Here is a 111,180-nt window from a genome sequence, read left to right on the forward strand (position 1 = left end):
AGAGATGGCCATGGCCTCATGGGGAAGGGCCAGGGAAGAGATAGGGGAGGCCAGGAAATGCTGGGGATAAATAGGGACATAATATAGCGCACCTGAGAGAGGGCCATGGCCTCATGGGGAAGGGCCAGGGAAGAGATAGGGGAGGCCAGGAGATGCTGGGGATAAATAGGGACATAATATAGTGCACCTGAGAGAGGGCCATGGCCTCATGGGGAAGGGCCAGGGAAGAGATAGGAGAGGCCAGGGGATGCTGGGGATAAATAGGGACATAATATAGTGCACCTGAGAGAGGGCCATGGCCTCATGGGGAAGGGCCAGGGAAGAGATAGGGGAGGCCAGGGGATGCTGGGGATAAATAGGGACATAATATAGCGCACCTGAGAGAGGGCCATGGCCTCATGGGGAAGGGCCAGGGGAGAGACAGGGGAGGCCAGGAGATGCTGGGTATAAATAGGGACATAATATAGCGCACCTGAGAGAGGGCCATGGCCTCATGGGGAAGGGCCAGGGGAGAGACAGGGGAGGCCAGGGGATGCTGGGGATAAATAGGGACATAATATAGCGCACCTGAGAGAGGGCCATGGCCTCATGGGGAAGGGCCAGGGGAGAGATAGGGGAGGACAGGAGATGCTGGGGATAAATAGGGACATAATATAGTGCACCTGAGAGAGGGCCATGGCCTCATGGGGAAGGGCCAGGGAAGAGATAGGAGAGGCCAGGGGATGCTGGGGATAAATAGGGACATAATATAGCGCTCCTGAGAGAGGGCCATGGCCTCATGGGGAAGGGCCAGGGAAGAGATAGGGGAGGCCAGGGGATGCTGGGGATAAATAGGGACATAATATAGCGCACCTGAGAGAGGGCCATGGCCTCATGGGGAAGGGCCAGGGGAGAGATAGGGGAGGACAGGAGATGCTGGGGATAAATAGGGACATAATATAGCGCACCTGAGAGAGGGCCATGGCCTCATGGGGAAGGGCCAGGGAAGAGATAGGAGAGGCCAGGGGATGCTGGGGATAAATAGGGACATAATATAGCGCTCCTGAGAGAGGGCCATGGCCTCATGGGGAAGGGCCAGGGAAGAGATAGGGGAGGCCAGGGGATGCTGGGGATAAATAGGGACATAATATAGTGCACCTGAGAGAGGGCCATGGCCTCATGGGGAAGGGCCAGGGGAGAGACAGGGGAGGCCAGGAGATGCTGGGTATAAATAGGGACATAATATAGCGCACCTGAGAGAGGGCCATGGCCTCATGGGGAAGGGCCAGGGGAGAGACAGGGGAGGCCAGGAGATGCTGGGTATAAATAGGGACATAATATAGCGCACCTGAGAGAGGGCCATGGCCTCATGGGGAAGGGCCAGGGGAGAGACAGGGGAGGCCAGGGGATGCTGGGGATAAATAGGGACATAATATAGCGCACCTGAGAGAGGGCCATGGCCTCATGGGGAAGGGCCAGGGGAGAGATAGGGGAGGCCAGGAGATGCTGGGGATAAATAGGGACATAATATAGCGTACCTGCGAGAGTGCCATGGCCTCATGGGGAAGGGCCAGGGAAGAGATAGGGGAGGCCAGGAGATGCTGGGGATAAATAGGGACATAATATAGTGCACCTGAGAGAGGGCCATGGCCTCATGGGGAAGGGCCAGGGAAGAGATAGAGGAGGCCAGGAGATGCTGGGGATAAATAGGGACATAATATAGTGCACCTGAGAGAGGGCCATGGCCTCATGGGGAAGGGCCAGGGAAGAGATAGGGGAGGCCAGGAAATGCTGGGGATAAATAGGGACATAATATAGCGCACCTGAGAGAGGGCCATGGCCTCATGGGGAAGGGCCAGGGAAGAGATAGGAGAGGCCAGGGGATGCTGGGGATAAATAGGGACATAATACAGTGCACCTGAGAGAGGGCCATGGCCTCATGGGGAAGGGCCAGGGAAGAGATAGGGGAGGCCAGGGGATGCTGGGGATAAATAGGGACATAATATAGCGCACCTGAGAGAGGGCCATGGCCTCATGGGGAAGGGCCAGGGGAGAGACAGGGGAGGCCAGGAGATGCTGGGTATAAATAGGGACATAATATAGCGCACCTGAGAGAGGGCCATGGCCTCATGGGGAAGGGCCAGGGGAGAGACAGGGGAGGCCAGGGGATGCTGGGGATAAATAGGGACATAATATAGCGCACCTGAGAGAGGGCCATGGCCTCATGGGGAAGGGCCAGGGGAGAGATAGGGGAGGACAGGAGATGCTGGGGATAAATAGGGACATAATATAGTGCACCTGAGAGAGGGCCATGGCCTCATGGGGAATAGCCAGGGGAGAGACAGGGGAGGCCAGGAGATGCTGGGTATAAATAGGGACATAATATAGCGCACCTGAGAGAGGGCCATGGCCTCATGGGGAAGGGCCAGGGGAGAGACAGGGGAGGCCAGGGGATGCTGGGGATAAATAGGGACATAATATAGCGCACCTGAGAGAGGGCCATGGCCTCATGGGGAAGGGCCAGGGAGGAGATAGGGGAGGCCAGGAGATGCTGGGGATAAATAGGGACATAATATAGCGCACCTGAGAGAGGGCCATGGCCTCATGGGGAAGGGCCAGGGGAGAGACAGGGGAGGCCGGGAGATGCTGGGGATAAATAGGGACATAATATAGTGCACCTGAGAGAGGGCCATGGCCTCATGGGGAAGGGCCAGGGGAGAGACAGGGGAGGCCAGGGGATGCTGGGGATAAATAGGGACATAATATAGCGCACCTGAGAGAGGGCCATGGCCTCATGGGGAAGGGCCAGGGGAGAGACAGGGGAGGCCAGGGGATGCTGGGGATAAATAGGGACATAATATAGCGCACCTGAGAGAGGGCCATGGCCTCATGGGGAAGGGCCAGGGAGGAGATAGGGGAGGCCAGGAGATGCTGGGGATAAATAGGGACATAATATAGCGCACCTGAGAGAGGGCCATGGCCTCATGGGGAAGGGCCAGGGGAGAGACAGGGGAGGCCAGGGGATGCTGGGGATAAATAGGGACATAATATAGCGCACCTGAGAGAGGGCCATGGCCTCATGGGGAAGGGCCAGGGGAGAGATAGGGGAGGCCAGGAGATGCTGGGGATAAATAGGGACATAATATAGCGCACCTGAGAGAGGGCCATGGCCTCATGGGGAAGGGCCAGGGGAGAGACAGGGGAGGCCAGGGGATGCTGGGGATAAATAGGGACATAATATAGCGCACCTGAGAGAGGGCCATGGCCTCTTGGGGAAGGGCCAGGGAGGAGATAGGGGAGGCCAGGAGATGCTGGGGATAAATAGGGACATAATATAGTGCACCTGAGAGAGGGCCATGGCCTCATGGGGAAGGGCCAGGGAAGAGACAGGGGAGGCCAGGGGATGCTGGGGATAAATAGGGACATAATATAGTGCACCTGAGAGAGGGTCATGGCCTCATGGGGAAGGGCCAGGGGAGAGACAGGGGAGGCCAGGGGATGCTGGGGATAAATAGGGACATAATATAGCGCACCTGAGAGAGGGCCATGGCCTCATGGGGAAGGGCCAGGGGAGAGATAGGGGAGGCCAGGAGATGCTGGGGATAAATAGGGACATAATATAGTGCACCTGAGAGAGGGCCATGGCCTCATGGGGAAGGGCCAGGGGAGAGACAGGGGAGGCCAGGAGATGCTGGGTATAAATAGGGACATAATATAGCGCACCTGAGAGAGGGCCATGGCCTCATGGGGAAGGGCCAGGGGAGAGACAGGGGAGGCCAGGAGATGCTGGGTATAAATAGGGACATAATATAGCGCACCTGAGAGAGGGCCATGGCCTCATGGGGAAGGGCCAGGGGAGAGACAGGGGAGGCCAGGGGATGCTGGGGATAAATAGGGACATAATATAGCGCACCTGAGAGAGGGCCATGGCCTCATGGGGAAGGGCCAGGGGAGAGATAGGGGAGGCCAGGAGATGCTGGGGATAAATAGGGACATAATATAGCGTACCTGCGAGAGTGCCATGGCCTCATGGGGAAGGGCCAGGGAAGAGATAGGGGAGGCCAGGAGATGCTGGGGATAAATAGGGACATAATATAGTGCACCTGAGAGAGGGCCATGGCCTCATGGGGAAGGGCCAGGGAAGAGATAGAGGAGGCCAGGAGATGCTGGGGATAAATAGGGACATAATATAGTGCACCTGAGAGAGGGCCATGGCCTCATGGGGAAGGGCCAGGGAAGAGATAGAGGAGGCCAGGAGATGCTGGGGATAAATAGGGACATAATATAGTGCACCTGAGAGAGGGCCATGGCCTCATGGGGAAGGGCCAGGGAAGAGATAGGGGAGGCCAGGAAATGCTGGGGATAAATAGGGACATAATATAGCGCACCTGAGAGAGGGCCATGGCCTCATGGGGAAGGGCCAGGGAAGAGATAGGAGAGGCCAGGGGATGCTGGGGATAAATAGGGACATAATACAGTGCACCTGAGAGAGGGCCATGGCCTCATGGGGAAGGGCCAGGGAAGAGATAGGGGAGGCCAGGGGATGCTGGGGATAAATAGGGACATAATATAGCGCACCTGAGAGAGGGCCATGGCCTCATGGGGAAGGGCCAGGGGAGAGACAGGGGAGGCCAGGAGATGCTGGGTATAAATAGGGACATAATATAGCGCACCTGAGAGAGGGCCATGGCCTCATGGGGAAGGGCCAGGGGAGAGACAGGGGAGGCCAGGGGATGCTGGGGATAAATAGGGACATAATATAGCGCACCTGAGAGAGGGCCATGGCCTCATGGGGAAGGGCCAGGGGAGAGATAGGGGAGGACAGGAGATGCTGGGGATAAATAGGGACATAATATAGTGCACCTGAGAGAGGGCCATGGCCTCATGGGGAAGGGCCAGGGGAGAGACAGGGGAGGCCAGGAGATGCTGGGTATAAATAGGGACATAATATAGCGCACCTGAGAGAGGGCCATGGCCTCATGGGGAAGGGCCAGGGGAGAGACAGGGGAGGCCAGGGGATGCTGGGGATAAATAGGGACATAATATAGCGCACCTGAGAGAGGGCCATGGCCTCATGGGGAAGGGCCAGGGAGGAGATAGGGGAGGCCAGGAGATGCTGGGGATAAATAGGGACATAATATAGCGCACCTGAGAGAGGGCCATGGCCTCATGGGGAAGGGCCAGGGGAGAGACAGGGGAGGCCGGGAGATGCTGGGGATAAATAGGGACATAATATAGTGCACCTGAGAGAGGGCCATGGCCTCATGGGGAAGGGCCAGGGGAGAGACAGGGGAGGCCAGGGGATGCTGGGGATAAATAGGGACATAATATAGCGCACCTGAGAGAGGGCCATGGCCTCATGGGGAAGGGCCAGGGGAGAGACAGGGGAGGCCAGGGGATGCTGGGGATAAATAGGGACATAATATATCGCACCTGAGAGAGGGCCATGGCCTCATGGGGAAGGGCCAGGGAGGAGATAGGGGAGGCCAGGAGATGCTGGGGATAAATAGGGACATAATATAGCGCACCTGAGAGAGGGCCATGGCCTCATGGGGAAGGGCCAGGGGAGAGACAGGGGAGGCCAGGGGATGCTGGGGATAAATAGGGACATAATATAGCGCACCTGAGAGAGGGCCATGGCCTCATGGGGAAGGGCCAGGGGAGAGATAGGGGAGGCCAGGAGATGCTGGGGATAAATAGGGACATAATATAGCGCACCTGAGAGAGGGCCATGGCCTCATGGGGAAGGGCCAGGGGAGAGACAGGGGAGGCCAGGGGATGCTGGGGATAAATAGGGACATAATATAGCGCACCTGAGAGAGGGCCATGGCCTCTTGGGGAAGGGCCAGGGAGGAGATAGGGGAGGCCAGGAGATGCTGGGGATAAATAGGGACATAATATAGTGCACCTGAGAGAGGGCCATGGCCTCATGGGGAAGGGCCAGGGAAGAGACAGGGGAGGCCAGGGGATGCTGGGGATAAATAGGGACATAATATAGTGCACCTGAGAGAGGGTCATGGCCTCATGGGGAAGGGCCAGGGGAGAGACAGGGGAGGCCAGGGGATGCTGGGGATAAATAGGGACATAATATAGCGCACCTGAGAGAGGGCCATGGCCTCATGGGGAAGGGCCAGGGAGGAGATAGGGGAGGCCAGGAGATGCTGGGGATAAATAGGGACATAATATAGCGCACCTGAGAGAGGGCCATGGCCTCATGGGGAAGGGCCAGGGGAGAGACAGGGGAGGCCGGGAGATGCTGGGGATAAATAGGGACATAATATAGTGCACCTGAGAGAGGGCCATGGCCTCATGGGGAAGGGCCAGGGGAGAGACAGGGGAGGCCAGGGGATGCTGGGGATAAATAGGGACATAATATAGCGCACCTGAGAGAGGGCCATGGCCTCATGGGGAAGGGCCAGGGGAGAGACAGGGGAGGCCAGGGGATGCTGGGGATAAATAGGGACATAATATAGCGCACCTGAGAGAGGGCCATGGCCTCATGGGGAAGGGCCAGGGAGGAGATAGGGGAGGCCAGGAGATGCTGGGGATGAATAGGGACATAATATAGCGCACCTGAGAGAGGGCCATGGCCTCATGGGGAAGGGCCAGGGGAGAGACAGGGGAGGCCAGGGGATGCTGGGGATAAATAGGGACATAATATAGCGCACCTGAGAGAGGGCCATGGCCTCATGGGGAAGGGCCAGGGGAGAGATAGGGGAGGCCAGGAGATGCTGGGGATAAATAGGGACATAATATAGCGCACCTGAGAGAGGGCCATGGCCTCATGGGGAAGGGCCAGGGGAGAGACAGGGGAGGCCAGGGGATGCTGGGGATAAATAGGGACATAATATAGCGCACCTGAGAGAGGGCCATGGCCTCTTGGGGAAGGGCCAGGGAGGAGATAGGGGAGGCCAGGAGATGCTGGGGATAAATAGGGACATAATATAGTGCACCTGAGAGAGGGCCATGGCCTCATGGGGAAGGGCCAGGGAAGAGACAGGGGAGGCCAGGGGATGCTGGGGATAAATAGGGACATAATATAGTGCACCTGAGAGAGGGTCATGGCCTCATGGGGAAGGGCCAGGGGAGAGACAGGGGAGGCCAGGGGATGCTGGGGATAAATAGGGACATAATATAGCGCACCTGAGAGAGGGCCATGGCCTCATGGGGAAGGGCCAGGGGAGAGATAGGGGAGGCCAGGAGATGCTGGGGATAAATAGGGACATAATATAGTGCACCTGAGAGAGGGCCATGGCCTCATGGGGAAGGGCCAGGGGAAAGACAGGGGAGGCCAGGAGATGCTGGGTATAAATAGGGACATAATATAGCGCACCTGAGAGAGGGCCATGGCCTCATGGGGAAGGGCCAGGGGAGAGACAGGGGAGGCCAGGAGATGCTGGGTATAAATAGGGACATAATATAGCGCACCTGAGAGAGGGCCATGGCCTCATGGGGAAGGGCCAGGGGAGAGACAGGGGAGGCCAGGGGATGCTGGGGATAAATAGGGACATAATATAGCGCACCTGAGAGAGGGCCATGGCCTCATGGGGAAGGGCCAGGGGAGAGATAGGGGAGGCCAGGAGATGCTGGGGATAAATAGGGACATAATATAGCGTACCTGCGAGAGTGCCATGGCCTCATGGGGAAGGGCCAGGGAAGAGATAGGGGAGGCCAGGAGATGCTGGGGATAAATAGGGACATAATATAGTGCACCTGAGAGAGGGCCATGGCCTCATGGGGAAGGGCCAGGGAAGAGATAGAGGAGGCCAGGAGATGCTGGGGATAAATAGGGACATAATATAGTGCACCTGAGAGAGGGCCATGGCCTCATGGGGAAGGGCCAGGGAAGAGATAGGGGAGGCCAGGAAATGCTGGGGATAAATAGGGACATAATATAGCGCACCTGAGAGAGGGCCATGGCCTCATGGGGAAGGGCCAGGGAAGAGATAGGAGAGGCCAGGGGATGCTGGGGATAAATAGGGACATAATACAGTGCACCTGAGAGAGGGCCATGGCCTCATGGGGAAGGGCCAGGGAAGAGATAGGGGAGGCCAGGGGATGCTGGGGATAAATAGGGACATAATATAGCGCACCTGAGAGAGGGCCATGGCCTCATGGGGAAGGGCCAGGGGAGAGACAGGGGAGGCCAGGAGATGCTGGGTATAAATAGGGACATAATATAGCGCACCTGAGAGAGGGCCATGGCCTCATGGGGAAGGGCCAGGGGAGAGACAGGGGAGGCCAGGGGATGCTGGGGATAAATAGGGACATAATATAGCGCACCTGAGAGAGGGCCATGGCCTCATGGGGAAGGGCCAGGGGAGAGATAGGGGAGGACAGGAGATGCTGGGGATAAATAGGGACATAATATAGTGCACCTGAGAGAGGGCCATGGCCTCATGGGGAAGGGCCAGGGGAGAGACAGGGGAGGCCAGGAGATGCTGGGTATAAATAGGGACATAATATAGCGCACCTGAGAGAGGGCCATGGCCTCATGGGGAAGGGCCAGGGGAGAGACAGGGGAGGCCAGGGGATGCTGGGGATAAATAGGGACATAATATAGCGCACCTGAGAGAGGGCCATGGCCTCATGGGGAAGGGCCAGGGAGGAGATAGGGGAGGCCAGGAGATGCTGGGGATAAATAGGGACATAATATAGCGCACCTGAGAGAGGGCCATGGCCTCATGGGGAAGGGCCAGGGGAGAGACAGGGGAGGCCGGGAGATGCTGGGGATAAATAGGGACATAATATAGTGCACCTGAGAGAGGGCCATGGCCTCATGGGGAAGGGCCAGGGGAGAGACAGGGGAGGCCAGGGGATGCTGGGGATAAATAGGGACATAATATAGCGCACCTGAGAGAGGGCCATGGCCTCATGGGGAAGGGCCAGGGGAGAGACAGGGGAGGCCAGGGGATGCTGGGGATAAATAGGGACATAATATATCGCACCTGAGAGAGGGCCATGGCCTCATGGGGAAGGGCCAGGGAGGAGATAGGGGAGGCCAGGAGATGCTGGGGATAAATAGGGACATAATATAGCGCACCTGAGAGAGGGCCATGGCCTCATGGGGAAGGGCCAGGGGAGAGACAGGGGAGGCCAGGGGATGCTGGGGATAAATAGGGACATAATATAGCGCACCTGAGAGAGGGCCATGGCCTCATGGGGAAGGGCCAGGGGAGAGATAGGGGAGGCCAGGAGATGCTGGGGATAAATAGGGACATAATATAGCGCACCTGAGAGAGGGCCATGGCCTCATGGGGAAGGGCCAGGGAGGAGATAGGGGAGGCCAGGAGATGCTGGGGATAAATAGGGACATAATATAGCGCACCTGAGAGAGGGCCATGGCCTCATGGGGAAGGGCCAGGGGAGAGACAGGGGAGGCCAGGGGATGCTGGGGATAAATAGGGACATAATATAGCGCACCTGAGAGAGGGCCATGGCCTCATGGGGAAGGGCCAGGGGAGAGACAGGGGAGGCCAGGGGATGCTGGGGATAAATAGGGACATAATATAGCGCACCTGAGAGAGGGCCATGGCCTCATGGGGAAGGGCCAGGGGAGAGACAGGGGAGGCCAGGGGATGCTGGGGATAAATAGGGACATAATATAGCGCACCTGAGAGAGGGCCATGGCCTCATGGGGAAGGGCCAGGGAAGAGATAGGGGAGGCCAGGGGATGCTGGGGATAAATAGGGACATAATATAGTGCACCTGAGAGAGGGTCATGGCCTCATGGGGAAGGGCCAGGGGAGAGACAGGGGAGGCCAGGGGATGCTGGGGATAAATAGGGACATAATATAGCGCACCTGAGAGAGGGCCATGGCCTCATGGGGAAGGGCCAGGGGAGAGATAGGGGAGGCCAGGAGATGCTGGGGATAAATAGGGACATAATATAGCGCACCTGAGAGAGGGCCATGGCCTCATGGGGAAGGGCCAGGGGAGAGACAGGGGAGGCCAGGGGATGCTGGGGATAAATAGGGACATAATATAGCGCACCTGAGAGAGGGCCATGGCCTCATGGGGAAGGGCCAGGGGAGAGACAGGGGAGGCCAGGGGATGCTGGGGATAAATAGGGACATAATATAGCGCACCTGAGAGAGGGCCATGGCCTCATGGGGAAGGGCCAGGGGAGAGACAGGGGAGGCCAGGGGATGCTGGGGATAAATAGGGACATAATATAGCGCACCTGAGAGAGGGCCATGGCCTCATGGGGAAGGGCCAGGGAAGAGATAGGGGAGGCCAGGGGATGCTGGGGATAAATAGGGACATAATATAGCGCACCTGAGAGAGGGCCATGGCCTCATGGGGAAGGGCCAGGGGAGAGATAGGGGAGGCCAGGGGATGCTGGGGATAAATAGGGACATAATATAGCGCACCTGAGAGAGGGCCATGGCCTCATGGGGAAGGGCCAGGGAAGAGATAGGGGAGGACAGGAGATGCTGGGGATGAAATAAGAGGAAGCTATAAGCACAAATGATAATAAACAGAAATTTGACAGTCCCAAACATTGCCCCCCTGCCCTGTGGTGCCCTGTGCGATGGCACCGGCCGCACTACCCTAGCTACGGCCCTGTCCAGGACTGTGGGTAAATACAATTGTGGTAATCGTTGTTTCAGTACATTAAAATCTCTATCTCAGCCTGTTAAATCGGACCATTTTTAAGAGCTCTAATTACATTCTCAAGGGCTGGATAAACACTATTACAACTGAGGTTATTTCAAGCCCCCATTATTAGACGGGACTTTGATGAGATAAATACGACCACTTGTAGTTGTAACTAAAGGCATTTTTATTCCTCTACAATGATTATACTCTTATTACATGTAAATTGCTGATCAATGTTTTTTTTATGTGAGCAGCTGTGAACGGAGGTAGCTGAATGGGATAATGAGTATATTACTTTGTAACTAATTGAAAGCTGGTACTGATATTATAATACAGATATATTTTTAAAAGCTGAACTCATATGAAGTTAGAGTATAGTAATGCTAATAGCGATGTTTTCGCTCGGATGACGTCATTTTCGCCGCTTTTACTTTTACACCGTATTCAATTTGAAAACTTTTCGCCGGTGCGAAAAGTATATTGCATTCGACCCTGCGAAAAAGTATCACCAAGGAATGAGTGGCGAAAAAAAGTGCAGAATTGGGGTTTTGGGGTGCAACATTTCAGAGACCACCCTGCAACCTTCAGACAGTCCCCCAAAGGGAAACTGTGTCAAAAATTTTTAAAAAATACCTCAGAGGACCCCAAAAAAAGAACTTTCATTTTGGGGGCAAAAAAAAAAATTGGGGGGTTCAAAGTTAAAAACTAGCAAACTACAATCTAGGGGGGTCCCCAAGTACGCCCCAGGTGTTTCTTTCATTGCAGGTGTTTGCGGCAGGTGGATTTTTCATGTTTTTTTAAAACTTCACTTTAGCAACTTTTAAATTTGCTCACCCCCATTTTCAAGTACCCAAAATATTCTGGGACTACTTATTTTCTGCCAAAAAAACTTCTAAATACTATTCTTCACCACCTTCCCAAATCCCCAAAATAGCAGCTATTGAGTCAGTTTAAAGACCCCAAAAACCTTCAGCAGGGCTAATCGGGGGTATCCAGAGTGATCCCCCATGTCAGAGCATTTTTTTGGGGGTGTTAGGGTGATTTCCCCAAAAATCAGTGAAGTTTTTGCTGATTTTAATTTCGCCGTGTGCCGTTTTCGCCAATTTCATATTGAATACGGGTATAAGCGGGGGTGCGCGCGCGAAACTCCGATGTGTGGCAAAAACTTTGACACGCATAGACGCCAAAGTTTACATTTCATATTGAATACCCCTCTGAGTGTCTAGTCATTTGTGTATGTTTTGACGACTTATTCATTTAATAAATATAAAAAGATTTATATATATACACTGTCAATGCGTGTACTTTGTATCCTTATCCCCGGCTCAAATACTGCTGCTCTCGGCTTGGCCGCTTCAGGTACACATGGGTGACGGTGTGTAGGTGTAAATACCCAGGGCCGGATTAACAATGGGGCTGATGGAGCGGCAGCTCCAGGCCCATCATCAAAATAGGCCCCACAGCAGCATGACAGAATTATTTTTTTTCTTACTGTTACAGAATACTACAGTGGCCGCCCGAGGCCCCGCTCCTCAAGACTGCGGGCAGTGGGTCGCATGCCGCCAGCATAGCAGCGGTGCAGTGGAAGGCTTCATTAGCCCTCTATGCACCGCATACAGACAGTCACTGTTACTGACTCAGCACCTCCTACGCACCGCGAGATGTCATGGTGGGTGTTTGACGTCATGGACGTTCTGCTATCCCACCACCGTACTTTTGAAGCAACCCGGCCATGTCCACAGTCCGACCGGCACAGGACAGCAGTTCCGTGAATGCAGCCCAGCAGCCTATCTGATCCTCCTCATGCACGCATGCAGGGAGGGTTCTGAAACCCCCCTGACCGCCAAATCATCGCCGTGCAGCTAAAGGATATTTATTTATGTTCATAATGAGAAGGAGCAGCCGGAGGTCAGACAACTGTGTCGCTGGCTGGAAGAAGGCTGCCTGCACAGCGCCCACATTGACATACACCAGGTCCAGCCATCGCGGAGGAGAATAGAAAGGCAGAAGGAGCAGGGTGGGAGTAGCTCCTCCCACCCTGTAGCTCCTCCCACCATGTAGCTCCTCCTCCCACCCTGCTCCTCCCACCCTGTAGCTCCTCCCACCCTGTAGCTCCTCCCACCCTGCAGCTCCTCCCACCCTGTAGCTCCTCCCACCCTGCTCCTCCCGCCCTGCTCCTCCCACCCTGTAGCTCCTCCTCCCACCCTGCTCCTCCCACCCTGTAGCTCCTCCCACCCTGCAGCTCCTCCCACCCTGTAGCTCCTCCCACCCTGCTCCTCCCGCCCTGCTCCTCCCACCCTGTAGCTCCTCCTCCCACCCTGCTCCTTCTGCCATTCTGTTCTCCTCTGCGCCGGACAAACTGCATGAAAGCAGATAGCCTGAAGCAAGAGGTCAGTCATTGTACAGGGGCTACTGTACTGGACTACACAGGGTTAAGCTGCATGGGGCAGGGCCCAGGGGAGATTCTCACCTCCACCATATGGGTCCAGGGCACATGAAGATACATGAGTAGCTGATGCAGTGACTGCACACTGTGGAGTCCTCTGTAGAGCTCCTCCCTGCCTGGCTGTGTTACAGAACGGGCTGCTCTGCCTCTGGAGGCAGCAAATGTAAGTGACATGTAATTTTATTGTTCCAGTAGCTGCTCCTAATGCACAGGGGAGGCACAGTATGCACAGGCACTAGCAGGGATCCCCCATTCCTACACAATCAGACACAGACCCCCTTCCTCCCAGCCTGTTACCAAATGCAGAGCAGCAACAAGTACCTGGAGCCTTCTCCCAGCAGTCTCAGCCCCATTCATGATGTGGAATTAATTCCAGTCCAAAATGTTCCCCATTCAGTTTTTCACTCTCCCACCCCCTGCCCACCGGCATGACATCATTAGGGAAGGGGGTGCAGGGGCCTGTGACCAGTGTCAGTCCGGCTGAGGCATAATTGTCACCTATTATACATGTTACTAACTTACATGCAGCTAAAGGTGGAGCCATGACATAGCCTACTCCAAAGTCTGTGTGTTCCCCTACCCCAGCTCCCTGACCCCTCCATACCCACCCAGTACTAATCTGCATCACCTCCCTGACACTTTCATAGACTCACTACTTCTCTGCATCACTTCCCTGACTCCTTCATGCCCTCTACTACCTCTCTGCACTACCCCTGACCCTTCCATGCCCACCACTACATCTCTGCCTTACCTCCCTGACCCACTACTACTACAATGTACTACCCCCTGACCCCTCCATGCCCACCACTACCACTCTGCCATGCTGCCCTGACCTCTCCATTCCCACCACTACCTCTATGCATTACCCCCTGGGCTCTGACCCCACTATACCCAGCACTACTTCTCTGTATTACATAATTGATTTTTCCCAACTAGCTCTATCACGTAGCCCTAAATAATTGACCCTACATACCTAGCACTACAACACAGATCACTATAATAGCATGCAGTGCACTTTCTTCTTCCACTTTTATATAGTGTGGGGAGGGTAGTGTAGGTATATAGGGCCTGATTCAGAGCCGGACGCAATTAGCGCTCGCTCGTCCTGAAAATAGGGGTGGCTTTTCAAATGAACCGTTCACTGTTTGCGGTCTGTTCGCGCCTCTAGGTCTGAACGAGCGAACAAAACTTGCGGTCGTTTTTTGGGAAACTACGCCCCCTGGCCGCTCGCATCCTACGTCATGTCAGCTATTTATTAGATTAATCGAGTACATCGAACAGCGTATGAGCTGCTCGCTATTCTTGTGGTTGGTTTTTGCTACCACAATTTTGCGAGCAGATCTGGCTTAAAAAAATCCCAGTGACGTGGTCAATGACGCTGCTGTTTTAAATATGCACACCCATAAAACGCCCGTTTTGACCTTTAAGCACGCCTGCGATCGGATCTCCACTCCCCGTTTTCAAGCACCTTCCCCTGTTACCACCCACATACGCCTCATCCTGTCACTCAAATTATCAAGCATTTGCTATTTAGCGAGCACATGAATTTCGTCCGCACTGACTGGTTCGCGCATGCGTATAACGATCCGTACGCATGCGTAGTTGGACAAACATCGCTCGGAGCGAACGAGCTGCCGCTTACGAGTGGCTCTGAATCAGGCCCATAGTGTGGGGAGGGTAGTGTAGGTATATAGTGTGGGAAGGCTGTGCAGTGATATAGTGCAGGAATGTATCATAGTGATGTAGTGTGGGAAGATAGCGTAGTGATGTATTGTGGACAGGGCCAACGCCACCATTAGGCATCTGCCTAGGGGCGCCTGTAATTATATAATATATATATATATATATATATATATATACACACACACAAGCAATAGGCTGCCTGATAGTAGACTGTGCAATATATATATAAAAAAGCAATGTATGATGCATATTACATAACATAAATTATCCTCGCACCGGTCCTAAATGTAGAGAGGTAGCGTAGTGATGTAGTGTAGAGAGGTAACGTAGTGATGTAGTGTGGAGAGGTAGCGTAGTGATGTAGTGTGGAGAGGTAGGGTAGTGATGTAGTGTGGAGAGGTAGCGTAGTGATGTAGTGTGGAGAGGTAGCGTAGTGATGTAGTGTGGAGAGGTAGCATAGTGATGTAGTGTAGAGGTAGCGTAGTGATGTAGTGTGCAGAGGTAGGGTAGTGATGTAGTGTAGAGAGGTAGCGTAGTGATGAAGTGTGGAGAGGTAGGGTAGTGATGTAGTGTGGAGAGGTAGGGTAGTGATGTAGTGTGGAGAGGTAGGGTAGTGATGTAGTATGGAGAGGTAGGGTAGTGATGTAGTGTAGAGAGGTAGCGTAGTGATGTAGTGTGGAGAGGTAGCGTAGTGATGTAGTGTGGAGAGGTAGCGTAGTGATGCAGTGTGGACAGATAGCGTAGTGATGTAGTGTGGAGAGGTAGCATAGTGATGTAGTGTGGAGAGGTAGCGTAGTGATGTAGTGTGGAGAGGTAGCGTAGTGATGTAGTGTGGAGAGGTAGCGTAGTGATGTAATGTGGAGAGGTAGCGTAGTGATGTAGTGTGGAGAGGTAGCGTAGTGATGTAGTGTAGAGAGGTACCGTAGTGATGTAGTGTGGAGAGGTAGCTTAGTGATGTAGTGTGCAGAGGTAGGGTAGTGATGTAGTGTGGAGAGGTAGGGTAGTGATGTAGTGTGGAGAGGTAGCGTAGTGATGTAGTGTGGAGAGGTAGGGTAGTGATGTAGTGTGGAGAGGTAGCGTAGTGATGTAGTGTGGAGAGATAGCGTAGTGATGTAGTGTAGAGAGGTAGCGTAGTGATGTAGTGTAGAGAGGTAGCGTAGTGATGCAGTGTGGAGAGGTAGCGTAGTGATGCAGTGTGGAGAGATAGCGTAGTGATGTAGTGTGGAGAGGTAGCGTAGTGATGTAGTGTGGAGAGGTAGCGTAGTGATGTAGTGTGGAGAGGTAGCGTAGTGATGTAATGTGGAGAGGTAGCGTAGTGATGTAGTGTGGAGAGGTAGCGTAGTGATGTAATGTGGAGAGGTAGCGTAGTGATGTAGTGTAGAGAGGTAGCGTAGTGATGTAGTGTGGAGAGGTAGCTTAGTGATGTAGTGTGCAGAGGTAGGGTAGTGATGTAGTGTGGAGAGGTAGGGTAGTGATGTAGTGTGGAGAGGTAGCGTAGTGATGTAGTGTGGAGAGGTAGGGTAGTGATGTAGTGTGGAGAGGTAGGGTAGTGATGTAGTGTGGAGAGGTAGCGTAGTGATGTAGTGTGGAGAGGTAGCGTAGTGATGTAGTGTAGAGAGGTAGCGTAGTGATGTAGTGTGGAGAGGTAGGGTAGTGTTGTAGTGTGGAGAGGTAGCGTAGTGATGTAGTGTGGAGAGGTAGCGTAGTGATGTAGTGTGGAGAGGTAGGGTAGTGATGTAGTGTGGAGAGGTAGCGTAATGATGTAGTGTGGAGAGGTAGCGTAGTGATGTAGTGTGGAGAGGTAGGATAGTGATGTAGTGTGGAGAGGTAGCGTAGTGATGTAGTGTGGAGAGGTAGTGTAGTGATGTAGTGTGGAGAGGTAGGGTAGTGATGTAGTGTGGAGAGGTAGGGTAGTGATGTAGTGTAGAGAGGTAGCGTAGTGATGTAGTGTGGAGAGGTAGCGTAGTGATGTGGAGAGGTAGCATAGTATGCCACCACACCCCCACTGCTCGCCCGGGAGAACCTCTCTGCAGTGTCACACAGTAGGCCCTTGATAAATTTCAGCTCCAGGCCCATATGGACCTTAATCTGTCACTGTAAATACCCCACTCCACATGTGATAATTGCTGGCTGAGAGTCAGCCTCCTTCCGTGTTCCTCCTCCTGGGCCGCGATATTGATTCTAAAGTTATGCAGTATAAAGCAGGTAAACCACGCAATGTTTCTCCTTCTCCCGGATTATAGGCTCTCCACCCCAATACTGGTTAACGCGTTTCTCCACCTCCTCGAAATACTCGGTGGCTTCCTCAGAACAATGTGTATACTGCCGCTGTTTTAAATCAATACAGCAGGACTATTAAAGAGTCACTGAGAGAGCAGTATACACATTGTTCTGAGGAAGCCGCCGAGTATTTCGAGGAGGCGGAGAAACGCGTTAACCGGTATTGGGGTGGAGAGCCTATAATCCGGGAGGAGAAACATTGCGTGGTTTACCTGCTTTATACTGCATAACTGTAGAATCAATATCACGGCCCAGGAGGAGGAACACAGAAGGAGGCTGACTCTCAGCCAGCAATTATCACATGTGGAGTGGGGTATTTACACCTACACACCGTCACCCATGTGTACCTGAAGCGGCCAGCCGAGAGCAGCAGTATTTGAGCCGGGGATAAGGATACAAAGTACACACATTGACAGTGGATATTTGAATGATCACGTAAGCCATCAAAGCTAATAACCACAAAATTATAGGTTTTATAACCTTTTTTCGGCATACATGCTTATCATCCTTTTTTCTCCAAATCTCCTGTTGATAATTGAATATCCTCCACCATACTGATATCCCCAGGAACTAAGGGGTTTAATCTATCCGTGTGCTTTTTGAATGATAACTTTTATCAAGAAAAATGCCTGTATTACCACTATCTGTATGAGTACTAACCATACATTTATTTGGCTCTGGACATTATACCTATTCAAAGCAATCTCTGAAATTCTAGACAAAGAAGAAATTGGTGTTTCCTTTTAACAAACGATACACTGACCACGTGGGTTATATGAGTTATAGCTGGATCGTGTGATTTCGATTCATTTGTCATATTTATCATATGTATTCTATGTTTTTTACCCATTCTAACATCATTTAACATATCTGTAGTGGGAATCTCCTTGCAATACTATATCTAGTTCTGTTACAATTTATACTGATAAACATTTTTGCTACATTGTATTTTAGTCGGTTTGGTATTTATCCTCCATGTCTTCAGCAGATTGCTGACCCTATTAGTTTTATCACGTTGTACCAACTATCCAGGAATTAATTGTAATCCCACAAATGAGCTTAATTTTTATAGACTTTAAACTGTCTTTTTATCTATACATTTAAGCTTATAAATCGTTTTCTTTTATTTTATTGTTTTTCTTTTAGACTGTGTAATAAATTGATATCTTTTCTCTTTTTTTGACTAGCGCCTATTTGTCTTTGTGTTATATAGTGTATGGGAATCCAGCAATTTTCCCATTTTCAATAAGGCTGCTGACAATTGATGGTTATATGACAGATTGTGACTGTTTAAGGCTGGTACCCCTCATAAAGGTTAGCGCCCATACGTTTTTTCTTTTGTTAGATTATGGAGATGGACAGGAGCTTCTGGACCTGAGGAAACCACTACAGAGGTCTGTGCCAGGTGATGGCTGATGTATTGGAAGTAGAATACTGCCACCTAGTGGAGAGCTTTATTGGATCGGCGCTATACAAAAGTAAATAGGATTAAAGAGGCATTAAACGTTATAATAAATAATAATAAAATAAAAAGCCGGTTGCTGATAACAATATGGAATAATTCCTGTACTTTCATGTTGCCAGACACACAGATTTGCACTGGAACCAGCGGTCTGTATGTTCCTATATAGGGATTCATATTGCCATGCAGGATACGGATACAGACAAGCACAGGCTTCATTATGCTCCATGTCATTTTCTGCTTTTATTATTTTAGATTTTAATTTAATTAAACTTGAAGTTGTATTTATGCTTTTCGTTCCACAGAGAGGGAGGTTACATGCGTATGCCCCTTTTCCCACCTGGGCTCTCTCCTATGCACCTCCCCCGCCCCAAACCCTCGCCCCTTGCTGTATTTCCTGATCCTCAAACAATGCATGAGAAGCGTCCATAGGCAGATAACCCAACATTCTGCCATGCCGGCGATGTGCTGCGCTGGGCGGCCCCACTCAGTATAATAAATCCTAACCCATCCACTCCGCTATGCCAGTGTGCCCCATACCCATAGCTCTCACTCCCATTACCTATGACGGCTCCTACCCCAGCGTAACGCATTTAAATATAACACAATATATATTCTCAGACTCCATGGTGGAAGCTAATGATATACCAGTAATACATAGCGACATATCAGTAACTCCATGGGAACTACCTCGCCAGCTGAACCTCCTCCCACATCTTTAGCCAAGAGACCTGACAGGATGCCTTGCAGACATGTGACATCACTGGTGCCGTGTGTGCTGGAGCAGCCACCAACCACATCTATGGCAGATATATATATCAGTCATGTGGTGGTGGGCTCCGCAGCCCCCTTCATTATTTTACTCACCAATAACCTGATACAAAATACCAAGTATTAGGAAAGCAAGAGGGGGTAGCTATACTCTTCCATAAAGATCTGCCAGTATCTATTCTAACAAAAACAATTGATCCTGATGGTCAGAGCCGTAACTATAACTAGACTTTGTGGTGCCCTGTGCCAGAGAAAGCATTGCTGCCCACCCTCCATTTTTGTAAATAGGGACATAAGAGAGAGGGCCATGGCCTCATGGGGAAGGGCCAGGGAAGAGATAGGGGAGGTCAGGAGATGCTGGGGATAAATAGGGACATAATATAGTGCACCTGAGAGATGGCCATGGCCTCATGGGGAAGGGCCAGGGAAGAGATAGGAGAGGCCAGAAGATGCAGGGGATAAATAGGGACATAATATAGTGCACCTGAGAGAGGGCCATGGCCTCATGGGGAAGGGCCAGGGAAGAGATAGGGGAGGCCAGGAGATGCTGGGGATAAATAGGGACATAATATAGTACACCTGAGAGAGGGCCATGGCCTCATGGGGAAGGGCCAGGGAAGAGATAGGGGAGGCCAGGAGATGCTGGGGATAAATAGGGACATAATATAGTGCACCTGAGAGAGGGCCATGGCCTCATGGGAAGGGCCAGGGAAGAGATAGGGGAGGTCAGGAGATGCTGGGGATAAATAGGGACATAATATAGTGCACCCGAGAGAGGGCCATGGCCTCATGGGGAAGGGCCAGGGAAGACATGGGAGAGGCCAGGAGATGCTGGGGATAAATAGGGACATAATATAGTGCACCTGAGAGAGGGCCATGGCCTCATGGGGAAGGGCTAGGGAAGAGATAGGGGAGGCCAGGAGATGCTGGGGATAAATAGGGACATAATATAGTGCACCTGAGAGAGGGCCATGGCCTCATGGGGAAGGGCCAGGGAAGAGATAGGGGAGGTCAGGAGATGCTGGGGATAAATAGGGACATAATATAGTGCACCTGAGAGAGGGCCATGGCCTCATGGGGAAGGGCTAGGGAAGAGATAGGGGAGGCCAGGAGATGCTGGGGATAAATAGGGACATAATATAGTGCACCTGAGAGAGGGCCATGGCCTCATGGGGAAGGGCCAGGGAAGAGATAGGGGAGGCCAGGAGATGCTGGGGATAAATAGGGACATAATATAGTGCACCTGAGAGAGGGTCATGGCTTCATGGGGAAGGGCCAGGGAAGAGATAGGGGAGGCCAGGAGATGCTGGGGATAAATAGGGACATAATATAGTGCACCTGAGAGAGGGCCATGGCCTCATGGGGAAGGGCCAGGGAAGAGATAGGGCAGGCCAGGAGATGCTGGGGATAAATAGGGACATAATATAGTACACCTGAGAGAGGGCCATGGCCTCATGGGGAAGGGCCAGGGAAGAGATAGGGCAGGCCAGGAGATGCTGGGGATAAATAGGGACATAATATAGTACACCTGAGAGAGGGCCATGGCCTCATGGGGAAGGGCCAGGGAAGAGATAGGGGAGGCCAGGAGATGCTGGGGATAAATAGGGACATAATATAGTGCACCTGAGAGAGGGCCATGGCTTCATGGGGAAGGGCCAGGGAAGAGATAGGGGAGGCCAGGAGATGCTGGGGATAAATAGGGACATAATATAGTGCACCCGAGAGAGGGCCATGGCCTCATGGGGAAGGGCCAGGGAAGAGATAGGGGAGGCCAGGAGATGCTGGGGATAAATAGGGACATAATATAGTGCACCTGAGAGAGGGCCATGGCTTCATGGGGAAGGGCCAGGGAAGAGATAGGAGGGGCCAGGAGATGCTGGAGATAAATAGGGACATAATATAGTGCACCTGAGAGAGGGCCATGGCCTCATGGGGAAGGGCCAGGGAAGAGAGAGGGGAGGCCAGGAGATGCTGGGGATAAATAGGGACATAATATAGTGCACCTGAGAGAGGGTCATGGCCTCATGGGGAAGGGCCAGGGAAGAGATAGGGGAGGCCAGGAGATGCTGGGGATAAATAGGGACATAATATACTGCACCAGAGAGAGGGCCATGGCCTCATGGGAAAGGGCCAGAGAAGAGATAGGGGAGGCCAGGAGATGCTGGAGATAAATAGGGACATAATATAGTGCACCTGAGAGAGGGCCATGACCTCATGGGGAAGGGCCAGGGAAGAGAGAGCGGAGGCCAGGAGATGCTGGGGATAAATAGGGACATAATATAGTGCACCTGAGAGAGGGTCATGGCCTCATGGGGAAGGGCCAGGGAAGAGATAGGGGAGGCCAGGAGATGCTGGGGATAAAATAGGGACATAATATAGTGCACCTGAGAGAGGGCCATGGCCTCATGGGGAAGGGCCAGGGAAGAGATAGGGGAGGCCAGGAGATGCTGGGGATACATAGGGACATAATATAGTGCACCAGAGAGAGGGCCATGGCCTCATGGGGAAGGGCCAGGGAAGAGATAGGAGAGGCCAGGAGATGCTGGGGATAAATAGGGACATCATATAGTGCACCTGAGAGAGGGCCATGGCCTCATGGGGAAGGGCCAGGGAAGAGATAAGGGAGGCCAGGAGATGCTGGGGATAAATAGGGACATAATACAGTGCACCTGAGAGAGGGCCATGGCCTCATGGGGAAGGGCCAGGGAAGAGATAGGGGAGGCCAGGAGATGCTGGGGATAAATAGGGACATAATATAGTGCACCTGAGAGAGGGCCATGGCCTCATGGGGAAGGACCAGGGAAGAGATAAGGGAGGCCAGGAGATGCTGGGGATAAATAGGGACATAATATAGTGCACCTGAGAGAGGTCCATGGCCTCATGGGGAAGGGTCAGGGAAGAGATAGGGGAGGCCAGGAGATGCTGGGGATAAATAGGGACATAATATAGTGCACCTGAGAGAGGGCCATGGCCTCATGGGGAAGGGCCAGGGAAGAGACAGGGGAGGACAGGAGATGCTGGGGATAAATAGGGACATAAGAGAGAGGGCCATGGACTCATGGGGAAGGTGCAGGGAAGACATAGGGGAGGCAGGAGATGCTGGGGATAAATAGGGACATAATATAATGCACCTGAGAGAGAGCCGTGGCCTCATGGAGAAGGGTCAGGGAAGAGATAGGAGAGGCCGGGAGATGCTGGGGATAAATAGGGACATAATATAGTGCACCTGAGAGAGGGCCATGGCCTCATGGGGAAGGGCCAGGGAAGAGACAGGGGAGGCCAGGAGATGCTGGGGATAAATAGGGACATAATATAGTGCACCTGAGAGAGGGCCATGGCCTCATGGGGAAGGGCCAGGGAAGAGACAGGGGAGGCCAGGAGATGCTGGGGATAAATAGGGACATAATATAGTGCACCTGAGAGAGGGCCATGGCCTCATGGGGAAGGGCCAGGGAAGAGATAGGGGAGGCCAGGAGATGCTGGGGATAAATAGGGACATAATATAGTGTACCTGAGAGAGGGCCATGGCCTCATGGGGAAGGGCCAGGGAAGAGATAGGGGAGGCCAGGAGATGCCGGGGATAAATAGGGACATAATATAGTGCACCTGAGAGGGCGCCATGGCCTCATGGGGAAGGGCCAGGGAAGAGATAGGAGAGGCCAGGAGATGCTGGGGATAAATAGGGACATAATATAGTGCACCTGAGAGAGGGCCATGGCCTCATGGGGAAGGGCCAGGAAAGAGATAGGGGAGGCCAGGAGATGCTGGGGATAAATAGGGACATAATATAGTGCACCTGAGAGAGGGCCATGGCCTCATGGGGAAGGGCCAGGGAAGAGATAGGGGAGGCCAGGAGATGCTGGGGATAAATAGGGACATAATATAGTGCACCTGAGAAAGGGACATGGCCTCATGGGGAAGGGCCAGGGAAGCGATAGGGGAGGCCAGGAGAGGCTGGGGATAAATAAGGACATAATATAGTGCACTTGAGAGAGGGCCATGGCCTCATGGGGAAGGGCCAGGGAAGAGATAGGGGAGGCCAGGAGAGGCTGGGGATAAATAGGGACATAATATAGTGCACCTGAGAGAGGGCCATGGCCTCATGGGGAAGGGCCAGGGAAGAGATAGGGGAGGCCAGGAGATGCTGGGGATAAATAGGGACATAATATAGTGCACCAGAGAGAGGGCCATGGCCTCATGGGGAAGGGCCAGGGAAGAGATAGGAGAGGCCAGGAGATGCTGGGGATAAATAGGGACATAATATAGTGCACCTGAGAGAGGGCCATGGCCTCATGGGGAAGGGCCAGGGAAGAGAGAAGGGAGGCCAGGAGATGCTGGGGATAAATAGGGACATAATATAGTGCACCTGAGAGAGGGCCATGGCCTCATGGGGAAGGGTCAGGGAAGAGATAGGGGAGGCCGGGAGATGCTGGGGATAAATAGGGACATAATATAATGCACCTGAGAGAGGACCATGGCCTCATGGGGAAGGGCCAGGGAAGAGATAGGGGAGGCCAGGAGATGCTGGGGATAAATAGGGACATAATATAGCGCACCTGAGAGAGGGCCATGGCCTCATGGGGAAGGGCCGGGGAAGAGATAGGGGAGGCCAGGAGATGCTGGGGATAAATAGTGACATAATATAGTGCACCTGAGAGAGGGCCATGGCCTCATGGGGAAGGGCCAGGGAAGAGATAGGGGAGGCCAGGAGACGCTGGGGATAAACAGGGACATAATATAGTGCACCTGAGAGAGGGCGATGGCCTCATGGGGAAGGGCCAGGGAAGAGATAGGGGAGGCCGGGAGATGCTGGGGATAAACAGGGACATAATATAGCGCACCTGAGAGAGGGCCATGGCCTCATGGGGAAGGGTCACGGAAGAGATAGGAGAGGCTGGGAGATGCTGGGGATAAATAGGGACATAATATAGCGCACCTGAGAGAGGGCCATGGCCTCATGGGGAAGGGTCAGGGAAGAGATAGGGGAGGCCGGGAGATGCTGGGGATAAATAGGGACATAATATAGCGCACCTGAGAGAGGGCCATGGCCTCATGGGGAAGGGCCAGGGAAGAGATAGGGGAGGCCAGGAGAGGCTGGGGATAAATAGGGACATAATATAGCGCACCTGAGAGAGGGCCATGGCCTCATGGGGAAGGGCCAGGGAAGAGATAGGAGAGGCCAGGAGAGGCTGGGGATAAATAGGGACATAATATAGCGCACCTGAGAGAGGGCCATGGCCTCATGGGGAAGGGTCAGGGAAGAGATAGGAGAGGCCGGGAGATGCTGGGGATAAATAGGGACATAATATAGCGCACCTGAGAGAGGGCCATGGCCTCATGGGGAAGGGTCAGGGAAGAGATAGGAAAGGCCGGGAGATGCTGGGGATAAATAGGGACATAATATAGCGCACCTGAGAGAGGGCCATGGCCTCATGGGGAAGGGCCAGGGAAGAGATAGGGGAGGACAGGAGATGCTGGGGATAAATAGGGACATAACATAGTGCACCTGAGAGAGGGCCATGGCCTCATGGGGAAGGGCCAGGGAAGAGATAGGGGAGGCCAGGAGATGTTGGGGATAAAAGAAGAGGAAGCTACAAGTGAGAATGATAATAAACCGGAAAAATTGACAGGCCCAAACAGCGCCCCCCGCCCTGCAGTGCCCTGTGCTTTGGTACTGGTCACACTACCCTAGTTACGGCCCTGCTGATGGTAGATATATTGTAAGGGATATTGAGCTATATTATGTCAAATGTACAGTACATTGGTGAACGTATACGCCCCCAATATCAATACTCATTTATTTGTTCAGGATCTAGAACAGATCTTTCAGAGCAGGATTAATTATTCACTGCTTATAGGGGGAGATTTCAATATGGTAGAGGACCCTGCGATTGATAAATCTCCGTCGGCTTCACGATGTATTTCCTTTCAGACTTTTCGATTCAATTTAAGTTTATCGGATCCCTGGCAACTGCTAAATCCAACTGATAGAACCTGTACTTACAGTATCTGTCAGTGGTACATGGATCCCTCTCCCGTATAGACACATGATTAATATCAGATGATCTGGTAACATATGTCCACCACACAGATATTCCTATTATCAGATCTGATCATGCTCCTGTCAGTTTAGCCCTGTCTCATCCGCACATGAACCAAACAGAACGCATTTGGCGAATCCCTCAGCATCTGGCTCAGTCTGGGGACTTTAAGTCTAATCTAACCCATCATTGGACAAATTATGTTGATAATAACCTGGAATACTGGGACCGTCCTGCGCTCTTCTGGGATGCAGCTAAAGCAGCCATGAGAGGTCCCATAAAAAGAAAGAGGCTAAATCTGAATATACAGCACTTAGATCAGCACTATTAGGGGTATATTTACTAAAGGGAGAGTTTATATCAGAAATAAATACTACCGTTGGGGGAATAGGGCCGGTAAACTTCTAGCTGTTATGTATAGGCCGCCTAGAAAGCGCCGTGTACTAGTCAACCTAAAACACCCCTCCACTTGGGCGATCTTAACGAACTCTCGAGATACAGATGTGTCCATATACATCTAGCCTCCTGGGGCGTTAAACAGCTCTTCCTGCATGCTGTGGCGTGACTCGGGAGCGCTGAGCGTCTTCTCCTGCGCCTTTTTCGCACAACAATGTGAATAGATAGCACAAGCAGTGTCTGCAGATTATTATGATATGCAGCATGTGTATGTTCTGTGAGCGAGAGTTCGGGTGTATCTGCATAAGAAATGCTACGTTGCACTAACAGCGAGTGTAGCACTGTAACGTAGCGTTTCGCATACAGATACAGCCGCAGGTACACACAGAACATAGGCATGCAGATACACCCGCAGTCACACACAGAATACAGGCATGCAGATACAGCCGCAGTCACACACAGAATATAGGCATGCAGATACAGCCGCAGTCACATACACAGAATATAGGCATGCAGATACACCCGCAGTCACATACACAGAATATAGGCATGCAGATACACCCGCAGTCACATACACAGAATATAGGCATGCAGATACACCCGCAGTCACATACACAGAATATAGGCATGCAGATACACCCGCAGTCACATACACAGAATATAGGCATGCAGATACACCCGCAGTCACACACAGAATATAGGCATGCAGATACACCCGCAGTCACACACAGAATATAGGCATGCAGATACACCCGCAGTCACACACACAATATAGGCATGCAGATACACCCGCAGTCACACACACAGAATATAGGTATGCTGATGCACCCGCAGTCACACACACAGAATATAGGCATGCAGATACACCCGCAGTCACACACACAGAATACAGGCATGCAGATACACCCGCAGTCACACACACAGAATATAGGCATGCAGATACACCCGCAGTCACACACACAGAATATAGGCATGCAGATACACCCGCAGTCACACACACAGAATATAGGCATGCAGATACACCCGCAGTCACACACACAGAATATAGGCATGCAGATACACCCGCAGTCACACACACAGAATATAGGCATGCAGACACACCCGCAGTCACACACACAGAATATAGGTATGCAGACACACCCACAGTCACACACATAGAATATAGGCATGCAGACACACCCGCAGTCACACACACAGAATATAGGCATGCAGACACACCCGCAGTCACACACACAGAATATAGGCATGCAGATACACCCGCAGTCACACACAGAATATAGGCATGCAGATACACCCGCAGTCACACACAGAACATAGGCATGCAGATACACCCGCAGTCACACACAGAATACAGGCATGGAGATACAGCTGCAGTCACACACACAGAATATAGGCATGGAGATACAGCTGCAGTCACACACAGAACATAGTCATGCAGATACACCCGCAGTCACACACAGAACATAGTCATGCAGATACACCCGCAGTCACACACAGAATATAGGCATGCAGATACACCCGCAGTCACACACAGAATATAGGCATGCAGATACACCCGCAGTCACACAAAGAATATAGGCATGCAGATACAGCCGCAGTCACACACACAGAATATAGGCGTGCAGATACAGCCGCAGTCACACACTGAACATTGGCATGCAGATACACCCGCAGTCACACACAGAATATAGGCATGCAGATACACCCGCAGTCACACACAGAATATAGGCATGCAGATACACCCGCAGTCACACACACACAGAATATAGGCATGCAGATACACCCGCAGTCACACACAGAATATAGGCATGCAGATACACCCGCAGTCACACACACAGAATATAGGCATGCAGATACACCCGCAGTCAACACACACAGAATATAGGCATGCAGATACACCCGCAGTCACACACACACAGAATATAGGCATGCAGATACACCCGCAGTCACACACAGAATATAGGCATGCAGATACACCCGCAGTCACACACAGAACATAGTCATGCAGATACACCCGCAGTCACACACAGAACATAGTCATGCAGATACACCCGCAGTCACACACAGAACATAGGCATCTTACAACTGAGCAGGGGGAAGCATTAGCAGGTGCTATTACATTAGAAGACATTAACATGGCGACATCACGTCTTCCTCATGGTAAGGTAGGCGTGATGCCTGGTGCATAACATTTCTAAGTGTATAATTTTAAAAGCACACTTTACATTTCTAATCAAGTTTGGCATTATACCGGCAGAATTAGATATCTTCAGCTGATATTGACACCTTTTTTCTTCTTCTTCATCGGCAGGTAATCTAAACCCCATCATTGAAGCAGAATATCTCATTTTGAACTATTTGCACAGTTTATAGATAACTAGATCTAGTTCTTATTAGCCTTTGTGGTATTCCTTTGTTTAAATGTGTTAGGAAATTTATTGCACATTTATAAGTGCATCATTATAAAAGTGCACTTTACATTTGTAACCAAATTCGGCCTTAAACAGAAGGAGAACACTCTAACTTCAAATCATTCTAACACAAGACCATTTGGACAAAGTATAATCACGAAATGTAAGTTTACAAGATCTCTACTACAAGCAACTGCTGTCTGCATAACTTGGACGTTAATTACTGGACTCTGGACCTGATTCAGACCCGGTCGCTAAGTTGCGCTCGCTCGCTCTGAGCGATTTCCGCCCGTCTGTGCATGCGTATAATTCCCAGTGCGCAAGCCAGTATTTGCGATCAGTTTTTGGTTGCTCGTAGGCCACTATCAGGTTGCTACTTTGAGTGACAGATAGTACCATTTGTGGGTGGTAACTGGGGAAGGTGCTTGTAAACGGGGGGAGAGGTGTTGCTGACACAGGCATGTCAGACCGCCAAAACGCCATTTAAAGGGTGTGCATTATTAGAAAAGTAGCGTCATTGTACACGTCACCTGCATGTATTTCAGCCCACACTGATCAATGTGCTTGCGGCGGGTTAAGGCAACCTCAAGGGCTGCGAGCAGCTCCGATGGTCCCGATTAATCCTACATTTCCCGGAGATGACGTGTGTTGCGAGTGGCAAGGGGGCATCTTTATACACTTTTGAGCGCACTTTGCCATAGCTCGCAAAAACATAGTGGGCATCCTTACGCGACGCAGTGCAAGCACTTCATCTAAATATCCGGCCCCTTTTTGCCAGTGAGCGGCCGTAACTTGTGATCAGGTCTGAATGAGCTCATCTGTTTGCTCACTATAAGAACTGAACACTTTATTTGCTAATATTTGTGCTGGCTCTCTGGTTTCACAAACACCTCATAGCATTCTGTATTCTGTGCCAATTTCTGATTTCTAAGAAATATTTTCTTCCTATTTTAGTTGTTTGCCTAGCCTGTCATCTGTCTTCTAATAGTTTACTTTAGTATGCCATTTCTTCCCCTTTAAATCTCCACTTTTCCTCCGCTCTATAATAAAAATTGGTAATTGTGCAGATACCTATTCTCCTGTACTTTCTCACATTCATACTTTAATCCTACATCTAGTTTTCCTCCCCCTATTCAACTCATCCACCCCATTATCATGTGTACTTCCCCTCCACTCATTGTCTACCTAATCCTCTGCTCTGCCCCCATCTTCCACCTTTATCACTTCCCCCTGGTCTCCTCCATCTCCTCCTTCCTTTATCTCCCCTCCTCTGTCTGCCTTCCTCCCTCTCCTCTCCCATTACTCCACTTTCATACTCTTCTACCCCTCCTGGGTCCTACTACCCACCGCTAATCCTTACTCCATACCTCCTCTCCATGTCACCCCACCCCACCCCCATCATATTTGTGGTTGGAGGCCGACCACACGTGATTAAAATGGCTGCCAAGGCATTGAGGGGGATTAACCCTCATGCCATTGCGCCATTTTTAAAAGGACAGTGTAAAAGCACACTGCACATGGTTTATAATAAACTGTATTAAAGTATATATGTATTGCTGTAATGCACTGCAGCTGATCTGCAATGCATTAGTGCATGAAGCAATGTATATTTAATAGGCTATGCACTATATGGTTTAAATGTATATTTTGTAGAGAAAATTCACTTATAAGGAATGTATAAGTTGTTTTGTTTTAGAAGGCTGCAACATTTAAGTCAAATGGTTATGAGACATTCTCACCTGACATAGGAAGAGATATGTTAATCATCCTGACCTATGCTGTGGCGTGACTCGGGAGCGCTGAGCGTCTTCTCCTGTGCCTTTTTCGCACAACAATGTGAATAGATAGCACAAGCAGTGTCTGCAGATTATTATGATATGCAGCATGTATGTTCTGTGAGCGAGAGTTCGGGTGTATCTGCATAAGAAATGCTACGTTGCACTAACAGCGAGTGTAGCACTGTAACGTAGCGTTTCGCATACAGATACAGCCGCAGGTACACACAGAACATAGGCATGCAGATACACCCGCAGTCACACACAGAATACAGGCATGCAGATACACCCGCAGTCACACACAGAATATAGGCATGCAGATACACCCGCAGTCACACACACAGAATACAGGCATGCAGATACAGCCGCAGTCACATACACAGAATATAGGCATGCAGATACACCCGCAGTCACATACACAGAATATAGGCATGCAGATACACCCGCAGTCACACACAGAATATAGGCATGCAGATACACCCGCAGTCACACACAGAATATAGGCATGCAGATACACCCGCAGTCACACACAATATAGGCATGCAGATACACCTGCAGTCACACACACAGAATATAGGCATGCTGATACACCCGCAGTCACACACACAGAATATAGGCATGCAGATACACCCGCAGTCACACACACAGAATACAGGCATGCAGATACACCCGCAGTCACACACACAGAATATAGGCATGCAGATACACCCGCAGTCACACACACAGAATATAGGCATGCAGATACACCCGCAGTCACACACACAGAATATAGGCATGCAGACACACCCGCAGTCACACACACAGAATATAGGTATGCAGACACACCCACAGTCACACACATAGAATATAGGCATGCAGACACACCCGCAGTCACACACACAGAATATAGGCATGCAGACACACCCGCAGTCACACACACAGAATATAGGCATGCAGATACACCGGCAGTCACACACAGAATATAGGCATGCAGATACACCCGCAGTCACACACAGAACATAGGCATGCAGATACACCCGCAGTCACACACAGAATACAGGTATGGAGATACAGCTGCAGTCACACACACAGAATATAGGCATGGAGATACAGCTGCAGTCACACACAGAACATAGTCATGCAGATACACCCGCAGTCACACACAGAACATAGTCATGCAGATACACCCGCAGTCACACACAGAATATAGGCATGCAGATACACCCGCAGTCACACACAGAATATAGGCATGCAGCTACACCCGCAGTCACACAAAGAATATAGGCATGCAGATACAGCCGCAGTCACACACACAGAATATAGGCGTGCAGATACAGCCGCAGTCACACACTGAACATTGGCATGCAGATACACCCGCAGTCACACACAGAATATAGGCATGCAGATACACCCGCAGTCACACACAGAATATAGGCATGCAGATACACCCGCAGTCACACACACACAGAATATAGGCATGCAGATACACCCGCAGTCACACACAGAACATAGGCATGCAGATACACCCGCAGTCACACACAGAATATAGGCATGCAGATACACCCGCAGTCACACACACAGAATATAGGCATGCAGATACACCCGCAGTCACACACACACAGAATATAGGCATGCAGATACACCCGCAGTCACACACACACAGAATATAGGCATGCAGATACACCCGCAGTCACACACAGAATATAGGCATGCAGATACACCCGCAGTCACACACAGAATATAGGCATGCAGATACACCCGCAGTCACACACAGAACATAGTCATGCAGATACACCCGCAGTCACACACAGAACATAGTCATGCAGATACACCCGCAGTCACACACAGAACATAGGCATGCAGATACACCCGCAGTCACACACAGAACATAGGCATCTTACAACTGAGCAGGGGGAAGCATTAGCAGGTGCTATTACATTAGAAGACATTAACATGGCGACATCACGTCTTCCTCATGGTAAGGTAGGCGTGATGCCTGGTGCATAACATTTCTAAGTGTATAATTTTAAAAGCACACTTTACATTTCTAATCAAGTTTGGCATTATACCGGCAGAATTAGATATCTTCAGCTGATATTGACACCTTTTTTCTTCTTCTTCATCGGCAGGTAATCTAAACCCCATCATTGAAGCAGAATATCTCATTTTGAACTATTTGCACAGTTTATAGATAACTAGATCTAGTTCTTATTAGCCTTTGTGGTATTCCTTTGTTTAAATGTGTTAGGAAATTTATTGCACATTTATAAGTGCATCATTATAAAAGTGCACTTTACATTTGTAACCAAATTCGGCCTTAAACAGAAGGAGAACACTCTAACTTCAAATCATTCTAACACAAGACCATTTGGACAAAGTATAATCACGAAATGTAAGTTTACAAGATCTCTACTACAAGCAACTGCTGTCTGCATAACTTGGACGTTAATTACTGGACTCTGGACCTGATTCAGACCCGGTCGCTAAGTTGCGCTCGCTCGCTCTGAGCGATTTCCGCCCGTCTGTGCATGCGTATAATTCACAGTGCGCAAGCCAGTATTTGCGATCAGTTTTTGGTTGCTCGTAGGCCACTATCAGGTCGCTACTTTGAGTGACAGATAGTACCATTTGTGGGTGGTAACTGGGGAAGGTGCTTGTAAACGGGGGGAGAGGTGTTGCTGACACAGGCATGTCAGACCGCCAAAACGCCATTTAAAGGGTGTGCATTATTAGAAAAGTAGCGTCATTGTACACGTCACCTGCATGTATTTCAGCCCACACTGATCAATGTGCTTGCGGCGGGTTAAGGCAACCTCAAGGGCTGCGAGCAGCTCCGATGGTCCCGATTAATCCTACATTTCCCGGAGATGACGTGTGTTGCGAGTGGCAAGGGGGCATCTTTATACACTTTTGAGCGCACTTTGCCATAGCTCGCAAAAACATAGTGGGCATCCTTACGCGACGCAGTGCAAGCACTTCATCTAAATATCCGGCCCCTTTTTGCCAGTGAGCGGCCGTAACTTGTGATCAGGTCTGAATGAGCTCCTCTGTTTGCTCACTATAAGAACTGAACACTTTATTTGCTAATATTTGTGCTGGCTCTCTGGTTTCACAAACACCTCATAGCATTCTGTATTCTGTGCCAATTTCTGATTTCTAAGAAATATTTTCTTCCTATTTTAGTTGTTTGCCTAGCCTGTCATCTGTCTTCTAATAGTTTACTTTAGTATGCCATTTCTTCCCCTTTAAATCTCCACTTTTCCTCCGCTCTATAATAAAAATTGGTAATTGTGCAGATACCTATTCTCCTGTACTTTCTCACATTCATACTTTAATCCTACATCTAGTTTTCCTCCCCCTATTCAACTCATCCACCCCATTATCATGTGTACTTCCCCTCCACTCATTGTCTACCTAATCCTCTGCTCTGCCCCCATCTTCCACCTTTATCACTTCCCCCTGGTCTCCTCCATCTCCTCCTTCCTTTATCTCCCCTCCTCTGTCTGCCTTCCTCCCTCTCCTCTCCCATTACTCCACTTTCATACTCTTCTACCCCTCCTGGGTCCTACTACCCACCGCTAATCCTTACTCCATACCTCCTCTCCATGTCACCCCACCCCACCCCCATCATATTTGTGGTTGGAGGCCGACCACACGTGATTAAAATGGCTGCCAAGGCATTGAGGGGGATTAACCCTCATGCCATTGCACCATTTTTAAAAGGACAGTGTAAAAGCACACTGCACATGGTTTATAATAAACTGTATTAAAGTATATATGTATTGCTGTAATGCACTGCAGCTGATCTGCAATGCATTAGTGCATGAAGCAATGTATATTTAATAGGCTATGCACTATATGGTTTAAATGTATATTTTGTAGAGAAAATTCACTTATAAGGAATGTATAAGTTGTTTTGTTTTAGAAGGCTGCAACATTTAAGTCAAATGGTTATGAGACATTCTCACCTGACATAGGAAGAGATATGTTAATCATCCTGACCTATGCTGTGGCGTGACTCGGGAGCGCTGAGCGTCTTCTCCTGTGCCTTTTTCGCACAACAATGTGAATAGATAGCACAAGCAGTGTCTGCAGATTATTATGATATGCAGCATGTGTATGTTCTGTGAGCGAGAGTTCGGGTGTATCTGCATAAGAAATGCTACGTTGCACTAACAGCGAGTGTAGCACTGTAACGTAGCGTTTCGCATACAGATACAGCCGCAGGTACACACAGAACATAGGCATGCAGATACACCCGCAGTCACACACAGAATACAGGCATGCAGATACACCCGCAGTCACACACAGAATATAGGCATGCAGATACACCCGCAGTCACACACACAGAATACAGGCATGCAGATACAGCCGCAGTCACATACACAGAATATAGGCATGCAGATACACCCGCAGTCACATACACAGAATATAGGCATGCAGATACACCCGCAGTCACACACAGAATATAGGCATGCAGATACACCCGCAGTCACACACACAATATAGGCATGCAGATACACCCGCAGTCACACACACAGAATATAGGCATGCTGATACACCCGCAGTCACACACACAGAATATAGGCATGCAGATACACCCGCAGTCACACACACAGAATACAGGCATGAAGATACACCCGCAGTCACACACACAGAATATAGGCATGCAGATACACCCGCAGTCACACACACAGAATATAGGCATGCAGATACACCCGCAGTCACACACACAGAATATAGGCATGCAGACACACCCGCAGTCACACACACAGAATATAGGTATGCAGACACACCCACAGTCACACACATAGAATATAGGCATGCAGACACACCCGCAGTCACACACACAGAATATAGGCATGCAGACACACCCGCAGTCACACACACAGAATATAGGCATGCAGATACACCGGCAGTCACACACAGAATATAGGCATGCAGATACACCCGCAGTCACACACAGAACATAGGCATGCAGATACACCCGCAGTCACACACAGAATACAGGCATGGAGATACAGCTGCAGTCACACACACAGAATATAGGCATGGAGATACAGCTGCAGTCACACACAGAACATAGTCATGCAGATACACCCGCAGTCACACACAGAACATAGTCATGCAGATACACCCGCAGTCACACACAGAATATAGGCATGCAGATACACCCGCAGTCACACACAGAATATAGGCATGCAGCTACACCCGCAGTCACACAAAGAATATAGGCATGCAGATACAGCCGCAGTCACACACACAGAATATAGGCGTGCAGATACAGCCGCAGTCACACACTGAACATTGGCATGCAGATACACCCGCAGTCACACACAGAATATAGGCATGCAGATACACCCGCAGTCACACACAGAATATAGGCATGCAGATACACCCGCAGTCACACACACACAGAATATAGGCATGCAGATACACCCGCAGTCACACACAGAACATAGGCATGCAGATACACCCGCAGTCACACACAGAATATAGGCATGCAGATACACCCGCAGTCACACACACAGAATATAGGCATGCAGATACACCCGCAGTCACACACACACACACAGAATATAGGCATGCAGATACACCCGCAGTCACACACACACAGAATATAGGCATGCAGATACACCCGCAGTCACACACAGAATATAGGCAGGCAGATACACCCGCAGTCACACACAGAACATAGTCATGCAGATACACCCGCAGTCACACACAGAACATAGTCATGCAGATACACCCGCAGTCACACACAGAACATAGGCATGCAGATACACCCGCAGTCACACACAGAACATAGGCATCTTACAACTGAGCAGGGGGAAGCATTAGCAGGTGCTATTACATTAGAAGACATTAACATGGCGACATCACGTCTTCCTCATGGTAAGGTAGGCGTGATGCCTGGTGCATAACATTTCTAAGTGTATAATTTTAAAAGCACACTTTACATTTCTAATCAAGTTTGGCATTATACCGGCAGAATTAGATATCTTCAGCTGATATTGACACCTTTTTTCTTCTTCATCGGCAGGTAATCTAAACCCCATCATTGAAGCAGAATATCTCATTTTGAACTATTTGCACAGTTTATAGATAACTAGATCTAGTTCTTATTAGCCTTTGTGGTATTCCTTTGTTTAAATGTGTTAGGAAATTTATTGCACATTTATAAGTGCATCATTATAAAAGTGCACTTTACATTTGTAACCAAATTCGGCCTTAAACAGAAGGAGAACACTAACTTCAAATCATTCTAACACAAGACCATTTGGACAAAGTATAATCACGAAATGTAAGTTTACAAGATCTCTACTACAAGCAACTGCTGTCTGCATAACTTGGACGTTAATTACTGGACTCTGGACCTGATTCAGACCCGGTCGCTAAGTTGCGCTCGCTCGCTCTGAGCGATTTCCGCCCGTCTGTGCATGCGTATAATTCACAGTGCGCAAGCCAGTATTTGCGATCAGTTTTTGGTTGCTCGTAGGCCACTATCAGGTCGCTACTTTGAGTGACAGATAGTACCATTTGTGGGTGGTAACTGGGGAAGGTGCTTGTAAACGGGGGGAGAGGTGTTGCTGACACAGGCATGTCAGACCGCCAAAACGCCATTTAAAGGGTGTGCATTATTAGAAAAGTAGCGTCATTGTACACGTCACCTGCATGTATTTCAGCCCACACTGATCAATGTGCTTGCGGCGGGTTAAGGCAACCTCAAGGGCTGCGAGCAGCTCCGATGGTCCCGATTAATCCTACATTTCCCGGAGATGACGTGTGTTGCGAGTGGCAAGGGGGCATCTTTATACACTTTTGAGCGCACTTTGCCATAGCTCGCAAAAACATAGTGGGCATCCTTACGCGACGCAGTGCAAGCACTTCATCTAAATATCCGGCCCCTTTTTGCCAGTGAGCGGCCGTAACTTGTGATCAGGTCTGAATGAGCTCCTCTGTTTGCTCACTATAAGAACTGAACACTTTATTTGCTAATATTTGTGCTGGCTCTCTGGTTTCACAAACACCTCATAGCATTCTGTATTCTGTGCTGATTTCTAAGAAATATTTTCTTCCTATTTTAGTTGTTTGCCTAGCCTGTCATCTGTCTTCTAATAGTTTACTTTAGTATGCCATTTCTTCCCCTTTAAATCTCCACTTTTCCTCCGCTCTATAATAAAAATTGGTAATTGTGCAGATACCTATTCTCCTGTACTTTCTCACATTCATACTTTAATCCTACATCTAGTTTTCCTCCCCCTATTCAACTCATCCACCCCATTATCATGTGTACTTCCCCTCCACTCATTGTCTACCTAATCCTCTGCTCTGCCCCCATCTTCCACCTTTATCACTTCCCCCTGGTCTCCTCCATCTCCTCCTTCCTTTATCTCCCCTCCTCTGTCTGCCTTCCTCCCTCTCCTCTCCCATTACTCCACTTTCATACTCTTCTACCCCTCCTGGGTCCTACTACCCACCGCTAATCCTTACTCCATACCTCCTCTCCATGTCACCCCACCCCACCCCCATCATATTTGTGGTTGGAGGCCGACCACACGTGATTAAAATGGCTGCCAAGGCATTGAGGGGGATTAACCCTCATGCCATTGCACCATTTTTAAAAGGACAGTGTAAAAGCACACTGCACATGGTTTATAATAAACTGTATTAAAGTATATATGTATTGCTGTAATGCACTGCAGCTGATCTGCAATGCATTAGTGCATGAAGCAATGTATATTTAATAGGCTATGCACTATATGGTTTAAATGTATATTTTGTAGAGAAAATTCACTTATAAGGAATGTATAAGTTGTTTTGTTTTAGAAGGCTGCAACATTTAAGTCAAATGGTTATGAGACATTCTCACCTGACATAGGAAGAGATATGTTAATCATCCTGACCTATGCTAGTGGTCAGACCCATTGTGTAACAAAGCTTTCTTTAAAGTGCATTCCAGATTAGACCTGGCTGGAAGGTTTCTGTGTGGTGTGAAGAGGGTGAGATGGCCTGAGACTATCTCTCCTGTGTGTGTGCACCTCTGGGGGAGAGAAGTCTTTGTTTTTTCATGATTATTGCACGGGCCAAAAGTAATGGGACTATCAACTCAAAAGCTATTTCATGGACAGGTGTGGGCTATTCCCTCGTTATTTCATTATCAATTAAGCAGGTAAAAGTTCTGAAGTTGATTCTAGGTGTGACATTTGCATTTGGAATCAGTTGCTGTCAACTCTCAATATGAGATCCAAAGAGCTGTCACTATCAGTGAAGCAAGCCATCATTAGGCTGAAAAATCAAAACAAACCCATCAGAGAGATAGCAAAAACATTAGGTGTGGCCAAATCAACTATTTGGAACATTCTTAAAAAGAAAGAACGCACCGGAGAGCTCAGCAACACCAAAAGACCCGGAAGACCACGGAAAACAACTGTGGTGGATGACAAAAGAATTATTTCCCTGGTGAAGAAAAACCCCTTCACAACAGTTGGCCAAATCAAGAACACTCTCCAGGAGGTAGGTGTATATGTGTCAGTCAACAATCAAGAGAAGACTTCACAAGAGTGAATATAGAGGGTTCACCACAAGATGTAAACAATTGGTGAGCCACAAAAACAGGAAGACCAGATTAGAGTTTGCCAAACAACATCTAAAAAAGCCATTACAGTTCTGGAACATCCTATGGACAGATGAGACAAAGATCAACTTGTACCAGAGTGATGGGAAGAGAAGAGTATGGAGAAGGAAAGGAACTGCTCATGATCCAAAACATACCACTTCATCAGTGAAGCATGGTAGTGGTAGTGTCATGGTGTGGGTATGTATGGCTGCCAATGGAACTGGTTCCCTTGTATTTATTGATGATGTGACTGCTGACAAAAGCAGCAGAATGAATTCTGAAATGTTTCGGGCAATATTATATGCTCATATTCAGTGAAATGCTTCAGAACTCATTGGACGGTGCTTCACAGTGCAGATGGACAATGACCCGAAGCATACTGCAAAAGCAACCAAAGAGTTTTTTAAGGCTAAAAAGTGGAATGTTATGCAATGGCCAAGTCAATCCCCTGACCTGAATCCGATTGAGCATGCATTTCACTTGATGAAGACAAAACTGAAGGGAAAATGTCCCAAGAACAAGCAGGAACTGAAGACATTTGCAGTAGAGGCCTGGCAGAGCATCACCAGGGATGAAACCCAGCGTCTGGTGATGTCTATGTGTTCCAGACTTCAGGCTGTAATTGCCTGCAAAGGATTTGCAACAAAGTATTAAAAAGTGAAAGTTAGATTTAGGATTGTTTAGTTTGTCCCATTACTTTTGGCCCCTTAAAAAGGCACATATGGAAACCGTTCCCTACACCGTTCACCTGATTTGGATGTAATTACCCACAAATTAAATCTGAAAGTCTGCAGGTAAAGCACATCTTGTTTGTTTCATTTCAAAGCCATTGTGGTGGTGACTAGAGGCCAAAATATGAAAATTCTGTCAATGTCCCAATATTTATGCACCTGACTGTATGTGAAGCTCTGGTGATACATAGGGCCAAATGTAATAGGGTGAGAGTTTATAAAAGTGAGAGTTTCTGATACTTTTTAAACTTTGCCAATGTAATAGAGTCCAAAAACAAGGTAGCAGAGTGAACTTGCATGTTTTTTCAGACTTAAAAAACGCTCACGATTTAAAATCTCATTCAGATGTTTTCCCATTTTGAAGATAAAACTCAACCAATGTGAGAGTTTACTGCTAAACTCGCACATTTTCTAAACTCTCACCCTATTACATTTGGCCCATAATCTCTATAATCAGCAACAGTGTTTCCTTGCAGCGCTCTGCAACACACAGACTATAGCTGCAATACCCACACTGGGGAGAGCTGTATTGTTCCAGCATAATTCCTCTGACGCTCTAAATATGTGGAGTCAGTAGGACTATAGCGTGGAAAGTCTGTTACGGATCAGGACATATAAATAGGAAGCAGTCCTGACATTATGCTTAGTAACATCATCTTGAGGGAGTGGTTTCAATAAATACAGACTGTAGCTATAATATTAATGTTGGGGAGAGCTGCAAGGAACAGTCATATAGGAGGAACAATAGAAATGAATAGAAAGTACTGATCACAAGCTGTGACAATAAGCCATATTATTTCTATATATAAATAAAGTTCCTGAAAATAATATATAAGACGCAGACCAGCGATATCTTAAGGCTATTAATAAATACGGTGAGAGATTATTCATCGTTAAGTGTTGTAATCTAATCCAACTAATAAACTCCCTGGTAAATGTATGGAAAACCCTGGTGTATAGAATTGCTAATCAACTAAGTAAAATAAATGGACATCTCTACACTGGGGATATGATTGTACAGTTACACACAGTATTGGGATGTGTAAGAAGTGCGTCTAAATCTCAGAAATGCAATATATGCACCGAATAACAACATAAACTCTCCTGATACTATTTGTCAGGGATTAAATCATACAACTGTCTGATACTATCTATCACCTGAAACCCACTATCTAAAGTAAGGAAATATAACCTTACAATATTTTTTAAAATTGCCCTAATATGAAGGAATTTATTAATATGGTGTAATTGATATAGGAATTAACATCAGTACAAATTAAGATAGGGAAGAATTTAATCCAGAGCCCTAAAGAATTATACACATATAGGTTTATATAATAGTAACATAGAAGACACACAGCAGAGATAGTCTTTGATTTTAGTTTCACATTTTCATTATATTATACAATTACCTGTTTCTAATTGTAACCTATATTTAGCTGATTTTTTGTTCCAAATTGGGACATTGTATTGAATACCCAATAAAGATTGAACTTTTTATTTGTCAGGATCTGCGGTTAAGAAGAGCTTATTGTTGCAGCTTCCAGTCTGAGGCATTGCATTAATTACTGCCTGTCTGTGAGCAATGTCAGGTGCACGCTAATTAATTCTCACAGCTGCATCGTTAAGGGAGGCTGCTCTGGTTGGGTTCCTGTTAAAACCCAGCCAGCCCTTCACTCCATGCCGGTGATAGAAGTTTCTTTGTACTTCTGGTTTCCAGTATCCTGCTTGTCAGTCGAGTTCAGAGTCAGTCTTGCTGTGCTCAGTGTGTTCCATTCAGGGGCTACACCTGTATTCCATCCACACGTATTGCTTGTACCATCTGGGCAGCAGAGTGCCTGTCACCGACGGCGCTAGTCGCAGTTCTGCATTCCAGGTGCGCCATCTAGCACACCGTCGCCAGTGTCATCCCGGTGGCACTGGTAGCAGCTCTGTGTTCCAGGTGCGCAATCCAGCACACCATCGCCAGTGTCAACCCGGCGACACTGGTAGCAACTCCGCTTTCCTGGTGCACTATTAAGCACATGTCACCAGTGTTAACTCAGCGGCACTGGTAGCAGCGCCACGTTCTCTGAGACTCTCCTGAGTCTCATCAGCCCAAAGGCTGCGTCACACCATCAGTCCCTTGGCCCAGACTATAAAGGCCGCTATCAGCCCCAAGGCTGCTTCAACAGCCTAAAGGCTGCATCACACCTCCTGCCCTCGGCACAACTAGTCAAAGCAAACCAAATCATTAACCTTTGGCCATGACTAGTATTATACATTCCAGCCCTCAAGGCTGTCATCATTGACTCTACAAAACCTAGGTGATTCCCTCCAGGAATCGTTACATTATTATAACAAAACATTATTGTGCTCCACAAAATAGACAAAAACCTTTTCTCTCTCTCAATATTTTGTAAAATGTCTATATCTTTTTGTCATTTGGCTGCACCCCGTAACCAATAAAAATATGGGGTTTTCTCTCTAATATTAATGTGCAGCAGATGTATCTGTTGCTTTGTTTTTCATGCATTCAAACATGCCCTTGTCTACCCCATTCTTAAAAAACCTACCCTTGATCCTAACACTCTCTCCAACTACCGTCCCATCTCTCTCCTCTCACTTTGCCTCCAAGCTCCTTGAGCGTGTTGTTTACAACCGCCCTACTGCCTTTCTTTCCTCCCACTCCCTGCTTGACCCTTTTCAGTCTGGCTTCCCTTCTCTCCACTCCACTAAAACTACCCTCACAAAAGTCAGCATCGACCTCCTTGCTGCCAAATCCAAGGGCAACTACTCTCTGCTCATTCTCCTTGACCTGTGGACCACCCTCTCCTCCTGCATATCCTTCACTCCCTTGGTCTACGTGACAGAGCCCTCTCCTGGCTGTCCTCTTACCTCTCTGACCGATCCTTCTCTGTCTCCTATCATGACTCCTCTTCCCCCCCACATCCTCTCACAGTAGGTGTTCCCCAAGGTTCTGTTCTTGGATTCTCCTATTCTCCCTCTATACGTCCTCTCTAGGTGAACTCATCAGCTCTTTTGACCTCCAATATCATCTCTATGCTGATACTCAGATCTACATTTCCTCCCCTGATCTCTCCCCCTCTCACTCCTCACACGTATCTCCAACTGTCTCTCTGCTATCTCTTCTTGGATGTCCCAGCGATTTCTTACACTGAATGTGTCCAAGACTGAGCTGATCATTTTCCCATCCTCCAACATAACCACATTTCCCACAATTTTTTTATAAATTGATGGCAGATCTGCTCTAGCCCCAAAGTGCGCTGTCTTGGGAGTTATCCTGGACTCCTCCCTCTCCTACAAACCACATATCCAGGATCTCTCGCAGTCCTGTCATTTCCATCTTAAAAATATTTCCAAGATCAGATCACAAAAACCCTCATACACTCACTGGTCATATCCAGATTGGACTACTGTAACCTTCTCCTATCTGGCCTCCCCAACTCCCATCTCTCTCCTCTCCAGTCTGTCCTCAATGCTGCTGCTCGGCTCATCTTCCTCTCCAAACGCTCTACATCCGCTTCCCCTCTCCTACAAGCCCTACACTGGCTCCCCTTCCCCTTTCAGAAGCCAATTCAAGGTTCTCACCCTCACTTACAAAGCCCTCACCCATTCCTCTCCCATTTACATCTCTCATCTCATCTCCCTTCACTCTCCTCTCCGCTCTCTTCGTTCAACAAATGCACGAGGATTCAAATCACCCAATAGCAGGGCTCAACTCTCCGACTGACCGGAATATGCTCCAGAGTCTGGATGCCCATAAGGCGTTTGGTATGGTATTACGGCAGCATCTGTTTAAGGTGTTGGAGGGACGGGGCATGGAGACAGAATTCATTGATCTAATATGCTACTTTTATCATAATCCATCTACATCTCTATTGATTATTGGAACCATAGGACCCCGTTTTATGCTGGAGAGGGGCACCCGACAGGACTGTCTTCTCTCCTCTTATGTTCAATATGGCCTTAGACCATATGACATATATTAATATGTTATATATATATATATATATATATCTAATATTACATATTGGACAATATGGACTTACACTTGTTAAGAATACTTCTAAATTGGAGAGTTTTTCAGGGTATAAAAAATTGGGCGCCGAGCGATAAATTTGTCAGCATTTGCTGACATCCTTCTTTGGGTCGAATGTTTCCGCCTTCGCGTGTTTTTAGGCGATACTTTTTCCCTGCGCGCTCCTGCTCATCTCTGTAAGACAAACAGGCAAAATCAGTGAGAAGCAAAACCTGGCGAAAAATCCCTAAGATTTTGGGGAAATCAGTCTGTACCCCCAGATAAAGCTGCACTAACATTAGAAATGAATACAGAGGTGCGCTAATAGCCCTAATAAAAGTGTTAAAGTCTCAGAATTGGCTGTTATATGCATAAGTGCTGAAAAATGATAGCAAGCTATTTTTTGGGGTGGGGGGATAAGTACTGAGGTCAAATTTGGGGTACATGAAAATGGGTACTAGCATATTTTGAAGTCTCTAAAGTGAAGATTTAAAATATCTTAAAAATACACCTGCAGCAGGCCTCGTGCAATCCCAGAAACACCTGTCCCCTCCATAGAGTCCCCCAAAGTACCAGGCCCCCCACTTTTTACCCATTTTCCAACGCTTTTTCATTTTCACCTCTTCTCAAAAAAAAGTTTGTTTTTTGGACTGATTAGTTATTAGAGGGGTGTCCAAAGGGTTCTGGACCAAATCCACACATTTGCACCCCCAAAATAGTTACTTTGCACTTCCAGTTCGCTGCCTATACATAGAGATAACTTATCTCCTGTTTTTTCCGCTTAGGTGAAAACCCCTGTAATTGATACGGAGATAAGTGGAAAACAGGCGAAAAGTCCAAATCAGCGAAAAGCTTTCTCCAAACCGCACTTTTGGCGGCTATTTGAATACGGCCAATTACTGTCACAGCACCGGTACAGGAGCCACCCTGGGCTTGTTTCGCCAAAGCGCTTACAACCCTGGTGGGCCAGTTAGCTCCGCAGCCTGTGTTCTCACAGATGGGATTGTCCCAGCAGTCAGTGGTGTCGTCACCCATGCAGGGTTTCCCGAGGCAATTGATGGTACCCCACAGTCTCCCCATTTCCACTCCCCAGGTCTCTCAGGAGCCTGCGTGGGTTAATTCCCTGACTAGTTCTGTACAGCACTTGTCGAATGTGTTACAAGGGGAGTCTGTGTTGCGGCCACATAAGTGGCCGGTGGTGTCTCTGACCGCTCCTTATGAGGATGACGACGTGACGTCTGATGATGGGGAAACTCTGGATCTTTCGGACCAGGAACCTCTCCGTACTAAGGAGGCGGACGCTAGGTCCAAGGTGTATATTCCTGGACTTATTCGGGCAGTCCGCACAGCTTTGGTGATGGAGGACGAAGATCCTCCGGTGTTCAAATCTAAATATGCCTTTTTTTAGGATATTAAGGGTGACGCCAGTGTTTCCTCTTTCGGGTCAATTGGTGGCCAATTAGAGGAGGCGTGGAAACAGCCTGGCAAACGGTACCAGCCGCAGAGGCGTTTGGCGGTGGATTATCCGTTCGCGGATAATTCTTTTTCTAAGTGGGAATCCCCTCCACAGGTGGATTCTCATGTGACACGCCTAGTTCGTAGTGCCACATTACCCATGCCATCCATGTCTTCCCTAAAGGATGCTACGGACCGCAAGGTGGAGATCTGCCTAAAGTCCGTTTATTCCCTTGCAGGGGGTGGGGGGGGGGTGGCAGCCAGGCCGGCTATTGGCATTTGTTGGGTAGCCAGAGCTATGGAGCGCTGGGTTGACACTTTGGAGGCATCCTTCAATTCCGACTGTTCGGCTGAACAGACGGAGTTGATCGGCAATCTCCGGGACTCGGCCACTTATAATGACGAAGCAGCCTTGGATATCAGTACCCTGGCGTCTGGGATTTCTTCTGCAGCTGTAGCTGCTCGTCGCACCTTATGGTTGCGATCTTGGAAGGCGGACGCCGATTCCAAAAAGGTCTTGGAAGCGTTGCCTTATAATGGAGAAGTTCTATTTGGTCCGGACCTGGACAAAATTGTAGCCACACTGGCGGCAGCCAAATCGGCATGTCTCCCGTCTGCTGCAGTTCCTTCCGGTTCAGGTACGTTGTCCTTTCAGCCTTATAGGGCCCAGGGTAGGCCTAAAGCACAGTCCTTTCCCCGACAGGCTGGCCCCAAAAAATCAGCCAAGCCCCGGAAGCAGGCCTGGAGTACCAGGCGTCCGGCCCCTAAGCCAGATGACAAGCCTGCGGCCTGACGGTCCGGGCCTCCCTTTGAGGGATCCCAAAGTGGGAGGCCGCCTGCTGCAGTTCGCCCGGTGTTGGTCGGTCACCACGACAGACACTTGGGTTCTCGAGGTGGTTTCTCACGGGTACGCCCTCTCCTTCCGGCACAGACCCCCGTCTCGATTCTTCATCACGGGTCTGCCATCAGACCGGAACAAAGCCTTGGAACTGCGGAAGGTCTTGCACACTATGCTCCAGGCTGGAGTTGTAGTGCCTGTTCCATTCTCCCAGAGGGGCCAGGGTTTCTATTCCAATCTCTTTTTGGTGCAGAAACCCAATGGGTTGTATCGTCCGATACTCAACCTCAAAGCTCTCAACAAGTCTTTGCGGGTGCCGAAGTTTCGGATGGAGACCCTACGGTCCATCATTCTGGCGCTGAAACCTGGGGACTACATGGTGGCGTTGGACATACAGGACGCATACCTGCATGTCCCTATTCTTTTACGCCATCAACAGTTCCTCAGGTTTGCAATTCGCAACGACCACTTTCAGTTCCGGGCGTTACCTTTTGGCCTGGCGACAGCATCACGTGTTTTCACCAAGGTGATGGCGGTCATGGTGGCTTCCCTGCGGCTGCAAGGAGTCCGCATGTTACCGTACTTGGACGACCTTCTCTTGGTGGCAGGATCTCCAGAGCTCCTTCTACGCCACTTGGACCTGACCATTGCGGTACTGCAACGGCACGGCTGGTTAATAAACTGGCAGAAGTCCACCCTGATCCCGTCTCAGCGGATTCTGCACCTCGGAGCCTTATTGGACTCCGGACAGCAAAGGATCTTTGTGACGGGGGAAAAGATCTCTGCCTTGCAGTTGAGGGTGCGAGGTTGTCTGCAGAGCCGCCGGGTGTCTCTGCACTCGGCGATTAGGTTACTGGGCTCCATGGTGTCGGTATTCGATATGGTGGAATATGCCCAGTTTCACTCCAGACCTCTGCAGCACCTGATCCTGTCCAAATGGAATGGACTGCCTCAGACTCTAAAATCCCAGACGATGGTGCTCACTCCGGAGGTTCGCCTGTCCCTAGCCTGGTGGTTGCAGACGACCCATCTCAACAAGGGTCGTCCGTTCTGGGTGGCGAATTGGGTCCTGTTGACAACGGACGCCAGTCTTCGGGGCTGGGGAGCAGTCTCGGGTCCACACTTGTTCCAGGGTAGGTGGACTGAGGCAGAAACAGAGCTTCCAATAAACATTCTGGAGCTCCGCGCGGTGTTCAATGCTCTCCAGCAGGCACATCGGGTTCTCCAAGGTCACCCAGTGCAGGTCCAGTCGGACAACGCTACCACCGTGGCCAATATAAATCGGCAGGGAGGAACCCGAAGTCGGGCGGCTCTCGTAGAGGTGTCCCGAATCCTGGTATGGGCGGAGCGCAATCTCACGGCCATATCAGCAGTATTCATCCCGGGAGTGCTAAACTGGGAGGGGAACTTTCTCAGTCGCCAGGACGTTCATCCGGGGGAATGGTCCCTGCACCCGGACGTTTTTCAACTGCTGGTGGACAGGAGGGGTCTTCCAGAGATCGACCATATGTCGTCACGGCACAACAACAAGTCGCCGGTGTACGGGTCTCGCACAAGAGACGAAAAGGCGTCTCTGGTGGATGCTCTGTCCGTCCGGTGGACGTTCCGGTTCGCTTATCTGTTTCATCCGTTTTCCCTTCTTCCGCGGGTAATCCGGAAATTCAAACAGAAAGGAGGGACGCTTCTGTTGATAGCTCCCGCATGGCCCAGACGGCACTGGTTCTCAGACCTTCAGGGTCTGTCCGTGGACAGTCCTCTGCGGTTGCCGCTGCGACCGGACCTTCTGTCACAGGGTCCCTGTCTTCACCCGGACCTGACTTGGCTGTCTTTGATGGCGTGGCTGTTGAGACGGCCATGTTAAGGTCCAGGGGGTTTTCCAGCTCTGTAGTGCGAACCATGCTAAGAGCTCGGAAACCGTCTTCTGCGAGAATATACCATCGTGTGTGGCATACGTTCTTCCAGTGGTGTCGACCGAGAGGTTATGCACCTCAGGAATTTCGTCTGTCTAGAGTGCTAGCTTTCCTACAAGCGGGACTGGACCATGGGCTTCGCCTTGCTTCTTTGAAGGTGCAGGTTTCTGCCCTGTCTGTCTGGTTCCATCGTAGGATTGCTACAATCCCTGATGTGCGCACCTTTGTACAAGGTGTTCTGCGAATTCAGCCGCCTTTTGTTCCACCTGTGGCGCCTTGGCTGTGGTCCTGAGGGCTCTCCAGGGACCGCCGTTTGAACCACTGGGCTCAGTGGATCTTAAATGGCTAACAGCTAAGACTGTTTTCCTTCTGGCCATAGCTTCGGCCAGACGTGTTTCTGATTTAGGGGCTCTCTCTTGTAGACCCCCTTTCTTGAGTTTTCATGGGAACAGGTCAGTGCTGCGCACTCGTCCTGAATTTCTTCCCAAAGTTGTTTCCCGGTTTCATATTAACGAAGAAATCGTTGCGCCGGCTTTTAACTCACCTGGCCTTTCAGTAGGTGAGGCCAATTTGGATGTTGTGCGGGCGTTAAGGACTTATGTTGACCACACTTCTTCATTTAGGAAGTTGGACGCCTTGTTTGTCCTCTATGGCTTCCGTAAAAAGGGTTGGCCTGCTTCAAAGCAAACTTTGGCAGCTTGGATCCGTATGGCGATTTCAGAAGCTTATCTTCATGAAGGCCTGCCGGTTCCACCTTCTGTGAGGGCTCATTCCACTAGGTCTGTGGGTCCTTCGTGGGCAGCTCGACGTGGTGCTTCTGCAGTCCAGATCTGCAAGGCTGCCACGTGGTCTTCTGTCCATACCTTTGTGAGGTATTGCGCATTTGACACCTTTGCCTCTCAGGATGCTTCCTTCGGGCGGCGGATTCTCCTTTCAGCACAGGAGCGTCCCCACCCTTAAAGGATACTGCTTTGGGACATCCCCAAGGTATCCTGTGGATACCCTATGGACCCTGAAGTAGAAAATATGAGATATGGTAAGAACTTACCCTTGTTATCTCTATTTCTACGAAGTCCATAGGGTTCCACAGGACTCCCGCCCTGTCGCACCTGTACTGCAGATGGGCTTTACTCTGGTCACCGGTTTTTCCGTCTCCCTCTGGTGAGAATGTGATTCTTGTGTGTGTCCAGATCTATTTTCTCTCTCTCCCTTCGGTCTCTGGCTTGGTAACTAACTGAGGTGCCTTGGCTCGGGGGCGGGGTATAGGAGGGGGACCCTAGTGCATCCTGGGAGGCTGAAAGCTTAACTCTATGGTGCCCGATGCCTGATGTCATGACCTATACTCAAAGGTATCCTGTGGAACCCTATGGACTTCGTAGAAATAGAGATAACAAAGGTAAGTTCTTACCATATCTCATATTTTATTGATCTGTAATGCCTCAATAAAATAAAAGTATCAAGGATTAATACATTCTAGAAGAACAACGAGGCTGCAGGACAAAGCCAACCGGACTGGGGCAGAGTTTAAGGACGCTGACCGGAACGTTCTATTCAGATTTTGGTGGCAGGATTAGACATAATATACAGTGACTGTATCACATGTATGCAGAGAAACTCTGACAAATGTCTGTGCACCTGTATTCAGACCATTGTACACTAGAACAGAACTCTCTCTATAGATAGACAATATTCTCATGTTTAATCGATCACACCGATCTGATGGTAAGCTTGGTCCCGGCACTAGACAGACCTTATGCACCTGTAACGTCACTGCCCCTCGCCTACGCTCCCATAGTGTAAGCAGGGGGTATTATGTATATATGGCATACTAATATTGCATGTATAACTGTACTGCACTCATGTACTATGTACTGACCTAGTACAATATCTGCTTTGTGTCTCTCTTCAGAAGACGGCTGTATTTGCTGTGGTTGGTGCTAGTAGCTTGAATTCTATAAAGTCCTGTAAGGTAAATTGGGAACTTAGTCAGCACTTGGAAATATGGTAACATGCACCGCTCAACCTCTCAGGTACCCAGAGCTGTAGTGACATTTAATAATACAAAATAACTCCAAATCAGGAGACAACTTACCAAATGTAAATTTAATTCCAGTGGTCTATTTACAAAGTCATTTTCTAAAACAGGTTCCCTGCGGCATTATTACAGTAACTTCGTCTGAATCACACTCCTTTATAAAAGGCTTCTAACACAATGCAGACAAGCGGCAAAACCAAACTGCATTTTAACTGCTCGACAACGTAACAACAGGAGCTGCTAGGCAGCGGATTATAATCTCCAGGACTAGCATCTTGTACCACGCCACAAGTTCTATTATATCTGTACAGCTGCCAATACGTTGGTGAATATAGACACGTGAGAGACCTACACACTCAGTCACAGCAGTATTCTAGCCAGGGGGTCCCCAGTGCATCGTCCTATGACCCCTGGATCCAGGCAGATAGCGTTCACGCCTCCAGTGATCACACCTTGGGTTTCTTAGCAGAAGACGCCTCGTCCTGGTCATCGTCTGAAAGAACAACAATCATTTAGTAAAAGTAACGGAGGCCGCACATGATGCTCGAGAATGATTCCCAAGCTAAACTTAAATATGAATATAGCTCATAGAGGAGAGGTTCCCAAACTGCGCCAATACAGTACAGGTTTTAAGAGTATCCATGCTTGTGCACAGGTGACAACTACTGCAGATGTGTCCTTATAAATGTCTGCTGCACTTGTGCTAAAAAGCCTCTCACAGCGTGCGAGGTTCTGCCATCACCAGGGGTCTTTATTTAGCGGAAATGTGACTAGGACGCACCAGCAGGCTGCGCTGAGTAATGTGTCACCTGTATATCTCCTGTATAGCTCCTGAGACTGTATATAGGAGACTGCGCTGAGTAATGTGATATGTGACACCTGTATATCTGTGTGCTCCTGAGTCTGTATATGGGAGACTGCGCTGAGTAATGTGATATGTGACACCTGTATATCTGTGTGCTCCTGAGTCTGTATATAGGAGACTGCGCTGAGTAATGTGATATGTGACACCTGTATATCTGTGTGCTCCTGAGTCTGTATATGGGAGACTGTGCTGAGTAATGTGACACCTGTATATATGTGTGCTCCTGAGTCTGTATATAGGAGACTGCGCTGAGTAATGTGATATGTGACACCTGTATATCTGTGTGCTCCTGAGACTGTATATAGGAGACTGCGCTGAGTAATGTGATATGTGACACCTGTATATCTGTGTGCTCCTGAGTCTGTATATGGGAGACTGCGCTGAGTAATGTGATATGTGACACCTGTATATCTGTGTGCTCCTGAGTCTGTATATAGGAGACTGCGCTGAGTAATGTGATATGTGACACCTGTATATCTGTGTGCTCCTGAGTCTGTATATGGGAGACTGTGCTGAGTAATGTGATATGTGACACCTGTATATATGTGTGCTCCTGAGTCTGTATATAGGAGACTGCGCTGAGTAATGTGATATGTGACACCTGTATATCTGTGTGCTCCTGAGTCTGTATATAGGAGACTGCGCTGAGTAATGTGATATGTGACACCTGTATATCTGTGTGCTCCTGAGTCTGTATATGGGAGACTGTGCTGAGTAATGTGACACCTGTATATCTGTGTGCTCCTGAGTCTGTATATAGGAGACTGTGCTGAGTAATGTGATATGTGACACCTGTATATCTGTGTGCTCCTGAGTCTGTATATGGGAGACTGCGCTGAGTAATGTGATATGTGACACCTGTATATCTGTGTGTTCCTGAGTCTGTATATAGGAGACTGCGCTGAGTAATGTGATATGTGACACCTGTATATCTGTGTGCTCCTGAGTCTGTATATAGGAGACTGCGCTGAGTAATGTGATATGTGACACCTGTATATCTGTGTGCTACTGAGTCTGTATATGGGAGACTGCACTGAGTAATGCGACACCTGTATATCTGTGTGCTCCTGAGTCTGTATATAGGAGACTGCGCTGAGTAATGTGATATGTGACACCTGTATATCTGTGTGCTCCTGAGTCTGTATATAGGAGACTGCGCTGAGTAATGTGATATGTGACGCCTGTATATCTGTGTGCTCCTGAGTCTGTATATGGAGACTGCGCTGAGTAATGTGACACCTGCATATCTGTGTGCTCCTCAGTCTGTATATAGGAGACAGCGCTGAGTAATGTGATATGTGACACCTGTATATCTGTGTGCTCCTGAGTCTGTATATGGGAGACTGTGCTGTGTAATGTGATATGTGACACCTGTATATCTGTGGCTCCTGAGTCTGTATATGGGAGACTATGCTGAGTAATGTGATATGCGACACCTGTATATCTGTGTGCTCCTGAGTCTGTATATAGGAGACTGCGCTGAGTAATGTGATGTGTGACACCTGTATATCTGTGTGCTCCTGAGTCTGTATATAGGAGACTGCGCTGAGTAATGTGATATGTGACACCTGTATATCTGTGTGCTCATGAGTCTGTATATAGGAGACTGTGCTGAGTAATGTGATATGTGACACCTGTATATCTGTGTGCTCCTGAGTCTGTATATGGGAGACTGCGCTGAGTAATGTGATGTGTGACACCTGTATATCTGTGTGCTCCTGAGTCTGTATATAGGAGACTGCGCTGAGTAATGTGATATGTGACACCTGTATATCTGTGTGCTCCTGAGTCTGTATATAGGAGACTGCGCTGAGTAATGTGATATGTGACACCTGTATATCTGTGTGCTCCTGAGTCTGTATATGGGAGACTGCGCTGAGTACTGTGATATGCGATACTTGTATATCTGTGTGCTCCTGAGTCTGTATATAGGAGACTGCGCTGAGTAATGTGATATGTGACACCTGTATATCTGTGTGCTCCTGAGTCTGTATATGGGAGACTGCGCTGAGTAATGTGATATGTGACACCTGTATATCTGTGTGCTCCTGAGTCTGTATATGGGAGACTGTGCTGAGTAATGTGATATGTGACACCTGTATATCTGTGTGCTCCTGAGTCTGTATATGGGAGACTGTGCTGAGTAATGTGATATTTGACACCTGTATATCTGTGTGCTCCTTAGTCTGTATATGGGAAACTGCGCTGAGTAATGTGACACCCGTATATCTGTGTGCTCCTGACTCTGTATATGGAGACTGCGCTGAGTAATGTGATATGTGACACCTGTATATCTGTGTGCTCCTGAGTCTGTATATAGGAGACTGCGCTGAGTAATGTGATATGTGACACCTGTATATCTGTGTGCTCCTGAGTCTGTATATAGGAGACTGCGCTGAGTAATGTGATGTGACACCTGTATATCTGTGTGCTCCTGAGTCTGTATATGGGAGACTGTGCTGAGTAATGTGATATGTGACACCTGTATATCTGTGTGCTCCTGAGTCTGTATATGGGAGACTGTGCTGAGTAATGTGATATTTGACACCTGTATATCTGTGTGCTCCTTAGTCTGTATATGGGAAACTGCGCTGAGTAATGTGACACCCGTATATCTGTGTGCTCCTGAGTCTGTATATAGGAGACTGCGCTGAGTAATGTGATATGTGACACCTGTATATCTGTGTGCTCCTGAGTCTGTATATAGGAGACTGCGCTGAGTAATGTGATATGTGACGCCTGTATATCTGTGTGCTCCTGAGTCTGTATATGGAGACTGCGCTGAGTAATGTGACACCTGCATATCTGTGTGCTCCTCAGTCTGTATATAGGAGACAGCGCTGAGTAATGTGATATGTGACACCTGTATATCTGTGTGCTCCTGAGTCTGTATATGGGAGACTGTGCTGTGTAATGTGATATGTGACACCTGTATATCTGTGGCTCCTGAGTCTGTATATGGGAGACTATGCTGAGTAATGTGATATGCGACACCTGTATATCTGTGTGCTCCTGAGTCTGTATATAGGAGACTGCGCTGAGTAATGTGATGTGTGACACCTGTATATCTGTGTGCTCCTGAGTCTGTATATAGGAGACTGCGCTGAGTAATGTGATATGTGACACCTGTATATCTGTGTGCTCATGAGTCTGTATATAGGAGACTGTGCTGAGTAATGTGATATGTGACACCTGTATATCTGTGTGCTCCTGAGTCTGTATATGGGAGACTGCGCTGAGTAATGTGATGTGTGACACCTGTATATCTGTGTGCTCCTGAGTCTGTATATAGGAGACTGCGCTGAGTAATGTGATATGTGACACCTGTATATCTGTGTGCTCCTGAGTCTGTATATAGGAGACTGCGCTGAGTAATGTGATATGTGACACCTGTATATCTGTGTGCTCCTGAGTCTGTATATGGGAGACTGCGCTGAGTACTGTGATATGCGATACTTGTATATCTGTGTGCTCCTGAGTCTGTATATAGGAGACTGCGCTGAGTAATGTGATATGTGACACCTGTATATCTGTGTGCTCCTGAGTCTGTATATGGGAGACTGCGCTGAGTAATGTGATATGTGACACCTGTATATCTGTGTGCTCCTGAGTCTGTATATGGGAGACTGTGCTGAGTAATGTGATATGTGACACCTGTATATCTGTGTGCTCCTGAGTCTGTATATGGGAGACTGTGCTGAGTAATGTGATATTTGACACCTGTATATCTGTGTGCTCCTTAGTCTGTATATGGGAAACTGCGCTGAGTAATGTAACACCCGTATATCTGTGTGCTCCTGACTCTGTATATGGAGACTGCGCTGAGTAATGTGATATGTGACACCTGTATATCTGTGTGCTCCTGAGTCTGTATATAGGAGACTGCGCTGAGTAATGTGATATGTGACACCTGTATATCTGTGTGCTCCTGAGTCTGTATATAGGAGACTGCGCTGAGTAATGTGATGTGACACCTGTATATCTGTGTGCTCCTGAGTCTGTATATGGGAGACTGTGCTGAGTAATGTGATATGTGACACCTCTATATCTGTGTGCTCCTGAGTCTGTATATAGGAGACTGCGCTGAGTAATGTGATATGTGACACCTGTATATCTGTGTGCTCCTGAGTCTGTATATAGGAGACTGCGCTGAGTAATGTGATATGTGACACCTGTATATCTGTGTGCTCCTGAGTCTGTATATGGGAGACTGTGCTGAGTAATGTGATATGCGACACCTGTATATCTGTGTGCTCCTGAGTCTGTATATGGGAGACTGCGCTGAGTAATGTGATGTGTGACACCTGTATATCTGTGTGCTCCTGAGTCTGTATATAGGAGACTGCGCTGAGTAATGTGATATGTGACACCTGTATATCTGTGTGCTCCTGAGTCTGTATATAGGAGACTGCGCTGAGTAATGTGATATGTGACACCTGTATATCTGTGTGCTCCTGAGTCTGTATATGGGAGACTGCGCTGAGTACTGTGATATGCGACACCTGTATATCTGTGTGCTCCTGAGTCTGTATATAGGAGACTGCGCTGAGTAATGTGATATGTGACACCTGTATATCTGTGTGCTCCTGAGTCTGTATATGGGAGACTGTGCTGAGTAATGTGATATTTGACACCTGTATATCTGTGTGCTCCTTAGTCTGTATATGGGAAACTGCGCTGAGTAATGTGACACCCGTATATCTGTGTGCTCCTGACTCTGTATATGGAGACTGCGCTGAGTAATGTGATATGTGACACCTGTATATCTGTGTGCTCCTGAGTCTGTATATAGGAGACTGTGCTGAGTAATGTGATATGTGACACCTGTATATCTGTGTGCTCCTGAGTCTGTATATGGGAGACTGCGCTGAGTAATGTGATATGTGACACCTGTATATCTGTGTGCTCCTGAGTCTGTATATAGGAGACTGCGCTGAGTAATGTGATGTGTGACACCTGTATATCTGTGTGCTCCTGAGTCTGTATATAGGAGACTGCGCTGAGTAATGTGATATGTGACCCCTGTATATCTGTGTGCTCCTGAGTCTGTATATGGGAGACTGCGCTGAGTAATGTGATGTGTGACACCTGTATATCTGTGTGCTCCTGAGTCTGTATATGGGAGACTGCGCTAAGTAATGTTATATGCGACACCTGTATATCTGTGTGCTCCTGAGTCTGTATATGGGAGCCTGGTTTGAGTAATGTGATATGTGACACCTGTATATCTGTGTGTGACTTAGGGCAGTATTCAATTTTAGGAGAAAACCCGTCATCGGCGACGTAATTTTCGCCTATTTTAATTATCCCCGTATTCAATAACAAAGACTTTTTGGTCTTTGTAAAAAAACGGGGATAAGTTTTCACCACAGAATAGGTGGCGAAAAAAAGTGCAGAATTGGGGTTAGGGGTGCAGGCTTAAAAAAAAAAAAAAATAGCCTGCACCGTTGGGAATGGCCCCTAAAAATGATCGGTGTTAAAAAAAGTATTTAAAAAAAATAGAGACTCCCCCCAAAAATAAGTTCAATTTTGGGGTAAAAAAAAAAAAAAATTATGGGGAACAAAGTACCTAACAAAATTAATTCAGGGGTGGTTCCCAAGTATACGGCAGGTGTACCTCAGTCAATTTGGTGCCTACACACACCGTTTTTTCACACGATATGGTTGATTCCGACGCATCAGAAAGACAGATGATGTAAAAAAAAATTCCAAATCGTGAGTCCCCGCTGGTCGCACATCGCATCGTCAGATCTGCCGTGCTGTAGGGCAGATCTGACAATCAGGGACACGATGCACTGTGACAGTCTGGATAAAGGTGAGATCGTATGAAGATTGGACACCAAATCATGTGCAGATCGTGTGCTGGGCTGCCGGGGAGAGTTTCAAGGGAAATCGTACACATCAGCTGATCATGAGCACATCGCCATGTGTGTAGGCACCTTTAAAAGCTGGGCTGTAATGGTGGAGTTTGGGAAACCGTGTCCATCTCCAGTCCTCAGGGGACCCTAACAGGGCATGATTTCTTGGCTTCCTCAGAGAATCACAAGTGAAATAATTAGCTCATTTGTGGATCTTTAAAAATATGTCAGTCAATAATGAATACGCCTGTGCGCCAACTAGCAGAACTGGGCAACGTGCGCTGTTAGCGTGTCCTGAGGAAACACTGGTCTATTATATAAAAATGCTCATGTACCGGCCACATTTCCAGTATTATTCCTATACCATAAATGCACGTATGGCAAAGTGTGTATGCCAATTATGCCCGGGTCATCCTATATAATGCCAATGCTATAACCAGATATGGACTCTGCTATACTATATAAAGCACAAACTAGGACTGACTAGGAAATACTATAAATGGCTCTTGGTGAAGCGGTTATAATGGTCTCTCGGCACCAAGGTATAAATGCACTGATCATGGAGAGGTTACATCCCATCCCGTGTCTCAGGTATACACCTCGGACAGCACAGATTACACATCGGCCATACATATTAGCTACGTACAAGTCTCTCTGTGACTAGGAAATACTATAAATGGCTCTTGGTGAAGCGGTTATAATGGTATCTCGGCACTAAGGTATAAATACACTGGTCATGGAGAGGTTACATCCCATCCCATGTCTAAGGTATACACCTCGGACAGCACAGATTACACATCGGCCATACATATTAGCTACGTACAAGTCTCTGTGACTAGGAAATACTATAAATGGCTCTTGGTGAATCGGTTATAATGGTATCTCGGCACTAAGGTATAAATGCACTGGTTATGGAGAGGTTACATCCCATCCCATGTCTCAGGTATACACCTCGGACAGCACAGACGCAGATTACACATCGGCCATACATATTAGCTACGTATAAGTCTCCCTGTGACTAGGAAATACTATAAATGGCTCTTGGTGAAGCGGGTATCTCGGCACCAAGGTATAAATGCACTGGTCAAGGAGAGGTTACATCCCATCCCATGTCTCAGGTATAAACCTCGGACAGCGCAGATGCAGATTACACATCGGCCATACATATTAGCTACGTACAAGTCTCTCTGTGACTAGGAAATACTATAAATGGCTCTTGGTGAAGCGGGTATCTCGGCACTAAGGTATAAATGCACTGGTCATGGAGAGGTTACATCCCATCCCATGTCTCAGGTATACACCTCGGACAGCGCAGATGCAGATTACACATCGGCCATACATATTAGCTACGTACAAGTCTCTCTGTGACTAGGAAATACTATAAATGGCTCTTGGTGAAGCGGTTATAATGGTATCTCGGCACTAAGGTATAAATGCACTGGTCATGGAGAGGTTACATCCCATCCCATGTCTAAGGTATACACCTCGGACAGCACAGATTACACATCGGCCATACATATTAGCTACGTACAAGTCTCTGTGACTAGGAAATACTATAAATGGCTCTTGGTGAATCGGTTATAATGGTATCTCGGCACTAAGGTATAAATGCACTGGTTATGGAGAGGTTACATCCCATCCCATGTCTCAGGTATACACCTCGGACAGCACAGACGCAGATTACACATTGGCCATACATATTAGCTACGTATAAGTCTCCCTGTGACTAGGAAATACTATAAATGGCTCTTGGTGAAGCGGGTATATGCCTAATGGTATCTCGGCACTAAGGTATAAATACACTGGTCATGGACAGGTTACATCCCATCCCAGGTCTCAGGTATACACCTCGGACAGAACAGATTACACATCGGCCATACATATTAGCTACGTACAAGTCTCTCTGTGACTAGGAAATACTATAAATGACTCTTGGTGAAGCGGGTATCTCGGCACTAAGGTATAAATGCACTGGTCATGGAGAGGCTACATCCCATCCCATGTCTCAGGTATACACCTTGGACAGCACAGATGCAGATTACACATCGGCCATACATATTAGCTACGTACAAGTCTCTCTGTGACTAGGAAATACTATAAATGGCTCTTGGTGAAGCGGTTATAATGGTCTCTCCGCAGTAAGGTATAAATGCACTGGTCATGGAGAGGTTACATCCCATCCCATGTCTCAGGTATACACCTCGGACAGCACAGATGCAGATTACACATCGGCCATACATATTAGCTACGTACAAGTCTCTCTGTGACTAGGAAATACTATAAATGGCTCTTGGTGAAGCGGGTATCTCGGCACCAAGGTATAAATGCACTGGTCAAGGAGAGGTTACATCCCATCCCATGTCTCAGGTATAAACCTCGGACAGCGCAGATGCAGATTACACATCGGCCATACATATTAGCTACGTACAAGTCTCTCTGTGACTAGGAAATACTATAAATGGCTCTTGGAGAAGCGGGTATCTCGGCACTAAGGTATAAATGCACTGGTCATGGAGAGGTTACATCCCATCCCATGTCTCAGGTATACACCTCGGACAGCGCAGATGCAGATTACACATCAGCCATACATATTAGCTACGTACAAGTCTCTCTGTGACTAGGAAATACTATAAATGTCTCTTGGTGAATCGGTTATAATGGTATCTCGGCACTAAGGTATAATTGCACTGATCATGGAGAGGTTACATCCCATCCCATGTCTCAGGTATACACCTCGGACAGCACAGATGCAGATTACACATCAGCCATACATATTAGCTACGTACAAGTCTCTCTGTGACTAGGAAATACTATAAATGGCTCTTGGTGAAGCGGGAATCTCGGCACTAAGGTATAAATGCACTGGTCATGGAGAGGTTACATCCCATCCCATGTCTCAGCTATACACCTCGGACAGCGCAGATGCAGATTACACATCGGCCATACATATTAGCTACGTACAAGTCTCTCTGTGACTAGGAAATACTATAAATGGCTCTTGGTGAAGCGGGTATCTCGGCACTAAGTTATAAATGCACTGGTCATGGAGAGGCTGCTGAGCTATAGGGAGCGGCTGCAGGTCTAATGTGAACAATGGAACATCTATCCCAATAACTAGGTGCTAGCCCCACACGGAGAGGGTATGTGCAGGCCGGGGGGGGGGGGGGTATGTCATGGGCAGTGTACCAGAAGCAGGCGACTCCGCGGCTGCCTCATCCTCCGGCAGGATCTTTGCTTTCTTCACTTGCTCAGGAGCGTCGTCCCCATTGTCCTGGTAAATATTGGACCATTTAATTGCCATGTCCAACTCAGGAGGCGGACCCTTCTCCTCCACCTTGTAAGACTCCGGAGGGGGGACGGCATTCGTCTTCCACGCCTTGAACTCTCTAGGAGGCTGTCCCAAAATGACAAGGATGAAACGGATTAGTTCAGCAAAGCGGCATAATAGATGTAGCACCATCAGACGGCGTGATCATGACTGGGGAAAGCACGGATGGCGTAGTGGTTACCATTACTGCTGCATAGCACTGAGGTGCCTGGTTTTATTCCTCTATAGACCCCTATCTATGTGGAGTTTGTATGTTCTCCACGTGGGCTTCCCCTAGGTGCACGGATTTCCTCCCACACTTCAAAACATATATGCTGAATAACCAGGCTTCATTGTTTGTCCGCCACCTACAGACAATAAAGATTTTCGTAACCCTAAAGCGGTGTTTGCTCCTGGTTTGGACAAGCCTGGCGATATAAAGACACCTGTTATACAACGCGTATAACTTACGTCACATATAATAACATAATATAGGGAACACAGCTTGCAGTATGCACCTAGAAACGTCGCTACCAATACCTGTATCCGCCATTACTGCCTCATATGCTGCTTTAGGGGCACAGTCAGTATCACTCAAAGCTCAAGTGACCTCTGGAAAGAGGATTATCGGATTAAATCCAATTGCAGTTCTGCCTATGTAAGGCTAACACGCGATAAGAACCTTTTATTAGTCATTTGCCAGATTTACTACTGTGACTGGGAAATAGGAGGTTTTTTTCCATCAATAATTTTTATTGGACACATCCAACAAATATAAAAGATCTGCCCCCATTATATTATAATCTTAGCAATGCATGATATATTAGGCGCGCCATAGAGCCTGACAGCTGTACGGTATAAATGGTGCAATAGTTACACCTGCATTTCAGTATGATTAATACATTTATACAATAAGGGGTTTAAAGACAATTTTCTTCTCAAATTCACAGCAATACTAATCCTAACTGTATTTATGTGACCTTATTGCTGGTGTGTACAGTACATTCCTATATAACCCACTACCAATCAGCTAAGCACCCTGCCGTATACCTCTCCTATCATCCCAGTATACCTGGCAACTGCCCCACCCTGCCGTATACCTCTCCTATCATCCCAGTATACCTCTCCTATCATCCCAGTATACGTCTCCTATCATCCCAGCATACCTATAATGTCATCCCAGTATACCTCTCATGTCATCCCAGTATACCGGACAACTGCCCCACCCTGCCGTATACCTCTCATGTCATCCCAGTATACCTCTCATGTCATCCCAGTATACCTCTCATGTCATCCCAGTATACCTCTCATGTCATCCCAGTATACCTCTCATGTCATCCCAGTATACCTCTCATGTCATCCCAGTATACCTCTCATGTCATCCCAGTATACCTCTCATGTCATCCCAGTATAACTCTCATGTCATCCCAGTATACCTCTCATGTCATCCCAGTATACCTCTCATGTCATCCCAGTATACCTCTCATGTCATCCCAGTATACCTCTCATGTCATCCCAGTATACCTCTCATGTCATCCCAGTATACCTCTCATGTCATCCCAGTATACCTCTCATGTCATCCCAGTATACCTCTCATATCATCCCAGTAAAACTCTCATGTCATCCCAGTATACCGCTCATATCATCCCAGTATAACTTTCATGTCATCCCAGTATACAGCACAACTGCCCCACCCTGCCGTATACCTCTCATATCATCCCAGTATACCGCACAACTGCCCCACCCTGCCGTATACCTCTCATATCATCCCAGTATACAGCACAACCGCCCCACCCTGCCGTATACCTCTCTTATCATCCCAGTATACCGCGCAACTGCCCCACCCTGCCGTATACCTCTCTTATCATCCCAGTATACCTCTCTTATCATCCCAGTATACCGCACAACTGCCCCACCCTGCCGTATACCTCTCTTATCATCCCAGTTTACCGTACAACTGCCCCACCCTGCCGTATACCTCTCATATCATCCCAGTATACCGCACAACTGCCCCACCCTGCCGTATACCTCTCATGTCATCCTAGTATACCGCACAACTGCCCCACCCTGCCGTATACCTCTCATATCATCCCAGTATACCGCACAACTGCCCCACCCTGCCGTATACCTCTCATGTCATCCTAGTATACCGCACAACTGCCCCACCCTGCAGTATACCAATCATAGCATCCCAGTATACCGCACAACTGCCCCACCCTGCCGTATACCTCTCATGTCATCCCAGTATACCGCACAACTGCCCCACCCTGCCGTATACCTCTCATGTCATCCCAGTATACCTCTCATGTCATCCCAGTATAACTCTCATGTCATCCCAGTATACCTCTCATGTCATCCCAGTATACCTCTCATGTCATCCCAGTATACCTCTCATGTCATCCCAGTATACCTCTCATGTCATCCCAGTATACCTCTCATGTCATCCCAGTATACCTCTCATGTCATCCCAGTATACCTCTCATATCATCCCAGTAAAACTCTCATGTCATCCCAGTATACCGCTCATATCATCCCAGTATAACTCTCATGTCATCCCAGTATACAGCACAACTGCCCCACCCTGCCGTATACCTCTCATATCATCCCAGTATACCGCACAACTGCCCCACCCTGCCGTATACCTCTCATATCATCCCAGTATACAGCACAACCGCCCCACCCTGCCGTATACCTCTCTTATCATCCCAGTATACCGCGCAACTGCCCCACCCTGCCGTATACCTCTCTTATCATCCCAGTATACCTCTCTTATCATCCCAGTATACCGCACAACTGCCCCACCCTGCCGTATACCTCTCTTATCATCCCAGTTTACCGTACAACTGCCCCACCCTGCCGTATACCTCTCATATCATCCCAGTATACCGCACAACTGCCCCACCCTGCCGTATACCTCTCATGTCATCCTAGTATACCGCACAACTGCCCCACCCTGCCGTATACCTCTCATATCATCCCAGTATACCGCACAACTGCCCCACCCTGCCGTATACCTCTCATGTCATCCTAGTATACCGCACAACTGCCCCACCCTGCAGTATACCAATCATAGCATCCCAGTATACCGCACAACTGCCCCACCCTGCCGTATACCTCTCATGTCATCCCAGTATACCGCACAACTGCCCCACCCTGCCGTATACCTCTCATGTCATCCCAGTATACCGCACAACTGCCCCACCCTGTCGTATACCTCTCATATCATCCCAGTATACCGCACAACTGCCCCACCCTGCCGTATACCTCTCATATCATCCCAGTATACCGCACACCAGCCCCACCCTGCCGTATACCTCTCATATAATCCCAGTATACCACACAACTACCCCACCCTGCAGTATACCTCTCATATCATCCCAGTATACCGCACAACTGCCCCACCCTGCCGTATACCTCATATCATCCCAGTATACCGCACAACTGCCCCACCCTGCCGTATACCTCTCATATCATCCCAGTGTACCGCACGACTGCCCCACCCTGCCGTATACCTCTCATATCATCCCAGTATACCGCACAACTGCCCCACCCTGCCGTATACCTCTCATATCATCCCAGTGTACCGCACAACTGCCCCACCCTGCCGTATACCTCTCATATAATCCCAGAATACCACACAACTACCCACCCTGCAGTATACCTCTCATATCATCGCAGTATACCGCACAACTGCCCCACCCTGCCGTATACCTCTCATATCATCCCAGTATACCGCACAACTGCCCCACCCTGCCGTATACCTCTCATATAATCCCAGTATACCACACAACTGCCCCACCCTGCCGTATACCTCTCATATCATCCCAGTATACCGCACAACTGCCCCACCCTGCCGTATACCTCTCATATCATCCCAGTATACCGCACAACTGCCCCACCCTGCCGTATACCTCTCATATCATCCCAGTATACCGCACAACTGCCCCACCCTGCAGTATACCTCTCCTATCATCCCAGTATACCACACAACTGCCCCACCCTGCCGTATACCTCTCATGTCATCACAGTATACCACACAACTGCCCCACCCTGCCGTATACCTCTCATGTCATCCCAGTATACCGCACAACTGCAGCACCCTGCAGTATACCTCTCATATCATCCCAGTATACCGCACAACTGCCCCACCCTGCAGTATACCTCTCATATCATCCCAGTATACCACACAACTGCCCCACCCTGCAGTATACCTCTCGTCATCCCAGTATAACGCACAACTGATGCATCATTCTTTTCCCATGCCCCAAACGTCACTACCAAACTACCTCACCCATTATATTACACTGTGACCCACAGTAACCTGCCCGTCTCACCCCATTATATTACACTGTGACCCACAGTAACCTGCCCGTCTCACCCCATTATATTACACTGTGACCCACAGTAACCTGCCCGTCTCACCCCGTTATATTACACTGTGACCCACAGTAACCTGTCCGTCTCACCCCATTATATTACACTGTGACCCACAGTAACCTGTCCCTGTCTCACCCCATTATATTACACTGTGACCCACAGTAACCTGTCCCTGTCTCACTCCATTATATTACACTGTGACCACCGTAACCTGCCCGTCTCACCCCATTATATTACACTGTGACCCACAGTAACCTGCCCGTCTCACCCCATTATATTACACTGTGGCCCACAGTAACCTGTCCCTGTCTCACTCCATTATATTACACTGTGACCACCGTAACCTGCCCCTGTCTCACCCCATTATATTACACTGTGACCCACAGTAACCTGCCCGTCTCACCCCATTATATTACACTGTGACCCACAGTAACCTGCCCGTCTCACCCCATTATATGACACTGTGACCCACAGTAACCTGCCCCTGTCTCACTCCATTATATTACACTGTGACCCACAGTAACCTGCCCATGTCTCACCCCATTATATTACACTGTGACCACCGTAACCTGCCCCTGTCTCACCCCATTATATTACACTGTGACCCAAAGTAACCTGCCCCTGTCTCACCCCATTATATTACACTGTGACCCACAGTAACCTGCCCGTCTCACCCCATTACATTGTGACCCACAGTAACCTGTCCCTGTCTCACCCCATTATATTACACTGTGACCACAGTAACCTGCCCCTGTCTCACCCCATTATATTACACTGTGACCACAGTACCCTGCCCCTGTCTCACCCCATTACATTACACTGTGACCCACAGTAACCTGCCCGTCTCACCCCATTATATTACACTGTGACCCATAGTAACCTGCCCCTGTCTCACCCCATTATATTACACTGTGGCCCACAGTAACCTGTCCCCGTCTCACCCCATTATATTACACTGTGACCCACAGTAACCTATCCCCGTCTCACCCCATTATATTACACTGTGACCCACAGTAACCTGTCCCCGTCTCACCCCATTATATTACACTGTGACCCACAGTAACCTGCCCGTCTCAACCCATTATATTACACTGTGACCCATAGTAACCTGCCCCTGTCTCACCCCATTATATTACACTGTGGCCCACAGTAACCTGCCCCTGTCTCACCCCATTATATTACACTGTGACCACAGTAACCTGCCCCTGTCTCACCCCATTACATTACACTGTGACCCACAGTAACCTGCCCGTCTCACCCCATTATATTACACTGTGACCCACAGTAACCTGCCCCTGTCTCACCCCATTATATTACACTGTAACCACCGTAACCTGCCTGTCTCACCCCATTACATTACACTGTGACCCACAGTAACCTGCCCCTGTCTCACCTCATTATATTACACTGTGACCCACAGTAACCTGCCCCTGTCTCACCTCATTATATTACACTGTAACCACCGTAACCTGCCCCTGTCTCACCCCATTACATTACACTGTGACCCACAGTAACCTGTCCCCGTCTCACCCCATTATATTACACTGTGACCACCGTTACCTGCCCGTCTCACCCCGTTATATTACACTGTGACCCACAGTAACCTGCCCCTGTCTCACCCCCATTATTTTACACTGTGACCCACAGTAACCTGCCCCTGTCTTACCCCATTACATTACACTGTGACCACAGTAACCTGTCCGTCTCACCCCATTATATTACACTGTGATCCACAGTAACCTGCCCCCATCAAACCCCATTATATTACACTGTGACCCACAGTAACCTGCCCCTGTCTCACCCCATTACATTACACTGTGACCCACAGTAACCTGCCCCTGTCTCACCCCATTATATTACACTGTGACCACAGTAACCTGCCCCTGTCTCACCCCATTATATTACACTGTGACCCACAGTAACCTGTCCCTGTCTCACCCCATTATATTACACTGTGACCACCGTAAACTGCCCGTCTCACCCCATTATATTACACTGTGACCCACAGTAACCTGCCCGTCTCACCCCATTATATTACACTGTGACCCACAGTAACCTGTCCCTGTCTCACCCCATTATATTACACTGTGACCCACAGTAACCTGCCCGTCTCACCCCATTATATTACACTGTGACCCATAGTAACCTGCCCCTGTCTCACCTCATTATATTACACTGTGGCCCACAGTAACCTGCCCCTGTCTCACCCCATTATATTACACTGTGGCCCACAGTAACCTGCCCCTGTCTCACCCCATTAAATTACACTGTGACCCACAGTAACCTGCCCCTGTCTCACCCCATTATATTACACTGTGACCACCGTAACCCGCCCATGTCTCAACCCATTACATTACACTTTGACCCACAGTAACCTGTCCCTGTCTCACCCCATTATATTACACTGTGACCCACAGTAACCTGCCCCCATCTCACCCCATTATATTACACTGTGACCCACAGTAACCTGCCCCTGTCTCACCCCATTACATTACACTGTGACCCACAGTAACCTGCCCCTGTCTCACCCCATTATATTACACTGTGACCCACAGTAACCTGCCTCTGTCTCACCCCATTATATGACACTGTGACCCACAGTAACCTGCCCCTGTCTCACCCCATTGCATTACACTGTGACCCACAGTAACCTGCCCCTGTCTCACCCCATTATATTACACTGTGACCCATAGTAACCTGCCCCTGTCTCACCCCATTATATGACACTGTGACCCACAGTAACCTGCCCGTCTCACCCCATTACATTACACTGTGACCCACAGTAACGTGCCCCTGTCTCACCCCATTATATTACACTGTGGCCCACAGTAACCTGCCCATGTCTCACCCCATTATATTACACTGTGACCCATAGTAACCTGCCCCTGTCTCACCCCATTATATGACACTGTGACCCACAGTAACCTGCCCGTCTCACCCCATTACATTACACTGTGACCCACAGTAACCTGCCCGTCTCACCCCATTACATTACACTGTGACCCACAGTAACCTGCCCGTCTCACCCCATTACATTACACTGTGACCCACAGTAACCTATCCCCGTCTCACCCCATTATATTACACTGTGACCCACAGTAACCTGTCCCCGTCTCACCCCATTATATTACACTGTGGCCCACAGTAACCTGCCCATGTCTCACCCCATTATATTACACTGTGACCCTCAGTAACCAGCCCATGTCTCACCCCATTATATTACACTGTGACCCACAGTAACCTGCCCATGTCTCACCCCATTATATTACACTGTGACCCACAGTAACCTGCCCCTGTCTCACCCCATTATATTACACTGTGACCCACAGTAACCTGCCCGTCTCACCCCATTATATTACACTGTGAGCCACACTAACCTGCCCGTCTCACCCCATTATATTCCAGAATAACGTGCCAGTCTCACCCAAATTATATTACACTGTGACCACAGTAAACTACCCAAGTCAACCACATCAAGTGTCCCTCTGCCTGTGCCACCCGATTATATTACAATGGAACCTGCCCGTCTCATCCCAATTATATTACACTGTGACCTACAGTAACCGGCCCCTGTCTCACCCCATTATATTACACTGTGACCCACAGTAACCTGCCCCTGTCTCACCCCATTATATGACACTGTGACCCACAGTAACCTGCCCCTGTCTCACCCCATTATATTACACTGTGACCCACAGTAACCTGCCCCTGTCTCACCCCATTACATTACACTGTGACCCACAGTAACCTGCCCCTGTCTCACCCCATTATATTACACTGTGACCCATAGTAACCTGCCCATGTCTCACCCCATTATATGACACTGTGACCCACAGTAACCTGCCCGTCTCACCCCATTACATTACACTGTGACCCACAGTAACCTGCCCGTCTCACCCCATTACATTACACTGTGACCCACAGTAACCTGCCCGTCTCACCCCATTACATTACACTGTGACCCACAGTAACCTGCCCGTCTCACCCCATTACATTACACTGTGACCCACAGTAACCTGCCCCTGTCTCACCCCATTATATTACACTGTGGCCCACAGTAACCTGCCCATGTCTCACCCCATTATATTACACTGTGACCCTCAGTAACCTGCCCATGTCTCACCCCATTATATTACACTGTGACCCACAGTAACCTGCCCATGTCTCACCCCATTATATTACACTGTGACCCACAGTAACCTGCCCCTGTCTCACCCCATTATATTACACTGTGACCCACAGTAACCTGCCCGTCTCACCCCATTATATTACACTGTGAGCCACACTAACCTGCCCGTCTCACCCCATTATATTCCAGAATAACGTGCCAGTCTCACCCAAATTATATTACACTGTGACCACAGTAAACTACCCATGTCTCACCCAATTATATTACACTGTGGCCCACAGTAACCTGCCCATGTCTCACCCCATTACATTACACTGTGACCCTCAGTAACCTGCCCATATCTCACCGCATTATATTACACTGTGACCCACAGTAACCTGCCCATGTCTCACCCCATTATATTACACTGTGACCCACAGTAACCTGCCCCTGTCTCACCCCATTATATTACACTGTGACCCACAGTAACCTGCCCCTGTCTCACCCCATTATATTACACTGTGAGCCACACTAACCTGCCCGTCTCACCCCATTATATTCCAGAATAATGTGCCAGTCTCACCCAAATTATATTACACTGTGACCACAGTAAACTACCCAAGTCAACCACATCAAGTGTCCCTCTGCCTGTGCCACCCGATTATATTACAATGGAACCTGCCCGTCTCATCCCAATATATTACGCTGTACCATAGTAACCTACTCGTTAACCCACAGTATGTGTCTCTCTGCCCATGTGTCACCAACAGTATGTGTCCCCCTGCCCCTGTGTCACCCCACAGTATGTGTCCCCCAGCCCGTGTGTCACCCACATTATGTGTCCCCTTGCCCCTGTGTCACCCACATTATGTGTCCCCCTGCCCCTGTGTCACCCACATTATGTGTCCCCCCAGCCCCTGTGTCACCCACAGTATGTGTCCCCCCTGCCCCTGTGTCACCCACAGTATATGTCCCCCCTGCCCCTGTGTCACCCACAGTATGTCCCCCTGCCTCTGTGTCACCCACAGTATGTGTCCCCCTGCCCCTGTGTCACCCACGGTCAGTGTCCCCCTGCCCCTGTGTCACCCACATTATGTGTCCCCCTGCCTCTGTGTCACCCACAGTATATGTCCCCCTGCCTCTGTGTCACCCACAGTATGTGTCCCCCAGCCTGTGTGTCACCCACATTATGTGTCCCCTTGCCCCTGTGTCACCCACATTATGTGTCCCCCTGCCCCTGTGTCACCCACATTATATGTCCCCCTGCCCCTGTATCACCCACAGTATATGTCCCCCCTGCTCCTGTGTCACCCACGGTCAGTGTCCCCCTGCCCCTGTGTCACCCACAGTATGTGTCCCCCTGCCCCTGTGTCACCCACATTATGTGTCCCCCTGCCCCTGTGTCACCCACATTATGTGTCCCCCTGCCCCTGTGTCACCCACAGTATGTGTCCCCCCTGCCCCTGTGTCACCCACAGTATGTGTCCCCCTGCCTCTGTGTCACCCACAGTATATGTCCCCCTGCCCCTGTGTCACCCACAGTATGTCCCCCTGCCTCTGTGTCACCCCATTATATTACACTGTGAGCCACACTAACCTGCCCGTCTCACCCCATTATATTCCAGAATAATGTGCCAGTCTCACCCAAATTATATTACACTGTGACCACAGTAAACTACCCAAGTCAACCACATCAAGTGTCCCTTTGCCTGTGCCACCCGATTATATTACAATGGAACCTGCCCGTCTCATCCCAATATATTACGCTGTACCATAGTAACCTACTCGTTAACCCACAGTATGTGTCTCTCTGCCCATGTGTCACCAACAGTATGTGTCCCCCTGCCCCTGTGTCACCCACAGTATGTGTCCCCCAGCCCGTGTGTCACCCACAGTATGTGTCCCCCTGCCCCTGTGTCACCCACGGTCAGTGTCCCCCTGCCCCTGTGTCACCCACAGTATATGTCCCCCCCTGCTCCTATGTCACCCACAGTATATGTCCCCCCTGCTCCTGTGTCACCCACAGTATATGTCCCCCCTGCTCCTGTGTCACCCACAGTATATGTCCCCCCTGCCCCTGTGTCACCCACGGTCAGTGTCCCCCAGCCCCTGTGTCACCCACAGTATGTGTCCCCCTGCCTCTGTGTCACCCACAGTATATGTCCCCCTGCCCCTGTGTCACCCACAGTATATGTCCCCCTGCCCCTGTGTCACCCACAGTATGTGTCCCCCTGCCCCTGTGTCACCCACAGTATATGTCCCCCTGCCTCTGTCACCCACAGTATGTGTCCCCCTGCCCCTGTGTCACCCACGGTCAGTGTCCCCCTGCCCCTGTGTCACCCACAGTATGTGTCCCCCTGCCCCTGTGTCAACCACATTATGTGTCCCCCTGCCCCTGTGTCACCCACAGTATGTCCCTCTGCCCCTGTGTCACCCACAGTATATGTCCCCCCTGCCCGTGTCACCCACATTATGTGTCCCCCTGCCCCTGTGTCACCCACAGTATATGTCCCCCTGCTCCTGTGTCACCCACATTATGTGTCACCCTGCCCCTGTGTCACCTATAGTATGTGTCCCCCTGCCCCTGTGTCACCCACAGTATATGTCCCCCCTGCTCCTGTGTCACCCACAGTATATGTCCCCCCCTGCCCCTGTGTCACCCACAGTATATGTCCCCCCTGCCCCTGTGTCACCCACGGTCAGTGTCCCCCAGCCCCTGTGTCACCCACAGTATGTGTCCCCCTGCCTCTGTGTCACCCACAGTATATGTCCCCCTGCCCCTGTGTCACCCACAGTATATGTCCCCCTGCCTCTGTGTCACCCACAGTATGTGTCCCCCTGCCCCTGTGTCACCCACGGTCAGTGTCCCCCTGCCCCTGTGTCACCCACAGTATGTGTCCCCCTGCCCCTGTGTCAACCACATTATGTGTCCCCCTGCCCCTGTGTCACCCACAGTATGTCCCCCTGCCCCTGTGTCACCCAGAGTATATGTCCCCCTGCCCCTGTGTCACCCACATTATGTGTCCCCCTGCCCCTGTGTCACCCACAGTATATGTCCCCCTGCTCCTGTGTCACCCACATTATGTGTCCCCCTGCCCCTGTGTCACCTATAGTATGTGTCCCCCTGCCCCTGTGTCACCCACAGTATATGTCCCCCCTGCTCCTGTGTCACCCACAGTATATGTCCCCCCTGCCCCTGTGTCACCCACGGTCAGTGTCCCCCAGCCCCTGTGTCACCCACAGTATGTGTCCCCCTGCCTCTGTGTCACCCACAGTATATGTCCCCCTGCCCCTGTGTCACCCACAGTATATGTCCCCCTGCCCCTGTGTCACCCACGGTCAGTGTCCCCCTGCCCCTGTGTCCCCCTGCCCCTGTGTCAACCACATTATGTGTCCCCCTGCCCCTGTGTCACCCACAGTATGTCCCCCTGCCCCTGTGTCACCCACAGTATATGTCCCCCTGCCCCTGTGTCACCCACATTATGTGTCCCCCTGCCCCTGTGTCACCCACAGTATATGTCCCCCTGCTCCTGTGTCACCCACATTATGTGTCCCCCTGCCCCTGTGTCACCTATAGTATGTGTCCCCCTGCCCCTGTGTCACCCACAGTATATGTCCCCCCTGCTCCTGTGTCACCCACAGTATATGTCCCCCCTGCCCCTGTGTCACCCACGGTCAGTGTCCCCCAGCCCCTGTGTCACCCACAGTATGTGTCCCCCTGCCTCTGTGTCACCCACAGTATATGTCCCCCTGCCCCTGTGTCACCCACAGTATATGTCCCCCTGCCTCTGTGTCACCCACAGTATGTGTCACCCTGCCCCTGTGTCACCCACGGTCAGTGTCCCCCTGCCCCTGTGTCACCCACAGTATGTGTCCCCCTGCCCCTGTGTCAACCACATTGTGTCCCCCTGCCCCTGTGTCACCCACAGTATGTCCCCCTGCCCCTGTGTCACCCACAGTATATGTCCCCCTGCCCCTGTGTCACCCACATTATGTGTCCCCCTGCCCCTGTGTCACCCACAGTATATGTCCCCCTGCTCCTGTGTCACCCACATTATGTGTCCCCCTGCCCCTGTGTCACCTATAGTATGTGTCCCCCTGCCCCTGTGTCACCCACAGTATATGTCCCCCCTGCTCCTGTGTCACCCACAGTATATGTCCCCCCTGCCCCTGTGTCACCCACGGTCAGTGTCCCCCAGCCCCTGTGTCACCCACAGTATGTGTCCCCCTGCCTCTGTGTCACCCACAGTATATGTCCCCCTGCCCCTGTGTCACCCACAGTATATGTCCCCCTGCCCCTGTGTCACCCACAGTATGTGTCCCCCTGCCCCTGTGTCACCCACGGTCAGTGTCCCCCTGCCCCTGTGTCACCCACAGTATGTGTCCCCCTGCCCCTGTGTCAACCACATTATGTGTCCCCCTGCCCCTGTGTCAACCACATTATGTGTCCCCCTGCCCCTGTGTCACCCACAGTATGTCCCCCTGCCCCTGTGTCACCCACAGTATATGTCCCCCTGCCCCTGTGTCACCCACATTATGTGTCCCCCTGCCCCTGTGTCACCCACAGTATATGTCCCCCTGCTCCTGTGTCACCCACATTATGTGTCCCCCTGCCCCTGTGTCACCTATAGTATGTGTCCCCCTGCCCCTGTGTCACCCACAGTATATGTCCCCCCTGCTCCTGTGTCACCCACAGTATATGTCCCCCCTGCCCCTGTGTCACCCACGGTCAGTGTCCCCCAGCCCCTGTGTCACCCACAGTATGTGTCCCCCTGCCTCTGTGTCACCCACAGTATATGTCCCCCTGCCCCTGTGTCACCCACAGTATATGTCCCCCTGCCTCTGTGTCACCCACAGTATGTGTCCCCCTGCCCCTGTGTCACCCACGGTCAGTGTCCCCCTGCCCCTGTGTCACCCACAGTATGTGTCCCCCTGCCCCTGTGTCAACCACATTATGTGTCCCCCTGCCCCTGTGTCACCCACAGTATGTCCCCCTGCCCGTGTCACCCACAGTATATGTCCCCCTGCCCCTGTGTCACCCACATTATGTGTCCCCCTGCCCCTGTGTCACCCACAGTATATGTCCCCCTGCTCCTGTGTCACCCACATTATGTGTCCCCCTGCCCCTGTGTCACCTATAGTATGTGTCCCCCTGCCCCTGTGTCACCCACAGTATATGTCCCCCCTGCTCCTGTGTCACCCACAGTATATGTCCCCCCTGCCCCTGTGTCACCCACGGTCAGTGTCCCCCAGCCCCTGTGTCACCCACAGTATGTGTCCCCCTGCCCCTGTGTCAACCACATTATGTGTCCCCCTGCCCCTGTGTCACCCACAGTATATGTCCCCCTGCCTCTGTGTCACCCACAGTATGTGTCCCCCTGCCCCTGTGTCACCCACGGTCAGTGTCCCCCTGCCCCTGTGTCACCCACAGTATGTGTCCCCCAGCCCGTGTGTCACCCACATTATGTGTCCCCTTGCCCCTGTGTCACCCACAGTATGTCCCCCTGCCCCTGTGTCACCCACATTATGTGTCCCCCTGCCCCTGTGTCACCCACAGTATGTGTCCCCCTGCCCCTGTGTCACCCACGGTCAGTGTCCCCCTGCCCCTGTGTCACCCACAGTATGTGTCCCCCTGCCCCTGTGTCAACCACATTATGTGTCCCCCTGCCCCTGTGTCACCCACAGTATGTCCCCCTGCCCCTGTGTCACCCACAGTATATGTCCCCCTGCCCCTGTGTCACCCACATTATGTGTCCCCCTGCCCCTGTGTCACCCACATTATATGTCCCCCTGCTCCTGTGTCACCCACATTATGTGTCCCCCTGCCCCTGTGTCACCTATAGTATGTGTCCCCCTGCCCCTGTGTCACCCACAGTATATGTCCCCCCTGCTCCTGTGTCACCCACAGTATATGTCCCCCCTGCCCCTGTGTCACCCACGGTCAGTGTCCCCCAGCCCCTGTGTCACCCACAGTATGTGTCCCCCTGCCTCTGTGTCACCCACAGTATATGTCCCCCTGCCCCTGTGTCACCCACAGTATATGTCCCCCTGCCTCTGTGTCACCCACAGTATGTGTCCCCCTGCCCCTGTGTCACCCACGGTCAGTGTCCCCCTGCCCCTGTGTCACCCACAGTATGTGTCCCCCTGCCCCTGTGTCAACCACATTATGTGTCCCCCTGCCCCTGTGTCACCCACAGTATGTCCCCCTGCCCCTGTGTCACCCACAGTATATGTCCCCCTGCCCGTGTCACCCACATTATGTGTCCCCCTGCCCCTGTGTCACCCACAGTATATGTCCCCCTGCTCCTGTGTCACCCACATTATGTGTCCCCCTGCCCCTGTGTCACCTATAGTATGTGTCCCCCTGCCCCTGTGTCACCCACAGTATATGTCCCCCCTGCTCCTGTGTCACCCACAGTATATGTCCCCCCTGCCCCTGTGTCACCCACGGTCAGTGTCCCCCAGCCCCTGTGTCACCCACAGTATGTGTCCCCTGCCTCTATGTCACCCACAGTATATGTCCCCCTGCCCCTGTGTCACCCACAGTATATGTCCCCCTGCCTCTGTGTCACCCACAGTATGTGTCCCCCTGCCCCTGTGTCACCCACGGTCAGTGTCCCCCTGCCCCTGTGTCACCCACAGTATGTGTCCCCCTGCCCCTGTGTCAACCACATTATGAGTCCCCCTGCCCCTGTGTCACCCACAGTATGTCCCCCTGCCCCTGTGTCACCCACAGTATATGTCCCCCTGCCCCTGTGTCACCCACATTATGTGTCCCCCTGCCCCTGTGTCACCCACAGTATATGTCCCCCTGCTCCTGTGTCACCCACATTATGTGTCCCCCTGCCCCTGTGTCACCTATAGTATGTGTCCCCTGCCCCTGTGTCACCCACAGTATATGTCCCCCCTGCTCCTGTGTCACCCACAGTATATGTCCCCCCTGCCCCTGTGTCACCCACGGTCAGTGTCCCCCACAGTATGTGTCCCCCTGCCTCTGTGTCACCCACAGTATATGTCCCCCTGCCCCTGTGTCACCCACAGTATGTGTCCCCCTGCCCCTGTGTCACCCACGGTCAGTGTCCCCCTGCCCCTGTGTCACCCACAGTATGTGTCCCCCTGCCCCTGTGTCAACCACATTATGTGTCCCCCTGCCCCTGTGTCACCCACAGTATGTCCCCCTGCCCCTGTGTCACCCACAGTATATGTCCCCCTGCCCCTGTGTCACCCACATTATGTGTCCCCCTGCCCCTGTGTCACCCACAGTATATGTCCCCCTGCTCCTGTGTCACCCACATTATGTGTCCCCCTGCCCCTGTGTCACCTATAGTATGTGTCCCCCTGCCCCTGTGTCACCCACAGTATATGTCCCCCCTGCTCCTGTGTCACCCACAGTATATGTCCCCCCTGCCCCTGTGTCACCCACGGTCAGTGTCCCCCAGCCCCTGTGTCACCCACAGTATGTGTCACCCACAGTATATGTCCCCCTGCCCCTGTGTCACCCACAGTATATGTCCCCCTGCCCCTGTGTCACCCACAGTATATGTCCCCCTGCCCCTGTGTCACCCACATTATGTGTCCCCCTGCCCCTGTGTCACCCACATTATGTGTCCCCCTGCTCCTGTGTCACCCACATTATGTGTCCCCCTGCCCCTGTGTCACCTATAGTATGTGTCCCCCTGCCCCTGTGTCAACCACATTATGTGTCCCCCTGCCCCTGTGTCACCCACAGTATGTCCCCCTGCCCCTGTGTCACCCACAGTATATGTCCCCCTGCCCCTGTGTCACCCACATTATGTGTCCCCCTGCCCCTGTGTCACCCACAGTATATGTCCCCCTGCTCCTGTGTCACCCACATTATGTGTCCCCCTGCCCCTGTGTCACCTATAGTATGTGTCCCCCTGCCCCTGTGTCACCCACAGTATATGTCCCCCCTGCTCCTGTGTCACCCACAGTATATGTCCCCCCTGCCCCTGTGTCACTCACGGTCAGTGTCCCCCAGCCCCTCTGTCACCCACAGTATGTGTCCCCCTGCCTCTGTGTCACCCACAGTATATGTCCCCCTGCCCCTGTGTCACCCACAGTATATGTCCCCCTGCCTCTGTGTCACCCACAGTATGTGTCCCCCTGCCCCTGTGTCACCCACGGTCAGTGTCCCCCTGCCCCTGTGTCACCCACAGTATGTGTCCCCCTGCCCCTGTGTCAACCACATTATGTGTCCCCCTGCCCCTGTGTCACCCACAGTATGTCCCCCTGCCCCTGTGTCACCCACAGTATATGTCCCCCTGCCCCTGTGTCACCCACATTATTTGCCCCCCTGCCCCTGTGTCACCCACAGTATGTCCCCCTGCTCCTGTGTCACCCACATTATGTGTCCCCCTGCCCCTGTGTCACCTATAGTATGTGTCCCCCTGCCCCTGTGTCACCCACAGTATATGTCCCCCCTGCTCCTGTGTCACCCACAGTATATGTCCCCCCTGCCCCTGTGTCACCCACGGTCAGTGTCCCCCAGCCCCTGTGTCACCCACAGTATGTGTCCCCCTGCCTCTGTGTCACCCACAGTATATGTCCCCCTGCCCCTGTGTCACCCACAGTATATGTCCCCCTGCCTCTGTGTCACCCACAGTATGTGTCCCCCTGCCCCTGTGTCACCCACGGTCAGTGTCCCCCTGCCCCTGTGTCACCCACAGTATGTGTCCCCCTGCCCCTGTGTCAACCACATTATGTGTCCCCCTGCCCCTGTGTCACCCACAGTATGTCCCCCTGCCCCTGTGACACCCACAGTATATGTCCCCCTGCCCCTGTGTCACCCACATTATGTGTCCCCCTGCCCCTGTGTCACCCACAGTATATGTCCCCCTGCTCCTGTGTCACCCACATTATGTGTCCCCCTGCCCCTGTGTCACCTATAGTAAGTGTCCCCCTGCCCCTGTGTCACCCACAGTATATGTCCCCCCTGCTCCTGTGTCACCCACAGTATATGTCCCCCCTGCCCCTGTGTCACCCACGGTCAGTGTCCCCCAGCCCCTGTGTCACCCACAGTATGTGTCCCCCTGCCTCTGTGTCACCCACAGTATATGTCCCCCTGCCCCTGTGTCACCCACAGTATATGTCCCCCTGCCTCTGTGTCACCCACAGTATGTGTCCCCCTGCCCCTGTGTCACCCACGGTCAGTGTCCCCCTGCCCCTGTGTCACCCACAGTATGTGTTCCCCCTGCCCCTGTGTCAACCACATTATGTGTCCCCCTGCCCCTGTGTCACCCACAGTATGTCCCCCTGCCCGTGTCACCCACAGTATATGTCCCCCTGCCCCTGTGTCACCCACATTATGTGTCCCCCTGCCCCTGTGTCACCCACAGTATATGTCCCCCTGCTCCTGTGTCACCCACATTATGTGTCCCCCTGCCCCTGTGTCACCTATAGTATGTGTCCCCCTGCCCCTGTGTCACCCACAGTATATGTCCCCCCTGCTCCTGTGTCACCCACAGTATATGTCCCCCCTGCCCCTGTGTCACCCACGGTCAGTGTCCCCCAGCCCCTGTGTCACCCACAGTATGTGTCCCCCTGCCCCTGTGTCAACCACATTATGTGTCCTCCTGCCCCTGTGTCACCCACAGTATATGTCCCCCTGCCTCTGTGTCACCCACAGTATGTGTCCCCCTGCCCCTGTGTCACCCACGGTCAGTGTCCCCCTGCCCCTGTGTCACCCACAGTATGTGTCCCCCAGCCCGTGTGTCACCCACATTATGTGTCCCCTTGCCCGTGTCACCCACAGTATGTCCCCCTGCCCCTGTGTCACCCACATTATGTGTCCCCCTGCCCCTGTGTCACCCACAGTATGTGTCCCCCTGCCCCTGTGTCACCCACGGTCAGTGTCCCCCTGCCCCTGTGTCACCCACAGTATGTGTCCCCCTGCCCCTGTGTCAACCACATTATGTGTCCCCCTGCCCCTGTGTCACCCACAGTATGTCCCCCTGCCCCTGTGTCACCCACAGTATATGTCCCCCTGCCCCTGTGTCACCCACATTATGTGTCCCCCTGCCCCTGTGTCACCCACAGTATATGTCCCCCTGCTCCTGTGTCACCCACATTATGTGTCCCCCTGCCCCTGTGTCACCTATAGTATGTGTCCCCCTGCCCCTGTGTCACCCACAGTATATGTCCCCCCTGCTCCTGTGTCACCCACAGTATATGTCCCCCCTGCCCCTGTGTCACCCACGGTCAGTGTCCCCCAGCCCCTGTGTCACCCACAGTATGTGTCCCCCTGCCTCTGTGTCACCCACAGTATATGTCCCCCTGCCCCTGTGTCACCCACAGTATATGTCCCCCTGCCTCTGTGTCACCCACAGTATGTGTCCCCCTGCCCCTGTGTCACCCACGGTCAGTGTCCCCCTGCCCCTGTGTCACCCATAGTATGTGTCCCCCTGCCCCTGTGTCAACCACATTATGTGTCCCCCTGCCCCTGTGTCACCCACAGTATGTCCCCCTGCCCCTGTGTCACCCACAGTATATGTCCCCCTGCCCCTGTGTCACCCACATTATGTGTCCCCCTGCCCGTGTCACCCACAGTATATGTCCCCCTGCTCCTGTGTCACCCACATTATGTGTCCCCCTGCCCCTGTGTCACCTATAGTATGTGTCCCCCTGCCCCTGTGTCACCCACAGTATATGTCCCCCCTGCTCCTGTGTCACCCACAGTATATGTCCCCCCTGCCCCTGTGTCACCCACGGTCAGTGTCCCCCAGCCCCTGTGTCACCCACAGTATGTGTCCCCCTGCCTCTGTGTCACCCACAGTATATGTCCCCCTGCCCCTGTGTCACCCACAGTATATGTCCCCCTGCCTCTGTGTCACCCACAGTATGTGTCCCCCTGCCCCTGTGTCACCCACGGTCAGTGTCCCCCTGCCCCTGTGTCACCCACAGTATGTGTCCCCCAGCCCGTGTGTCACCCACAGTATATGTCCCCCTGCCCCTGTGTCACCCACAGTATGTCCCCCTGCCCCTGTGTCACCCACAGTATATGTCCCCCTGCCCCTGTGTCACCCACATTATGTGTCCCCCTGCCCCTGTGTCACCCACAGTATATGTCCCCCTGCTCCTGTGTCACCCACATTATGTGTCCCCCTGCCCCTGTGTCACCTATAGTATGTGTCCCCCTGCCCCTGTGTCACCCACAGTATATGTCCCCCCTGCTCCTGTGTCACCCACAGTATATGTCCCCCCTGCCCCTGTGTCACCCACGGTCAGTGTCCCCCAGCCCCTGTGTCACCCACAGTATGTGTCCCCCTGCCCCTGTGTCACCCACAGTATATGTCCCCCCTGCTCCTGTGTCACCCACAGTATATGTCCCCCCTGCCCCTGTGTCACCCACGGTCAGTGTCCCCCAGCCCCTGTGTCACCCACAGTATGTGTCCCCCTGCCCCTGTGTCACCCACAGTATGTCCCCCTGCCCCTGTGTCACCCACAGTATATGTCCCCCTGCCCCTGTGTCACCCACATTATGTGTCCCCCTGCCCCTGTGTCACCCACAGTATATGTCCCCCTGCTCCTGTGTCACCCACATTATGTGTCCCCCTGCCCCTGTGTCACCTATAGTATGTGTCCCCCTGCCCCTGTGTCACCCACAGTATATGTCCCCCCTGCTCCTGTGTCACCCACAGTATATGTCCCCCAGCCCCTGTGTCACCCACAGTATGTGTCCCCCTGCCTCTGTGTCACCCACAGTATATGTCCCCCTGCCCCTGTGTCACCCACAGTATATGTCCCCCTGCCTCTGTGTCACCCACGGTCAGTGTCCCCCTGCCCCTGTGTCACCCACAGTATATGTCCCCCCAGCCCCTGTGCCACCCACAGTATATGTCCCCCCTGCTCCTGTGTCACCCACAGTATATGTCCCCCCTGCCCCTGTGTCACCCACGGTCAGTGTCCCCCAGCCCCTGTGTCACCCACAGTATGTGTCCCCCTGCCTCTGTGTCACCCACAGTATATGTCCCCCTGCCCCTGTGTCACCCACAGTATATGTCCCCCTGCCTCTGTGTCACCCACAGTATGTGTCCCCCTGCCCCTGTGTCACCCACGGTCAGTGTCCCCCTGCCCCTGTGTCACCCACAGTATGTGTCCCCCAGCCCGTGTGTCACCCACAGTATATGTCCCCCTGCCCCTGTGTCACCCACAGTATGTCCCCCTGCCCCTGTGTCACCCACAGTATATGTCCCCCTGCCCCTGTGTCACCCACATTATGTGTCCCCCTGCCCCTGTGTCACCCACAGTATATGTCCCCCTGCTCCTGTGTCACCCACATTATGTGTCCCCCTGCCCCTGTGTCACCTATAGTATGTGTCCCCCTGCCCCTGTGTCACCCACAGTATATGTCCCCCCTGCTCCTGTGTCACCCACAGTATATGTCCCCCCTGCCCCTGTGTCACCCACGGTCAGTGTCCCCCAGCCCCTGTGTCACCCACAGTATGTGTCCCCCTGCCTCTGTGTCACCCACAGTATATGTCCCCCCTGCTCCTGTGTCACCCACAGTATATGTCCCCCCTGCCCCTGTGTCACCCACGGTCAGTGTCCCCCAGCCCCTGTGTCACCCACAGTATGTGTCCCCCTGCCCCTGTGTCACCCACAGTATGTCCCCCTGCCCCTGTGTCACCCACAGTATATGTCCCCCTGCCCCTGTGTCACCTATAGTATGTGTCCCCCTGCCTCTGTGTCACCCACAGTATATGTCCCCCTGCTCCTGTGTCACCCACATTATGTGTCCCCCTGCCCCTGTGTCACCTATAGTATGTGTCCCCCTGCCCCTGTGTCACCCACAGTATATGTCCCCCCTGCTCCTGTGTCACCCACAGTATATGTCCCCCCTGCCCCTGTGTCACCCACGGTCAGTGTCCCCCAGCCCCTGTGTCACCCACAGTATGTGTCCCCCTGCCCCTGTGTCACCCACAGTATATGTCCCCCAGCCCCTGTGTCACCCACAGTATGTGTCCCCCTGCCTCTGTGTCACCCACAGTATATGTCCCCCCTGCTCCTGTGTCACCCACAGTATATGTCCCCCCTGCCCCTGTGTCACCCACGGTCAGTGTCCCCCAGCCCCTGTGTCACCCACAGTATGTGTCCCCCTGCCCCTGTGTCACCCACAGTATATGTCCCCCCTGCCCCTGTGTCACCCACAGTATATGTCCCCCTGCCCCTGTGTCACCCACAGTATATGTCCCCCTGCTCCTGTGTCACCCACATTATGTGTCCCCCTGCCCATGTGTCACCTATAGTATGTGTCCCCCTGCCCCTGTGTCACCCACAGTATATGTCCCCCCTGCTCCTGTGTCACCCACAGTATATGTCCCCCCTGCCCCTGTGTCACCCACGGTCAGTGTCCCCCAGCCCCTGTGTCACCCACAGTATGTGTCCCCCTGCCTCTGTGTCACCCACAGTATATGTCCCCCTGCCCCTGTGTCACCCACAGTATATGTCCCCCTGCCTCTGTGTCACCCACAGTATGTGTCCCCCTGCCCCTGTGTCACCCACGGTCAGTGTCCCCCTGCCCCTGTGTCACCCACAGTATGTGTCCCCCTGCCCCTGTGTCAACCACATTATGTGTCCCCCTGCCCCTGTGTCACCCACAGTATGTCCCCCTGCCCCTGTGTCACCCACAGTATATGTCCCCCTGCCCCTGTGTCACCCACATTATGTGTCCCCCTGCCCGTGTCACCCACAGTATATGTCCCCCTGCTCCTGTGTCACCCACATTATGTGTCCCCCTGCCCCTGTGTCACCTATAGTATGTGTCCCCCTGCCCCTGTGTCACCCACAGTATATGTCCCCCCTGCTCCTGTGTCACCCACAGTATATGTCCCCCCTGCCCCTGTGTCACCCACGGTCAGTGTCCCCCAGCCCCTGTGTCACCCACAGTATGTGTCCCCCTGCCTCTGTGTCACCCACAGTATATGTCCCCCTGCCCCTGTGTCACCCACAGTATATGTCCCCCTGCCTCTGTGTCACCCACAGTATGTGTCCCCCTGCCCCTGTGTCACCCACGGTCAGTGTCCCCCTGCCCCTGTGTCACCCACAGTATGTGTCCCCCAGCCCGTGTGTCACCCACAGTATATGTCCCCCTGCCCCTGTGTCACCCACAGTATGTCCCCCTGCCCCTGTGTCACCCACAGTATATGTCCCCCTGCCCCTGTGTCACCCACATTATGTGTCCCCCTGCCCCTGTGTCACCCACATTATATGTCCCCCTGCTCCTGTGTCACCCACATTATGTGTCCCCCTGCCCCTGTGTCACCTATAGTATGTGTCCCCCTGCCCCTGTGTCACCCACAGTATATGTCCCCCCTACTCCTGTGTCACCCACAGTATATGTCCCCCCTGCCCCTGTGTCACCCACGGTCAGTGTCCCCCAGCCCCTGTGTCACCCACAGTATGTGTCCCCCTGCCTCTGTGTCACCCACAGTATATGTCCCCCCTGCTCCTGTGTCACCCACAGTATATGTCCCCCCTGCCCCTGTGTCACCCACGGTCAGTGTCCCCCAGCCCCTGTGTCACCCACAGTATGTGTCCCCCTGCCCCTGTGTCACCCACAGTATGTCCCCCTGCCCCTGTGTCACCCACAGTATATGTCCCCCTGCCCCTGTGTCACCCACATTATGTGTCCCCCTGCCCCTGTGTCACCCACAGTATATGTCCCCCTGCTCCTGTGTCACCCACATTATGTGTCCCCCTGCCCCTGTGTCACCCACAGTATATGTCCCCCTGCTCCTGTGTCACCCACATTATGTGTCCCCCTGCCCCTGTGTCACCTATAGTATGTGTCCCCCTGCCCCTGTGTCACCCACAGTATATGTCCCCCCTGCTCCTGTGTCACCCACAGTATATGTCCCCCCTGCCCCTGTGTCACCCACGGTCAGTGTCCCCCAGCCCCTGTGTCACCCACAGTATGTGTCCCCCTGCCCCTGTGTCACCCACAGTATATGTCCCCCAGCCCCTGTGTCACCCACAGTATGTGTCCCCCTGCCTCTGTGTCACCCACAGTATATGTCCCCCCTGCCCCTGTGTCACCCACGGTCAGTGTCCCCCAGCCCCTGTGTCACCCACAGTATATGTCCCCCAGCCCCTGTGTCACCCACAGTATGTGTCCCCCTGCTCCTGTGTCACCCACAGTATATGTCCCCCCTGCCCCTGTGTCACCCACGGTCAGTGTCCCCCAGCCCCTGTGTCACCCACAGTATGTGTCCCCCAGCCCCTGTGTCACCCACAGTATGTGTCCCCCTGCCTCTGTGTCACCCACAGTATATGTCCCCCCTGCTCCTGTGTCACCCACAGTATATGTCCCCCCTGCCCCTGTGTCACCCACGGTCAGTGTCCCCCAGCCCCTGTGTCACCCACAGTATGTGTCCCCCTGCCCCTGTGTCACCCACAGTATGTCCCCCTGCCCCTGTGTCACCCACAGTATATGTCCCCCTGCCCCTGTGTCACCCACATTATGTGTCCCCCTGCCCCTGTGTCACCCACAGTATATGTCCCCCTGCTCCTGTGTCACCCACATTATGTGTCCCCCTGCCCCTGTGTCACCCACAGTATATGTCCCCCTGCTCCTGTGTCACCCACATTATGTGTCCCCCTGCCCCTGTGTCACCCACAGTATATGTCCCCCCTGCTCCTGTGTCACCCACAGTATATGTCCCCCCTGCCCCTGTGTCACCCACGGTCAGTGTCCCCCAGCCCCTGTGTCACCCACAGTATGTGTCCCCCTGCCCCTGTGTCACCCACAGTATATGTCCCCCAGCCCCTGTGTCACCCACAGTATGTGTCCCCCTGCCTCTGTGTCACCCACAGTATATGTCCCCCCTGCCCCTGTGTCACCCACGGTCAGTGTCCCCCAGCCCCTGTGTCACCCACAGTATATGTCCCCCAGCCCCTGTGTCACCCACATTATGTGTCCCCCTGCCCCTGTGTCACCCACAGTATATGTCCCCCTGCTACTGTGTCACCCACATTATGTGTCCCCCTGCCCCTGTGTCACCCACAGTATATGTCCCCCTGCTCCTGTGTCACCCACATTATGTGTCCCCCTGCCCCTGTGTCACCTATAGTATGTGTCCCCCTGCCCCTGTGTCACCCACAGTATATGTCCCCCCTGCTCCTGTGTCACCCACAGTATATGTCCCCCCTGCCCCTGTGTCACCCACGGTCAGTGTCCCCCAGCCCCTGTGTCACCCACAGTATGTGTCCCCCTGCCCCTGTGTCACCCACAGTATATGTCCCCCCTGCTCCTGTGTCACCCACAGTATATGTCCCCCCTGCCCCTGTGTCACCCACGGTCAGTGTCCCCCAGCCCCTGTGTCACCCACAGTATGTGTCCCCCTGCCCCTGTGTCACCCACAGTATGTCCCCCTGCCCCTGTGTCACCCACAGTATATGTCCCCCTGCCCCTGTGTCACCCACATTATGTGTCCCCCTGCCCCTGTGTCACCCACAGTATATGTCCCCCTGCTCCTGTGTCACCCACATTATGTGTCCCCCTGCCCCTGTGTCACCTATAGTATGTGTCCCCCTGCCCCTGTGTCACCCACAGTATATGTCCCCCCTGCTCCTGTGTCACCCACAGTATATGTCCCCCAGCCCCTGTGTCACCCACAGTATGTGTCCCCCTGCCTCTGTGTCACCCACAGTATATGTCCCCCTGCCCCTGTGTCACCCACAGTATATGTCCCCCTGCCTCTGTGTCACCCACGGTCAGTGTCCCCCTGCCCCTGTGTCACCCACAGTATATGTCCCCCCAGCCCCTGTGCCACCCACAGTATATGTCCCCCCTGCTCCTGTGTCACCCACAGTATATGTCCCCCCTGCCCCTGTGTCACCCACGGTCAGTGTCCCCCAGCCCCTGTGTCACCCACAGTATGTGTCCCCCTGCCTCTGTGTCACCCACAGTATATGTCCCCCTGCCCCTGTGTCACCCACAGTATATGTCCCCCTGCCTCTGTGTCACCCACAGTATGTGTCCCCCTGCCCCTGTGTCACCCACGGTCAGTGTCCCCCTGCCCCTGTGTCACCCACAGTATGTGTCCCCCAGCCCGTGTGTCACCCACAGTATATGTCCCCCTGCCCCTGTGTCACCCACAGTATGTCCCCCTGCCCCTGTGTCACCCACAGTATATGTCCCCCTGCCCCTGTGTCACCCACATTATGTGTCCCCCTGCCCCTGTGTCACCCACAGTATATGTCCCCCTGCTCCTGTGTCACCCACATTATGTGTCCCCCTGCCCCTGTGTCACCTATAGTATGTGTCCCCCTGCCCCTGTGTCACCCACAGTATATGTCCCCCCTGCTCCTGTGTCACCCACAGTATATGTCCCCCCTGCCCCTGTGTCACCCACGGTCAGTGTCCCCCAGCCCCTGTGTCACCCACAGTATGTGTCCCCCTGCCTCTGTGTCACCCACAGTATATGTCCCCCCTGCTCCTGTGTCACCCACAGTATATGTCCCCCCTGCCCCTGTGTCACCCACGGTCAGTGTCCCCCAGCCCCTGTGTCACCCACAGTATGTGTCCCCCTGCCCCTGTGTCACCCACAGTATGTCCCCCTGCCCCTGTGTCACCCACAGTATATGTCCCCCTGCCCCTGTGTCACCTATAGTTTGTGTCCCCCTGCCTCTGTGTCACCCACAGTATATGTCCCCCTGCTCCTGTGTCACCCACATTATGTGTCCCCCTGCCCCTGTGTCACCTATAGTATGTGTCCCCCTGCCCCTGTGTCACCCACAGTATATGTCCCCCCTGCTCCTGTGTCACCCACAGTATATGTCCCCCCTGCCCCTGTGTCACCCACGGTCAGTGTCCCCCAGCCCCTGTGTCACCCACAGTATGTGTCCCCCTGCCCCTGTGTCACCCACAGTATATGTCCCCCAGCCCCTGTGTCACCCACAGTATGTGTCCCCCTGCCTCTGTGTCACCCACAGTATATGTCCCCCCTGCTCCTGTGTCACCCACAGTATATGTCCCCCCTGCCCCTGTGTCACCCACGGTCAGTGTCCCCCAGCCCCTGTGTCACCCACAGTATGTGTCCCCCTGCCCCTGTGTCACCCACAGTATATGTCCCCCCTGCCCCTGTGTCACCCACAGTATATGTCCCCCTGCCCCTGTGTCACCCACAGTATATGTCCCCCTGCTCCTGTGTCACCCACATTATGTGTCCCCCTGCCCCTGTGTCACCTATAGTATGTGTCCCCCTGCCCCTGTGTCACCCACAGTATATGTCCCCCCTGCTCCTGTGTCACCCACAGTATATGTCCCCCCTGCCCCTGTGTCACCCACGGTCAGTGTCCCCCAGCCCCTGTGTCACCCACAGTATGTGTCCCCCTGCCTCTGTGTCACCCACAGTATATGTCCCCCTGCCCCTGTGTCACCCACAGTATATGTCCCCCTGCCTCTGTGTCACCCACAGTATGTGTCCCCCTGCCCCTGTGTCACCCACGGTCAGTGTCCCCCTGCCCCTGTGTCACCCACAGTATGTGTCCCCCTGCCCCTGTGTCAACCACATTATGTGTCCCCCTGCCCCTGTGTCACCCACAGTATGTCCCCCTGCCCCTGTGTCACCCACAGTATATGTCCCCCTGCCCCTGTGTCACCCACATTATGTGTCCCCCTGCCCGTGTCACCCACAGTATATGTCCCCCTGCTCCTGTGTCACCCACATTATGTGTCCCCCTGCCCCTGTGTCACCTATAGTATGTGTCCCCCTGCCCCTGTGTCACCCACAGTATATGTCCCCCCTGCTCCTGTGTCACCCACAGTATATGTCCCCCCTGCCCCTGTGTCACCCACGGTCAGTGTCCCCCAGCCCCTGTGTCACCCACAGTATGTGTCCCCCTGCCTCTGTGTCACCCACAGTATATGTCCCCCTGCCCCTGTGTCACCCACAGTATATGTCCCCCTGCCTCTGTGTCACCCACAGTATGTGTCCCCCTGCCCCTGTGTCACCCACGGTCAGTGTCCCCCTGCCCCTGTGTCACCCACAGTATGTGTCCCCCAGCCCGTGTGTCACCCACAGTATATGTCCCCCTGCCCCTGTGTCACCCACAGTATGTCCCCCTGCCCCTGTGTCACCCACAGTATATGTCCCCCTGCCCCTGTGTCACCCACATTATGTGTCCCCCTGCCCCTGTGTCACCCACAGTATATGTCCCCCTGCTCCTGTGTCACCCACATTATGTGTCCCCCTGCCCCTGTGTCACCTATAGTATGTGTCCCCCTGCCCCTGTGTCACCCACAGTATATGTCCCCCCTGCTCCTGTGTCACCCACAGTATATGTCCCCCCTGCCCCTGTGTCACCCACGGTCAGTGTCCCCCAGCCCCTGTGTCACCCACAGTATGTGTCCCCCTGCCCCTGTGTCACCCACAGTATATGTCCCCCCTGCTCCTGTGTCACCCACAGTATATGTCCCCCCTGCCCCTGTGTCACCCACGGTCAGTGTCCCCCAGCCCCTGTGTCACCCACAGTATGTGTCCCCCTGCCCCTGTGTCACCCACAGTATGTCCCCCTGCCCCTGTGTCACCCACAGTATATGTCCCCCTGCCCCTGTGTCACCCACATTATGTGTCCCCCTGCCCCTGTGTCACCCACAGTATATGTCCCCCTGCTCCTGTGTCACCCACATTATGTGTCCCCCTGCCCCTGTGTCACCCACAGTATATGTCCCCCTGCTCCTGTGTCACCCACATTATGTGTCCCCCTGCCCCTGTGTCACCTATAGTATGTGTCCCCCTGCCCCTGTGTCACCCACAGTATATGTCCCCCCTGCTCCTGTGTCACCCACAGTATATGTCCCCCCTGCCCCTGTGTCACCCACGGTCAGTGTCCCCCAGCCCCTGTGTCACCCACAGTATGTGTCCCCCTGCCCCTGTGTCACCCACAGTATATGTCCCCCAGCCCCTGTGTCACCCACAGTATGTGTCCCCCTGCCTCTGTGTCACCCACAGTATATGTCCCCCCTGCCCCTGTGTCACCCACGGTCAGTGTCCCCCAGCCCCTGTGTCACCCACAGTATATGTCCCCCAGCCCCTGTGTCACCCACAGTATGTGTCCCCCTGCTCCTGTGTCACCCACAGTATATGTCCCCCCTGCCCCTGTGTCACCCACGGTCAGTGTCCCCCAGCCCCTGTGTCACCCACAGTATGTGTCCCCCAGCCCCTGTGTCACCCACAGTATGTGTCCCCCTGCCTCTGTGTCACCCACAGTATATGTCCCCCCTGCTCCTGTGTCACCCACAGTATATGTCCCCCCTGCCCCTGTGTCACCCACGGTCAGTGTCCCCCAGCCCCTGTGTCACCCACAGTTTGTGTCCCCCTGCCCCTGTGTCACCCACAGTATGTCCCCCTGCCCCTGTGTCACCCACAGTATATGTCCCCCTGCCCCTGTGTCACCCACATTATGTGTCCCCCTGCCCCTGTGTCACCCACAGTATATGTCCCCCTGCTCCTGTGTCACCCACATTATGTGTCCCCCTGCCCCTGTGTCACCCACAGTATATGTCCCCCTGCTCCTGTGTCACCCACATTATGTGTCCCCCTGCCCCTGTGTCACCTATAGTATGTGTCCCCCTGCCCCTGTGTCACCCACAGTATATGTCCCCCCTGCTCCTGTGTCACCCACAGTATATGTCCCCCCTGCCCCTGTGTCACCCACGGTCAGTGTCCCCCAGCCCCTGTGTCACCCACAGTATGTGTCCCCCTGCCCCTGTGTCACCCACAGTATATGTCCCCCAGCCCCTGTGTCACCCACAGTATGTGTCCCCCTGCCTCTGTGTCACCCACAGTATATGTCCCCCCTGCCCCTGTGTCACCCACGGTCAGTGTCCCCCAGCCCCTGTGTCACCCACAGTATATGTCCCCCAGCCCCTGTGTCACCCACATTATGTGTCCCCCTGCCCCTGTGTCACCCACAGTATATGTCCCCCTGCTCCTGTGTCACCCACATTATGTGTCCCCCTGCCCCTGTGTCACCCACAGTATATGTCCCCCTGCTCCTGTGTCACCCACATTATGTGTCCCCCTGCCCCTGTGTCACCTATAGTATGTGTCCCCCTGCCCCTGTGTCACCCACAGTATATGTCCCCCCTGCTCCTGTGTCACCCACAGTATATGTCCCCCCTGCCCCTGTGTCACCCACGGTCAGTGTCCCCCAGCCCCTGTGTCACCCACAGTATGTGTCCCCCTGCCCCTGTGTCACCCACAGTATATGTCCCCCAGCCCCTGTGTCACCCACAGTATGTGTCCCCCTGCCTCTGTGTCACCCACAGTATATGTCCCCCCTTCCCCTGTGTCACCCACGGTCAGTGTCCCCCAGCCCCTGTGTCACCCACAGTATATGTCCCCCAGCCCCTGTGTCACCCACAGTATGTGTCCCCCTGCTCCTGTGTCACCCACAGTATATGTCCCCCCTGCCCCTGTGTCACCCACGGTCAGTGTCCCCCAGCCCCTGTGTCACCCACAGTATGTGTCCCCCAGCCCCTGTGTCACCCACAGTATGTGTCCCCCTGCCTCTGTGTCACCCACAGTATATGTCCCCCCTGCTCCTGTGTCACCCACAGTATATGTCCCCCCTGCCCCTGTGTCACCCACGGTCAGTGTCCCCCAGCCCCTGTGTCACCCACAGTATGTGTCCCCCTGCCCCTGTGTCACCCACAGTATGTCCCCCTGCCCCTGTGTCACCCACAGTATATGTCCCCCTGCCCCTGTGTCACCCACATTATGTGTCCCCCTGCCCCTGTGTCACCCACAGTATATGTCCCCCTGCTCCTGTGTCACCCACATTATGTGTCCCCCTGCCCCTGTGTCACCCACAGTATATGTCCCCCTGCTCCTGTGTCACCCACATTATGTGTCCCCCTGCCCCTGTGTCACCTATAGTATGTGTCCCCCTGCCCCTGTGTCACCCACAGTATATGTCCCCCCTGCTCCTGTGTCACCCACAGTATATGTCCCCCCTGCCCCTGTGTCACCCACGGTCAGTGTCCCCCAGCCCCTGTGTCACCCACAGTATGTGTCCCCCTGCCCCTGTGTCACCCACAGTATATGTCCCCCAGCCCCTGTGTCACCCACAGTATGTGTCCCCCTGCCTCTGTGTCACCCACAGTATATGTCCCCCCTGCCCCTGTGTCACCCACGGTCAGTGTCCCCCAGCCCCTGTGTCACCCACAGTATATGTCCCCCAGCCCCTGTGTCACCCACAGTATGTGTCCCCCTGCTCCTGTGTCACCCACAGTATATGTCCCCCCTGCCCCTGTGTCACCCACGGTCAGTGTCCCCCAGCCACTGTGTCACCCACAGTATGTGTCCCCCAGCCCCTGTGTCACCCACAGTATGTGTCCCCCTGCCCCTGTGTCACCCACAGTATATGTCCCCCAGCCCCTGTGTCACCCACAGTATGTGTCCCCCTGCCTCTGTGTCACCCACAGTATATGTCCCCCCTGCCCCTGTGTCACCCACGGTCAGTGTCCCCCAGCCCCTGTGTCACCCACAGTATATGTCCCCCAGCCCCTGTGTCACCCACAGTATGTGTCCCCCTGCTCCTGTGTCACCCACAGTATATGTCCCCCCTGCCCCTGTGTCACCCACGGTCAGTGTCCCCCAGCCCCTGTGTCACCCACAGTATGTGTCCCCCTGCCCCTGTGTCACCCACAGTATGTGTCCCCCTGCCCCTGTGTCACCCACAGTATATGTCCCCCCTGCCCCTGTGTCACCCACAGTATATGTCCCCCCAGCCTCTGTGTCACCCACAGTATGTGTCCCCCTGCCCCTGTGTCACCCACAGTATGTGTCCCCCTGCCCCTGTGTCACCCACAGTATATGTCCCCCTGCTCCTGTGTCACCCACATTATGTGTCCCCCTGCCCCTGTGTCACCTATAGTATGTGTCCCCCTGCCCCTGTGTCACCCACAGTATATGTCCCCCCTGCTCCTGTGTCACCCACAGTATATGTCCCCCCTGCCCCTGTGTCACCCACGGTCAGTGTCCCCCAGCCCCTGTGTCACCCACAGTATGTGTCCCCCTGCCTCTGTGTCACCCACAGTATATGTCCCCCTGCCCCTGTGTCACCCACAGTATATGTCCCCCTGCCTCTGTGTCACCCACAGTATGTGTCCCCCTGCCCCTGTGTCACCCACGGTCAGTGTCCCCCTGCCCCTGTGTCACCCACAGTATGTGTCCCCCAGCCCGTGTGTCACCCACAGTATATGTCCCCCTGCCCCTGTGTCACCCACAGTATGTCCCCCTGCCCCTGTGTCACCCACAGTATGTCCCCCTGCCCCTGTGTCACCCACATTATGTGTCCCCCTGCCCCTGTGTCACCCACAGTATATGTCCCCCTGCTCCTGTGTCACCCACATTATGTGTCCCCCTGCCCCTGTGTCACCTATAGTATGTGTCCCCCTGCCCCTGTGTCACCCACAGTATATGTCCCCCCTGCTCCTGTGTCACCCACAGTATATGTCCCCCCTGCCCCTGTGTCACCCACGGTCAGTGTCCCCCAGCCCCTGTGTCACCCACAGTATGTGTCCCCCTGCCTCTGTGTCACCCACAGTATATGTCCCCCCTGCTCCTGTGTCACCCACAGTATATGTCCCCCCTGCCCCTGTGTCACCCACGGTCAGTGTCCCCCAGCCCCTGTGTCACCCACAGTATGTGTCCCCCTGCCCCTGTGTCACCCACAGTATGTCCCCCTGCCCCTGTGTCACCCACAGTATATGTCCCCCTGCCCCTGTGTCACCCACATTATATGTCCCCCTGCCCCTGTGTCACCCACATTATGTGTCCCCCTGCCCCTGTGTCACCCACAGTATATGTCCCCCTGCTCCTGTGTCACCCACATTATGTGTCCCCCTGCCCCTGTGTCACCCACAGTATATGTCCCCCTGCTCCTGTGTCACCCACATTATGTGTCCCCCTGCCCCTGTGTCACCTATAGTATGTGTCCCCCTGCCCCTGTGTCACCCACAGTATATGTCCCCCCTGCTCCTGTGTCACCCACAGTATATGTCCCCCCTGCCCCTGTGTCACCCACGGTCAGTGTCCCCCAGCCCCTGTGTCACCCACAGTATGTGTCCCCCTGCCCCTGTGTCACCCACAGTATATGTCCCCCAGCCCCTGTGTCACCCACAGTATGTGTCCCCCTGCCTCTGTGTCACCCACAGTATATGTCCCCCCTGCCCCTGTGTCACCCACGGTCAGTGTCCCCCAGCCCCTGTGTCACCCACAGTATATGTCCCCCAGCCCCTGTGTCACCCACAGTATTTGTCCCCCTGCTCCTGTGTCACCCACAGTATATGTCCCCCCTGCCCCTGTGTCACCCACGGTCAGTGTCCCCCAGCCCCTGTGTCACCCACAGTATGTGTCCCCCAGCCCCTGTGTCACCCACAGTATGTGTCCCCCTGCCTCTGTGTCACCCACAGTATATGTCCCCCCTGCTCCTGTGTCACCCACAGTATATGTCCCCCCTGCCCCTGTGTCACCCACGGTCAGTGTCCCCCAGCCCCTGTGTCACCCACAGTATGTGTCCCCCTGCCCCTGTGTCACCCACAGTATGTCCCCCTGCCCCTGTGTCACCCACAGTATATGTCCCCCTGCCCCTGTATCACCCACATTATGTGTCCCCCTGCCCCTGTGTCACCCACAGTATATGTCCCCCTGCTCCTGTGTCACCCACATTATGTGTCCCCCAGCCCCTGTGTCACCCACAGTATATGTCCCCCTGCTCCTGTGTCACCCACATTATGTGTCCCCCTGCCCCTGTGTCACCTATAGTATGTGTCCCCCTGCCCCTGTGTCACCCACAGTATATGTCCCCCCTGCTCCTGTGTCACCCACAGTATATGTCCCCCCCTGCCCCTGTGTCACCCACGGTCAGTGTCCCCCAGCCCCTGTGTCACCCACAGTATGTGTCCCCCTGCCCCTGTGTCACCCACAGTATATGTCCCCCAGCCCCTGTGTCACCCACAGTATGTGTCCCCCTGCCTCTGTGTCACCCACAGTATATGTCCCCCCTGCCCCTGTGTCACCCACGGTCAGTGTCCCCCAGCCCCTGTGTCACCCACAGTATATGTCCCCCAGCCCCTGTGTCACCCACATTATGTGTCCCCCTGCCCCTGTGTCACCCACAGTATATGTCCCCCTGCTCCTGTGTCACCCACATTATGTGTCCCCCTGCCCCTGTGTCACCCACAGTATATGTCCCCCTGCTCCTGTGTCACCCACATTATGTGTCCCCCTGCCCCTGTGTCACCTATAGTATGTGTCCCCCTGCCCCTGTGTCACCCACAGTATATGTCCCCCCTGCTCCTGTGTCACCCACAGTATATGTCCCCCCTGCCCCTGTGTCACCCACGGTCAGTGTCCCCCAGCCCCTGTGTCACCCACAGTATGTGTCCCCCTGCCCCTGTGTCACCCACAGTATATGTCCCCCAGCCCCTGTGTCACCCACAGTATGTGTCCCCCTGCCTCTGTGTCACCCACAGTATATGTCCCCCCTTCCCCTGTGTCACCCACGGTCAGTGTCCCCCAGCCCCTGTGTCACCCACAGTATATGTCCCCCAGCCCCTGTGTCACCCACAGTATGTGTCCCCCTGCTCCTGTGTCACCCACAGTATATGTCCCCCCTGCCCCTGTGTCACCCACGGTCAGTGTCCCCCAGCCCCTGTGTCACCCACAGTATGTGTCCCCCAGCCCCTGTGTCACCCACAGTATGTGTCCCCCTGCCTCTGTGTCACCCACAGTATATGTCCCCCCTGCTCCTGTGTCACCCACAGTATATGTCCCCCCTGCCCCTGTGTCACCCACGGTCAGTGTCCCCCAGCCCCTGTGTCACCCACAGTATGTGTCCCCCTGCCCCTGTGTCACCCACAGTATGTCCCCCTGCCCCTGTGTCACCCACAGTATATGTCCCCCTGCCCCTGTGTCACCCACATTATGTGTCCCCCTGCCCCTGTGTCACCCACAGTATATGTCCCCCTGCTCCTGTGTCACCCACATTATGTGTCCCCCTGCCCCTGTGTCACCCACAGTATATGTCCCCCTGCTCCTGTGTCACCCACATTATGTGTCCCCCTGCCCCTGTGTCACCTATAGTATGTGTCCCCCTGCCCCTGTGTCACCCACAGTATATGTCCCCCCTGCTCCTGTGTCACCCACAGTATATGTCCCCCCTGCCCCTGTGTCACCCACGGTCAGTGTCCCCCAGCCCCTGTGTCACCCACAGTATGTGTCCCCCTGCCCCTGTGTCACCCACAGTATATGTCCCCCAGCCCCTGTGTCACCCACAGTATGTGTCCCCCTGCCTCTGTGTCACCCACAGTATATGTCCCCCCTGCCCCTGTGTCACCCACGGTCAGTGTCCCCCAGCCCCTGTGTCACCCACAGTATATGTCCCCCAGCCCCTGTGTCACCCACAGTATGTGTCCCCCTGCTCCTGTGTCACCCACAGTATATGTCCCCCCTGCCCCTGTGTCACCCACGGTCAGTGTCCCCCAGCCCCTGTGTCACCCACAGTATGTTTCCCCCAGCCCCTGTGTCACCCACAGTATGTGTCCCCCTGCCCCTGTGTCACCCACAGTATATGTCCCCCAGCCCCTGTGTCACCCACAGTATGTGTCCCCCTGCCTCTGTGTCACCCACAGTATATGTCCCCCCTGCCCCTGTGTCACCCACGGTCAGTGTCCCCCAGCCCCTGTGTCACCCACAGTATATGTCCCCCAGCCCCTGTGTCACCCACAGTATGTGTCCCCCTGCTCCTGTGTCACCCACAGTATATGTCCCCCCTGCCCCTGTGTCACCCACGGTCAGTGTCCCCCAGCCCCTGTGTCACCCACAGTATGTGTCCCCCTGCCCCTGTGTCACCCACAGTATGTGTCCCCCTGCCCCTGTGTCACCCACAGTATATGTCCCCCCTGCCCCTGTGTCACCCACAGTATATGTCCCCCCTGCCCCTGTGTCACCCACAGTATGTGTCCCCCCTGCCCCTGTGTCACCCACAGTATGTGTCCCCCTGCCCCTGTGTCACCCACAGTATATGTCCCCCCTGCCCCTGTGTCACCCACAGTATATGTCCCCCCAGCCTCTGTGTCACCCACAGTATGTGTCCCCCTGCCCCTGTGTCACCCACAGTATGTGTCCCCCTGCCCCTGTGTCACCCACAGTATATGTCCCCCCTGCCCCTGTGTCACCCACAGTATGTGTCCCCCTGCCTCTGTGTCACCCACAGTATATGTCCCCCCTTCCCCTGTGTCACCCACGGTCAGTGTCCCCCAGCCCCTGTGTCACCCACAGTATGTGTCCCCCTGCCCCTGTGTCACCCACAGTATATGTCCCCCCCTGCCCCTGTGTCACCCACAGTATGTGTCCCCCTGCCCCTGTGTCACCCACAGTATATGTCCCCCCTGCCCCTGTGTCACCCACAGTATATGTCCCCCCAGCCTCTGTGTCACCCACAGTATGTGTCCCCCTGCCCCTGTGTCACCCACAGTATGTGTCCCCCTGCCCCTGTGTCACCCACAGTATATGTCCCCCAGCCCCTGTGTCACCCACAGTATGTGTCCCCCTGCCTCTGTGTCACCCACAGTATATGTCCCCCCTTCCCCTGTGTCACCCACGGTCAGTGTCCCCCAGCCCCTGTGTCACCCACAGTATATGTCCCCCAGCCCCTGTGTCACCCACAGTATGTGTCCCCCCTGCTCCTGTGTCACCCACAGTATATGTCCCCCCCTGCCCCTGTGTCACCCACGGTCAGTGTCCCCCAGCCCCTGTGTCACCCACAGTATGTGTCCCCCAGCCCCTGTGTCACCCACAGTATGTGTCCCCCTGCCTCTGTGTCACCCACAGTATATGTCCCCCCTGCTCCTGTGTCACCAACAGTATATGTCCCCCCTGCCCCTGTGTCACCCACGGTCAGTGTCCCCCAGCCCCTGTGTCACCCACAGTATGTGTCCCCCTGCCCCTGTGTCACCCACAGTATGTCCCCCTGCCCCTGTGTCACCCACAGTATATGTCCCCCTGCCCCTGTGTCACCCACATTATGTGTCCCCCTGCCCCTGTGTCACCCACAGTATATGTCCCCCTGCTCCTGTGTCACCCACATTATGTGTCCCCCTGCCCCTGGGTCACCCACAGTATATGTCCCCCTGCTCCTGTGTCACCCACATTATGTGTCCCCCTGCCCCTGTGTCACCTATAGTATGTGTCCCCCTGCCCCTGTGTCACCCACAGTATATGTTTCCCCTGCTCCTGTGTCACCCACAGTATATGTCCCCCCCTGCCCCTGTGTCACCCACGGTCAGTGTCCCCCAGCCCCTGTGTCACCCACAGTATGTGTCCCCCTGCCCCTGTGTCACCCACAGTATATGTCCCCCCAGCCCCTGTGTCACCCACAGTATGTGTCCCCCTGCCTCTGTGTCACCCACAGTATATGTCCCCCCTGCCCCTGTGTCACCCACGGTCAGTGTCCCCCAGCCCCTGTGTCACCCACAGTATATGTCCCCCAGCCCCTGTGTCACCCACAGTATGTGTCCCCCTGCTCCTGTGTCACCCACAGTATATGTCCCCCCTGCCCCTGTGTCACCCACGGTCAGTGTCCCCCAGCCCCTGTGTCACCCACAGTATGTGTCCCCCAGCCCCTGTGTCACCCACAGTATGTGTCCCCCTGCCCCTGTGTCACCCACAGTATATGTCCCCCAGCCCCTGTGTCACCCACAGTATGTGTCCCCCTGCCTCTGTGTCACCCACAGTATATGTCCCCCCTGCCCCTGTGTCACCCACGGTCAGTGTCCCCCAGCCCCTGTGTCACCCACAGTATATGTCCCCCAGCCCCTGTGTCACCCACAGTATGTGTCCCCCTGCTCCTGTGTCACCCACAGTATATGTCCCCCCTGCCCCTGTGTCACCCACGGTCAGTGTCCCCCAGCCCCTGTGTCACCCACAGTATGTGTCCCCCTGCCCCTGTGTCACCCACAGTATGTGTCCCCCTGCCCCTGTGTCACCCACAGTATATGTCCCCCCTGCCCCTGTGTCACCCACAGTATGTGTCCCCCTGCCCCTGTGTCACCCACAGTATATGTCCCCCCTGCCCCTGTGTCACCCACAGTATATGTCCCCCCAGCCTCTGTGTCACCCACAGTATGTGTCCCCCTGCCCCTGTGTCACCCACAGTATGTGTCCCCCTGCCCCTGTGTCACCCACAGTATATGTCCCCCAGCCCCTGTGTCACCCACAGTATGTGTCCCCCTGCCTCTGTGTCACCCACAGTATATGTCCCCCCTTCCCCTGTGTCACCCACGGTCAGTGTCCCCCAGCCCCTGTGTCACCCACAGTATATGTCCCCCAGCCCCTGTGTCACCCACAGTATGTGTCCCCCTGCTCCTGTGTCACCCACAGTATATGTCCCCCCTGCCCCTGTGTCACCCACGGTCAGTGTCCCCCAGCCCCTGTGTCACCCACAGTATGTGTCCCCCAGCCCCTGTGTCACCCACAGTATGTGTCCCCCTGCCTCTGTGTCACCCACAGTATATGTCCCCCCTGCTCCTGTGTCACCCACAGTATATGTCCCCCCTGCCCCTGTGTCACCCACGGTCAGTGTCCCCCAGCCCCTGTGTCACCCACAGTATGTGTCCCCCTGCCCCTGTGTCACCCACAGTATGTCCCCCTGCCCCTGTGTCACCCACAGTATATGTCCCCCTGCCCCTGTGTCACCCACATTATGTGTCCCCCTGCCCCTGTGTCACCCACAGTATATGTCCCCCTGCTCCTGTGTCACCCACATTATGTGTCCCCCTGCCCCTGTGTCACCCACAGTATATGTCACCCTGCTCCTGTGTCACCCACATTATGTGTCCCCCTGCCCCTGTGTCACCTATAGTATGTGTCCCCCTGCCCCTGTGTCACCCACAGTATATGTCCCCCCTGCTCCTGTGTCACCCACAGTATATGTCCCCCCTGCCCCTGTGTCACCCACGGTCAGTGTCCCCCAGCCCCTGTGTCACCCACAGTATGTGTCCCCCTGCCCCTGTGTCACCCACAGTATATGTCCCCCAGCCCCTGTGTCACCCACAGTATGTGTCCCCCTGCCTCTGTGTCACCCACAGTATATGTCCCCCCTGCCCCTGTGTCACCCACGGTCAGTGTCCCCCAGCCCCTGTGTCACCCACAGTATATGTCCCCCAGCCCCTGTGTCACCCACAGTATGTGTCCCCCTGCTCCTGTGTCACCCACAGTATATGTCCCCCCTGCCCCTGTGTCACCCACGGTCAGTGTCCCCCAGCCCCTGTGTCACCCACAGTATGTGTCCCCCAGCCCCTGTGTCACCCACAGTATGTGTCCCCCTGCCCCTGTGTCACCCACAGTATATGTCCCCCAGCCCCTGTGTCACCCACAGTATGTGTCCCCCTGCCTCTGTGTCACCCACAGTATATGTCCCCCCTGCCCCTGTGTCACCCACGGTCAGTGTCCCCCAGCCCCTGTGTCACCCACAGTATATGTCCCCCAGCCCCTGTGTCACCCACAGTATGTGTCCCCCTGCTCCTGTGTCACCCACAGTATATGTCCCCCCTGCCCCTGTGTCACCCACGGTCAGTGTCCCCCAGCCCCTGTGTCACCCACAGTATGTGTCCCCCTGCCCCTGTGTCACCCACAGTATGTGTCCCCCTGCCCCTGTGTCACCCACAGTATATGTCCCCCCTGCCCCTGTGTCACCCACAGTATGTGTCCCCCCTGCTCCTGTGTCACCCACAGTATATGTCCCCCCAGCCCCTGTGTCACCCACAGTATGTGTCCCCCTGCCCCTGTGTCACCCACAGTATGTGTCCCCCTGCCCCTGTGTCACCCACAGTATATGTCCCCCCTGCCCCTGTGTCACCCACAGTATATGTCCCCCCAGCCTCTGTGTCACCCACAGTATGTGTCCCCCTGCCCCTGTGTCACCCACAGTATATGTCCCCCCTGCTCCTGTGTCACCCACAGTATATGTCCCCCCTGCCCCTGTGTCACCCACGGTCAGTGTCCCCCAGCCCCTGTGTCACCCACAGTATGTGTCCCCCTGCCCCTGTGTCACCCACAGTATGTGTCCCCCTGCCCCTGTGTCACCCACAGTATGTGTCCCCCTGCCCCTGTGTCACCCACAGTATATGTCCCCCCTGCTCCTGTGTCACCCACAGTATATGTCCCCCCTGCCCCTGTGTCACCCACAGTATGTGTCCCCCTGCCCCTGTGTCACCCACAGTATATGTCCCCCAGCCCCTGTGTCACCCACAGTATGTGTCCCCCTGCCTCTGTGTCACCCACAGTATATGTCCCCCCTGCTCCTGTGTCACCCACAGTATATGTCCCCCCTGCCCCTGTGTCACCCACGGTCAGTGTCCCCCAGCCCCTGTGTCACCCACAGTATGTGTCCCCCTGCCCCTGTGTCACCCACAGTATATGTCCCCCCTGCCCCTGTGTCACCCACAGTATGTGTCCCCCTGCCCCTGTGTCACCCACAGTATATGTCCCCCAGCCCCTGTGTCACCCACAGTATGTGTCCCCCTGCCTCTGTGTCACCCACAGTATATGTCCCCCCTGCTCCTGTGTCACCCACAGTATATGTCCCCCCTGCCCCTGTGTCACCCACGGTCAGTGTCCCCCAGCCCCTGTGTCACCCACAGTATGTGTCCCCCTGCCCCTGTGTCACCCACAGTATGTATCCCCCTGCCCCTGTGTCACCCACAGTATATGTCCCCCCTGCTCCTGTGTCACCCACAGTATATGTCCCCCCTGCCCCTGTGTCACCCACGGTCAGTGTCCCCCAGCCCCTGTGTCACCCACAGTATGTGTCCCCCTGCCCCTGTGTCACCCACAGTATGTGTCCCCTGCCCCTGTGTCACCCACAGTATATGTCCCCCTGCCCCTGTGTCACCCACAGTATGTGTCCCCCTGCCTCTGTGTCACCCACAGTATATGTCCCCCCTGCTCCTGTGTCACCCACAGTATATGTCCCCCCTGCCCCTGTGTCACCCACGGTCAGTGTCCCCCAGCCCCTGTGTCACCCACAGTATGTGTCCCCCTGCCCCTGTGTCACCCACAGTATATGTCCCCCCTGCCCCTGTGTCACCCACAGTATGTGTCCCCCTGCCCCTGTGTCACCCACAGTATATGTCCCCCAGCCCCTGTGTCACCCACAGTATGTGTCCCCCTGCCTCTGTGTCACCCACAGTATATGTCCCCCCTGCTCCTGTGTCACCCACAGTATATGTCCCCCCTGCCCCTGTGTCACCCACGGTCAGTGTCCCCCTGCCCCTGTGTCACCCACAGTATGTGTCCCCTGCCCCTGTGTCACCCACAGTATATGTCCCCCTGCCCCTGTGTCACCCACAGTATGTGTCCCCCTGCCTCTGTGTCACCCACAGTATATGTCCCCCCTGCTCCTGTGTCACCCACAGTATATGTCCCCCCTGCCCCTGTGTCACCCACGGTCAGTGTCCCCCAGCCCCTGTGTCACCCACAGTATGTGTCCCCCTGCCCCTGTGTCACCCACAGTATATGTCCCCCCTGCCCCTGTGTCACCCACAGTATATGTCCCCCCTGCCCCTGTGTCACCCACAGTATATGTCCCCCCTGCCCCTGTGTCACCCACAGTATATGTCCCCCCAGCCCCTGTGTCACCCACAGTATGTCCCCCTGCCCCTGTGCCACCCACAGTATATGTCCCCCCTGCCCCTGTGTCACCCACAGTATATGTCCCCCCTGCCCCTGTGTCACCCACAGTATATGTCCCCCCAGCCTCTGTGTCACCCACAGTATATGTCCCCCTGCCCCTGTGTCACCCACAGTATATGTCCCCCTGCCCCTGTGTCACCCACAGTATGTGTCCCCCTGCCTCTGTGTCACCCACAGTATATGTCCCCCCTGCTCCTGTGTCACCCACAGTATATGTCCCCCCTGCCCCTGTGTCACCCACGGTCAGTGTCCCCCAGCCCCTGTGTCACCCACAGTATGTGTCCCCCTGCCCCTGTGTCACCCACAGTATGTGTCCCCCTGCCCCTGTGTCACCCACAGTATATGTCCCACCTGCTCCTGTGTCACCCACAGTATATGTCCCCCCTGCCCCTGTGTCACCCACGGTCAGTGTCCCCCAGCCCCTGTGTCACCCACAGTATGTGTCCCCCTGCCCCTGTGTCACCCACAGTATGTGTCCCCTGCCCCTGTGTCACCCACAGTATATGTCCCCCTGCCCCTGTGTCACCCACAGTATGTGTCCCCCTGCCTCTGTGTCACCCACAGTATATGTCCCCCCTGCTCCTGTGTCACCCACAGTATATGTCCCCCCTGCCCCTGTGTCACCCACGGTCAGTGTCCCCCAGCCCCTGTGTCACCCACAGTATGTGTCCCCCTGCCCCTGTGTCACCCACAGTATATGTCCCCCCTGCCCCTGTGTCACCCACAGTATGTGTCCCCCTGCCCCTGTGTCACCCACAGTATATGTCCCCCAGCCCCTGTGTCACCCACAGTATGTGTCCCCCTGCCTCTGTGTCACCCACAGTATATGTCCCCCCTGCTCCTGTGTCACCCACAGTATATGTCCCCCCTGCCCCTGTGTCACCCACGGTCAGTGTCCCCCTGCCCCTGTGTCACCCACAGTATGTGTCCCCTGCCCCTGTGTCACCCACAGTATATGTCCCCCTGCCCCTGTGTCACCCACAGTATGTGTCCCCCTGCCTCTGTGTCACCCACAGTATATGTCCCCCCTGCTCCTGTGTCACCCACAGTATATGTCCCCCCTGCCCCTGTGTCACCCACGGTCAGTGTCCCCCAGCCCCTGTGTCACCCACAGTATGTGTCCCCCTGCCCCTGTGTCACCCACAGTATATGTCCCCCCTGCCCCTGTGTCACCCACAGTATATGTCCCCCCTGCCCCTGTGTCACCCACAGTATATGTCCCCCCTGCCCCTGTGTCACCCACAGTATATGTCCCCCCAGCCCCTGTGTCACCCACAGTATGTCCCCCTGCCCCTGTGCCACCCACAGTATATGTCCCCCCAGCCCCTGTGTCACCCACAGTATGTCCCCCTGCCCCTGTGTCACCCACAGTATATGTCCCCCCTGCCCCTGTGTCACCCACAGTATGTGTCCCCCTGCCCCTGTGTCACCCACAGTATGTGTCCCCCTGCCTCTGTGTCACCCACAGTATATGTCCCCCCTGCTCCTGTGTCACCCACAGTATATGTCCCCCCTGCCCCTGTGTCACCCACGGTCAGTGTCCCCCTGCCCCTGTGTCACCCACAGTATGTGTCCCCTGCCCCTGTGTCACCCACAGTATATGTCCCCCTGCCCCTGTGTCACCCACAGTATGTGTCCCCCTGCCTCTGTGTCACCCACAGTATATGTCCCCCCTGCCTCTGTGTCACCCACAGTATATGTCCCCCCTGCCCCTGTGTCACCCACGGTCAGTGTCCCCCAGCCCCTGTGTCACCCACAGTATGTGTCCCCCTGCCCCTGTGTCACCCACAGTATATGTCCCCCCTGCCCCTGTGTCACCCACAGTATATGTCCCCCTGCCCCTGTGTCACCCACAGTATATGTCCCCCCTGCCCCTGTGTCACCCACAGTATATGTCCCCCCAGCCCCTGTGTCACCCACAGTATGTCCCCCCTGCCCCTGTGTCACCCACAGTATATGTCCCCCTGCCCCTGTGTCACCCACAGTATATGTCCCCCCTGCCCCTGTGTCACCCACAGTATATGTCCCCCCAGCCCCTGTGTCACCCACAGTATGTCCCCCTGCCCCTGTGCCACCCACAGTATATGTCCCCCCAGCCTCTGTGTCACCCACAGTATATGTCCCCCTGCCCCTGTGTCACCCACAGTATATGTCCCCCTGCCCCTGTGTCACCCACAGTATATGTCCCCCCAGCCTCTGTCCCCCTCCGCGGTCAGTGGGTTATTACCTCCTCCGGGGCCCGCAGGAGCCGCTTGTCCCAGTTGATGGCGCCGGTGCTCGGGGTACTCAGGAAGGAAGGTCGGGCCACGGTCTGGAAGAGCTCGTCCGGCCGGGGCAGTCTGTGAGCGGGCAGCGGCCTCTTCATGGACGGCTTCACCGGCTCCGCCTCGTCCTCCTCCCCGGCCTCCTCCTCACTGCTCTCCGAGCTGGAGCTGCCGTACGCGGCGAAATAACTGAGAGGATCCTTCTCCTCCTCCGCCGCCGCCATGATGCTGCTGCTGCCGCCCAGTGCCCCGGCTCCGCCCCACACACTGACTGACACCGGGCACCCGCCGCACACACTGACTGACACCGGGCACCCGCCCCACACACTGACTGACACCGGGCACCCGCCCCACACACTGACTGACACCGGGCACCCGCCCCACACACTGACTGACACCGGGCACCCGCCCCACACACTGACTGACACCGGGCACCCGCCCCACACACTGGCTGACACCGGGCACCCGCCCCACACACTGACTGACACCGGGCACCCGCCCCACACACTGACTGACACCGGGCACCCGCCCCACACACTGACACCCGCCCCACACACTGACTGACAACCGCCCCACACATTTCCTGACACCCGCCCCACACACTGACTGACACCCGCCCCACACATTGCCTGACACAGCCCCACACACTGACACCCACCACACTAACACCCGCCCCACACACTGACTGACACCGGGCACCCGCCCCACGCACTGACACCCACCCCACACACTGACTGACACCTGCCCCACACACTGACTGTATCCACCCCTCCACCGGCCTCACTCACTGACTGACACCGGGCACCCGCCCCACGCACTGACACCCACCCCACACACTGACTGACACCTGCCCCACACACTGACTGTATCCACCCCTCCACCGGCCCCACACACTGACTGTATCCACCCCTATACCGGCCTCACTCACTGACTGTATCCACCCCTCCACCGGCCTCACTCACCGACTGTATCCACCTACACCTGCCTTACACATTGACTGTACCCACCACCTACACCCACCTTATACACTGACTGTACCCACCCCCCACACCTGCCCCACTCACTGACTGTACCCGCCACCTACACCCGCCTTACACACTGACTGTATCCACCACCTACACCTGCCTTACACATTGTCTGTGCCCACCACCTACACCTGCCTTGCACACTGACTGTACCCACCCCCTATACCTGCCTTGCACACGGACTGTACCCACCCCCTATACCTGCCTTACACACTGACTGTACCCACCACCTACACCTGCCTTACACACTGACTGTACCCACCACCTACACCTGCCTTACACACTGACTGTACCCACTACCTATATGTGCCTTACACACTGACTGTACCCACCACCTACACCTGCCTTACACACTGATTTTACCCATCCCCTACACTTGCCTCACACACTGACTGTATCCACTCCCCTACATGCACCTCCCAAATTGACTGTACCCACTCCCTGACTGTACTGTACCCACTCCCCTATACCCACCTCACAAACTGACTGTACCCACTCCCTGACTGTACTGTACCCACTCCCCTACACCCACTTCACAAACTGACAGACTACCCAGCCTAACTATATATATATATTATAAGGGCACGGTTTATTAAGGCTGACTCAAAAAAAATGGAATTCTCCAGAGAGATTTCAAGAGGGGGAGGGGGGTCATGGTGTTTGAGGGGCTACACCTCAAAAGCTATTGGAGGTACCAAGCTGAAATTTGGCATGGATGGGTAAAAACTGTTGCTCGGTGCTGCATGCCAAATTTCAGGACAAAAAAATAAAAAATTTGTGAACAATCTAAAGTACCAACTATCAGTTTTTTCTGACACTCTCAGGACCACGTTTCTGCTGTTCTCTATGGGGGATTTTTGGGAGGCATAATTCAGGGTGGGGGGCAAATTTAGACTTGGCGTTTTATTAGGTAATTTTATTCAAGAAGAAAGAACACATCCTATACGGTGCACTCTGAACCAACTAATTCTAAAACGTATACTTTTATTGGTATGTAGTAAAATATCATATGAGAATCGGTGAAATATTAAAATTTAATAGGTGAAAAGAAGAAAAAATTTGTTTAAAATATAACGGCTGCTATTTAATATGTGAATCTACCTTATCTTTTATTCTAGGCTCAAGTGCTCTATTAACTGCACTGATGGTTGAAATGTTAGGTTGTAACAGTAAAATACTGTGTTTATATAACAAACATGTTTCAAAATAAACTGATACAATACTTAACACATTTTATTGTATCCTTATTATCTACATCGAGGATGTGTCATTATTATATTGTTTATTCCCTGTGTCCTCCAATGTCTCTAAAATGTGTAGATTGTTTTTAATAGTGCATCTTATTTGTAACTGATGTTCATTAATATATAAGGTAGCTAATTTGTGGCTGATATCCTGTGAGCTGTGACCTAGTATATATGTTTTTGTGGTATCACGACCAAGAAAAATCCTCTTCATATGTCTCACCTTCTATACAATCCACTAATTTTTGCTCTTATAATATATATATATATATATATATATATATATATATATCACAATATATTCTCTGCCTCAATCCCTACTTGTATCCTAATCTGGGAGACAGTATTCTGCAGTATAAGAAACAGTTAATCTGCGACTGTTCCTATATTGCAATAAATATAGTGGAACACACTGGCCCTGATTCAGAGCCGCTCGTAAGCGGCCGCTCGTTCGTTCTGACCCCTCGTCATTTAAACCCCTTATTGTATAAATGTATTAATCATACTGAAATGCAGGTGTAATTATTGCACCATTTATACCGTACAGCTGTCAGGCTCTATGGCACGCCTAATATATCATGCATTGCTAAGATTATAATATAATGGGGGCAGATCTTTTATATTTGTTGGATGTGTCCAATAAAAATTATTGATGGAAAAAAACCTCCTATTTCCCAGTCACAGTAGTAAATCTGGCAACTGACTAATAAAAGGTTCTTATCGCGTGTTAGCCTTACATAGGTAGAACTGCAATTGGATTTAATCCGATAATCCTCTTTCCAGAGGTCATATGAGCTTTATGAGTGTCCTGTGATACTGACTGTGGGCCTGATTCAGAGCCGCTCGTAAGCGGCCGCTCGTTCGTTCCGAGCGATGTTTGCCCAACTGCGCATGTGTACGGTTTTTAATACGCATGCGCGAACCAGTCAGTGCGGCCGAAAATCGTTTGTACGCTATATAGCGAATGCCTGCTATTTTGAGTGACAGAAGGAGGCGTATGTGGGTGGTAACAGGGGAAGGTGCTTGAAAACGGGGAGTGGAATTAGATCGCAGGCGTGCTTAAAGGTCAAAACGGGCATTTTAAGGGAGTGCATAATTAATACAGCAGCGTCATTGACCACATCACTTGTTTTTTTTTTACTCAGAACTGCTCGCAAAATAGCGGTTGAAAAAACCAGCCACAAGAATAGCGAGCAGTTCATACGCTGTTCCATGTACTCGATTAATCTAATAAATAGCGGACATGATGTATGGTGCGAGCGGCAAGGGGGCGTATTTTTCAAAATTACAACCGCAAGTTTTGCTCGCTCGTTCAGACTTAGAGGCGTGAACAGACCGCAATTATCGAACGGTTCATTTGAATAGCCACCCCTTGTTTTAGAACGAACGACCGCAAATAGCGAGCGGCTCTGAATGAGGGCCTCTGACTTTAGACAGTTAATTTCATTAATAATGGGTTTTTATTATTAAACCAGTAATGATTTCTGCCCTATAGAATTCAGGGAGACAGATAAATATTTCGATTATAGGCTTCAGTTTTCTGATATATTGGGCAGCTCATCAGCTGCTATTCCCTATTTTTAACTGTTGCCTGTCACAGTGAATAAATTCTTGGCTATTATTAGGACATAACACATATGGACATTGAGTGCAATTGTAGGGAAACACAATTAATATTCCGCTTACAGCCTCTTGTTTATTAATATAATGCCGCTACTCAGTGCTTGTTCCTCGATTCTAATCATTAATCATCAGGACAGCAGAACACCAAATTATAATATATAATGGGGAAGCAGGATTTGTGTTCCGCTTACTACCTCTGATATAATACAACGCCGCTGCTCACTGGATGATCTCCTATTATGGCTGATAATTATCACGGCAGTAAGCACCAAGTTGTAACACGTATCTGGACGGCAGGGTAAGGTATCCCGCTCACTGCCTGTGTTCTACTAATATGAAATCACACTGCTCGGCGGTTCTTTTATATTAACTGTTCCCCGTCACAGCCATGAACACCAAGTTGTTATAATAGTTTCAATAGTACACACTTCAACACTTTCAGTATTAGATGCAATATTATGCAGTAGAAGATCACATTATTTGTAGCAGCCGTTAAGACGCCGACGGCCGTTTCACCATAGGCTTTCTCAAGGCTCTAACCCAAACCTATACTTCAGCTACCTTTTATTCCCTGCAGTTTATTCTTATTGGATAAGAGTTCTGTCAATCACGTGTATTGACAGTTATGTCTCAAAAACATGGCTTCACTATTAGAAAGAATAGTGGTTAGATTTCTACTCATCTCTATTAATTAATGTTATTATTAGTTTCATTCTATATTATTTTATATTATCAAATAATCCATTTTTATAAGCCTCATTAGTTTATTTCATTATTTGTTTATCGCATTCAAATGTATATATATATGCACCTTATATTTATTCAATAGTGAAATATCTATAACACATAAATATAAATCAGAATATTATTAAAATACATATAAACTATGTGTATATTTAAATAATTTATTTACTTTATTAGTAATATAACTGTGTCTCTCATAGTATATCAACAGATTATAATACCACGTGTATAAAGTGAGCAATGTGAAAAAAAGAACATTATTTAAACTCTAGTGAAAAATATTAATTAGTGTTATTACTTATTATTGTGTATCAGTGCATCAATAATGTGTGACTCATAATATAATCACTTTATAATGAGCACACAATTCTGTGAATTAGTAGCTCCACCATTTTGTCACTCTGTGAGAGTGCTGAATCTGCAGTTAACCATAGGGTGTGATGCATACCATATCTGTATTGCACAAGGAACACGTCCAGTAAGGCGGCAGCCTTAATGATCAGAATTTCATGGCCTTTTTAAAGTTTGAGTTGCAGAAATTCAGCAGGTTTTGTGAAATTTCAAATCATGTCTAAGCAGCCTTAATGGGACATGTGAAATCGTAAGGTTTTTTGTCTATGGAATATATATCAACAAACATGCTATAAACTTTATATATATATATATATATATATATTTCTCACATACAACTTGAGAAAAGTGTGAAATTGGTAATATAACTTTAGTCCACATCCGCTTCATTTATCGGGATACAGAGATAGACATTTTAATTTTGTTATCAGGGTCCTTGTGTGATATATGAGGCTGGAGACCCCCAGGATGCGGCTCTCCCTGTGTGCCTAATTATCACTTGCTGGCCTGTCCCACCATTACCGTACCCCTGGGCAATGAGGGGGAAAGTGGGTACTCTTTACCTGGGTCTGCAGCCCCCTTCTGCCCCCATAACAGGATACAGGACTTTGGGCAAGGTCCCCAACTCCCCAGGAATCCCTGGCTTGGGCTGACTAGCGGTCAGGGCTGATGCTGTGGCTGTGGGGCCCGGTGATAGGTCTCCCCTGGCTGTGGCATCAGCCCCCCGCTAGAAAGGGTCCGGTGCTGGTTCTTGGAATTACAGGGGGACCCTACGCATTTTGTTCCCCTGTAATTCCAGAACCAGGACTGTTTCCCAGAGCCCAGTGCTGGTTGTACTAAGTACAGTGGAACCCTACGCATTTTTTTCCCTGTACTTAGACAACCAGGACTGGCTATGAAAAGTCCGGGGCTGGTTCTGTTTTAGGGGGAAATCCCACGTCATTTAAAAAAAAAATAACCCATTATGAAATGTAAAAAAAAAAAACAAGCAGCCTGCACATATTTCACTGATACAGTGCTTGTTCGGGAGAGAAATTCGGTCGGTTAAATCGGGGCTTCAAAACGGACAGGATCGACCAAATACACCATCAATCAAAACAATCCTGTCAAAACCGGGGCCTTGGTAAATTCCCGATATTTTAAGTGATCGATCCTATTCGAGTTGAAAAACAGGACAACTCGAGACCAAATAGAATCTTAGTAAATGTACCCCTTTATGTGAGCCACTTTGCACAGGAAGAGAGTATTACTGTGACTCTGCATAAACATCATCTCAGGAACCACATGATTGTCGGTGACATTTGTTGGACATCTTTATTATGACGTTATCAATATACATACAGTATTTAGGGCCTGATTCGGACCGCTCGCAAGCGCACAGTGCTCACAAGCGGGTCGATGGTTGCCCCCTGCGCATGTGCCACGTCTGGCGCGTGCATGTGCGAGCCCCAGTGAGCGACTGAAGTTCAGTCGCTCCAGGGCTCGCTACAAGATGGGCTGGCTGTCGATGTTGATTGACAGCTCGCCCCGTTTTGTAGGTGGGGTAGGGGGGGTGGTTGAGCAAATGCAGGCGTTCCCAAAGAAATGCCAGGCGTTTGTGGGTGGCCCTACTGACATCACTGGTGATGTCAGTAGTAGACTTCCTGCTCTATTAGAGCAGGAAGTCCACTCGGGCTTGCGGGAGCCAAGACCCTACCACAGGGTCTCGTCGCAAGCCCGATGGTCGCGATAATCACGACCATCTCCAGGCCGCTCGCAAAAGCTGTGGGTGGTCACCCACAGCTTAGCGAGCGGCCTGGTAAAAAAAAAAAGCCCCACCCTGATTCAGAGCGAGCGCTCGCTAGCAGCGAGCGGGTCTGAATCAGGCCCTTAATCCTTTATTGCCTTTAGCAAACCAGTGGCAAATGCAGGATTTCTATAGGGGGAGTTTCCAAATGCTGATTTTAGAGTGAATGTGGCCAGTCCATGTCACGAAGAGGACATAATTAGCACTTATCCAATGTTATTATGGGCTCTAGTTACTACAATCCGCATATTGAATGCAGATTGTAGTGTGATATTATCGACTGAATTCGCAATGCGAATTCAGGCAATATCACAGGGATTTACTACAAATTCCTTGCAGGGACAGAGCTTGCGATAAAGCTCTGTCCCTGCGAATCACCTTCAGAGCCTTATCACGGTACCCGCTGCTACACCCTCCCGGCACTAAGCCCTGCCCCCCGCGATCGTGGCCCCCCCTCCCTTAATAGCACTTACCTGCATGATCCTTCAGTGATGTCCTCCATCCGTCCGGTCAGGTGATATCCCATACTGCACTGGAACCCGATCACCTGATGACTGGGCCGCAGTGCACTATGGGAGACCAGATGACCGGAGGGGAGACATCACCGGAGGCCCAATCACCGGCCCCTGGAGTCAGGTAAGTAAAAAAAAATTTTGACCATTTTTTTTCTTTTTTTTACAGTAATCAGCTTGTGGTCTGTTTAGATCACACAGCTGATTACTGGGACCGACTCCCGGCTCTGCTCTCCCTGTTAGAACGGAGCAGGAGGCCGGTAACCGGGGGAGACCCTGGATAACGCCACCTCCAGGTGACGTTATTATTACAGGGCTTTCCCCGATATTTTTTCACATTTTATTTTTAGTAACTTTGGTCGGATCACATTTCTTATTACAGTTATGGGAAATGCGATCTGATTACTAAAAATAAGTGATACTTTGGGGTTGGAGTAGAATTTTACGAATTCTACTCCAATTGCCCTATAATAACTACAGGTGATACTAACATAAAGTGATAAGGGTGTGACAACACAAAACAGCCCTTTTCACTTTATTTTACTATAAACAATGTTAATAAATAGCCCTATGTCACATGTGGTCTCCATTCTAGAGCATGGGAGCAAGTCCGGGAGTCTGGGGGAGCGGCAGAAGAGCCTAGCACCGCCCTGGACACATATGTACATATTGGTCTCCTTATGCATAGTGTATTATTATACAGTATTAATAATTTACTCCATTGATGGTCTATAGCAGTGTACCCCTAACAGTGCATGTTTTCCAGATCTCCTAGTTGGTGCACAGGTGTATTTATTACTGGCTGACACATGTTAAAAGATCTACAGGGTAAGGCCATGACTAGGGGTGTACGAGCGCTGTGCTCTGTGGGTGGCACCGCCGCTCACCCACAGCTCCTGCATCTGGCAGCATAGTGCCAGTAACGGCGTCCTTAGGATGCTCCAGGCAATCACACTGC

General features: G+C 52.2%; 1 protein-coding gene across 1 annotated transcript; it reads right to left on the minus strand.

Annotated features, from left to right (window-relative positions):
• Positions 1 to 49,485: 49,485 nt before the first annotated feature.
• CUNH1orf52 (chromosome unknown C1orf52 homolog) lies at positions 49,486 to 103,257 on the minus strand. The gene is made up of 3 exons (XM_088463704.1): positions 102,901 to 103,257; positions 59,345 to 59,552; positions 49,486 to 49,928 (listed from the first exon to the last, which is right to left on the minus strand). The coding sequence occupies exons 1-3, from the start codon at positions 103,159 to 103,161 to the stop codon at positions 49,882 to 49,884; spliced, it is 516 nt and encodes a 171-aa protein (XP_088319830.1). The 5' UTR covers positions 103,162 to 103,257; the 3' UTR covers positions 49,486 to 49,881.
• Positions 103,258 to 111,180: the final 7,923 nt, after the last annotated feature.

Source organism: Taudactylus pleione, unplaced genomic scaffold (genome assembly GCF_031769625.1).
Source record: "Taudactylus pleione unplaced genomic scaffold, aTauple2 ptg001431l, whole genome shotgun sequence".
Taxonomy (NCBI): domain Eukaryota; kingdom Metazoa; phylum Chordata; class Amphibia; order Anura; family Myobatrachidae; genus Taudactylus; species Taudactylus pleione.

What these genes read in the sequence shown, in the direction of transcription:
- CUNH1orf52 (XM_088463704.1), bottom strand. Translation starts at nt 103,161, where the DNA reads ATGGCGGCGGCGGAGGAGGAGAAGGATCCTCTCAGTTATTTCGCCGCG. An exon ending in TCCTGCGGGCCCCGGAGGAG is followed by an intron (nt 59,553 to 102,900) that starts GTAATAACCCAC and finishes ATTTTGGGACAG; the next exon opens with CCTCCTAGAGAGTTCAAGGC. An exon ending in CGCGGAGTCGCCTGCTTCTG is followed by an intron (nt 49,929 to 59,344) that starts GTACACTGCCCA and finishes TTGTTCTTTCAG; the next exon opens with ACGATGACCAGGACGAGGCG.